The following is a 144179-nucleotide window of genomic DNA, read 5'->3' as shown; positions in this document are numbered from 1 at the left end:
TAAGGAACCTAGTTGAATTTTTGGAGGAGGTCACTAACGTGGTGGACAAAGAACTGTCTGTGGCTGTTACTGAATGCCCCTGGAAGCTCATATAAACAAGGTTCCACATAAGAGACTATTGGGATAAATGGAAGCACATGTAATTGGACTTCAGCCTATTGGCTTGGGATGGGAATTGGTTAGGAGGTAGGAGATAGTCGGGAATGGCTTGGATGAAGGAATAGAGAGAGCCGTCTATCCAAGTTTGCTGATGACACCAAGTTTAGGAGGCACAGTAATTTGTGCAGGTGGGAGCAGAAAGTTGGAAAGGGATCTTTGTAGATTTTGTCTAAATTGAGTTGATGGGCCTGGAGTTTAGATGATCGCAATGTGGGGGGGGGGGGGGGGGGGGGGGGGGCTGCTAAGGTTTTTATTTCCCTTGGCTGGAGAGTCTAGAACCAGGGGTCACAGTCTCAGGATAAAGGGTCGGCCATTTAGGACTGAAATGAGGAGGAATTTTTTGACTCCGAAGGTGGTGAATGTTTGGAATTCTCCACCTGAAAAGGCTGTGGATGCTGAGTCGTTGAGTATATTCAAGGCTGAGATAGATATATTGGACTCGCGGGGGATCGGGCGGGAAAGTGGAGTTGAGGTCGAAGATCAGCCGTGATCTCATTGAATGGCGGAGCAGGCTCGAGGGGCTGTAAGGCCTACTCCTCCTAATTCTGATCTTGAGTGGTCAAAACTGTGGCAGATGGAGTTCAGTGTGAGGTCATCCACTTGGCACCTTTTAAATACATTTTTTAAAAAACCCAACCCAGAGTATTTTCTAAATGGTGAGCACCTCAGGCTGGATATATTGGACGGGGGGGTGGGGTGCAGTGCAAATTCACCCTGATGAGACCGGGACTAAAAGGGGGTTAATTACAAGGATAGATTGCACAGAGGAGTTGTGTATTTCCTCGAATATAGAAGATCAAAGGGTGATCTAAGCAGTAGGCCATTTAATAGTGTAGATGAACAAAGGGACCCTGGAGTGCTTTTCCACAGATCCCTGAAAGTAGCAGGCCAGGTGGATAAGGTGGTTAAGAAGGCATACGGAATGCTTGCCTTTATTGGCCGAGGCATAGAATATAAGAGCAGGGAGGTTATGCTCAAATTGTATAATACTTTGGTTAGGCCACAGCTGGAGTACTGCGTGCAGTTCTGGTCGCCATATTATAGGAAGGACGTGATTGCACTAGAGAGGGTGCAGAGGAGATTTACTAGGATGCTGCCTGGAATGGAGAATTTTAGTTATGAGGACAGATTGGATAGGCTGGGTTTGATCTCATTGGAACAGAGGAGGTTGAGAGGAGACCTCATCGAGGTGTACAAAATATTGAGGGGCCTGGACATAGTGGATAGTAAGGGTCTATTTCCATTGGTGGAGGGAGCTATTATGAGGAAGCATAGTTTTAAGATGGTTGGTGGAAGGTTTAGAGGGGATTTGAGGAGGGGCCTCTTTACGCAGAGGGTTGTGGGGATCTGGAACTTGCTGCCTGGAAGAGTGGTGGATGCAGAAACCCTCACCACTTTTAAGAGATGGTTGGATGGGCACTTAAAGTGTAGTAACCTGCAGGGTTACGGACCTAGAGCTGGTAATTGGGATTAGACTGGATGACCTTTTGTTGGACGGTGCAGATATAATGGTAAGTACTGCAGAGAATAGAATATGGCCAGGGTGATCGCCTGGATGGGTCGGAGAGGAATTTTCCCAGATTTTTTTTTCTCCCTAAATTGGCCTGGGTTTTTATTTGGTTTCTGCCTCTCCCAGGAGATCACATGGCTCCGGTTGGGATGTTTTTAGTATAAGGAGTGTTGCAGTGGTGTGTGGCGGACTGGTTGGGCTGGGTGCTTTTTGCCTTTCCGTCATTGTTCATGGGGCTACTGACCGAGGGCCGTACGGCTCTTTGTCGGCCGGCGTGGACACGATGGGCCGAAATGGCCTCCTTCTGCGCTGTAAATTTCTATGTTCTAATCAAAGTGTCTAAGATGATTAAAGTAGTTGATTGGGTGTCTGGGGGTGGGGGGGGGGTGGGGTTCAGGACCTGGGGGTGTTACTTTAAATTTAGATCAGGCCGTTCAGGGTAATGTCAGGAAGCACTTCTTCACACACAGGGCAGTGGAATCTGGAACTCTCTTCTTCCCCCGCCCCCCCACCCACCAAAGAGCTGTTGAGGCTGGGGGTCAATTGGAAACTGAGGTTTTGGGCGGGCGGGCGGGGGGGTGGGGTGGGGGTGCTAGTGTTTTTGGGGCGCGGTAGAAGAGAGGATAGGGTTCCTACTTCTGATTTCTCTCTGTTCTAATCCGATGTACGTGCTCCCATACGAATCAATGAGCCTCACTTTGCTTAGCTTGCGATCGCTGCCTCCGATCACTTCAGCTGTGTATGGGGGGCGGGTGGAAGGGCGGCGGGCAGGGAAGCTGATATCTGTGACTCGACGATCTTTGGAGGAACATTCTAGAAGTCTGTTACAGCTCCTTTATTGCTGAATACCTAAAGTACATAAGTCTCCTTTTCTTTCCAATGCTTTGTGTGTGGTGTATTTGGACTTTCAAAAGGCTTTTGACAAGGTCTCACACAAGAGATTAGTGTGCAAAATTAAAGCGCGTGGTATTGGGGGTAATGTATTGACGTGGATAGAGAACTGGTTGGCAGACAGAAAGCAAAGAGTGGGAATAAACGGGTCCTTTACAGAATGGCAGGCAGTGACTAGTGGGGTGCCGCAGGGCTCAATGCTGGGAGCCCAGCTATTTACAATATACATCAATGATTTGGATGAAGGAATTGAGTGTAATATCTCCAAGTTTGCAGATGACCTATGCTGGGTGGCAGTATGAGCTGTGAGGAGGATGCTAAGAGGCTGCAGGGTGACTTGGACAGGTTAGCTGAATGGGCAAATTACATGGCAGATGCAGTATAAATGTGGATAAGTGTGAGGTTGTCCACTTTGGTGACAAAAACAGGAAGGCAGATTATTATCTGAATGGTGACAGATTAGTAAAAAGGGAGGTGCAACAAGATCTAGGTGTCTTGGTACATTGGTCATTGAAGGTTGACATGCAGGTACAGCAGTGGTGAAGAAAGCAAATGGCATGCTGGCCTTCATAGCGAGAGGATTTGAGTATAGGAGCAGGGGGGTCTTACTGCCGTTCTACAGGACCTTGATGAGACCACACCTTGAGTATTGTGTGCAGTTTTGCTCTCCTAATCTGAGGAAGGATATGCTTACTATTGAGGGAGTGCAGCGAAGGTTCACCAGACTGATTCCTGGGATGGCAGGACTGACCTATATGAAGAAAGACTGGATCGACTAGGCTTATATTCACTGGAATTTAGAAGAATGAGAGGGGATCTCATAGAAACATATAAAATTCTGACGGGACTGGACAGGTTAGATGCAGGAAGAATGTTGGGGAAGTCCAGAACCAGGGGTCAGTGTCTAAGGCTAAGGGGTAAGCCATATAGGACTGAGATGAGGAGAAACTTTTTCACCCAGAGAGTGGTGAACCTGTGGAATTCTCTACCACAAAGTTGTTGAGGCCAGTTCATTGGATATATTCAAGAGGGAGTTAGATGTGGCCCTTATGGCTAAAGGGATCAAGGGGTATGGAGAGAAGGCGGGAGTGGGGTACTGAAGTTGCATGATCAGCCATGATCATATTGAATGGCCCGCTCCTGCACCTATTTTCTATGCTTTGTGTTAAATGCACTGCCCAGGCAGCTCCGAGCAGTACTATCTTGCCTGGGTTAAGGAGAGGGGGAAAAGTTGGCCAGTTTTTCCTGCTCCACATTTCCAGTTGGGGAGAGGTTTCTGTCTGGGCACTGGCCACTGGTGCAGTGGGATGGGAGGCTGGGTTGCACTTTTGACAGCCGGGGGTACTTTACCACATTCCTCTGAGGAAATGTGACTCCTCTGGTACAGTACCACGCTAATGGCATACTGAATTACAGTATGCAGGCTAGTGCAAGTTGCATGTTGTGTGCTTTCATCTGTTATTGGAAAGCAAATCAAATGTCAATACCCAAGTCAGATATCCAGGCTAAAGCTTCTAATGTAATAGCGTGAAGAACAAGGAGGCCTCGGGAGCAGGTGTAATCGCCGCTGAATGGTGCAAATCTATGAACTCATTTCTCTTATTTGGAAGGAGGAGAGCATGCCAGAGGATCTTGGATGCTGTAATCGTAACCATTTTCAAGAAAGGTGACCAGTCTGATTGTGGTAATTACAGAGGTGTTTTCCTGCTGTCTGCCACAGGAAAAGTCATCAAGAATCCTCCTCAATCACTTCCTCCCAGAGTCGCAATGTGGATTCTGCCCACTAAGGGGCACAATGCACATGGTCTTCACCGCGCGTCAAATTCAATAAAATGCAGGGAGTAGCACCAGCCTCACAAAAGGCCTTTGGCACTCAACCGGGAGGAGTTATGGAGTGTCCTCCTCAAATTCGGCTGCCCTCAAACGTTTGTCACGATCCTCCACCTGCTCCACGATGGCATGCAAGCTGTGATCCTGACCAACGGATCCACCACAGACCCAATACATGTGTGGACCGGGTCGAGCAAGGCTGTGTCATTGCACCAATGCTCTTCTCTATCTTCCTCCATCTCGCTCTCAAATAAGCTCCCCACTGGAGTGGAGCGAATCTACAGAACAAACAGGAAACTGTTCAACCTCCGTCGCCTGCAGTCCAGATCCAAGGTCGTCCCGTCCTCGGTCACTGAATTACAGTATGCAGGCAACACTTGCATTTGTGCACACTGAGATCGAACTCCAAACCATCAACACCTTCACCGAGGCATACGAGAGTATGGGCCTTACACTAAACATCCATAAGACAAAGGTTCTACTAACCTGCCCTCGCCACACAGTACTGCCCCCCCCCCCCCCCCCCCCCCCGATTATCAAGATCCATGACGAGGCCTTGGACAAGGTGGACCATTTTCCATACCTCGGGAGCCTACTATCAGCAAGGGCAGATACCAACATCGCCTTCAGTGTACCAGTGCAGCCTTCAGTCGCCTGGAGAAAAGGGTGTTTGAAGACACCCTCAAAGCCTCCTTGGAAAAAGTGCAAAATCCCCACCGACACCTGGGAATCCCTGGCTCAAGACCGCTCGAAGTGGAGGAGGAGCATCCGGGAAGGTGCCGAACACCTGGAGTCTCTCCGCCGGGAGCACGTGGAAGCCAAGCTGCAGGAGTGGACAGCAACCCAAGCCGCCACCCACCCGTCTGTCCAACTACCGTCTCTCCCACCTGTGACATTAGACCCATCAGTCACTTGAGAACTCGTATTGGTTGAAAGCAAGTCATCCTCAACTCCGAGGGACTGCCTACTGCCTAAGAGGAGATCAGCATGGATATCTTGTAGGCTGGCTGTAAATTCCCTCTTAGGGCAGTACTCCAGGGTCTGATTAGGAGCTCCACAGTCACATGATGGGGATGCTTTAAACTTCCACCGATGGAGAAGGTGGCAGCATCGACGATGACCAGTTCTGAGGCAGTTTGTGAGGAAGGTTTGATCCTTCAAGTTGTACTGTGGGGTCCTCTATGGAATCCATTCCGAATGTCACAATTCTTCCAAGTATTTTGCCATCGGTCATCGAGGCTGAGGGGAGATTGCTGAAGGGCTTCGGCGACGATCCAAAATGGCCGCCTAGATTTGAGCCGGGCTGGTGATGGGTTGTTCAAGTCGGCCTGGATCGGCATTTCTTGGCTGGTGTAGCGGTTGTATTCTCCGGAGACTGCATATTCGCACCGTAGGTGTAGTGGTGCGATGTTTGCAAGCATGGGCAGCCAAGGTGTTCGTGTTGATTTAAAGCGTACCGGTGATAATTCTCATAGAACTCAGCTGGACATCAACAGATTTGACCTGCGGACTGGATAGCCATGCCGGAGAGCAGTACTCCGCTGTAGAATACACCAGGGCGAGTGCTGTCGTACGGAGGGTTTGAGCGTCTGCTCCCCATGTGGATCCGGCCAGTTTCTGGATCAAGTTGACCATACTCTTCTTGGTTCCTTCCCAAGGTTCTGGAGATGTTGTCTATATGACTGGGTGCGATCGAGCATGACTCCTAAACGGGGATTTTTGGCATGGTTTACCTCTGCCGCAAAAGGAGACTTTCAAAGCTTGGTTTGCTTGATGGGCATCGAGGTGACGGTCTTTTGTGGCTTTGGCCGGAGTCGGCATCGGCGGAAGTAGGCCTCTGTCCTCTGTAAATCACTGGTCAGGGTCTCTGTTCTGAATGCCAGTGAGGGCGATGGTGGCTCTGGAGTTCAACCAGAGCCAAATCCATGGCACCATAGGTGGCTCAGCTGCACAGCGGGAGAGGAAGAAGAATGGAAGAGCTATAGTGGTAGGGGATTGAATAGTCCGAGGAGCAGTCAGGCGTTTCTGTGGCCACAGACGTGACTCCAGGATGGTATGTTGCCAGAGTCAAGGATGCCACTGAGTGGCTGCAGGGCATTCTGGGGGAGAGGGTGAACAGCCAGAGGTCATGGTCCATATCGGGACCAATGACATCGGTGGAAAGAGGGCTGAGGTGCTATAGGCAGAGTTTAGGGAGCTAGGAGAGAGATTTTAAAAAGCGGGACCTCAAATGTAGTAATCTCCGGATTACTCCTGGTGCCATGAGCTAGTGAGTACAGAAATAGGAGGATAGAGCAGATGAATATGTGGCTGGAGATGGTGCAGGCGGGAGGGCTTTAGTTTCCTGAGGCATTGGGACCGCTTCTAGGGGAAATGGAACCTGTACAAGCCGAACGGGTTTCACCTCCACAGAGCCGGGACCAATATCCTTGCGTGTTTGCTAGTGCTGTTGGGGAGGGTTTAACCTAGCTTGCCAGGGGGATAGGAACCTGAAAATAGATTCCATAGGGAGGGGAGTAAAGCTGGAATTAGAAAGCAAAAATAGTGAATTTGAAGGAGAGGGGAAACGAGCAGGAAAAAAAGGGTTTTTAAAAAAACAAAAAAAAATTTAAAGGCACTTTGTCTAAATGCATGTAGCATTCATAACAAAATAGATGAGTTGATGGCACAAATAGATACAAATGGGTATGATCTGATTGACATCAGAGACGGTTGCAAGATGACCAGGACTGGAAATTAAATATTCAGGGGTATTTGACAATCTGACAGGATAGACAAAGGAAAAAGAGGTGGGGTAGCTCTATTGATAAAGGATGGAATCACTGAGATAGCGAGCAACTATATTGGCTCAAATGATCAGGATGTAACAGTTTGGTGGAGATAAGGAATAATAAGGAGAAATAGTCACTGGACGTAGTCTATAGGCTCCCAAATAGTAGCAACTCTGTTGGTCGGAGTATAAACCAGGAAATAGTGGGGGCTTGTAAAAAGGGAACAGCAATAATCATAGGTGATTTTAACCTCCATATTGATTGGACAAATCAAATTGGTCAGGGTAATCTTGAGGAGGAGTTCATAGAGTGCATAAGGGATGGGTTTGTTGAGCAGTATGTAACGGAACCAACCAGGGGGCAGGCTATCTTGGATCTGGTCCTGTGTAATGACAGGATTAATAAACAATCTCCTAGTAAAGGATCCCCTTGGAATGAGTGATCATAGCATGGTTGAATTTCAAATTCAGATGGAGATTGAGAAAGTTGGATCTCAAACCAGCATGCTAAGCTTAAATAAAGGAGACCGAGGGCAGAGTTGGCTTAAAGTGGACTGGGAAAATAGATTTAAAGTGTAGGACAGTTGATGAACAGTGGCGTACATTTAAGGAGATATTTCAACTCGAGAAAAATATATTGCAGTGAGGAGGAAAGGGCGTAAGATAGCCATCCGTGGCTAACTAAAGAAATAAAGGACAGTATCCAATTTAAAAACAAGGGCATACAATGTGGCCAAAACTAGTGGGTGGACAGAAGATTGGGAAACTTGTAAAAGCCAGCAAGGAATGACTTTTTAAAAAAAAAAATGATTGATAGGGAAGATAGACTATGATAGACAGTTGTCCCACCTGTGACAGGGACTGTGGCTCTCGTATTGGACTGCTCAGCCACCTAAGGACTCATTCTACGAGTGGAAGCAAGTCTTCCTCGATTCTGAGGGACTGCCGATGATGATTAGACTATGAAAGAAAACTAGCGCAAAATATAAAAACGGATAGCAAGAGTTTCTATAGATATATAAAAATGAAGTGGCTAATGTAAATGTTGGTCCCTCCGAGGATGAGAGCATGGAATTAGTAATGGGGAACATGGAGATGGCAGAAACTCTGAACAAATATTTTGTATCAGTCTTTACGCTAGAGGACACCGGCCATATCCCAAGGGGCTATGGGGGGGAGGAACTTAACATAGAAAATAGGTGCAGGAGTAGGCCATTCGACCCTTCGAGGCTGCACCACAATTCAATAAGACTATCGCTGATCACTTCAGTACCCCTTTCCTGCTTTCTCTCCATACCCCTTGATCCCTTTAGCCATCAGAGCCATATCTAACTCCCTCTTGAATATATCTAACAAACTGGCCTCAACAACTCTCTGCGGTAGAGAATTCCACAGGTTAACAACTCTGAGTGAAGAAGTTTCTCCTCATCTCTGTCCTAAATGGCTTACCCCTTATCCTTAGACTGTGTCCCCTGGTTCTGGACTTCCCCAACATTGGGAACATTCTTCCTGCATCTAACCTGTCCAGTCCCGTCAGAATTTTATATGTTTCTGAGATCCCCTCTCATCCTTCTAAACTCCAGTGAATACAGACCCAGTTGATCCAGTCTCTCCTCATATGTCAGTCCTGCCATCCCGGGAATCAGTCTGGTGAACCTTCGCTGCACTCTCTCAATAGCAAGAATGTCCTTCCTCAGATTAGGAGATCAAAACTGAACACAATATTCCAGATGAGGCCTCACCAAGGCCCTGTACAACTGCAGTAAGACCTTCCTGCTCCTATACTCAAATCCCCTAGCTATGAAGGCCAACATGCCATTTGCTGCCTTCACCGTCTGCTGTACCTGCATGCCAACCTTCAATGACTGATCTACCATGACACCCAGGTCTCGTTGCACCTCCCTTTTCCTAATCTGCCGTCATTCAGATAATCTGCCTTCGTGATTTTGCCACCAAAGTGGATAACCTCACATTTATCCACATTATACTGCATCTGCCATGCATTTGCCCACTCAACCTAACTTGTCCAAGTCACTCTGCAGCCTCTTAGCATCCTCCTCACAGCTCACACTGCCACCCAGCTTAGTGTAATCTGCAAACTTGGAGATATTACACTTAATTCCTTCATCTAAATCATTGATGTATATTGTAAATAGCTGGGGTCCCAGCACTGAGCCCTGCGGCACCCCACTAGTCACTGCTTGCCATTCTGAAAAGGACATGTTTATCCCGACTCTCTGCTTCCTGTCTGCCAAGCAGTTCTCTATACACATCAATACATTACCCCCCAATACCACGTGCTTTATTTTTGCGCACAATCTCTTGTGTTGGAACCTTGTCAGAAGCCTTTTGAAAGTCCAAATACACCACATCCACTGGTTCTTCCCTGTCCACTCTATTAGTTACATCCTCTCAAAATTCTAGAAGATTTGTCAAGCATGATTTCCCTTTCATAAATCCATGCTGACTTGGACCGATCCTGTCACTGCTTTCCAAATGCGTTGCTATTTCATCTTTAATAATTGATTCCAACATTTTCCCCACTACTGATATCAGGCTAACTGGTCTATAATTACCCGCTTTCTCTCTCCCTCCCTTTTTTTAAAAAGTGATGTTACATTAGCTATCCTCCAGTCCATAGGAACTTATCCAGAGTCGAAAGACTGTTGGAAAATGATCACCATTGCATCCACTATTTCTAGGGCCACTTCCTTAAGTACTCTGGGATGCAGACTATCAGGCCCCGGGGATTTATCGGCCTTCAATCCCATCAATTTTTCTAACACAATTTTCCACCTAATAAGGATATCCTTCAGTTCCTCCTTCTCACTAGACCCTCTGTCCCCTAGTATTTCTGGAAGGTTATTTGTGTCTTCCTTTGTGAAGACAGAACCAAAGTATATGTTCAATTGGTCTGCCATTTCTTTGTTCCCCATTATAAATTCACCTGAATCTGACTGCAAGGGACCGACCTTTGTCTTCACCGATCTTTTTGTCTTCACATATCTTTAGAAGCTTTTGCAGTCAGTGTTTATGTTCCCTGCAAGCTTACACTCATGCTCTATTTTCCCCCTCCTAATTAAACTTTGTCCTCCTCTGCTGAATTCCAAATTTCTCCCAGTCCCCAGGTTTGTTGCTTTTTCTGGCCAATTTATATGCCTCATCCTTGGATTTAACACTATCCCTAATTTCCCTTGTTAGCCACGGTTGAGCCACCTTCCCTGTTTTATTTTTCCTCCAGACAGGGATGTACAATTGTTGAAGTTCATCCATGTATCTTTAAATGTTTGCCATTACCTATCCACCGTCAACCCTTTAAGTATCATTCGCCAGTATATTCTAGCCAATTCACATCTCATACCATTGAAGTTACCTTTCCCTAAGTTCAGGACCCTTGTCACACTCCATCTTAATAAAGAATTCTACCATATTATGGTCACTCTTCCCAAGGGGCCTCGCACAACAAAATTGCTAATTAATACTTTCTCATTACCGATCACCCAGTCTAGGATGGCCAGCCCTCTCGTTGGTTCCTTGACATATTGGTCTAGAAAACCATCTCTAATACACTCCAGGAAATCCTTCTCCACTGTGGGCCAACCAAATTGGTTGCAATAATCAACATTTAGATTAAAGTCGCCCATGATAACTGCTGTACCCTTATTGCATGCATCCCTAATTTCTTGTTTGATGCTGTCCCCAACCTCACTACTACTGTTTGGTCTGTACACAACTCCCACCAGCGTTTTCTGCATTTAGGGTTCGGGTTAGTATTCTGCAGCTCCGCACATACCGATTTCACATCATCCAAGCTAATGTCCTTTCTTACTCTTGCATTAATTCTCCTCGTTAACCAGCAATGCTACCCCACCTCCTTTTCCTTTCTGTCTATCCTTCCTGAATGTTGAATACCCCTGAATGTTGAATTCCTAGCCTTGGTCACCCTGGAGCCATGTCTCCGTAATGCCAATTATATCATTCGTTAATAGCTGCCTGTGCAGTTAATTCGTCCACCTTATTCTGAATACTCCTCACATTGAGGCACAGAGCCTTCAGGCTTGTCTTTTTAACATACTTTGCCCCTTTAGAATTTTGCTGTAATGTGGTCCTTTTTGATTTTTGCTTTGGGTTTCTCTGCCCTCCACTTTTACTTGCTTTCTTTTGCTTCTGTCCCCATCCTTGCATAGGTTCCCATCCCCCTGCTGTATTAGTTTAACCCCTCCCCAACAGCAGTAGTAAACACTTCCCCTTGGAGATTCACAATCACTAAGGAGATGGTACTCAGTAAGATAATGGGACTAAAGGTGCATAAGTCCCCTAGACATGATGGCTTGCATCCTAGGGTCTTAAGAGAAGTAGTGGCAGGGATAGTGGATGCATTGGTTGTAATTTACCAAAATTCTCTGGATTCTGGGGAGGTCCCAGCATATTGGAAAACTGCAAATGTAATGCCCCTTTTTAAAAAAAGGAGGTAGACAAAAAGCAGGAAACTATAGGCCAGTTAGCCTAACATCTGTGGTTGGGAAAATGTTGGAGTCCATCATTATTAAAGAAGCAGTAGCAGGACATTTGAAAAAGCATAATTCGGTCAGGCAGATTCTGAGAGGATGTAACGAACAAGGTGGATAAAGGGGAACCAGTAGATGTGGTGTATTTGGACTTCCAGAAGGCATTTGACAAGGTGCCACGTAAAAGGTTACTACACAAGATAAAAGATCATGGAGTTGAGGGTAATATATTAGCATGGATAGAGGATTGTTTTCTGTTTGTTAGCCAGAATTTGGATAAATGGTTCATTCTCGGGTTGGCAAATAGTAACTAGTGGGGTGCCGCAGGGTTCAGTGCTGGGACCCCAGCTATTTGCAATCTATATTAACAACTTGGAAGAAGGGACCGAGTGTAATGTAGCCATGTTTGCTGATGATACAAAGATGGGAGGAAAAGCAATGTGTGAGGAGGACACACAAAATCTGCAAAAGGACATAGACAGGCTAAGTGAGTGGGCAAAAATTTAGCAGATGGAGTATAATGTTGGAAAGTATGAGGTCATGTACTTTGGCAGAAAAAAAATCAAAGAGCAAGTTATTATTTAAATGGAGTAAGATTGCAAAGTGCTGCAGTACAGTGGGACCTGGGGGTACTTGTGCATAAAACACACAAGGTTAGTATGCAGGTACAGCAAGTGATCAGGAAGGCAAATGGTATCTTGGCCTTTATTGCAAAGGGGATGGAGTATAAAAGCAGGGAAGTCTTGCTACAGTTATACAGGGTATTGGTGAGGCCATACCTGGAATACTGCGTGCTCTTTTGGTTTCTCTATATTTACGAAAGGATATACTTGCTTTTGGAGGTAGTTCAGAAAAGGTTCACTAGGTTGATTCTGGAGATGGGGGGGAAATGTTGAGGAGGTTGGGCCTCTACTCATTGGAATTCAGAAGAATGAGAGGTGATCTTATTGAAACGTGTAAGATTGAGGGGGCTTGACAAGGTGATGGGGGAGACTAGAACTAGGGGACATAATCTTAGAATAAGGGGCTGCCCATTTAAAATTGATGAGGAGAAATTTCTTCTGAGGGTTGTGAATCTGTGGAATTCACTGCCTCAGAGAGCTGTGGAAGCTGGGACATTGAATAAATTTAAGACAGAGATAGACAGCTTCTTAACTGTTAAGGGGTTATGGGGTGCGGGCAGGGAAGTGGACCCGAGTCCATTATCGGATCAGCCATGATCGTATTAAATGACGAGAGCAGGCTCAAGGGACTGTATGGCCTACTCTTCTCTTTATCTTGTGACCCTTGGTGATGGACAGATTCGTGTTGTGGATGTCAGTGTACACACTGAAGCGTGGATTGCTAAGCATAGAGTTGAGACGGTGGATCGTTGTTTGCAGGGTAAAATGGTGGAGAGCTTGAAAAGCATTCTCTGCTTCCATACTGTGTCACACGCCACTGACTGTCCATGAGTGCTGCGGCGGACTTGAGCTGGCGCTGGAAGCCTGCTTCGATGTGCGTTGTTACAGCTACCACTTGGTCGTAGCAGTTACAGCCGCTCGGGAAGCCCGCTTGCTCCTTAGGGAGGGTTGGACCGATGATGATGATGATGGGGTGGGGGGGCTAGTCTGAGGAGTAGCAGCCTCTCCAGCACTTTCTAACCAGTGCAAGGTAAGGATCGGCTGGTAGCTGGAGGCCTCATTAATCTTGTCTGTCTTCTCTCAGTCCTACTTATAGCGGAGGGCATAACAAGCACCAAGGCAACGCTGTTCATGGACCAGATATTCAAAAATGTTTCGCACTTGGTCAATAATGGAACCTGAAGCTCACTGAGGGCGGATCCCATTTGGATAGCGAGCCTGTTGCTGTTGCTGGATCGCTGTTGCTTCAAGGAGACTGAAGACACTGCTTTATATCTCCCACCAGCTTGCCTGCTGCAATGACACACTATTGTACTATTGATGCCTTTTGTGATGAAATTAAAACCGTGATTATCTGCACCAACATGTTGTCTCATTGTGCGCTGTGGCCCCGCCCCCTTCACATTCGCTCCTGTCGCGCATGCGTGGTACGATTTACGCGGAAGCCGGATGTGCGGCACATGGAGCTAGAGCTGCTCCCAGGGGACTTTGGGTTCCCGCCAGAACTTGTGCCCACAGAATGGCTGAGATTATCTACACACACATTTCACCCACCTTCTGCCAGAGGGGACATTGGAGGGAGGGGAGATTTGGGGGGGGGGGGGGGGTAGATTTGGGGGGGGGGAGAAAGGAAAGAAGGGTGCGGAGGGGGAGAGAACAGAATATAAGAAGCAAGAGAAGGCATTTGGCCCCTTGAGCCTACCCTGCCATTCAACAAAATCGTGGCTGGTGATCTTGGCCCCCACTCCACTTCTCTGCCCGATAAGGGGTTATAGGGAGCAGGCAGGGAAATGGACCTGAGCCCATGATATGATCGTATTAAATGGAGGAGCAGGCTTGAGGGGCCGTATGGCCTACACCTGCTCCTAATTATGTTCTTGTGCCTGCTCCCCATAACCCTCGACTCCCTTATTCAATGATCTCTATCTCCACCATAAATATATTCATCATCCAGCCACCAGAGCTCACGGGTAGAGAATTCCAAAGATTCATGACCCTCTGAGAAAAAATTCATCTGTTTTAAATGGGCGACCCCTTATTCTGAAACAATGCCCTCTAGTTCTAGATTCCCCCACGAGGGGAAACATCCTCTCTGCATCTACCCTATCCAGCCCCCTCAGAATCTTATTGAAACGTATAAGATCACCCCTCACTTCTAAACTCCAATGAATATAGGCCCATCCTGCTTAACCTTCATAAGATAACCCCTTCACCTCAGGAATCAACCTCGTGAACCTTCTCTGAACTGCCTCCAATGCATGTATATCCCTCCCAAAACTGTATGCAGTACTCCAGGTGTGGTCTCGCCTGTACAGTTGTAGCAAGACTTCCCTGCTTTTATACTCCATCCCCTTGCAATAAAGGTCAACATTCCATTTTGCCTTCCTGATTACTTGCTGTACCTGCAAGCTAACTTTGTGTGTTTCATGCACAAGGATCCCCAGGTCCATCTGCACTGCAGCACTTTGGCAGGAAAACTCAAAAAAAAAGAGCAAATTATTTAAATGGAGAGATTGCAAAGTGGATAACCTTACACTTGCCTGCATTATACTCCATTTGCCAAATTTTTGCCCACTCACTTAGCCTCTCTTATATCTCTTTGCAGATTCTTTGTGTCCTTCTCACAATTTGCTTTCCCACCCATTTTTGTATCATCAGCAAACTTGGCTACATTACACTTGGTCCCTTCATCCAAGTCATTAATATAGATTGTAAATAGTTGAGGCCCCAGCACCGATCCCAGTGGTATCCCAATAGTTACTGTTTGTCAACTGGAAAATGATCCATTTATCCCGACTCTCTTTTCTGTTGGTATGGATAGAGAATTGGCTAACTAATATATTACTCCCAACCCTGTGAGCTCTTGTGCAATAACCTTTTATATAGCAGCTAATTGAATGCCTTCTGTAAATCCAAATACACCACATCCACTGGTTTGCCCCTGATCCACCCTGCTTGTTACGTCCTCAAAGAACTTAAGCAAATTTGTCTCACATGATTTCCCTTTCATAAAACCATGCTGACTCAACTTGACTATTTTGCTTTTCCAAATGTCCTGATACTGCTTCCTTAATAATGGACTCCAGCATTTTCCCAACGACTGATGTTGGGCTAACTGGTCTATAGTTTCCTGTTTTCTGTCTCCTTTTTTAAATAGGGGCATTATATTTGCGGTTTTCCAATCCGCTGGGACCTCCAGAATCCAGGGAATTTTGGTAGATTACAACCAATGCATCCACCATCTCTGCAGCCACCTAGGATGCAGGCAATCGGGTCAGGGGACTTGTCTACCTTTAGTCCCATTACTTTTACCGAGAACTTTTTCTTTAGTGATGGTGATTGTTTTAAGTGCCACTCACCTCTCCTCTCCCCCCCCCCCCCCCCCCCCTCATATGATTATCTATTATTGGGATGTTTTTAGTGTTGTTGGGGTAAAAAGACTTTTCTTCATGGGGGATTTCCTGAAATAAGGAATTGACACCAGCCTTTATAACGACCACGGAATCAATCAGACGAAACCTTGGATTCACTTTACGATCTTTATTAAGCATATGCAGGGGAAGCATCACAGTCTTAGCCACCTAAGACAGGACCTTCCCCGAGTGATGGTTTCACACACAGTTATACAGTTTCCGAGGGGCGATGTCCTCGTGTACAATCATCTACGACCACCGGTTGGCCTACAACTAAGCAGTGGAGCTACATTGATTTGTTAACCCTGATCAGACTGGCTGCTGAGTGGTTTTGCAGCATCTCCCCATAGCATGTGGAGCCGACCTCAGTCTATTGGAATGTGTTGTTCTACAATTTTAACCTTGCTTTGGCTTTTCCAGCTTGGTCTGCAGTTTTAGAGATAAGCACACAAGCATGAGCTGAGCCCTTTAACCTGATTTAATACCATACCCTTATTTTGGTCTTAAGTATACTTTTTACTCCGTTACAGTGACTTCTACCATGAAGACTGATACAAAATATTTGTTCAAAGTCTCTGCCAATTCCCTGTTATTAATTCCCCAGTCTCATCCTCTAAGGGACCAATGTTTACTTTAGTTACTCTTCCTTTTTATATACCTGTAGAAGCTCTTACTATATTTTTCTTTTTCTTGCTAGTTTACTCTCATAATACATCTTCTCTGTCTTTATTATTGTTATAATTTGCTGGTTTAAAAAAAAATTCCCAATCCTCTGGCCTCCCTAATCTTGGCAATATTGTATGCCATTATTTTCCATTTGATACCATCCGTTACTTCCTCAGCCATGTCTGGTTCTCCCTTCTCTTAAAGTTTTCCTTCTCAGTGGAATATATTTTTGTTGATAGTTATGAAATATCTCCTTTAATGTCTGCCACTGCTTATCAACTGTCTTAACCTATTCTCCCAGTCCACTTTAGCCAACTCTGCCTTCATACATTTTGTAATCGCCTTTATTTAAGGTCAGGACACTGGTTTGAGACCCAAGTTCCTCAACCCTCCAACTGAATTTGAAATTCAACCATGCTATGATCACTCTTTCCTAGAGAATCCTTTACATACGGGATACTTTCCTTCATTAGCAGAGGCATAAAATGTAAGAGCAGGGAGGTTATGCTTGAAGTGTACAAAACACTAGTTAAGCCACAGCTAGAGTAATACGTACAATTCTGGTCACCACATTTACAGGAACAATGCAATTGCACTGGAGAGGGTAGAGGAGATTTAGCAGGATGTTGCCCGGACTGGAGAATTTTAGCTATGAGGAAAGATTGGATAGGCTGGGATTGTTTTCTTTGGAACAGAGGAGGCTGAGAGGAGACCTTATTGAGGTGTATAAAATTATGAGGGGCCTAGATAGAGTGGATAGGAAGGACCTATTTCCCTTGGCAAAGGGGTCAACAACCAGGGCACGGATTTAAAGTAATTGGGGGGAGGGGGGGGGGAGGTTTAGAGGGGATTTGAGGGGAAATTTCTTCACCCAGAGGGTGGTGGGGGTCTGGAACTCACTGCCTGAAAGGGTGGTAGAGGCAGAAACCCTCACCACATTAAAAAAAATATTTGGGTATACACTTGGAAGTGCCGTAACCTGCAGGGCTATGGAGCAAGAGCTGGAAAGTGGGATTAGGCCGGATAGCAGCTTGAATGAGTCGAGTGGCATCCAAAAAAAAATTACAGGGAACATTGAGAGTAGGAGTAGGCCACACGGCCTTCTAGCTGGGGGTAGAGGTCGCGGGTTTGGGAGGTGCTGCCGAAGAAGCCTTGGTGAGTTGCTGCAGTGCCTCTTGTAGATGGTACACACTGCAGCCAGGGGGCGCTGGTGGTGGAGGGATTGAGTGTTGAAAATGATGGATGGGGTGCCAATCAAACCGTCTGCTTTGTCCTGGATGTTGGTGGTGCTGCATTTATCCAGGCAAGTGGAGAGTGTACCCTGGACCTGACAGCTTGCATCCTAGGGTCAAAAGAAGTAGTGGCAGGGATAGTGGATGCATTGGTTGTAATTTACCAAAATTCCCTGGATTCTGTGAGATGCCAGTAGATTGGAAAACTACAAATGTAACGCCCCTATTTAAAAAAGGAGGCAGACAAAAAGTAGGAAACTATAGCCCAGTTAGCCCAACATCTGTGGATGGGAAAATGTTGGAGTCCATTATTAAAGAAGTAGTAGCAGGACATTTGGAAAAACATAATTCAGTCAGGCAGAGTCAGCAGGGATTTGTGAAAGGGAAGTCATGTTTGACAAATTTGCTGGAAGTCTTTGAGGATGTTAACGAACAAGGTGGATAAAGGGGAACCAGTGGATGTGGTGTATTTCGACTTCCAGAATGCATTTAACAAGGTGCCACATAAAAGGTTATTGCACAAGATAAAAGTTCACGGGGTTGGGGGTAATATATTAGCATGGATAGAGGATTGGCTAACTAACGAGAACAGAGAGTCGGGATAAATAGTTCATTCTCGGGTTGGCAACCAGTAACAAGTGGGGTGCCGCAGGGATCAGTGCTGGGACCCCAACTATTTACAATCTGTATTAACGACTTGGAAGAAGGGACTGAGTGTAACGTAGCCAAGTTTGCTGTCGATACAAAGATGGGAGGAAAAGCAATGTGTGAGGAGGACACAAAAAATCTGCAAAAGGACATAGACAGGTTAAATGAGTGGGCAAAAATTTGGCAGATGGAGTATAATGTTGGAAAGTGTGAGGTTATACGCTTTGGCAGAAAAAATCCAAGAGCAAGTTATTATTTAAATGGAGGAAGATTGCAAAGTGCTACAGTACAGCGGGATCTGGGGGTACTTGTGCATGAAACACAACAGGTTAGTATGCAGGTACAGCAAGTGATCAGGAAGGCCAATGAAATCTTGGCCTTTATTGCAAATGGGATGGCGTATAAAAGCAGGGAAGTCTGGCTACAGTTGTACAGGGTATTGGTGAGGCCACACCTGGAATACTGCATGCAGTTTTGGTTTCCGTATTTATGAAAATAATGTACTTGCTTTGGAGGCAGTTCAGAGAAGGTTCACAAGATTGATTCCGGAGATGAGGAATGAGGAAAGGTTGGAGTTCAGAAGAATGAGAGGTGATCTTATCGAAAGGTATTAGATTATGATGGGGCTTGACAAGATGAATGCAGAGAGGATGGGGAGACTAGAACTAGAGGGCATGATCTTAGAATAAGGGGCCACCCATTTAAAACTGAGATGAGGAGGAATTTCTTCTGAGGGTTGTAAATCTGTGGAATTCGCTGCCTCAGAGAGCTGTGGAAGCTGGGACATTGAATAAATTTAAGACAGAGAAAGACAGTTTCTTAACCAATAAGGGAATAAGGGGTTAAGGGGAACAGGCAGGAAAGTGGACCGGAGTCCATGATCGGATCAGCCAAGATCGTATTAAATGGCGGAAAAGGCTTGCGGAGCCGTATGGTCTGCTCATGCTCCTATTTTTTATGAACGTATGACACTCCTGATTTGTGCCTTGAAGATGGTGGAAAGGCTTTGGGGAGTCAGGAGGTGAGACACTCGTTGCAGAATACCAAGCCTCTGACCTGCTCTTGTTGCCACGGTATTTATGTGGCTGAGTCCAGTTAAGTCTCTGGTCAATGGTGACCCCCACCAGGCTGTTGATGGTGGGGGATTCGGTGATGGTAATGTTGTTGAATATCAAGGGAAGGTGGTTAGACTGTCACTTGTTGGAGATGATCATTGTCTGGCACTTATGTGGTGCAAATGTTACTTGCCACTTATCAGCCCAAGCCTGGATGTCATCCAGGTCTTGCTGCTTGTTGCATCCCTCCTAACTCATTTGGAAGAGTCAACTCGCTGATTGTGGAACTACTAGGCTCAGATAAAGAAAGGTAGACTTGTAATGCAAACAATATCAGTAAAAGTCATTTGTCTAGTGTTTAATGGAAAGGTTTTATTTCTTTGAAATTATATTTGAAGTTAAAGATTCCTTAAAAAGTACACGGGGTGAAAACATGAAATTATCCACAAAGTATTTTGTACCCTATACATTGTAAAGTTATTGATGTGATTCAGCAAGGACTATATGTTAGACAGGAGGTACAGCAACAACGTTACTACACCATACACCTCGAAGACCTCTACTGCCGGCAGAAATCAGTAGAAAAAACCATTACACACGCTTTATGTTTTGTTCAATTGCTCTCCTCTCCCTCGGCACCACCTTCCCTCCAGTACCTTACTCAAGTGGAGTGTAGGCAGACTATTTGACCTGGAGGGCATCACCCAACATCCAAGGTCCTGCACATTCTACCAGGTCACTGGATGGCGAGCAGTGGTGGGAACCTCGGCTGATTTCCGTCTTCTCAAATCAAATGGCAGGCCAGTCCTTCCCCAGAGACCAGCAGAGGCCCTCGTGTCTCTGGCCTGTGCAATGGGTACTACGCAGGCAGGGCTAATAAGACGAACAATGTAAGTCGCAATGTTTTGCAAAAATGAATTTAGTCGAGTGCAGATAAACCCACCACTGATGCAACAACCCAAAGTGATCCACAATGTTTCACACGGAGATCGTACAATGGGAGGAACTGCATCCTCAGCAGCCACTCTGCCCAACTGTACCGCGCCAGCACTTGGGCTGCCTGGTCATTGATGCAAAGCTGAGCCGACTCCTGCTTGCCAGTGTACAATGTTGTAAAATTCAGAAATAACGTTGGGCTGAGTGATTACACTGCACTGCAGAGACATGTGAAATGGAATTTGTTGGCAAAAGCTAGCAACACAGACTGGTCTTCAAAACCCAGTGCAGTGTGCAGCAGCCTGGACTTGAGTTACCAATATGCAACTGAGAGAACGCTCAAACTTTTTAAAAAAAGATGCATATTCAAAAATCAATCCTTGGTTGGTGAGTTAGGAATCATGTGTATTTCAGAGATTGAATATGCAGCATCATCGGCCTCTTCCATCTACATACACACAGGCAGACAGACACGCACACACACACATAGGCAGACAGAGAGAGAGAGAGAGAGAGACACACACAGGCAGAGAGAGAGAGAGAGACACACACGCACAGGCAGAGGAAGAGGGAGAGACACACACACACACACACAGGCAGAAGAAGAGACACACACACACGCACAGGCAGAGGGAGAGACACACACACACGCACAGGCAGAGGGAGAGACACACACAGGCAGAGAAATACACACATACACAGGCAGAGACACACGGGCAGAGAGACAGACACGGGCAGAGAGAGAGACGGGCAGAGAGAGACACACAGGTAGAGAGAGAGAGACACACACCTCTTGATCTGCGGGCAGAATAAAATGAAAAAAACTGTCCAAGAGAACAGACAGTACACCTTAAACCAATGCTATTCACAAACAGTAGATAATGACATGTGCTAACAGCCAATACCCTGGCAATATACCAAAGACTGAGTCAAGAGTTCACATTCTTTAGGGAGGAAGGGACACATTCACCACTACTGGCATAGTCTACAATTCCAACCCGATTAAAAAAAAATATATATATATTTTTTAAAATATGAGGTTGGCGTTCAGGAGATGCCAGCACAGAACTTTACAGCATGAGGTGTCCATTCTGTCTGGCCAAAAAAGAGCCACCCAGCCTAATCCCACTTTCCAGCTCTCGGTCCGTAGCCCTGCAGGTTACGGCACTTCAGGTGCACATCCAAATACTTTTTAAATGTGGTGAGGGTTTCTGCCTCTACCACCCTTTCAGGCCGTGAGTTCCAGACCCCCACCACCCTCTGGGTGAAAACATTTCCCTTCAAATCCCCTCTAAACCTTCTACTTATTGACCTCTCTGCCAAGTGAACGAGGTCCTTTCTATCTACTCTATCCAGGCCACTCCATATTATATACGTCAATCAGGTCTCCCCTCAGCCTTCTCTGTTCTAAAGAAAATACCCCAGCCTATCCAATCTTTCCTTAGAGCTAAAATTCCCCAGTCCCGGCAACATCCTCGTAAATCTCTTGCGTACCCTCTCTAGTGCAATCACATCTTTCCTGTAATGTGGTGACCAGAACTGCACACGGTATTCGATCTATGGCCTAACTAGTGTTTTATACATTTCAAGCATAATCTCCCTGCTCTTATATTCCATGCCACGGCTAATAAAGGCAAGTATCCAGTGTGCCTTCTTAACCACCTGATCCACCTGTCCTGCTACTTTTAAGGATCTGTGGACCTGCACTCCAAGGTCCCTCTGTTCATCTACACCTCTCAGCATCCTACCATTTATTCTGTATTCCCTTGCCTTGTTAGCCGTACCCAAATGCATTACCTCACAAAACACAAAAGCAAAATACTGCGGAAGCTGGAATCTGGAATCTGAAATACAAACAGGAAATGCTGGAAAGCTCAGCGGGCCAGGCAGCAACTGTGGAGAGAGAAAGAAGAGTTAACGTTTCAGGTTGATGGCCGTTCATCGCGTCTTCGGATTGACTTCCATTCGCCACTTTTCTGCCCACCTGACCAGTCCGTTTATATATTCCTGTAGTCTAAAAATTTCTTCCTCACGATCAACCCAGCAATGCCAACCTTTACTGTATAGGAACGCGAGGCCATTCAGCCCTTCGAGCTGGTTCCGCCATTCAGTTAGGTCGTGACAGATCTGTACCTCAACTCTATTTACCTGCCTTTGCTCCACAACCCTTGATATCCTAACCACCAAAAATATATTGACCTGTGATCGTGGAGCTCTAATTGCATCTAGTCTTTTGGAGAAGAGTGTTCCAGATTTCTGCTACCTGTTGTGTAAGAATCGTATCCTGATTTCACCCTGAACAGCCCGACTCTAATTTTAAGGTTATGACTCCTTGTTCTGGACTCCTCGACTACTGAAAATAATTTCTCTGTATCTACCCCATTGAATCCTTTTTTAAAAAATAATTTTCTCTTCTCTCACCTCCGACCATGCTTGTGCCCGTGCCCAACCACAGACAGGTGTCGAACATGGTCCCAAGCTCCCACATCAAGCAAAATCCAGCTAACGTTTCCTACAATACAAGTGACGACACTCCAAAAATACTTAATTGGCTGCAAAGTGCTTGGATACGTCCGGTGGTTGTGAAAGGCACTATATAAATGCAAGTCTTTCTTTTCTTTCTATCATTTGCCAGGGGCATAAAAACATAGAAAATAGGTGCAGGAGTAGGCCATTCGGCCCTTCGAGCCTGCACCACCATTCAATATGATCATGGCTGATCATGCAACTTCAGTACCCCATTCCTGCTTTCTCACCATACCTCTTGATCCCTTTAGCCGCAAGGGCCACATCTAACTCCGTCTTGAATATATCTAACGAACTGGCCTCAACAACTTTCTGTGGTAGAGAATTCCACAGGTTCACAATTCTGAGTGAATAAGTTTCTCATCTCGGTGCTAAATGGCTTACCCCTTATCCTTAGACTGTTCTAAGCTTCCCAAACATCAGGAACATTCTTCCTGCATCTAACCTGTCGAATCCCATCAGAATTTTATATGTTTCTATGAGATCCCCTCTCATTCTTCTAAATTACAGTGAATATAAGCCCAGTCGATCCAGTCTTTCTTCATAGGTCAGTCCTGCCATCCTGGGAATCAGTCTGGTGAACCTTCGCTGCACTTCAATAGCAAGAATGTCCTTCCTCAGATTAGGAGACCAAAACTGAACACAATATTCCAGGTGTGGCCTCACCAAGGCCCTGTACAACTGCAGTAAGACCTCCCTGCTCCTATACTCAAATCCCCTCGCTATGAAGACCAACATGCCATTTGCCTTCTTCACCGCCTGCTGTACCTGCATGCCAACTTTCAATGACTGATGAACCATGACACCCAGGTCTCGTTGCACCTCCCCTTTTCCTAATCTGTCACCATTCAGATAATATGCTGCCTTCCTGCTTTTGCCACCAAAGTGGATAACCTCGCATTTATCCACATTATACTGCATCTGCCATGCATTTGCCCACTCACCTAACCTATCCAAGTCACCCTGCAGCCTCTTAGCATCCTCCTCACAGCTCACACTGCCACCCAGCTTAGTGTCATCTGTAAACTTGGCAGCATGCCAGCGAATGTAGTGACAAACTGCAACAACCTTTACTCATGGAGTAGCAAGGAAGCAAGCTGTAGTACTGGTAACTGTCCGGAACAGAGGCCTTGATCACAGCTGAAGGCTGATGATGGCACTTTCTATTTAGAACATTCAAAGCACGTTTTTAAGTTTTATTTGAATAGCATGGCTTTGAGAACATAATTGTGAGGCTTCTATTCCCACAGGTATTTCCCGAGTGGTGTATTTATCCAATAGAAAGAATGGCTTTCCATTCATACCAACACTTGCTAAATCTCATTTTCCAATTAGTTCCCCTTCTTGGCCTCCTCATCAAGAGATCACTGCTGGGGAAGTGCCCAGTCAACACTTGGGACAGGTGACCACATTAAAGGCGCTATACAAATGCAAGTTGTTTGTTGTAGTTACGCTGCACAAGGCTTGATGCAGCAGCTTGTCGATCCCTGCCCCTTCGTTTCGCCTTTTCCTATTTCCTTAGGCTAGAGGTTGTATTCTGCAGGGGCAGGTGCAGTGAAAGCGCTCAGGTCACAACAGTACAGGCATTTTTCAAGAACTCAGACAGGAACGAGCATGTTTGTCAGCTATTTAGCTACATACCAAGTCTAAACAGCAAAGAACATTCTAGATGTTAAAAAAAAAAATCAACCTTTCGATTATTTGTTAATTCTACTGTACCCAGGTGGCAGCAAGTGGAGGGGGGAGGGGGGGGGGGGAAAAGGAAGAGGAATTATTGAGTGGGAGCCAATAGGCACCTGCTTAACATGCAAATCCAGGGAGTTCGTACCAAGCTCGGTTATGGTAACCTGTCAAAAAATGGCAAGCCCTCAACATTCAGTCCAAATTCTCGGGTTTCAAATGCCGGTTACAATGGCTTCCAGCTCCTGCCGTACCCTCCGACTCTGGAACCAACTCCACCCTTCGACCTTGGAACCAACTCGAGATACCCTCCGACTCCAGAATCAACTCCCGATACCCTCCGACTCTGGAACCAACTCCCGCTACCCTCCGACACTGGAACCAACTCCCACGACACCCTCCGATCTGGAACCAGCTCCCGAGATATCCATCAACACTGGAACCAAGTCCCGATACCTTCTGACACTGGAAATCGGGTCTCCGCACCCTTACAGCCGTTTTACCAGCTTCTCGCATTTTTCTGGTCATTTTATGTTTGTACTTTTCTCACCCACTGTATTTGTCCCGAGACACTGCCTTCCATTCTCCTGGGAACACTGCCTGCATCTCGGTCACAGCCAGCAGCCCCACAGCGCAGGAGATACACTCCGATAGGGCGTGAGAACTCGATCCACACCCCCACCCAGCCTAGCAACAGAGGCACGTAATTTCCCAATCCCAATCGTTTCTCTTTCCCAGATATGTTGGTGCTTGCTTTGTAATGAAGACCACATCCATTGAATTGGAGTCAAATTTATACCGTTCCCAAGGTGCAAAGTTTGCAAGTGTAAGGAGTTCCACAAGAGGTTTTACACAGATTGCTACAGCCAATCCCTCGCTTCAGTTCTGCTTTTGACTGGTGAGGAATCAATATAGAGCTAACACCACAGATCTGAAACAGATTCCATTGTACATCATGACATCAAGACATTAGATTTTAAGGTTCAATTAATTTGAAAAGCAATGATTATCAGACGTGAAACCTGATCCAATTACCTATCCCACCTGATCCTGCCTCATGAAGAGTTTGGTATTTGGCAAAAGAATGTACAGTAATTTAATACATCAAGTGTTAAGCCAATGCAAATGAAGACCGGGGGGGTTGGGGGGGGGGGGGCAGAGGAGAGAACACAGCCCATACCGTGCACCACTATTTTAGCATTGTCTCCTAATTGCCTCCAACTCTGCACAATTTCAGAAAATGTCAGGTTTGCACAATGGAGACCTCATCGCAAATACACAGAACGTGGGCCTGGGTGTGTAAATGTTCAATGGGAGGACCTGGGTGTGTAAATGGCCAATGGGCAGGCACGGTACAAATCTCGTAGTGGATCTGAGAGCTGCAATGACAAGACAGGCTTGGTGACATCACACATTCACCCCTCCGCCACGACCCAACACAAAAAAAAAAATCAAGCGAATGCCCCGGGAAACATTACTGGGGTCAACAGCACAGCCCCTCCCGAGGACCGGTCCCGGGAATAATCACGACTGGAGCAAAGTGCGGCCAATCACTGAAGATGCTTCTGCACATATATTGCTTGTGTGAGGCACTTGCTCCCCAGGATGAAAGAGCAGCAAGAAGCAGTGTGGGGTGCAGTGCTCCTCATTTCTGGGCAGCCATTGTTAGAGGCCGAGCTAAATAAACCAGAAAATTGCAAATTCCAAACATCCAGGATTGCACCATTTGTGGTTTTCTGACTCTGGTACCCCCCCCACTCACCCCAGCATGATCACAATTTATTACCAACTGCCTGTTCAGTTAATGGCATGATTGTAGAAAGAACATTTTGTGAGCATGCTTACAAAAAAAATGTACTAACAAAAAAGAGAAGTGTGAACTATACAAAGATATTGGTGGGTACAATCTTACGCCAGGCCAGGGTGGCTCAGAGATCTTGCAAGTACCAGGAGGATACAACCTGCCTCTGGGCACAGAGGTAGAGAGAGCAGCTCACCTCTAGGGAATGGTAGCAGGGGAACAGGACAACCCGGAACTCTACCAGTGCAGGAAACAGCAAGGGCTCCTGTCGAATTCACGCACTTCCCACAGAACTCGGGAGAGAAATGCTGGTATTTAACAAGATAGCCACTGCACTGTCGTAGTGCTCTCCTCTCCCTGCCTGTCGAACGTCCATGTTACCGACAGCGGAGAACATTAGCGATCGGTCGGCACTGCACTACATGCCAATGTAATGTTACCAACCCAGCCCGGGTGTTGCATGATCAAAACCAGTAACTGGTGCTCACGAACCTCCAGCAGAACCTCCCCTGTTCGGCACCAAAAATATATGTATTTTTTTTTTTAAAATGAGCCCGAAACAAATCCTAAATAAAGCCCTGGTTGAGCTTGAGTCAGACATTAATGATTGTAGTTTTACAGAAATAAGATCAGTATAAAGCCCAAGGTTCCTGGTTACACATTGAAAACATTCCCAGGATAGAGACGAGATTCAGACCCAGGTCCTGTGGTGGTTGAAGTGTCACTTTGGTCCTCCTTCTTGAGGCCTGGTACCTCCTCCCCCTCAACGTGGGCACCACTGTGACCGTCCTCACTGGATTCCGACGAGTCTTGCCCGCCGTGCTGCGCGAGGGAATCAGCCATAGAGCCGAACGAGTGAGGGGCAGTAGACGAGGACGCTCGAAGAAGTGGTGTGCGCTCAGAGTGCCGATCATCATCCTCTGGGTGATTTTCCGTATCAGACTCGGACTCGGAGTCACTGGCCGAACGCAAAGCTCGCTGCTTGCAGACCGGGCAGGTTTTTTTGGTCTGTGTCAGCCAAGTGTCCACGCAATTACAGTGGTATGCTACGTTGGGGGAAAAGAGGAGGGGAAAACACAGTTCGTTAAAAAGGCACGGCTAACAGTTAAATCCCAAATCTAAAGAGCTTGCACTTATATAATGCTTTATCAGGACACCCCAAAGTATTTGTCTTTTGTAGTGCAGTCATAAGAACATAAGAATTAGGAGCAGGAGGAGGTTATACGGCCCTGTGAGCCTGTTCCGTCATTCAATAAGATCAGGGCTGATCTTTGACCCCAACTCCACTTTCCCGCCCGAACCCCATTGATTCCCCGAGAGTCCAAAAATCTATCGATCTCAGCCTTGAATATACTCAACGACTGAGCCTCCACAGCCCTCTGGGGCAGAGAATTCCAAAGATTCACCACCCTCCGAGTGAAGAAATTTCTCAGCTTCTCAGTCTTAAATGGCCGACCCCTTATCCTGAGACTGTGTTCAGAAGAATGAGAGATGCTGTTCTTGAAATCTAAGATTCTGAGGGATTTTGGCAGGGTCGATGCAGGGAGGATGTTTCCCCTCGTGGGGGGAGTATAGAACTAGGGGGCATCGTTTCAGAATAAAGGGGTGGCTCATTGAAGACAGAAATGGAGGAGGAATTTCTTCTCTGAGGGTCGTGAATCTTTGGAATTCTCTACCCTTGGGAGCTGTAGTGGCTGGGTCATTGAATATATTTAAGGTGGAGAGAGACGGTTTTTTGAAAGATAAGGAAGTCCAGGGTTATGGGGAGCGGGCAGGGAAGTGGAGTTGAGGCCAAGATCAGATCAGCCATAATCTTATTGAATGGCGGAGCAGGCTCGAGGGATCAAATGGTCGACTCCTGCTCCTATTTCTTATGTTCTTATGAAGGCCAACATGGCCTAGTTGCTTGCTCTACCTGCATGCTAATTGTGTTTCCTGTATGAGGACACATAAATCCAGCAACTACAGGTCAGTCAGTTTAACCTCGGTAGTGGGGAAGCTTTTAGAAACGATAACCTGGGACAAAATTAACAGTCAGTCCGGGGAGCAGCAGTGTCGAGTCGGGAGGCGGAGCGGGAGATCGCTGAGGCCAACAAAAGGCCCGTCAGTCCGGGGAGCAGCAGTGTCGAGTCGGGAGGCGGAGCGGGAGATCGCTGAGGCCTACAAAAGGCCCGTCAGTCCGGGGAGCAGCAGTGTCGAGTCGGGAGGCGGAGCGGGAGATCGCTGAGGCCAACAAAAGGCCCGTCAGTCCGGGGAGCAGCAGTGTCGAGTCGGGAGGCGGAGCAGGAGATCGCTGAGGCCAACTGGTGCAGCTGCAGCAGGGAGAGAAGGCAAAAAAGTAGAAAGAAATCGAAAGGTGACATCTCAGCCAAGGGGGTAAGTGATTGGTGTATAATTTTATTTTTCTTTTCTTTATTAGTAAGTAATCTTTTAGCATTGTTGTTGCCAAATTAAGTTAATATAGGGGTTAAGTCATGGCAGGAGAGCTCGGACACGTGTTATGCTCCTCCTGTAATATGTGGGAAGTCAGGGACGCTTCCAGTGTCCCTGACGACTACATGTGCAGAAAGTGCATCTGCCTGCAGCTCCTGACAGACCGCACTGCGGCACTGGAGCTGCGGGTGGATTTACTCTGGAGCATCCACGATGCTGAGAATGATGTGAATAGCACGTCTGGTGAGTTGGTCTTACCGCAGGTAAAGGGTACACAACCAGATAGGGAATGGGTGACCAACAGGAAGAGTAGTGCAAGGAAGGTAGTGCAGGGATCCCCTGCGGTCATCCCCCTGCAAAACAGATACACCGCTTTGGGTACTGTTGAGGGGGATGACTCATCAGGGGAGAGCAGCAGCAGCCAAGTTCATGGCACCATGGGTGGCTCTGCTGCACAGCAGGGCAGGGAAAAGAGTGGGAGAGCTATAGTGGTAGGGGATTCAATTGTAAGGGGAATAGATAGATGTTTCTGCAGCCACAACAGAGACTCCAGGATGGTACGTTGCCTCCCTGGTGCAAGGGTCAAGGATGTCTCGGAGCTGGTGCAGGACATTCTGAAAAGGGAGGGTGAACAGCCAGTTGTCATGGTGCATATAGGTAAAAAAATGGGATGAGGTCCTACGAGACGAATTTAGGGAGCTAGGAGCTAAATTAAAAAGTAGGACCTCAAAAGTAGTAATCTCAGGATTGTTAGCAGTGCCACATGCTAGTCAGAGTAGGAATCGCAGGGTAGCTCAGATGAATACGTAGCTTGAGGAGTGGTGCAGAAGGGAGGGATTCAAATTCCTGGGACATTGGAACCGGTTCTGGGGGAGGTGGGACCAGTACAAACTGGATGGTCTGCACCTGGGCAGGACCAGAACCAATGTCCTTGGGGGAGTGTTTGCTAGTGCTGTTGGGGAGGAGTTAAACTAATATGGCAGGGGGATGGGAATCTATACAGGGAGATAGAGGGAAGTAGAATGGGGGAAGAAGCAAAAGATAGAAAGAAGTAAATTAAAAGTGAAGGGCAGAGAAACCTGAGGCAAAAAGCAAAAAGGGCCACATTACAGCAAAATTCTGAAGGGGCAAAGTGTGTTAGAAAAACAAGCCTGAAGGCTCTGTGCCTCAACGCGAGGAGTATTCGGAATAAGGTGGACGAATTAATTGCGCAGATAGCAGTTAACGGTTATGATGTAATTGGCATCAGGGAGACCTTTGCTCCAGGGTGACCAAAGCTGGGAACTCAACATCCAGGGATATTAAACATTTAGGAAGGATAGACAGAAAGGAAAAGGAGGCGGGGTGGCATTGCTGGTTAAAGAGGAAATTAATGCAATAGTAAGGAAGGACATTAGCTTGGATGATGTGGAATCGGTATGGGTGGAGCTACGGAATACCAAAGGGCAGAAAACGCTGGTGGGAGGTGTGTACAGACCACCAAACAGTAGTAGTGAGGTTGGGACAGCATCAAACAAGAAATAAGTGTGCGTGCAATAAAGGTACAGCAGTTATCATGGGTGACTTTAATCTACATATTGATTGGGCTAACCAAGCTGGTAGCAATGCGGTGGAGGAGGATTTCCTGGAGTGTATTAGGGATGGTTTTCTATACCAATATGTCGAGGAACCAACTAGAAAGCTGGCCATCCTAGACTGGGTGATGTGTAATGAGAAAGGGCTAATTAGTAATTAGTTATGCGAGGCCCCTTGGGAAAGAGTGACCATAATATAGTAGAATTCTTTATTAAGATGGAGTGACACAGTTAATTCAGAAACTAGGGTCCTGAACTTAAGGAAAGGTAACTTCGATGGTATGAGATGTGAATTGGCCAGAATTGACTGGCAAATGATACTTAAAGGGTTGACAGTGGATAGGCAATGGCAAACATTTAAAGATCACATGGATGAACTTCAACAATTGTACATCCCTGTCGGGTGTCAAAATAAAACGGGGAAGGTGGCTCAACCGTGGCTAACAAGGGAAATTAAGGATAGTGTTAAATCCAAGGAAGAGGCATATAAATTGGCCAAAAAAAGCAGCAAACCTGAGGACTGGGAGAAATTTAGAATTCAGCAGAGGAGGACAAAGGGTTTAATTAAGAGGGGGAAAATAGAGTATGAGAGGAAGCTTACCGGGAACATAAAAACTGACTGCAAAAGCTTTTATAGATATGTGAAGAGAAAAAGATTAGTGAAGACAAATGTAGGTCCCTTGCAGTCGGATTCAGGTAAATTTATAATGGGGAACAAAGAAATGGCAGACCAATTGAACAAATACTTTGGAAGACACAAATAACCTTCTGGAAGTACTAGGGGACCGAGGATCTAGTGAGAAGGAGGAACTGAAGGATATCCTTATTAGGCGGGAAATTGATGGGATTGAAGGCCGATAAATCCCCAGGGCCTGATCGTCTGCATCCCAGAGTACTTAAGGAAGTGGCCCTAGAAATAGTGGATGCATTGGTGATCATTTTCCAACAGTCTATCAACTCAGGATCAGTTTCTATGGACTGGAGGGTAGCTAATGTAACACCACTTTTTAAAAAAGGGAGGGAAAGAGAAAACGGGTAATTATAGACCGGTTAGCCTGACATCAGTAGTGGGGAAAATGTTGGAATCAATTATTAAGGATGAAATAGCAGCGCATCTGGAAAGCAGTGACAGGATCGGTCCAAGTCAGCATGGATTTATGAAAGGGAAATTTTTCTTGACAAATCTTCTGGAATTTTTTGAGGATGTAACTAGTAGAGTGGACAAGGGAGAACCAGTGGATGTGGTGTATTTGGACTTTCAAAAGACTTTTGACAAGGTCCCACACAAGAGATTGGTGTGCAAAATCAAAGCGCATGGTATTGGGGGTAATCTACTGACGTGGATAGAGAACTGATTGGCAGACAGGAAGCAGAGATTCGGGATAAACGGGTCCTTTTCAGAATGGCAGACAGTGACTAGTGGGGTGCCGCAGGGCTCAGTGCTGGGACCCCAGCTATTTACAATATACATCAATGATTTAGATGAAGGAATTGAGTGTAATATCTCCAAGTTTGCAGATGAACTAAACTGGGTGACGATGTGAACTGTGAGGAGGATGCCAAGAGGCTACAAGGTGACTTGGACAGGTTAGGTGAGTGGGCAAATGCGTGGCAGATGCAGTATAATGTGGATAAATGTGAAGTTATCCACTTTGGGGGCAAAAACACGAAGGCAGATTATTATCTGAATGGCGGCAGATTAGGAAAAGGGGAGGTGCAACGAGACCTGGGTGTCATGATTCATCAGTCATTGAAAGTTGGCATGTAGGTACAGCAGGCAGTAAAGGCGGCAAATGGTATGTTGGCCTTCATAGCTAGGGGATTTGAGTATAGGAGCAGGGAGGTCTTACTGCAGTTGTACAGGGCCTCAGTGAGGCCTCACCTGGAATATTGTGTTCAGTTTTGGTCTCCTAATCTGAGGAAGGATGTTCTTGCTATTGAGGGAGTGCAGCAAAGGTTCACCAGACTGATTCCCGGGATGGCTGGACTGACATATGAGGAGAGACTGGATCGACTGGGCTTTTATACACTGGAGTTTAGAAGGTTGAGAGGGAATCTCATAGAAACATAAGATTCTAACAGGACTGGACAAGTTAGATGCGGGAAGAATGTTCCCAATGTTGGGGAAGTCCAGAACCAGGGGACACAGTCTTAGGATAAGGGGTAGGCCATTTAGGACTGAGATGAGGAGAAACTTCACTCAGAGTTGTTAACCTGTGGAATTCTCTACCGCAGAGAGTTGTTGATGCCAGTTCATTGGATATATTCAAGAGAGGGAGTTAGATATGGCCCTCACAGCTAGGGGGACCAAGGGGTATGGAGAGAAAGCAGGAATGGGGTACTCAAGTTGCATGATCAGCCATGATCTTATTGACTGGTAGTGCAGGGCCGAATGGCCAACTCCTGCTCCTATTTTCTATGTTTCTATGTGACTTGGAGAAGTATGGATTAAATAAGGAAAGCCAGCAGAGATTTTTTTTCTAAAAAGGCAAATCATGTTTCACTAACTTGATTGGGCTTTTTAATTAGGTAACAGAGGGCTGATGAGGGCAATGCGGTTGATGTGGTGTACATGGACTTCCAAAAGACATGTGATAAAATGCCACATAATAGGCTTGCCAGCAAAGTTGAAACCCATGGTATAAAAGGGACGGTGGCAGCTTGGATACAAAATTGGCTAAGGGACAGGAAACAGTAGTGGTGAACGGTCGTTTTTCGAACTGGAAGGTATACAGTGGTCCTTTACTATAGGATTACTAATTAACCCTGTTTCATTACACAATGCAAGATCTAAAATAGCCTGTTCCCTGGTTGGTTCCATTTTATATAGGTACTACAGGTATTATATAAGCAAACGTCGGCCAATTTACACACAGCAGGGTCCCAGAAACAAAGGAATAAATGAACCCCTGGATATTCTCTATTTTTGTGTTGGCCAAGTAAGGAATAGTGAGCAGAATATCAGGAGAACGCCCCGACAGTGCCACGAAATGTTTTATGCCCACTTGGGGAGGCAGAGTTAATGTCTCATCTGAAAGAGGCACTGCAAGGTCCTCGACCCGAAATGTTAACTCCGTTTCTCTCTCCACAAATGCTGCCTGACCCACCAAGTGTTTCCAGCATTTGAGCCTTTGAATGCCGTGCTCCATCTGTACTGCCCTGGAGAGTCAGCCTGGATGGTGTGCTCAAATCTGCAGCCGGGTCTGGAACCACACCCACCCTGACTGGGAGGCAAACTTGCTGAACTGAACAACTGTCCAGAGAGAATGCAGCAACCAAACCCAACCTGTGAAGGGCTTGTTCAGCACCTCTCTGTTTCCTTACAAACCATTTCTCACGCCTTTAAACTAGGAAGGAAAGGGACAAGAAAAACAAAAGCAGCCAGAAAGAGCAAGCACGGAAGGAAGGATTGAAGGAGGTAAATATATAAATAAATATAAACCAACGCAGAAGAAATACATAGAAGTTACAACACAGAACTGGTACTTCAGCCCAAAGTGTGTGGGGCAGGATTTACCTGCCCCACAAACAGCCCCAATCACATGGAACCGCCCTACTCCCAGATCCAATCTCATCTTCAATGTTGACTGAGTTTTTGCTTCAGCCGCTAATCCTGGAATGAATCCCACAGCCTCACAGCTCTCTGCGTGAAGACATTTCTCCTGCCCCCTGCTCTAAAGCAGGATCGGTCCAAGTTAGCATGGATTTATGAAAGGGAAAGCTTGCTTGACAAATCTTCTAGAATTTTTTTGAGGATGTAACTGGTAGAGTGGACAAGGGAGAACCAGTGGATGTGGTGTATTTGGACTTTCAAAAGGCTTTTGACAAGGTCCCACACAAGAGATTAGTGTGCAAAATTAAAACATGGTATTGGGGGTAATGTACGGGCGTGGATAGAGAACTGGTTGGCAGACAGAAAGCAGAGAGTCGGGATAAAAGAGTCCTTTTCAGAATGGCGGGCATTGACTAATGGGGTGCCGCAGGGCTCAGTGCTGGGATCCCAGCTATTTACAATATACATTAATGATTTGGATGAAGGAATTGAGTGTAATATTTCCAAGTTTGCAGATGACACTAAGCTGGGTGACGGTGTGAGCTGTGAGGAGGATGCTAAGAGGCTGCAGGGTGACTTGGACAGGTTAGGTGAATGGGCAAACGCATGGCAAATGCAGTATAAGGTGGATAAATGTGAGGTTATCCACTTTGGTGGCAAAAACACAAAGGCAGAATATTATCTGAATGGCGGCAGATTAGGAAAAGGGGAGGTGCAACGAGACCTGGGTGTCATGGTTCATCAGTCATTGAAAGTTGGCATATAGGTACAGCAGGCGGTGAAGGCAGAAAATGGTATGTTGGCCTTCATAGCTAGGGGATTTGAGTATAGGAGCAGGAAGGTCTTACTGCAGTTGTACAGGGCCTTGGTGAGACCTCACCTGGAATATTATGTTCAGTCTTGGTCTCCTAACCTGAGGAAGGACGTTCTTGCTATTGAGGGAGTACAGCAAAGGTTCACCAGACTCATTCCCGGGATGGCAGGATTGACAAATGAGGAGAGACTGGATTGACTGGGCCTGTATTCACTGGAGTTTAGAAGGATGAGGGGGGATCTCATAGAAACATAAAATTCTGACGGGATTGGACAGGTTAGATGCAGGAAGAATGTTCCCGATGTTGGGGAAGTCCAGAACCAGGGGTCACAGTCTAAGGACAAGGGGTAAGCCATTTAGGACTGAGATGAGGAGAAACTTCTTCACCCAGAGAGTGGTGAACCTGTGGAATTCTCTACCGCAGAGTTGTTGATGCCCGTTCATTGGATATATTCAAAAGGGAGTTAGATATGGCCCTTATGGCTAAAGGGATCAAGGGGTATGGAGGGAAAGCAGAAAAGAGGTACTGAGGTGAATGATCAGCCATGATCTTATTGAATGGTGGTGCAGGCTCGAAGGGCCGAATGGCCTACTCCTGCATCTATTTTCGTGTGCTAATCTTGCATCTGTGGCTCTTTGTTGTTGACCCCTCTGAACTGGAAGCAGTCTGCCTCCAGCAACTAACAACTTGTATTTATAAGGACATAACAGGAGCAGGAGTAGGCCATATGTCCCCTCGAGCCTGCTCCGCCTTAAGACGATCATGGCTGATCCGATCATTACTCAGCTCCACTTCCCCGCCCACTCCCCATAACCCCTTATCGTTTAAGAAACTGTCTATTTCTGTCTTAAATTTATTCAATGTCCCCAGCCTCCACAGCTCTGAGGCAGCGAATTCCACAAATTTACAAGCCTCAGAGAAGCAATTTCTCCTCATCTGTTTTAAATGGGCGGCCCCTTATTCTAAGACCACGCGCTCTCGTTCTAGTCTCCCCCATCAGTGGAAACATCCTCTCTGCATCCACCTTGTTATAGTGCCTTTAACGTAATGAAACGTCCCAATGCACTTCACAGGGAGTATTGTAAGACCCCAAAAAATTGACACTGAGCCACATAGGGAGAAATTAGGGCAGGTGACCAAAAGCTTGGTCAAAGAGGTAGGTTTTAAGAAGCGTCAAAGGAGGAAAGAGGGGTAGAGAGGGAAGGGGATTAGGGAAGAAATTCGAGAGCTTAGGGCCTAGGCCACAGAAGGAAACCTTGTCCCACCCTTTCATAATTTTAAACACTTTTTAGTTTGTGTGTGCATAAATCGTTGAGGATTGCAGGGAAGGTTGAGAAAGCAGTTAAAAAAGGTTAACGGGATCCTGGGCTTCATAAATAGAGGTACAAGAGTCTGGATATTATGAAGAACCTGCATACAACACTGGTTCAGCCCCAACTGGAGTATTGTGCAAGCACTTTAAGGATGTGAAGGCCTTGGAGAGGGTGCAGAGGAGATTTACGAGAATGGCTCCAGGGATAAGGGACTTCAGTTACGGGGATAGACTGGAGAAGCTGGGGTTGTTCTCCTTGGAGCAGAGAAGGTTGAGAGGAGATTTGATCGAGGTGTTCAGGAGTCTGGACAGAGTAGACCGAGAGAGACTGTTCCCATTGGTGGAAGGGTCGGGAACCAGAGGACACAGATTTAAGGCGATTGGCAGAGGAACCAAAGGCGACACGAGGATAAACTTTTTTAGGCAGCGAGTGGTTAGGATCTGGAATGCGCTGCCCGAGAGGGCGGTGGAGGCAGACTCAATCGCGGCTTTCAAAAGGGAGTTGGGATAAGTATTTAAAGGAAAAAACATTGCAGGGCTACGGGGAAAGGGCGGGGGGGGAGTGGGACTAGCTGGGAGTCGTCACGGGCTCGACGGGCCGAATGGCCGCCTTCTGTGCTGTAACCATTCTGCGATTCACTCCACAATCTGCATGGTTCGAACACGGAGCCATTTTTAAGCTTTGCTTCACGTTTATATTTTGTTACAGCAGGAAGTAGCCTGGAGAATCTGAGTTACACCCTCTCTAAAGCCGCAGTATCCTTTCTAGCCCAATCAAAAATTGTCATCTAAAAAGGGAAGGAGCCAAGATTGAAGTCTTGAATGAAAGGTGAGTTTAAACAAACACACTCAAATCATGGGTCATTGGGAAAAGCAGAAGAATCAGAATGACACATCACCCAATCAGTTCCTTCACTCAGTATCCAACCCTACTCTCACTTTTGCTGATATCTATAGTCTACATTCACCAACTTCCTTTGGCTCTCACTCACATCCTCAGTCTCACCCAGTATAACGCCAGAATCATCTTTTCTGGGTATCCAGTATTCCCTTTCATCATCATCATAGGCAGTCCCTCGGAATCAAGGAAGACTGGCTTCCACTCCTGAAGTGAGTTCTTTTGGTGGCTGAACAGTCCAATACGAGAGCCACAGACTCTGTTGGGACAGATAGTCGGTGAGGGAAGGGGTGGGTGGGACTGATTTGACGCACACTCTTTCCGCTGCCTGCGCTTGATTTCTGCATGCTCTCGGTGTTGAGACTCGAGGTGCTCAGCGCCCTCCTGGATGCATTTCCTCCGCTTAGGGCGGTCTTGGGCCAGGTGTCGGTGGGGATGTTGCACTTTATCAGGGAGGCTTTGAGGGTGGGTAGCGTTTCCGCTGCCCACCTTCGGCTCGTTTGCCGTGAAGGAGCTCAGAGTAGAGCACTTGCTTTGGGAGTCTCGTGTCTGGCATGCGGACTATGTGGCCTGCCCAGCGGAGCTGGTCGATTGTGATCGGTGCTTCGATGCTGGGGCTGTTAGCCTGAATGAGGACGCTGATATTGGTGCATCTGTCCTCTCAGGGGATTTGTAGGATCTTGCGGAGACATCGTTGGTGATATTTCTCCAGCAACTTGAGGCGTCTACTGTACATGGTCCATGTCTCAGCCATACAGGAGGGCGGGTATTATTACAGCCCTGTAGACCATGAGCTTGGTGGCAGATTTGAGGGGCTGGTCTTCAAACACTCTTTCCCTTTAATGAGGCAATTAATATTTTTTCTTTAGTTAAGAGTACAAAAGCAAGGAAATTATGCTAAGCCTTTAAAAAAGACTGCTTAGGCCTCAGTTGGAGTATTGTGACCAATTCTGGACGCTACTCTTTAGGAAGAATGACAGGTCTTGGAGAGGGTGTAGAAAACTTTTTTTTTTTAAACTAGAATGGTACTAGGGATGAAATACTTCAGTTAAGTGTAGAGACTGGGGTTGTTCTCCTTGGAGCAGAGAAGGTCATGTGGAGATTTAAGACAGGTGCTCAAAATCATGAGGGGTTTTGATAGAGTAAATAAGGAGACTGTTTCCAGTGGCAGGAGGCTCAGTAACCAGAGGGTCATGGATTTAAGGTGATCTGCAGAACATAAGCACATAATAGGAGCAGGAGCAGGAGCAGGCCATACGGCCCCTCGAGCCTGCTCCGCCATTTAATACGATAATGGCTGATCTGATCATGGACTCAGCTCCACTTCCCCGCCCGCTCTCCATAACCCCTTATTGTTCAAGAAACTGTCAATTTCTGTTTTAAATTTATTCAATGCCCCAGCTTCCACAGCTCTCTGAGGCAGCGAATTCAACAGATCCACAACCCTCAGAAGAAATTTCTCCTCATCTCAGTTTTAAATGGGCGGCCCCTTATTCTAAGATTATGCCCCCTAGTTCTAGTCTCCCCCATCAGCGGAAACATCCTCTCTGCATCCACCTCATCACGCCCCCTCATAATCTTGTACGTTTCGATAAGATCACCTCTCATTCTTCTGAATTCCAATGAGTAGAGGCCCAACCTCCTCAACCTTTCCTCATAAGTCAACCCCCTCATCTCTGGAATCAACCTTCTCTGAACTGCCTCCAAAGCAAGTATATCCTTTTGTAAATATGGAAACCAAAACTGTACACAGTATTCCAGGTGTGGCCTCACCAATACCCTGTATAACTGTAGCAAGACTTCCCTGCTTTTATACTCCATCCCCTTTGCAATATTCCATTGGCCTTCCTGATCACTTGCTGTACCTGCATACTATCCTTTTGTGTTTCATGCACAAGTACCCCCAGGTCCCGCTGTACTCCGGCACTTTGCAATCTTTCTCCATTTAAATAACTTGCTCTTTGATTTTTTTTTCTGCCAAAGTGCATGACCTCACACTTTCCAACCTTATACTCCATCTGACAAATTTTTGCCCACTCACTTAGCCTGTCTATGTCCTTTTGCAGATTTTGTGTGAGGAAAAACCAGAGGTGACATGAGGAAACATTTTTTTTTTAAACTGAGTTGCGATGATCTAGAACGCGCTGCCTGAATTGCAGTGGAAGCAGATTCAATAGCAACTTTCAAAAAGGAATTGGATAACTACGTGAAGGGGGAAAATTTGCAGGGTTATGGGGAAAAGAGCAGGGGGGTGGGGGGAGTGGCACTGATTGAACAAGCGATCAAAAGAGCTGGCACAGGCTCGATGGGCCGAATGGCCTCCTCCTCGGCTGTGTCAGTCTGCAAAGACATTTCTCAAGTCCACCAACAACTCCCAGATCTTAATTCCATCCTCAGTCCTGATCACATACAGAACCTCTACAACACCCCCAAGAAGCCGAGTCTTTCTGTGCAAAGGGTTTGCCTTTAAAAACTTGTTAACTCTCTCTAAAGCCCAAGTCTGGGCAAGACTTGAATTCTGCTCTCAAATTTGGGGAGTCTTCTTCCAATTCCTTTCACACACTTAGACAAGATACAATAGAGGGGAAGCTGGTCAACAAAGCAACTTTTCCTTTCTCCCTCCATTTTAAATCCGTACCAATAAACAATTCCTGCTCAGGGTTTTCCTCAAGTCCCAATACTCACCCTGCACACACTCCTCCGTCACTGTGCCCAAGTCAAGGCTCATTACACCGTTTCCCACAGCCCAACTCATTTGTTCCCAGCTGCTCTCAAGTACTAAACTTCTTGTCTCCTTCAGTATACTGGCTTTTAAATTCCAAAATTGATATCACCCAACCACTGCGCCTCCAGATACTTTGTCTTCTCTCCTACACTTTTAAACTTTGGTGGTGTCTGCGCTATTGAATTTCGTAATTAAAAATGAAGTTCAACCAGAGTACATGAAAGATTCAAGTATGGAAGCATAGAACAGGAGAAAGACTGCCCCAATTCCTCAGGACCAGGGTCACCAGTACATCTTTCCTTCCAAATTATAATTTGCATATAGATCACCAGGAGTGCCAGGAATGCCTCTCAACTTATTCCAGCAAGATCAGCAAATGCCTCAGCCTGCAGATTAACACCAAGCCCACTTCTGCCCTGCTCTACTGGATTTTGCTGCGGTCTCACTAAATGGACTCAATGCGGTGAACGACTGCATGCAGAAGATAATCAATATCGGAACGTGCAATTCAGAGGTCTGATGGAGGAAGCCTTTTCTTTAGTATGTTTGCTGGAACCAGGGACAACGACCAGGCAGATGGCTGCTAGATTCAGAAACTTGGACATGAGCAGAGAATCGTAGAAATTTACGGCACGGAAGGAGGCCATTCGACCTATTGTGTATGTTACGGCCTAATCTTGGTCCGTTTGCAGGTTTCGGCAATTCAAGTGCACATCCAAGTACTTTTTAAATGCGATTAGGGTTTCTGCCTCTACTGCCCTTTCAGGCAGTGAGTTCCAGACCCCCACCACCCTCTGGGTGAAAAAGGTCTAAACTCCCCTCTAATCCTTCTTCCAATGACTTTAAGTCTATGCCCCCTGATTATTGACCTCTCTGCTAGGGGAAATAGGGCCTTCCTATCGACTCTATCTAGGCTCCTTATAATTTTATAAATTTCAATTAAGTCTCCCCTCAGCCTCCTCTGTTCCAAAGAAAACAATCCCAGCCTATCCAATCTTTCTTCATAGTTAGTCTCTTCCAGTCCTAGAAACATCCTCAGAAATCTCCTCTGTACCCACTCTAGTGAAATCACATATTTCCTGCAATGTAGTGACCAGAACTGCACGCAGTACTCCAGCTGCGGCCTAGTGTTTTATACAGTTCAAGTATACAGTGAAGAGGGACGTGATCATGGTCCAGGTCAGTGATTGGAGCGTGGGCAGATACAACAGGAGCGGTGAGATCGGGGCGAAGGAGCGGCGAGAGATTGTAGAGGGACGTGATCGGGGCCCAGGAGAGGCGCGAGTTCGGGGCCAGAAGAGGGGAGGGCCCAGGGGCAGCACGGGTCCAGCCCACACTGCCATATGTGCGCGCACTAGGTCCGTGCAGAAGAGCTGGTCTCCAGTCGTCTTGGTTAACCCTTGCCACTGGACCAAGACCTCGCTCTGTCAAGCCCGTGTGGTGGCTGGTGTGCAACGGCCACCCCACGTTAAAAAAATCCACGCAGACACCTTCCACCCTTCAGGATGTAGTTCAGGACCTGGAATATTAGGTCCATTGAAACACTTCTGAACGCATTCTTTTGTGGTGCAGAAGCAAGTCATCCTCATTTCGAGGAACTGCCTATGACATGACATGACATATGCAGTTCAAGCATAACCTCCCTGCTCTTGTATTCTATGCCTCGACTAATAAGGGAAAGTATCACGTGTGCCTTCTTAACCACCTTATCGACCTGGCCTGCTACCTTCAGGGATCTGTGGACATGCACTCCAAGGTCCCTGTGTTCCTCTACACTTTAGCTTTCTTCCTCACTGTCAACCACACGGCCAATTTTTGTGTCAGCTGCAAACTTCTTCATTATGCCCCCTAATATTGAAGTCCAAATCATTCATGTATAGCAAGGGACCAAGTACTGAGCCCTGCGGAACCCCACTGGAAACAGCCTTCCAATCACAAAAACCATCAGTCGACCATTACGCTTTGCTTCCGGTCACTGATCCAATTTGCCACTTTCCCTTGGATCCCATGGGCTTTTACTTGTCTGACCAATATTGCCATATGGGACCTTATCAAAAGCCTTGCTAAAATCCATATACACGACATCAAACGCATTAGCCTCATGAACCCTCCTGGTTACCTCTTCAAATCAAGTTGGTCAGATCCATGCTGACGGTCCTTGATTAATCCATGTCTTTCTAAAACAGCAATTAAACCTGACCCTCAGAACTTTTTCCAACAATTTGCCCACCACCGAGGTTAGGCTGACTGGCCTGTAATTACTCGGCCTATCCCGTTCTCCCTTTTTAAAACAACGGTACAAGGTTCGCAGCCCTCCAGCGCCACACCTGTAACCAGAGAGGAGTGAAAAATGATGGCAAGGGCCTACACAATGTCCTCCCTTTCTTTCGCTTAACAGCCTGGGATACATTTCATGCGGGCCTGGCGATTTATCCACTTTCAAAGATGCTAAACGTTTTCATACTTCATTTCTCACTGTGTTTCTCTCATTTAATAGTGTGCACTCCTCCTTAAATACAATGTCTGCATCTTCCCTCTCTTTTGTGAAAACAGACGCAAGTATTCATTAACCACGTCTTCCGCCTCCACACACAAGCTTTCTTTATGGTCACTAATAGGCCCTACTCTTTAGTTATCTTCTTGCTCTTTACGTATTTAAAAACATCTTTGGGTTTTCCTTCATTTTACTTGCCAATACTTTTTCATGCCCTCTCTTTGCGTTCCTAATTTCCTTTTTAATTATCACCCCTGCACTTTCTATACCCCTCTAGGCTTTCTGTAGTATCGAGCGCTCAGTATCGGACACAAACTTCCCTTTTTTGCTTTATCCTACCCTGTATGCCCCTTGACAGCTAGGGGGCTCTAGATTTGGGAGTCCCACCCTTTGTCTTTGTGGGAACAGATTTGCTCTGAACCCTCACTATCTTCTCCTTGAATGCCTCCCTCTGCTCTGACACTGATTTACCATCAAGTAGCTGTTTCCAGTCCACTTTTGCTAAATCACATCTCCGCTTAGTAAAACTGAACTTTCCCCAATGGAGAACTTTTACTCCTGATCTATCTTTGTCCTTTTCCATACCTACGCTACATCTAACTGAATTATGATCACTAGCACTGATGCACCTTCCATCTGCTGAGCTTCATTCCCAAGTCCAGTGCCGTCCCCTCTCTTGTTGGGCTTATGACATACTGGCTAAAAAAAAATTTCCTGAATACATTAAGAATTCTGTGCCTTCGAGATCTTATGCTGATTCTGTCCCAGTTAGTTAGGGTAGTTGAAATCCCCCACTATTACTGCCCTATTGTTTTTCAGAAATGTACCTACATGAGAAATTCTTGGTCAGTAAAATTAAGGAAAACCCTAAATATATTAAGAGGCTAACTAACGAAAGGGTAGGGCCTATTAGAGACCATGAGGGTAATCTTTGTGTGGAGGCGGAAGATGTTGGGAGGGTTCTTAACGAATACTTTGCATCTGTTTCCACAAAGGAAAGGGGCAATGCAGATACTGCTATCGAGGAGGAGCGAGATATTCTGGGTGAAATAAATATAGAGAGAGAGGAAGTATTAAGGGGTTTAGCAGCTTTGAAAGTAAAGTCCCCAGGCCCGGATAAAATGCATCCCAGGCTGTTGAGTGAAGTGAGAGAGGAAATAGCTGAGGCCTTGACCATCATTTTCCAGTCCTCTTTGGATCTGGGCATGGTGCCGGAGGATTGGAGGACTGCTAATGTAGTGCCCTCGTTTAAGAAGGGAAAAAGGGATATGCCGAGTAATTATAGGCCTGTCAGCTTAACCTCCGTGATGGGAAAATTATTGGAAAAAGTCCTGAAAGACAGGATAAAATCTGCATTTGGAAAGGCAAGGATTAATTAGAGACAGTCAGTTCGGATTTGTTAAGGGAAGATCATGTCTGACTAACTTGATTGAAATTTTTGAGGAAATAACCAAGAGGGTCGATGAGGGTAGTGCGTACGATGTAGTATATATGAACTTTAGCAAAGCTTTTGATAAGGTCCCACATGGTAGACTGGTCATGAAGGTTAAAGCCCATGGGATCCAGGGCAAAGTGTCAAGTTGGATCCAAAATTGATTTGGAGGGAAGAAGCAAAGGGTAATGATTGATGGATGTTTTTGTAACTGGAAGGATGTTTCCAGTGGGGTTCCACAGGGCTCAGTACTGGGACCCTTGCTTTTTGTGGTATATATCAACGATTTAGATTTGAATATAGGGAGTTTGATTAAGAAGTTTGCAGGTGACATTAAAATTGGCTGTGTGGTTGATTACGAAGAGGAAAGTCATGGGCTGCAGGAGGGTATCAATCTACTGGTCAGGTGGGCAGAGCAGTGGCAAATGGAATTTAATTCAAAAAGTGTGAGGTGATGCACTTTTGGAGGGCTAATAAGGAAAGGGTATACACATTAAGCGGTAGGCCACTTAATAGTGTAGATGAACAAAGGGACCTTGGAGTGCTTGTCCACAGATCCCTGAAGTAGCAGGCCAGGTGGATAAGGTGGTTAAGAGGGCACACGGAATGCTTGCCTTTATTGGCCGAGGCATAGAATATAAGAGCAGGGAGGTTATGCTTAAATTGTATAATACTTTGGTTAGGCCACAGCTGGAGTATTGCGTGCAGTTCTGGTCGTCATATTATAGGAAGGACTTGATTGCACTAGAGGTGATGCAGAGGAGATTTACTAGGATGCTGCCTGGAATGGAGAATTTTAGCTATGAGGATAGATTGGATAAGCTGAGTTTGTTCTCATTGGAACAGAGGAGACTGAGAGGTGACCTCATTGAAGTGTACAAAATATCGAGGGGCCTGGACATAGTGCATAGTAAGGGTCTATTTCCATTGGTGGAGGGGTCTATTACGAGGGGGCATAGTTTTAAGGTGGTTGGTGGAAGGTTTAGAGGGGATTTGAGAGGGGCTTCTTTACGCAGAGGGTTGTGGGGATCTGGAACTCGCTGCCTGGAAGAATGGTGGATGCAGAAACCCTCACCACTTTTAAGAGATGGTTGGATGGGCACTTAAAGTGCAGTAACCTGCAGGGTTACGGACCGAGAGCTGGTAATTGGGATTAGACTGGATGACCTTTTGTTGGACAGAGCAGATATAATGGTAAGTGTACTGCAGGAAATAGAATACGGCCAGGGTGATCTCCTGGACTAGTTTCGATCGCCTGAATGGGTCGGAGAGGAATTTTCCCAGATTTTCTCTCCCTAAATTGGCCTGGGTTTTTAAATCTGGTTTTTGCCTCTCCCAGGAGATCACATGGCTCCGGTTGGGGTGGAGTGTAGAATGTTGCAGTTGTGAGAGTCGGGCTGGGTGCTCTTTGCCTTTCTGTCATTGTTCATAGGTTTAGGGCTGACCAACCAAGGGCCGTGCTCTTTGTCGGCCGGTGCGGACACGATGGGCCGAAATGGCCTCCTTCTGCGCTGTAAATGTCTACGTTTCTATATTTGCTCTACTATCTCCCTCTCACTGTTTGGGGATCTATAGCATGTTCCCAGCAGTGTGATTGCTCCTTTTTTGTTCTTCTCTATCTCGTCTGAAAATCCTGTAACAGGAATGTTGAGCTGCCATTCCTGACCTTCTGTCAGCCATGTTTCAGTAATAGTTATGATGTCATACTTCCACATCTATCTGTGCCCTCAGCTTGTCTACCTTATTCACTAGACTCCTTGTATTGAAGGATACACAATGCCCTTTGCTGTCTATTTTCTAGCCTTTGTTTCCTCTGCCCTCCAAGCTCACTTGCTAATTTTCTGCCTTCTATTTCCCGCTTTGCTTCTCTCCTTTCTGAATCCATGTTCAGATTCTCATCCCCCTGCCAAGCTAGGTTTAAACCCTCCGCAACAGCACTAGCAAATCTCCTTGCAAGGATATTGGTCCCAGCCCTTTTGAGGTCCCACCTCCCCCAGAACCAGTCCCAATGCCTCAGGAATCTAAAGTCCTCCCCCCCCACCTCCTATGCTTTAGATTACTTTCCGTATCACATCACTCCCATGTCAATAAACCATGTTTCAGCCAACAACAAATTTGTTTCTGCTCCAGTCCACAAGCACAGTTCAAATCATTTGACAATAGCATTACTTTTTTTTTTTTTAAAATAGAAAATAGATTAAGTGGAGCAGGCAAGAGATTTAGAAGGCACTCAGGTGGGCTATGACTGAAGCCCAGACTAATGGAATTCTACACTTGGCCCATTAATGGATTTATTAGGGCAGTCTGCATACATTATAAATGGCAGCATCAGCTTCTTGTGTCATGTTGCTTCAACTTGGAAATGCACTGCCCAGAGTGGAGCCACGTCAGCAACCAAAGGACCTCATCCAGGGTGAAGTTAGAGTACTGCAAGTGTCTTTAATGTTGCATGTGTAAATGGGGGTAGTGGTGGTGGTAGCAGCGAGAAACACTGCCAATCTAGAGCAATGTAACACAGGAATCTGCACACCAGGTGCTGTGCTGAGGAAGGACATTCTTGCTATTGAGGGAGTGCAGCGAAGGTTCACCAGACTGATTCCCGGGATGGCAGGACTGACATATGAGGAAAGATTGGATCGACTGGGCTTATATTCACTGGAATTTAGATGAATGAGGGGGGATCTCATAGAAACATAAAATTCTGACGGGATTGGACTGGTTAGATGCAGGAAGAATGTTCCCGATGTTGGGGAAGTCCAGAACCAGGGGTCACAGTTTAAGGATAAGGGGTAAGTCATTTAGGACCGAGATGAGGAGAAACTTCTTCACTCAGAGAATTGTGAATCTGTGGAATTCTCTACCACAGAAAGTTGTTGAGGCCAGCTCGTTAGATATATTCAAAAGGGAGTTAGATGTGGCCCTTATGGCTAAAGGGGTCAAGGGGTATGTAGAGAAAGCAGGAATGGGGTAGTGAAGTTGCATGATCAGCCATGATCATAATGAACGGTGGTGCAGGATCAAAGGGCCGAATGGCCTACTCCTGCACCTATTTTCTATGTTTCAAGGGCCTCACGCTGATCCTCCCAAAGATGATACATGGATACAAAAGGCACAGGGAAAAATGGGTCTTCTGCCATCCACCGAAAAGAAACATTAAAGATTGGATTAAAGGTATTACATTGATGGAGCCTTTATCATCGGTTGATGTTTAAATATTTGTTCATTATATTAACAGGATAAAATAAAACGGGTTGGAGGAATTACTGGGGTAAACATCTTCAGGGAGTTTAGTATTCATGGATACAGTTACTAACCTCAAGAACAATCCACTAACCTTTCTTCACTGTTTTCCTCTCCTGAAGATGCTGACTTTTGCTAGCCTACGAGTTCCAAAGGCATGGTTAGCCCTGGTACCTCGCACAATGGGTGAGCCTAGATACGGGTGTTGGCAGCATAATTCAACCATGGAGCGTATCCAGCCAAGCTCAACACCATCCTCATCCAATGTCCACAAGAGGTCATGGGTCAGAAGCCTTTCCAGAAGAGGTCAAGGGTCAGAAGCCTTTCCAGAAGAGGTCACGGGTCAGAAGCAGGCACCCTGGCTGAATTCACCCCCCCCCGGAGCACTGATGTAAAATGTAGTGCTCTTGCCAACTCTAAGTCTGAGATCATGGAGTGAACTTTGCCGGTCTGCATGAATCCACTGTGGCTCAGTGGGCAACACTCTCACCCGAGTCAGAAGGTTGTGCGTTCAAGCCCTACTCTAGACTCGAGCACAAAATCTAAGCAAACGCCTCAGTGTAGCACTGACTGAATGCTGCACTGTCGAGTTGCTGTCTTTTGGAGGAGACGTTAAACCGAGGCCCAGCCTGCCATCTCGGGTGGATGTAAAAGGTCCCAGGGCACCATTCAAAGAGCAGGGGAGTTCCCCTTGTGTCCTGGGCCAGCATTTCACCCTCAAATCGCTAAAACAGATTATTTGGCCATTTATCTCATTGCCATTTCCTACATTACAAATAGTGACTGCACTTCAAAAAGTATTCCACTAGCTGCAAAGCTCTTCAGAATGTCCCGAGGCAAATGCCACTGTAGAAATAAGAGGTCCTTCTCTCTCTGCATGGCTCAGGTTCAGACTGAGGTGATGTGTACAATGTATGCTTAGGTGCTCTCAGTCAGTCAGGTTCTCGGATGTAGCTTAGGACATAAAGCGAGAGAAAAATGGAAATAGCCGGAGCTGGTTTAGAAGAGGAGCATCTGATGAGAGATACTGCTGCTCAGACAACTGGCGCTCATGTAACACAACGTATACGAAGGTGCGATAACATTAGTATAGCTTCCTTGCCAATAATGCCATAAACCTCCTGCACTCTGACTCCCAGCTCCCCACACAAAGCATCCCCGCCCCAAAGAGGCAGAACTCTGGTGCGATGCGGTTTGAAATCTGGCACCTTGCAAAGTGGCCAGTCTCTGTGAACCTAGCCAATAAGCACTAGTTGACTTTTTTTTTTAAAAACCAAAGCTGAACCCAATCCTCTCTTCAGCTCGCCTGTCCACCCATTCACTTTCCTGCTCGAGTTACTGGGTAGTGATCAGGAGCAGGAACCCCAGCACATTTTTTTTGCTACACTATCCAGAGGTGCCGAGGCCAACTTGAACAGTTACCCCAGTTTGGATTGGCTGACCGGAACGTTTCTGTTCCCCAGCTCAGTAACTACATTAAACAGTGCACATGCTCACAAAGCCTCCCTGCATTCCTGCTCCCCATTGGGGGAGGGGACACGGGGGATGGGGGCAATTTTCCAGGTAGGAGCCAGTCACATTTGGACAGAGGGGGCAGAAGACGACATGACTGTTGTACTCGCAATAGTCAGAGTCGGAAAATAACCACGTTGCAAGGAATTCTTCACGTTGGTGGTAGATTTTTGAACGATTGGTGTTGTGGGCCGGATGCCCATCAGACAAACTGCACCATTTCCATCTCCGGTTGGAATCGGATTGCACGCCGGACTGTTCTGATAATGGGCAGCCAATCCACAGTGTCAGTTTATCCACCCCCACGACATGGTTTCATGCCTTGCAAATGATCCCGTGTGCAGCTCCATACTGGCCGTTCCCCAGTAACTAGACATCTTCTGGCACCTGCCGTGCAAAAACTTACATAAATAACTGAACTGGCTTACCATGCGAGCAGGGCAATACTCGAAGCTTGTCACCCTCCTCGTACTCATCCAGGCAAATCGCACAGACATCATATCCATCCCCTGCATTTAGACAAAAGACGATTACATAAGTAACTGGACAATGAGTAATAGTATAGTATTTGGCAGTCCCCCGTATCAAGGCTTGCTTCCACACCAAAAAGAGATGAGTTCACAGGTGTTTCAATGAAGGACCTGACAATTTAGGTCCCGAACTACATATTGAAGGGTGGAAGATGTCTGTGCATGCATTCTTTTAACGTGGGGTGACCGTTGAACACCAGCCACCATACAGACTTGACAGAGCTAGGTCTTGATCCAGTGGCAAGGGTTAACCAAGATGACTGGAGACCAAACTCTGCTGCACGGACCTAGTGCGCACGCATGCTCCTACTATCCATAGAGCGCAATGTGGGCTGGCACGTGCTGCCACTGGGCCCTCCCCTCTCCCCTCTCCCCTCTCCCCTCTCCCCTCTCCCCTCTCCCCTCTCCCCTCTCCCCTCTCCCCTCTCCCCTCTCCCCTCTCCCCTCTCCCCTCTCCCCTCTCCTGGGCCCCGATCTCTCACCACTCCTCCGCCCCGATCAAAAATGGAGCAGTCAGAAACAGGACATCAATTAAGTCTCCTCTTATCTTGGAGACATCACATATCAACATACTGTTACTTGAAATGTCAAAATATTAACCCTTCCACCAGGCTGGAGTTGATCAGCAGAAACAAACACCAACTAACAGAATGAACAGGATTCAGTAGGATGTGAATAACAGCAGCGTCCAAACCCTGCAGTCACTTGTGAACTGGCTGGTGTCTCAGCAGGTTGGAAGAGTGAGTAAATCCCTTCCCACACTCAGAGCAGGTGAACGGCCTCTCCCAGTGTGGATTCGCTGGTGGTAATGCAATTATAGAAACAGAAAGGAATCACTGGGCTCAACATACCTCCTGCCCATCTCCCCGTATCTCTCAATCCTTTCTTTCTAAAGATAGTGCTTTTTTTAAACTGGTAACTTATTCCACAACTCTATTCCCTTTTTGAACAATAAAGATTTGCATTTCGATACCGCCTTTCACAGCCTCAGGATGTTTCAAAGTGCTTTTCAGCCATTAAAGTACTTCTAAAGTGTAGTTACTGTTGTAATGTAGGGAGAGTTTTCTACTCGACTTCCCTTCGTCTTAAATTTCTAATTCTTAAACTTGTCTTCTGCGATATTTCAGCTCTTTGCTACAGTGGATTTATTCTTTATTAATGTTGTAAATTCCAGTCACAACATTGAAAACGTGAATGTGGGCACCTCAAAGTCATTTTTTTTCTCAAACAAAATAAGTCCAACTTTAACCTAGCCTCGATAATGGATACTCCATCTTTGTTCCCTTGTCTTGGGAGCAAGCCTGCTCAGAGATACTTGCCCTCCCAGGGCACCTTCGCACTGGGCGCTTCCCACTGCTGGGATTGTGCTCATTGTAACATGTCCCCTTTTTCACACCTTTCCTTAATAAAGGCTTGTACTGGGTTAAGGGTTCCAGAAGCTTGCTGTACTAAACCTGCAAGGTGGGTAAGGCAGCCTACATCCTCGACATCCTGTTCTCAGTAAAAGCCGTCAGAAAGGGGACCAAATGGTTTGTGGGAACCTTTGGCAGGGACTATTCAGACGGTGAGTTAGCTTATGACTGGCCTTTCATGTTCTCCTGGTGCCTTGCATGGTGCTAGAAATCGGGGAGCAGCTCGATTAACCTTTGTGGGTGGGAGAAGACTACTTAAAGCCATTTCAAAAATGCGTCGATTTTTTTCTGTGTCTTTTTGTTGTATGAGCAGCGAGCGGCTCATTAGAGGAAGTGGTTTCAGAGTTTCCTCACACTGACAGGAAGTGGATTTAATTTCAGCAGAGCTGGTTAGCAACCCACAGGTGATTGAGCCACTTTTTAATTTAAAAAAATGTTAATTCAACTCTCCCTCACATACCCAGGCTGAGCAACTCCTGCTAGCCGATTCTCTGGCCGAGATTCAAAGCACTCACTGTTTAAATACACGTTCAAAACGGAAAGCAGCACAGGGTGGAAATAATTGATCTGGGCCTTGGAGGGCGGGTCAGAGTGAAACTGCAGGTCCATGTACGAGAATCATCAATTCAAAGGGCACAGGAGGCCATTCGGGCCGTCACACAGCTCTTCAGCCAAGGGATCCAATCAGTCCCACTCCCCCTGCTCTTTCCCCACAGCCCTGTAAATTTTTCTCCAAGTATTTATCCAATTCCCGGTTTGAAAGTTACTACTGAATCTGCTTCCACCGCCCTTTCAGGCAGCGCGTTTCTTATCACAACGCCCTGCATAAAAAAACGTTTCCTCATTTCGTCTTTGGTTCTTTTACCTATCACCTTAAATCTGTGAACTCTAGTCACCGACCCTCCTGTAATGGGAGCAATCTCTCCTTATTTACTCTATCAAAGTCGTTCATGATTTGAAACACCTCTATTAAATCTCCCCTTAACCTTCTCTGCTCCAAGGAGAACCACCCCAGCTTCTCCACATCACTGAAGTCCCGCATCCCTGGCCCCATTCTAGCAAATCTCCTCTGCACCCTCTCCGGGGCCGTGACATCCTTCCTAATTTTCTGCAGATTTGCTCCTCTACCTCTTTCCCACCATTTGGTGGTCAATAGAATACACCCAGCAGTGCAACAGCTCCTCTCCTGGCGGTGTTGGACCTCGTCAATGTCTGCCCTCGCTGATAGTAGGCTCCCGAGGTATGGAAAATGGCCCACATTATCCAAGGATGTCTCTGAGCGGGTGCAGGGCATTCTAAAAAAGGAGCGAGAACAGCCAGTTGTCGTGGTGCACATTGGTACCAACGACATAAGTAAAAAAAGGGATGAGGTCCTACGAAACGAATTTAAGGAGCTAGCAGCTAAATTAAAAAGTAGGACCTCAAAAGTAGTAATCTCGGGATTGCTACCAGTGCCACGTGCTAGTCAGAGTAGGAATCGCAGGATAGCGCAGATGAATACATGGCTTGAGCAGTGGTGCAGCAGGGAGGGATTCAAATTCCTGGGACATTGGAACCGGTACAAACCGGACAGTCTGCACCTGGGCAGGACCAGAACCAATGTCCTAGGGGGAGTGTTTGCTAGTGCTGTTGGGGAGGAGTTAAACTAATATGGCAGGGGAATGGGAATCAATGCAGGGAGACAGAGGGAAACAAAAAGGAGACAAAAGCAAAAGACAGAAAGGAGATGAGGAAAAGTGGAGTGCAGAGAAACCCAAGGCAAAGAACAAAAAGGACCACTGTACAGCAAAATTCTAAAAGGAAAAAGGGTGTTAAAAAAACAAGCCTGAAGGCTTTGTGTCTTAATGCAAGGAATATCCGTAATAAGGTGGATGAATTAACTGTGCAAATAGATGTTAACAAATATAATGTGATTGGGATTACGGAGACGTGGCTCCAGGATGATCAGGGCTGGGAACTCAACATCCAGTGGTATTCAACATTCAGGAAGGATAGAATAAAAGGAAAAGGAGGTGGGGTAGCATTGCTGGTTAAAGAAGAGATTAATGCAATAGTTAGAATGGACATTAGCTTGGATGATGTGGAATCTATATGAGCAGAACTACAGAACACCAAAGGGCAAAAAACATTAGTGGGAGTTGTGTACAGACCTCCAAACAGTAGTAGTAATGTTGGGGAGGGCATTAAACAGGAAATTAGGGGTGCATGCAATAAGGGTGCAGCAGTTATAATGGGTGACTTTAATATGCACATAGATTGGGCTAACCAAACTGGAAGCAATACAGTGGAGGAGGATTTCCTGGAGTGCATAAGGGATGGTTTTCTAGACCAATATGTTGAGGAACCAACTAGGGGGGAGGCCATCTTAGACTGGGTGTTGTGTAATGAGAGGGGATTAATTAGCAATACCGTTGTGCGAGGCCCCTTGGGGAAGAGTGACCATAATATGGTGGAATTCTGCATTAGGATGGAGAATGAAAAAGTTAATTCAGAGACCATGGTCCAGAACTTAAAGAAGGCTAACTTTGAAGGTATGAGGCGTGAATTAGCTAGGATTGATTGGCGAATGATACTTAAGGGGTTGACTGTGGATGGGCAATGGCAGACATTTAGAGACCGCATGGATGAATTACAACAATTGTACATTCCTGTCTGTCGTAAAAATAAAAAAGGGAAGGTGGATCAACCGTGGCTATCAAGGGAAATCAGGGATAGTATTAAAGCCAAGGAAGTGGCATACAAATTGGCCAGAAATAGCAGTGAACCTGGAGACTGGGAGAAATTTAGAATTCAGCAGAGGAGGACAAAGGGTTTGATTAGGGCAGAGAAAATGGAGTACGAGAAGAAGCTTGCAGGAACGGATTGCAAAAGTTTCTATAGATATGTAAAGAGAAAAAGGTTAGTAAAGACAAACGTAGGTCCCCTGCAGTCAGAATCAGGGGAAGTCATAACGGGGAACAAAGAAATGGCGTACCAATTGAACAAGTACTTTGGTTCGGTATTCACTAAGGAGGACACTAACAACCTTCCGGATATGAGGGGTCAGAGGGTCTAGTAAGGAGGAGGAACTGAGGGAAATCCTCATTAATCGGGAAATTGTGTTGGGGAAATTAATGGGATTGAAGGCCGATAAATCCCCAGGGCCTGATGGACTGCATCCCAGAGTACTTAAGGAGGTGGCCTTGGAAATAGCGGATGCATTGACAGTCATTTTCCAACATTCCATTGACTCTGGATCAGTTCCTATCGAGTGGAGGGTAGCCAATGTAACCCCACTTTTTAAAAAAGGAGGGAGAGAGAAAACAGGGAATTATAGACCGGTAAGCCTGACATCAGTAGTGGGTAAGATGATGGAATCAATTATTAAGGATGTCATAGCAGCACATTTAGAAAGAGGTGACATGATAGGTCCAAGTCAACATGGATTTGTGAAAGGGAAATCATGCTTGACAAATCTTCTAGAATTTTTTGAGGATGTTTCCAGTAGAGTGGACAAGGGAGAACCAGTTGATGTGGTATATTTGGACTTTCAGAAGGCTTTCGACAAGGTCCCACACAAGAGATTAATGTGCAAAGTTAAAGCACATGGGATTGGGGGTAGTGTGCTGACGTGGATTGAGAACTGGATGTCAGACAGGAAGCAAAGAGTAGGAGTAAATGGGTACTTTTCAGAATGGCAGGCGGTGACTAGTGGGGTACCGCAAGGTTCTGTGCTGGGGCCCCAGCTGTTTACACTGTACATTAATGATTTACACGAGGGGATTAAATGTAGTATCTCCAAATTTGCAGATGACACTAAGTTAGGTGGTAGTGTGAGCTGCGAGGAGGATGCTATGAGGCTGCAGAGTGACTTGGATAGGTTAGGTGAGTGGGCAAATGCATGGCAGATGAAGTATAATGTGGATAAATGTGAGGTTATCCACTTTGGTGGTAAAAACAGAGAGACAGACTATTATCTGAAGGGTGACAGATTAGGAAAAGGGGAGGTGCAACGAGACCTGGGTGTCATGGTACATCAGTCATTGAAGGTTGGCATGCAGGTACAGCAGGCGGTTAAGAAAGCAAATGGCATGTTGGCCTTCATAGCAAGGGGATTTGAGTACAGGGGCAGGGAGTTGTTGCTACAGTTGTACAGGGCATTGGTGAGGCCACACCTGGAGTATTGTGTACAGTTTTGGTCTCCTAACCTGAGGAAGGACATTCTTACTATTGAGGGAGTGCAGCGAAGGTTCACCAGACTGATTCCCGGGATGGCGGGACTGACCCATCAAGAAAGACTGGATCAACTGGGCTTGTATTCACTGGAGTTCAGAAGAATGAGAGGGGACCTCATAGAAACGTTTAAAATTCTGATGGGTTTAGACAGGTTAGATGCAGGAAGAATGTTCCCAATGTTGGGGAAGTCCAGAACCAGGGGTCACAGTCTAAGGATAAGGGGTAAGCCATTTAGGACCGAGATGAGGAGAAACTTCTTCACCCAGAGAGTGGTGAACCTGTGGAATTCTCTACCACAGAAAGTTGTTGAGGCCAATTCACTAAATATATTCAAAAAAGAGTTAGATGTCGTCCTTACTACTAGGGGGATCAAGGGGTATGGCGAGAAAGCAAGAATAGGGTACTGAAGTTGCATGTTCAGCCATGAACTCATTGAATGGCGATGCAGGCTAGAAGGGCCGAATGGCCTACTCCTGCACCTATTTTCTATGTTTCTAAGGCCATGCCGTGGATTTTGATGACGGGGGGGGGGGCAATGCTGTGTGGCGGTGGCAGGGAATCCCTGGCCTAAGACCAGTCCGCCCAAAAGTGGAGGAAGTGCATCCTGGGAGGGCGCTGAGCACCTCGAGTCTTGTCGCCGAGAGCGTGCAGAAATCAAGCGCAGGCAGCGGAAGGAGTGTGCGGCAAACCAGACTCCCCACCCACCTTTTCCTTCAACCACTGTCTGTCCCACCTGTGACAGACTGTAATTCCTGTATTGGACTGTTCAGTCACCTGAGAACTCACTTTTAGAGTGGAAGCAATTCTTCCTCGATTTCAAGGGACTGCCTATGATGAGTTCCTCTATGGTTCCTTGACGGAAGCTTTAATTTGCCAGTTTTAATCATTCCTGTCTTGAGGGAGTGATTGCTGTGCATTGCAATTGAAACCTGACAACATTAGAAATGATCGCGGCAGAGATCATTCATCATCATAGGCGGTCCCTCAAAGCGAGGATTACTTGCTTCCATGCCAAAATGAGATGAGTTCACAGGTGTTTCAATGAAGGACCTAATATTCCAGGTCCTGAACTACATCCTGAAGGGTGGAAAATGCCTTTGTGTGTATTTTAAAAAAAAAAACGTGGGGTGGCCGTTGCACACCAGCCACCACACGGGTTTGACAGAGCAAGGTCTTGGTCCAGTGGCAAGGGTTAACCAGGACGACTGGAGACCAGCTCTGCTGCACGGGCCTAGTGCGCGCACATATCGCAGTGTGGGCTGGGCCCGTGCTGCCCTCGCCTCTTCTGGACCCTGAACACGCGCCTCTCCTGGGCCCCGATCACTTCCCTCTAAAGTGTCTCGCCGCTCCTTCGCCCCGACCTCGCCGCTCCTGCTGTACCTGCCCACGCTCCAATCACCGACCTGGATCGTGGTGACTCTTGGTCACTCTTCACTGCCATTGCTCTCCTGCTCCAGCACATGCTGCTTCCTGGAGCGGTACAGCGCCACGCTGCTCCTTCCGCTCCCCGGCCTGCTCCGATGGTGCTCGCAGGCCCGGGGCCACTCAGACTGGAAAGAGCAGCGTGGCAACCTAGCCCAGCAGTGTGAGCGGCCCCCCCCCCCCCCCGGCCTGCGAGCACCATCGGAGCAGGCCAGGGAGCGGAAGGAGCAGTGTGGCAACCTAGCCCAGCAGTCTGAAGCCGTTTACCTTTACCGGCACAGATCACTGGGCATCAGGCACCCTCTGGCCCTCACCCAAGTGCCTTTCCTGGTTGTGCGATCCAGGACAGTGAATGCGGTGGTGGGTGTCTATCACAGCTTTCCCAATCCGGCCCTTGCCCGACACACTCACGTGTGCACTTTCCAGCTCAGGACACTGGACATTGGTCAACAGTGCAGACCGTAGTGCTGTAATTCAAGTGCACAGAGGGTAAAGGGGTACGGGCTACCTCGGCAGTTAGGGGATTGCGCCAGAGATCTTCAGGGCTCTGCACAGATCTCTGTGCTACACCAGGCTGTGCAGGATTTCATCCACTGCTGAGCAAAAGCTGCCAGCACTTCCCCTTCAAATGCTAGATAAGCAACTAGTTTGGTTTTGATGCTGACTGTGATTGTACTCACACAAACCTATTAAACTAGATTTTCACAAGTTATTGCACATTTACATCATGAAATATACCAGTTAAGTTTCAACTGGGTTATTTCAAAGGCCCTTTTAATCTAGATTGCAAACAGGAATCTACTCCGATCCCACAATCTCGTAACAAAAAGCAGCTCAGCTCAGCTTCCTGTACACAGCATTAAAATTAACTGCACAGGGAGCGGTTACGAGCTGTATGAAACCAGATAATGGTTGCATGCACCGGCAGTCAGTCAGTTGGCAGTGACGAAGAACGGTTCTGTGACATGAATGAAGTGCAGCAAACACCAAGGGATTGCCCCCCGAGGTTATCCCATCAGCAAGCTATCTGAATGTGGTGGGTATCACAGCTCTGCCCAATTCTGCCCTTTGGCAGATACCCACTCTTGCACATCATGCTCCAAGTCTAAAGTTCCAGCCAGGACGCCCGTTATTAGCCACACTCGCAACAAGGACATTGCAAACTCAGCCTGATTGCAGCTTCATTGAATGTTGCTAAAAGTGTAATCTCGGTAGTGTACGTGTAATGAATCAGTTCCTAATGACACTCACAACCAAGGATATACTGCGTGCAGTTAAGTTGCTTAAACAGAATTTCCACTGCCTCGGAGGTTATGCTCCATGTATGAGGTCACAAGCTGAGTTGGGTATTACCATCGCCAAATCCCCCACCATCAACACCCAGGGGGTCACCATTGACCAGAAACTTCACTGGACCAGCCACATAAATACTGTGGCTACAAGAGTGGGTCAGAGGCTGGGTATTCTGCAGCAAGTGTCTCACCTCCTGACTCCCCAAAGCCTTTCCATCATCTACAAGGCACAAGTCAGGAGTGTGATGGAATACTCTCCACTTGCCTGGATGAGTGCAGCTCCAACAACACTCGAGAAGCTTGACACCATCCAGGACAAAGCAGCACGCTACCCACCACCTTCAACATTCACTCCCTCCACCACCGTGGCTGCAGTGTGTACCGTCGACAAGAAGCACTGCAGCAACCTCCCAAACCCGCAAGCTCTACCCCCTAGGAGGGCAAGGGCAGCGGGCGCATGGGAACGCCACTACCTCCACATTCCCCTCCGAGTCACACACCATCCTGACTTGGAAATATATCGGCTGTTCCTTCATCGTCGCTGGGTCAAAATCCTGGAACTCCCTCCTGAACAGCACTGTGGGAGCACCTTCACCACACGGACTGCAGCGGTTCAAAAAGGCGGCTCACCACCACCTTCTCAAGGGGCGATTAGGGATGGGCAATAAATGCCGGCCTTGCCAGCGATTAAAAAAACGGTAACAGAATATAGGTTGTCCAGGTCGCGGAGTTAGCAGCCACTGCCTAGTGCGATATGGAGCTAAAAGACCCACAAAGGCCTCATGTTTATCAGAGTTAACCAGTCACAGCCTGGGCACCACTCGAGATGCTACAGGGGCTTAATATTCCCGGGCTAGGAAAGAGGAAGAATTGATTGCAATCCAGTGACTCCTGCTGAAGAGACTGTGGAACTTCCGACACTCACTATCCAAGCTCACATGGAAAGCGGTCACTGAGACGAGGTACTGGAGGGCGGCTGATGACCAAGGGATCCCCAACAGCCATTGCCCTTCAGGAGCGGAGGGGAGACCCAAAAACACAACTGCTTTTCATGTTTCATAGCATGCTTGCGAGAGAGGCGAAGTAGTGTGTATCAGTAATTCCAGTACAAGGGTACTGGAATAATCGGGAGGACTGTGAGCCCGTGCGGAGCAGTGAAAGAGAGAAAGGTTGCTTATTTTAGTACGTAGGCCCTACCTTCAGACAGTACTGACCACAAGAACATAAGAATTAGGAGCAGGAGTAGGCAATTTCCCCCTCGAGCCTGCTCCGCCATTCAATAAGATCATGGCCGAACTGGTCTTGGCCTCAACTCCACTTCCCTGCCCGCTCCCCATAACCCTGGACTCCCTTATCATTCAAAAATCTGACTTAGAAACATAGAAAGTAGGTGCAAGAGTAGGCCATTCGGCCCTTCGAGCCTGCGCTACCATTCAATATCATGACTGATCATGCAACTTCAGTACTCCATTCCTGTCTTCTCTCCATACCCCTTGATTCCTTTAGCCGTAAGGGCCTCATCTAACTCCCTTTTTAGTCAATCTCCACTTTAAATGTATTGAATGACCCAGCTATTTATACAGACAACGTGCGAGGCAACCAGCAGTGTATTAGATCGTGTTTAAAACCAGTATGTTAATTGGAGAAATATATTCTGTAGATCTGATCTCTACAACTGCTCTCTGTTGACCTAAAAAGGAGTTTTTTTTGTTTAAAAAAAACCCAGCTTCTCGGAGCCACATAGGAAATGGAACAAGAACCAAGAATTCACAGAGACAGTGCAAACTCAACGTGTCATATCCTGTGAAGCTTGCTGAAACTATTCATACCTTCCAGGGGTTGGGCAGTGACAAAAATCTTAAAACATGCCAAAAAATGTGAAAACAACAAAAAGACAGCTCTCAACACATCCCGGCTCACAAATAGTCTGTCATCCCCCACCCCAGGTGTGTGTGAGGAGTGTCAAATGTTTCCTCCTTTCCTGTTGGGGGCAATATATTAGCATGGATAGAGGATTGGCTAACTAACACAAAACAGAGAGTCGGGATAAATGGGTCATTTTCCGGTTGGCAAACCAAGAGATCGGTGCTAAGGCCTCAACTATTTACAATCTGTATTAATGACTTGGATGAAGGGACAGAGTGTAATAGAAACATAGAAAATAGGTGCAGGAATAGGCCATTCGAGCCTGAACCACCATTCAATATGATCATGCCTGATCATGCAACTTCAGTATCCCACTCCTGCTTTCTCTCCATACCCCTTGATCCCTTTAGCCGTAAGGGCCACATCTAACTCCCTTTTGAATATATCTAACGAACTGGCCTCAACAACTTTCTGTGGTAGAGAATTCCACAGGTTCACAATTCTCTGAGTGAAGAGGTTTCTCCTCATCTCAGTCCTAAATGGCTTACCCCTTATCCTTAGACTGTGACCCCTGGTTCTGGATTTCCCCAACATCGGGAACATTCTTCCTGCATCTAACCTGTCCAATCCCGTCAGTATTTTATATGCTTCTATGAGATCCCCTCATTCTTCTAAATTCCAGTGCATATAAGCCTAGTCGATCCAGTCATTCTTCATGTGTCAGTCCTGCCATCCCGGGAATCAATCTGGTGAACCTTCGCTGCACTCCCTCAATAGCAAGAATGTCCTTCCTCAGATTAGGAGACCAAAACTGTACACAATACTCAAGGTGTGGTCTCACCAAGGCCCTGTACAACTGCAGCAAGACTTCCCTGCTCCTATACTCAAATCCTCTCACTATGAAGGCCAACATGCCATTTGCTTTCATAACTGCCTGCTGTACCTGCATGCCTACTTTCAATGACTGATGTACCATGACACCCAGGTCTCGTTGCACCTCCCCATTTACTAACCTGTCACCAGATAATAATCTGCCTTCCTGTTTTTGCCATCAAAGTGGATAACCTCACATTTATCCACATTATACTGCATCTGCTATACATTTGCCCACTCACCTAACCTGTCCAAGTCACCCTGCAGCCTCTTAGCATCCTCCTCACAGCTCACACTGCCACCCAGCTTAGTGTCATCTGCAAACTTGCAGCCAAATTTGCTGATGATACAAAGATAGGTGGGAAAGCAAGTTGTGAAGAGGACACAAAGAATCTGCAAAGGGATAAAGGCTAAGTGAGTGGACAACAATTTGGCAGATGGAGTATAATGCGGGAAAATGTGAGGTTATCCACTTTGGTAGGAAGAATAAAAAATCAAATTATTTAAATGGAGAGACTACAAAATGCTGCGGTATAGAAGGATCTGGGGGTATTTGTAATTGAAACAAAAAGTTAGCATGCAGGTACAGCAAGTAATTAGGAAGGCAAATGGAATGTTGGCCTTTATTGCAAGGGGGAGAGAGTATAAAAGTAGGGAAGTCTTGCTACAACTGTACAGTTTTGATCTCATTTAAGGAGGGATACACTTGCATTGGAGGCAGTTCAAAGAAGGTTCATTAGATTGATGCCTGGGATGAAGGCATTGTCTTATGAGGAAAGGTTGAGCAAGATGGGCCTGTACTCATTGGAGTTTAGATGAATGAGAGGTGATCTTATTGAAACATAAGATTCTGAGGGGGCTGGACTGGGTAGATGCAGGGAGGGTGTTTCCCCTCGTGGGGGAATCCAGAACTAGGGAGCATATTTCAGAATAAGGGGTCGCCAATTTAAAATGGAGATGGAGGAATTTCCTCTCGGGAGGTTCGTGAATCTATGGAATTCTCTACCCCAGAGGACTGTGGAGGCTGGGTCATTGAATATATTTAAGGTGGAGATACAGATTTTTGAACTATCGGAGTCAGCCATGATCTTATTAAATAGTGGAGCAGGCTCGAGGGGCCGAATGGCCGACTCCTGCTCCTATTTCTTATGTTCTTATACTGGATCCGTCCTGGCCTGAAATCCACACACATGCAACAGTGATCACACAATCCCAGACTGGAAACTTAGCCTGACAATTTGGGAATAGGGGCGGCCCTGACTGCTCGACCATCTACATTTAGCTCCTGCCCCACCCTTGACAAACGGTTTTTCAGTACAAAGCAAACAAAACAACTCACTGTATCCAAAGTCAACAGAGACATTTTGATTGCTGTAGTTATAAGCAGGACAAGTGCCACACCATATAGCAAGGCCACGTTGTTGCTTTGCTAACACCAATCTATGCTAACGCCGTTCCCGTTCTCCTCAGTTGCTTACCAACCTTTGGCACTCACTTCCTCAGTACAGCGGGTCCTGGGGGTACTTGTGCACGAAACACAAAAAGGATACTATGCAGGTACGGCAAGTGATCAGGAAGGCCAATAAAATATTGGCCTTTATTGCAAAGGGGATGGAGTATAAAAGCAGGGAAATCTTGTTACAGCTGTACAGGGTATTGGTGAGGCCATATCTGGAATACTGCGTGCAGTTTTGGTTTGCATATTTACGAAAGGATATTCTTGCTATGGAGGCAGTTCAGAGAAAGTTCACTTGGTTGATCCCAGGGATGAGGGGGTTGACTTATGAGGAAAGGTTGAGGAGGTTGGGCCTCTACACATTGGAATTCAGAAGAATATGGGGTGATCTTATCGAGACGTATAAGATTATGAGGGGGCTTGACAAGGTGGATGCAGAGAGGATGTTTCCACTGGTGGGGGAGACTAGAACTAGAGGGCACGATCTTAGAATAAGGGGCCGACCATTTAGAAGAGAGATGAGGAGAAATTTCTTCAGAGGGATGTAAATCTGTGGAATTCGCTGCCTCAGAGAGCTGTGACACTGAATAAATTTAAGACAGAAATAGAGTTTTTCTTAAGCGATAAGGGGTTAAGGGGAGCGGGCAGGGAAGTGGAGCTGAGTCCATGATCAGATCAGCCATGATCTTATTGAATGGCAGAGCAGGCTCGAGGGTCCTTATGGCCTACTCCTATTTCTTATGTTCTTAATGTCCTCACGCATCCAATTTCAATCCTATCACCACGATGGCTAATGACAAGCCACCCCGTTTATATACAAGAGTGTGGGAGGGGAAAATCCAGTCAAATAGTGTGCGAAAAAGAACAGCAGGACATATGGGCAGGGTGGGGACAGTTAAGAGAGATCTGTACACAAATGCACAAATTCAGAAAAGGGCAAGGTGCAAACTTCCAAGGGATGAGAAATAAATTGATCCCTGGAGTGAACTGGCGAGAACTGTTTATGGGTACTCCGACATACAGTGAGAAGTATTGGGTATGATATTCAACTAGTGCATCCACACACTGCCCCAGGCAATCCCAACTCAAGTATCACACACCACATTCTTAAGCCACTTATTTAGGGTGGAGTAGCCAATGTTGAACAAGGGTGTGAGGATAAACCCAGCAACTACAAGCCAGTCAATTTAACCTCAGTGGTGGGACAATATTATCATTTGGACAAGTCCGGATTAATTAAGGAAAGCCAGCAGAGATTTGTTAAAGGCAAATCATGTTTAGCTAACGATTGAGTTTTTTGATGAGGTAACAGAGAAGGTTGACGAGGGCAATGCAGTGTGGTGTACATGATAAAATGCCACGTAATAGGTTTGCCAGCAAAGTTGAAGCCCATGGAATAAAAGGGACAGGGGCAGCATGGATACAAAATTGGCTCAGTGACAGGAAACAGTAGTGGTGAATGGTTCTTTTTCAGACTGAAGGAAGGTATACAGTGGTGTACCCCAGGGGTCAGTACTAGGATCACTGCTTTTCTTGATGTATATTAATGACTTGGACTTGGGTGTACAGGACACAAAGTAGAGTGAGCAGTGATAGACTTCAAGAGGACATAGACAGTTCGGTGGAATAAGCGGACACGTGGCTGATGAAATTTAACGCAGAAAAGTGTGAAGTGATACATTTTGGTAAGAAGAACGAGGAGAGGCAACATAAACTAAAGGGTACAATTCTAAAGGGGGTGCATGAACAGAGAGACCTGGGGGGTATATGTGCGCAAATCGTTGTAGGTGGAAGGCCAGATTGAGAAAGGGGTTAAAAAAGCTTACAGGATCCTGGGCTTCATAAATAGAGGCACAGAGTACAAATGCAAGGAAGTTATGATGAACCTTTACAAAACACTGGAGCTCAACTGGAGTATTGTGTCCAATTCTAGGCAGCGCACTTTAGGAAGGATGTAAAGGCCTCAGAGAGAGTGCGGAAAGGATTTACAAGAATGGTTCCAGGGATGAGGGACTTCAGTTACGTGGATAAACTGGAGAAACATAGAAACATAGAAAATAGGTGCAGGAGTAGGCCATTCAGCCCTTCGAATCTGCATCATCCAATATGATCATGGTTGATCATGCAACCTCACTACCCCATTCCTGCTTTCTCTCCATACCCCCTGATCCCTTTAGCCGTAAGGGCCACATCGAACTCCCTTTTGAATATATCTAACAAACTGGCCTCAACAACTCTCTGCGGTAGAGAATTCCACATGCCCACAATTCTCTGAGGGAAGAAGTTTCTCCTCATCTCGGTCCTAAATGGCTTACCCCTTATCCTTAGACTGTGACCCCTGGTTCTGGACTTCCCCAACATCGGGAACATTCTTCCTGCATCTAACCTGTCCAATCCCGTCAGGATTGTTTATGTTTCTATGGGTTGTTCTCCTTAGAGTAGAGAAGCTTGAGAGGAGATTTGATCGAGGTGTTCAAAATCATGAGGGGCCTAGACAGAAAAAAAAAAAGAGAGAAACTGTTCCCATTGGCAGAAGGGTCGGGAACCAGAGGATGCACATTTAAAGCAATTGGAAGAACCAAAGACGACATGAGGACAAACGTTTTTACGCGGTGAGTGGTTAGGATCTGGAATGCACTGTCTGAGGGGATGGTGGAGGCAGATTCGACCGTGGCTTTCAAAAGGGATTTGGATAAGTACCTGAAGGGAAAAAGTTTACAGGGCTACGGGGAAAAGGCGGAGGAGTAGGACTGGCTGAAGTGCTCTTGCAGACAGCCGGCACGGGCTCGAGGGGCCGAATGGCCGCCTTCTGTTCCTATTTCTTACGTTGTGTTCACAGTACATACCCCCAACAGGTAGAAGCTTCACATGCCCGTTAAGCAACTATGGTCAACAAGCGAGGTTGAGAGACAGCTCGTGTCCAGCACAGAAACAGGCCATTCGGCCCAACTGGTTTGTGACGCCGTTTGTGTTTCAGGAGGCTTTTCTCATCCAACCTTTATCCCACACCATCAACATATACTTCTATTCCTTCTCCCATGTACTTGTTCAGCTTCCCTTTAAATACATCTACGTTAGTCTTCTCAACCACTCCCTGTGGTAGCAAGTTCCACATTCTCACACTCTCTGGGTAAAGAAGTTTCTCCTGAATTCCCCAGTGATAGCCCGGCCCCCCCGGCTCTGGTCTCCCCCACAAGTGGAAACATCTTCTCTGCATCTACCCTATCAAATAATTTCATTATCTTAAAAACCTCTTAGGTCACCCCTCAGCCTTCTCGCCTGGAGTAAAAAGAGAGCCAAGCCTGGTCAATCTTTCCTGATAAGTATATCCTTTGAGTTCTGGTATCATTCCTGTGAATGTTTTTCGTAGCTTGTCTAATACCGCTATATCCTTTTTATATCAATTAGTCTCCTCTTATCTTGAGACATCAAATATCGACACGGTTATTTGAAATATCAAAATATTAAACTCCAGCCAGGTTGAAGGATTATCAGCAGAAACAAACGGCAACTAACAGAATGAACACGATTCACTAGGATGTGAATAACAGCATCAATAATAGCAGAATCCAAACCCTGCAGTCACTTGTGAACTCGCTTGTGCCTTCGCAGGTCGGATGACCGAGTGAATCCCTTCCCACACTCCGAGCAGGTGAACGGCCTCTCCCCAGAATGAACTCGCTGGTGAGTCAGTAGGTTTGGATGATTGTGAATCCCTTCCCACACTCTCAGCTCCATTTTTGATCGGAGTGGTGAGATCGGGGCCCAGGAGAGGCGAAGGTTTGGGGGGGGGGGGCAGCGATCTATGGATAGTAGGAGCACGTGTGCGCACTAGGTCCGTGCAGCAGAGCAGGTCTCCAGTCGTCTTGGTTAACCCTAGCCACTGGACCAAGACCTCACTCTGTCAAGCCCGTGTGGTGGCTGGTGTGCAACGGCCACCCCACGTTAAAAAAATCCACCCACAGGCATCTTCCACCCTTCAGGATGTAGTTCGGGAACTAGAATGTCAGGTCCCTCGTTGAAACACCCGTGAACTCATCCTTTTTGGTGTGGAAGTGGGTCATCCTCGATATGAGGGACTGCCTAATACTACTATCCTTTTTATAACATGGGGACCAGAACTGTGCACAGTACTCAAAGTGTGGCCTAACCAAGGTTTGATACAAATTTAACATAACTTTTCTGCTTTTCAGTCCTATCCCTCTAGAAATGAACAGATGCTTTGTTTGCACTTTTATGGCCTTGTTAACCTGTTTGTTCCTTTACCCCATTCCGAGTGTATTAAACTAAAAAGAAAAGGCTTATATACAAATGCAAGGAAAGCTGGAAATCCAGCACACTCGGAGCTATAAAGATCAACGGGTGCAAAGAGGTGCAAAAATGGAATATGACAAAAAGGTTATCATAAATATATTAAAGGAAAGTGTTAAAAGGCTATGTGGGCCCATTAAAGACAAGCACAGACATACCTATAATGAATAATAAGGAAATGGCAGACTTGTTAAATAAAGACTGTTTTCAAAGTGGAAGAAGGGGATGAAATACCAGTGGTACAAGGGAACATAAAATAAATCAATGAGAGACTTAACAGATTTAATACAAGAAAAAAAATGGTAATGGAAAAAATTATGGGATTTAAGACAGACAAATCGCTAGGTCCAGACATTGGGCCCAATTTTGCCCAACCCCTTTTTTCGGCGCGCTTACCTTAAGTGCGCCAACTTTGCGCGCTAGAAAGGGCGACGTAAAAAAAAAAAAAAAGAGGCCCCAACCTGGCAGCTCTTCAGAGTTCCCGACATGACGCGCATTCTGAAGTGGGGAGGCAGAGCAATAGGCCAGCGCTGGAAACAGTGCCGGCACCTGTGCGCATGCGCAGTGAAGTCTGCGCGCATGCTCCTGCCCTCCCAGCATGTCCTGCGGGCTGTGAGTAGGATACGATGCTCGCAGCCCCTATCCACGGCCAAAGGGGCGCCCCGATCTCGCCGCACCCTATCCCCGGCCAAGTGGCCTCCCGCACCAGCCGGCCGGCTGAGTTCCCGGGCGAGATAGGACTTTCGGTTTTATTTTTTATTTATTGGTTGTGCTCGAGAGTTTTGATGGGGGGGGGGGGCGCAGAGAAAGAGAGCGAGAAAGAGTGTTTTGTATACCAGCATATATATCTCTCTCTCTTCCAGATCGCCTGGATGGGTCGGAGAGGAATTTGCAAATGTTACTCCATTATTTGAGGGAGGGACCACTGCCTCAGTAATTGCCAACCCATAACATAGGCTGTGGGGAAATAACTGGAATTGAGCAGTTACCGCTGAGCGCCTGAACAAACAACAGAAATTTACAGCGCAGCAGGAGGCCATTTCGGCCCATCGTGTCCGCACCGGCCGCCAAAGAGCCGCACGGCCCTCGGTCAGCAGCCCTAAAGGTTACATATAAACCTATGAGCAATAGCGGAAAGGCAAAGAGCACCCAGCCCCAACCAGTCCACCTCACACAACTGCGACACCCCGTACACTGAAACATTCTTCACTCCACTCCACCCCAACCGGAGTCATGTGATCTCCTGGGAGGCGCAAAAACCAGATTAAAAACCCAGGCCAGTTTAGGGAGAAAGAAATCTGGGAAAATTCCTCTCCGACCCATCCAGGCGATCGAAACTAGTCCAGGAGATCACCCTGGCCGTATTCGATTCCCTGCAGTACTTACCATTATAACTGCTCCGTCCAACAAAAGGTCGTCCAGTCTAATCCCAATTACCAGCTCTCGGTCCGTAACCCTGCAGATTACTGCACTTTAAGTGTCCATCCAACCATCTCTTAAAAGCGGTGAGGGTTTCTGCATCCACCACTCTTCCAGGCAGCGAGTTCCAGATCCCCAACAAGTGTCAGATGATCAGAGAGTCAGCAGGAATTGGTAACGGGTTGGTCATGTCTGACTACTTGAATTTTTTGGAGGAGGTCATCAACATGGTGGATAGGGAAGCGTCTATATGGACTTGGAAAGACATTCAATAACCTTCCGCACAAGAGATCATCAAAACTGAAGGCACACTGAATTGGAAACATCATTGTGACTTGGGTCAGTAATTGGTTGACAGACAGTAGGGATAAAGGGTTCTCTGATCACTGGGATAACAGGGATCTGCACTGGAGCCTCAGCTTTTTAACCACACAAATGACTTCGATGGGAAAAAGTTGTATATTCAAATTTGTAGAAAAAGTTAGGAGGCAAATTTCAGTGCTTGGGCAACAAGTGAAATGAATGAAATGTAGGCTGGCAGTGTATGGAGTGTGACTGGGCAGCGACACCTCCAACCCCATGCACCTCAAAACAGCAGCAGGCAGCTCTCGAGAGCATTTCATGATCTCGAAGTTTAGGTGAAAAGGGCAGATTGGAGCGATGACCAACTCAGTTCTGTAATCTCATTCTACCTACCCTCAGGGCAATGAGAACGTGGCTGCTTGCAGTATGATTTAGCAAGGCATAAAGAGGAAGTTACATCAGCCCAACAGCTCAGCTAATGGCTGAGTGCTGCAACTAGACATCAATCGTTCAGTAGAGCACTAGCAATTCAAACTGCTACGTGAATTTGACTACTTGACGGCTTCGGTTACAATGGCGATTACTCTGAAGGACATGGGAGTGTTTAAGCTGGCCATTTCACAAAATCTAATGGTCACTTGCTAACTAACAAGAGGCCGAAAGGTTAAAGTCAGAGGAATCCCAAGTGTCTGAGTACTGCAGTAACCTCAGAACAAGCTGTTGCTGTGTGAGCCCAGAGTCAGCAGAGTATAGTACTGAACCATGAATGGTCTTTAGATCAAACTGGAGTGTCTCTATTGCCATGCAGCACATCACCCAATGTAACACCTGGCGTTACATTGAACTCAACTACTTTCTCCAAGAGTGAAAATCACCCGCTTTAATGCAACAGAGAAAAGATTTAGAATGAAAATAATTCAATTGCAGAATGACGGAAATCCTAAAGACAGGTCATTGGCCACAAAGCCATTTTGTGTAAAGCTACAAGAGAAGGCCAAGATGGCACATTTAGGAATCGGATCGTATAAATGGTCCACGGCCATTAATCACCTGTGAAACAGGAATGTGGGGAGCCTTGCAAAACACTTTGCGGCATTTGCGAGCTGATGGCCCGGTACACAGAATCACCAGAGGGTGTAATGCAGTGTCACACAGAGCAGGAAGAGCCCAGTGTGTACAGGGTTAGGTATACACACGCACACACAGCAGGAAGGGCCCAGTGTGTACAGGGTTAGGTATACACACGCACACACAGCAGGAAGGGCCCAGTGTGTGCAGGGTTAGGTATACATACGCACACACAGCAGGAAGGGCCCAGTGTGTACAGGGTTAGGTATACACACGCACACACAGCAGGAAGGGCCCAGTGTGTGCAGGGTTAGGTATACATACGCACACACAGCAGGAAGGGCCCAGTGTGTACAGGGTTAGGTATACACATGCACACACAGCAGGAATAGCCCAGTGTGTACAGGGTTAGGTATACACACACACACACACACACAGCAGGAAGGGCCCAGTGTGTACAGGGTTAGGTATACATACACACAGCAGGAAGGGCCCAGTGTGTACAGGGTTAGGTATACACACGCACACACAGCAGGAAGGGCCCAGTGTGTGCAGGGTTAGGTATACATATGCACACACAGCAGGAAGGGCCCAGTGTGTACAGGGTTAGGTATACACATGCACACACAGCAGGAATAGCCCAGTGTGTACAGGGTTAGGTATACACACACACACAGCAGGAAGGGCCCAGTGTGTACAGGGTTAGGTATATATACACACAGCAGGAAGGGCCCAGTGTGTGCAGGGTTAGGTATACACACACACAGCAGGAAAGGCCCAGTGTGTACAGGGTTAGGTATACACACGCACACACAGCAGGAAGGGCCCAGTGTGTACAGGGTTAGGTATACACACGCGCACACAGCAGGAAGAGCCCAGTGTGTACAGGGTTAGGTATACACACGCACACACAGCAGGAAGGGCCGAACACGAACGCACACATGCAGCCCAGTGTGTACAGGGTTAGGTATACACACACACATCAGGAAGGGCTCAGTGTAGATGGAGTTAGGTGCTGACACACAGTGGTACAATGAGCCTACTGCTATTGGGGACAGGGTGGAGCGGGGGGGGGGGGGATTTCCTGTCTAGTCATAGCCATTTTACAGTGCTCTTGTGGCCACTGGCCAAGGACAGGGTCAGGATTGTCCGTCATGGTCAGGTTTCCCAGAGACTCATTGCCTCGGTTGATGCAGGTGGTGGTGGGGGCGAATGCAACCGTTCCCCTGCAAGCAGAGGGAGAAGGGGAGAAGTTTGGAAGGAGGTGGGGGTGGGGGGGGGGGGGGGGGGGGGGCGGTTGAAAGCTCCATCTAATTCTGCACTGCAGCTAGTAACAGCACCCATTTCAGAGTGGCAGGGCAGCACTGCGATTTTACCGACACCAGCACAATAAAATCAAATGAGCACTTTTGTCGGCATTCTACTCTAGCCATTAGTCACCCTTGTCGGTGAGGAACTAAAATCTCCTACAGTTGCAGAGTTCTGCTGCTCTGCAAATGCAAAGTGAGAGACAAGAACTCCACCACTTCCTTTCCACTAGTGGCTGCAACACAGGAAGGAGAAGTAAACACTTCCTGTTTTTCAAAAGTCAAGGGGAAGCTGATTTAAAAAAGGAGTGAATCTACTGAAATGCCATGCTGTTGGCAATTGGGAAGAAACTGATAAATAAGCTGAGTTTTTCAATATTCTGTAAATTCAGGATGTTTTTGGAGTGAGCCAAGGCCCTTTACATGACACACAAGCTGAACTGCACGCACGGTCCCACACAGGCTTCTTACTGAAACACAGGCTACAGAGGAAGAAAGTGACCATTGCGATCACGGCCTTGCTTATTCCTCACATAATGCTGTGTCAGAGAAACACACAAAGCACCTGCTGAGGAGACAAACTCCTGAAAACAGTCAAATAATAGACAAATCAGCCATCGTCATATTCAAAAACTGCCCAACGTGTTTTCGGTCTCCACCATCTCTTGCTGGCAGCAGTGTCCTTCAATCACGCAGCACTGTTTAACCCAACATGTACTCAGACACACCCATCAGCACGGGACACCCAGATTAACACACAAACAGAATTTGAATTAGTGCAGAGGTGAGGATACGCCAAGTAGCGATGGGGTGCTTTGTAGGAGCTATACTGTCACACCGACCGAGAGGGAAGGAGGGAGGGAACGACACACCGACTGAGGGAGGAGAGAGAGAGCGAGTTGCTCCAAGTGTGTGATGATTTTGAGATGGTCGACGTCATCAAAGCCCTGGTTGCCGCTTTGGAGCGTGGGCAGGAACATCGGCAGGGCCCAGGTACAGAGGACTGGGAAGGTCGGGGCGGATGAGCGGTGAGTGCTTGTGGCGAGGTGCGGTGAATGTTTGTGGCAGAGGAGTGGCGAGAGATCGTGGCGGAGGTGCGACAGATGAGGGTACGGGGCCCAGGAGAGGCGAGGGCCCAGGGGCAGCACGGGCCCAGCCCGCACTGTGCAATATGTGCGCGCACTAGGTCCGTGCAGCAGAGCAGGTCTCCAGTCGTCTTGGGTAACCCTTGCCACTGGACCAAGACCTCGCTCTGTCAAGCCCGTGTGGTGGCTGGTGTGCAACGGCCACCCCACGTTAAAAAAAAAATCCACGCACAGGCATCTTCCACCCTTCAATTGGAGTTGAACATCAGGTCCTTCATTGAAACACCTGTGAACTCTTGCGGAAGTCATCCTCGTTCGAGGGCCTGCCTATGATGATGATACTGTCAAATGGGACAGGCCAGCAACACAGGCAGAGATTTTCCCTCATGGGGCAGTCATTCACCCTGCTTCACCACGTCATAAAGTCCAACTAATCCCAGTCTGGCCTGTGTCCCCCTCACGTACTCCCATTACCCCCCTCATTTAGCAAGCTTCACAACACATGCCATCACACACCCTGCGCCTTATCCGTTCAACCTTGTGCCCGAATCCCACCCAGCAGTGGTCAAGCTTCCAATCACCACACCCCTGCCCACAGAACTCTCACTGTGCCTCTTTGCTCACTTCTCTCAGGAACCTCGGAGAAACCGAGCTTTCCGACAGGACTTTGTGTTTCCTTCCCTGTCCCCATTCCTCACTCACCGTGGTGTTCCTTTTTTCCTCTATTTGTAAGTACTCCCGTCATTTTTCAAAACGGTGTAAAAAATAAATAAATAACGTGGAAAGCTTTGGAACCTAACGGGGGGGAGCCGAGCTGAACGAACAACATTATCAGCCCGAGATTGCAGCAAGATTCGCAGGGTGAAGCAATCACTTGTGCAATGCAGTCACCCTGATGGAGGAGCTGTTAAATGATTAGAGTTTGCAGTAAACCTTGATGGGAATTGCAAGCCTAAAGGATAAGCATCAAAGCGCTACACTGAATTATTCATGCTGGATAATTGTATCGCCTGATCCCAAACACTGAAGATGCACGACATTGAGACACAAGAACTGGAATCACATCGCCCTTGCACCACAATGGAATATGGTCACAGCAAGCAGCCCCATCTTGTTTCATGTTGCAACATGGCAACCTCAAACAGATTAAGGCTCCAGGCTGCTCCTCATTTCTGTTGAGAAGTGGATTAGAAAGATAACAACATTGCTCGATTTACAGGGGAAAGGGCGGGGGAGTGGGACTAGCTGAGGCGCTCGTGCAGAGAGCCGGCACGGGCTCGACGGGCCGAATGGCCGCCTCCTGTGCTGTAACCATTCTACAATTTTGTTCTGTTCAGAGTTACATAGAAAATTGGTGCAGGAGTAGGCCATTCGGCCCTTCGAGCCTGCACCACCATTCAATAAGATCATGGCTGATCATTCACCTCAGTACCCCATTCCTGCTTTCTCTCCATACCCCTTGATCCCTTTAGCCGTAAGGGCCATATCTAACTCCCTTTTGAATATATCAACAAAACTCTGCGGTAGAGAATTCCACAGGTTAATAACAGAGTGAAGAAGTTTCTCCTTATCTCGGTCCTAATTGGCTTACCCCTTATCCTGAAGACTATGACCTCTGGGAACATTCTTCCTGCATCTAACCTGTCCAGTCCCATCAGAACTTTATATGTTTCTATGAGATCCCCTCGCATCCTTCCAAACTCCACAGTGAATAGCAAGGGGATTTGAGTATAGGAGCAGGGAGGTCTTACTGCAGTTGTACAGGGCCTCGGTGAGGCCTTACCTGGAATATTGTGTTCAGTTTTGGTCTCCTAGTCTTGCTATTGAGGGAGTGCAGCGAAGGTTCACCAAACTGATTCCCGGGATGGCAGGACTGACATGAGGAGACTGGATCGACTGGGCCTGTACATACCATTTGCCTTCTTCACCGCCTGCTGTACCTGCATGCCAACTTTCAATGACTGATGTACCATGACACCCAGGTCTCGTTGCACCTCCCCTTTTCCTAATCTGCCGCCATTCAGATAATATTCTGCCTTCGTGTTTTTGCCACCAAAGTGGATAACCTCACATTTATCCACATTATACTGCATCTGCCATGCATTTGCCCACTCACCTAACCTGTCCAAGTCACCCTGCAGCCTCTTAGCGTTCTCCTCACAGCTCACACCCCACCCAGCTTAGTGTTATCTGCAAACTTGGAGATATTACACTCAATTCCTTCATCTAAATCATTGATGTATATTGTAAATAGCTGGGGTCCCAGCACTGACCCCTGCGGCACCCCACTAGTCACTGCCTGCCATTCTGAAAAGGACCCGTTAATCCTGACACTCTGCTTCCTGTCTGCCAACCAATTCTCTATCCACGTCAGTACATTACCCCCAATACCATGTGCTTTAATTTTGCACATCAATCTCTTGTGTGGGATCTTGTCAAAAGCCTTTTGAAAGTCCAAACACATCACATCCACTGGTTCTCCCTTGTCCACTTTACCAGTTACATCCTCAAAAAATTCTAGAAGAATTTCCCTTTCATAAATCCATACTGGCTTGGACTGATGCACTGCTTTCCAAATGCGCTGCTATTTCATCTTTAATAATTGATTCTAACATTTTCCCCACTACTGATGTCAGGCTAACCGGTCTATAATTACCCGTTTTCTCTCCCTCCTTTTTTTTTAAAAAGTGGTGTTACATTAGCTACCCTCCAGTCCATAGGAACTGAACCAGAGTCAATAGACTGTTGGAAAATGATCACCAATGCATCCACTATTTCTAGGGCCACTTCCTTAAGTAGTCTGGGATGCAGATTATCAGGCCCTGGGGAATTATCGGCCTTCAATCCCATCAAGTTCCCTAACACAATTTCCCACCTAATAAGGATTTCCTTCAGTTCCTCCTTCTCACTAGATCCTCGGTCCCCTAATATTTCCAGAAGGTTATTTGTGTCTTCCTTCGTGAAGACAGAACCAAAGTATTTGTTCAACTGGTCTGCCATTTCTTTGTTCCCCATTATAAATTCACCTGATTCTGACTGCAAGGGATCTACGTTTGTCTTCACTAATCTTTTTCTCTTCACCTATCTATAGAAACTTTTGCAGTCAGTTTTTATGTTCCCAGCAAGCTTTCTCTCATACTCTATTTTCCCCCTCCTAATTAAACCCTTTGTCCTCCTCTGCTGAATTCTAAATTTCTCCCCAGTCCTCAGGTTTGCTACTTTTTCTGACCAATTTATATGCCTCTTCCTTGGATTGAACACTATCCTTAATTTCCCTCGTTAGCCACGGTTGAGCCACCTTCCCCGTTTTATTTTTACTCCAGACAGGAATGTACAATTGTTGAAGTTCATCCATGTGATCTTTAAATGTTTGCCATTGCTTATCCACCGTCAACCCTTTAAGTATCATTCGGCAGTCTATTTTAGCCAATTCACGTCTCATACCATCGAAGTTATCTTTCCTCAAGTTCAGGACCCTAATCTCTGAATTCGGGGACAATACTTTGCTGTTCTAGGCGGATAGAGAAGTAGAGTGAGGCAGACAGGCTGACGAACCCACTCTAGCCCTGGAGTTGGTTCTTATACAGATCAGCCATGATCTAACTGAATGGCAGAACAGACTCAAGTTACCATGGTGCCTTTCTGACTAGAAACCTGCCCAACGTTCTTGTAGAGTCAGCACAGAAAGAAACCAGGAAAAACTCAAAATTCTTAAATCAATGGAACAAAGATATTTGCCTAAAATAAGTGTTGAAATGGTACCCTTTAACCTGCCTGAAGGACACAGCCTAATGGAGTGTCCTTTACAAGAGACGGAGAAGCATTAAACCAGCTGCACTTTCATTTTGACTTTCCCCAACAGCACAACACACAGTGTGGTGCTAAACTATACTGAGCAGCAAGGTCACAGATTGGGCCCCTGATGTGTGTGTGTGGCGCGTTAGACCTGCCCGTTTAATCTGGGCAGGCCGTAGAAAGTGACGGGGAGAGATCATCTTACACCACAAAACAAAATCTTACCACACTTGTTGAAAGGACTGTGCTACGTCCCGTTATTAGTTATGCAATGTACAACAGCCTCTTGCTTCTGCAAGTGGCCTCCACATATACCCACACAGCAGTGAAGTCAAAGTAAGGTCTGGATTGGCAGATAGTCTGTAATCTCGCAAGGGAACGGTAGTGTAGTGGTCATGCTACTGGTCTGGTAATCCAGAGGCCTGGAGTTCAAATCGCAGCTGAGGAATTTAAATTCAATTAAATTAACCATGGAATTTTTTTTTTTAAGTTGGCATCAGTGATGGCGACCATGAAACTACCGGATTGTCGTAAAAACCTATTTGGTTCACTCATGTCCTTTAGGGAAGGAAATCTTCCACCCTTACCCGGTCTGGCCTACATGTGACTCCAGACCCACAGCAACGTGATTGACTCTTAACTGCCCTCTGAAATGGCCCAGCGAGCCAGTTGTTCAAGGGCAATTAGGGATGGGCAATAAATGCCGGCTTTGCCAGCGACGCCCACATCCTGTGAACAAAAAAAATATACAGTACGCTTTTAAACGGCCTTGAAATTATTTTGTGGTTTCATTGTTTCGCATTTCATAGAGCATCGACTAGTTTATCAATACGGCAAGTGAGAAACTTCAGTTGAATGCATTAAGCTTTAATATGAAACGCTGAACAAACTCAGAGAGCAACCTGGATTAGAGTGTACCTAACTACTGGCTGTGATAGAAACATAGAAAATAGGTGCAGGAGTAGGCCATTCGGCCCTTCGAGCCTGCACCACCGTTTAATATGATCATGGCTGATCATGCAACTTCAGGACCCCATTCCTGCTTTCTCTCCATACCCCTTGACCCCTTTAGCCCTCAGGGCCACATCTAACTCCCTTTTGAATCTATCTAACGAACTGGCCTCAACAACTTTCTGTGGTAGAGAATTTGTCAAGCATGATTTTCCTTTCATAAATCCATGCTGACTTGGACCGATCCTGTCACTGCTTTCCAAATGCGCTGCTATTACATCTTTAATAATTGATTCCAACATTTTCCCCACTACTGATGTCAGTGTTGGCCTAGTCTACTCAATCTCTTCTCATAGGACAATCCCCCCATCCCAGGAATCCATCTGGTGAACTTTTGTTGCACTCCCTCTATGGCAAGTATATCCTTCCTTCGGTAAGGAGACCCAAACTGTGCACAATACTCCAGGTGTGGTCTCACCAGGGCCCTGAATAACTGCATTTGTACATCTGGGGACTGGTTCACTGTGGAGATGGGGCTTCGAGCTAATTAACCTCTCCAGCTCTCACTCTGTGCTCTAGTGGAGCTCCATTTCGCGCCATACCCCAATAAGATGGACTGCACGAAGCCATTAACCTCACACTGCACAATGTGAACTCTGGGAAACGTGGTGCTGACGCAAACAGGAAGCGCCTGAACTGATAACTAGCTTCACCACAACCACTCGCCCGACATACTGATACTCGGCTTCCGAAATTAAACTTTACACATCAGTAACCAAGTCTTACTAGTGAGTCAAATATCTACCAACAAAGTTTCCATGTTAAAAAAAAGTTTCCACTCAGTACCAATTCAGCACATTTTCATTTCATTTTAAATAATGCTAGTCTAGAGATACTTTCACCGCACTGAACAGTTCTTCGGCGCGACATCTTAAACTTTATTCATTTATAGTCTAACCAAAGCTTCCGGTTATTTTCATTCTCGTTTTCACCCTGCCTTGCGTGAAGGCTCTGGGATACTGCTTCTGTTCACAGTGCTGCTCCTTGATACTTCACTGCATTTGTCAGGCTGCTTGTGTAATAAGCACAGGCAGCGAGTGTTGGTAGGCTGAGCCCAATCCTAGCACCATTCAATGTCCAGAAGGATAGGACTGGGATCTTTGGCTGATCCTTCCTCCCTAGCCCAGATCATAGAGGCCGATGTTAGTGCACAAACCACTACTTTAGCCAAGCTCAGCTAACTCAGAACAGGCCAGGCATGAACCGGGGACCTGAAGAATGCACTATTTGCCAGCTTTGCATATGGATTGAAGCCTCACAGGTCAGGTGCCGCACCGAACAGGTGCTTGTACACAGGTACAAAAAGTAACCACGATTTAGACAAAGGAATTGAGTGTAATATCTCCAAGTTTGCAGATGACACTAAGCTGGGTGGCAGTGTGAGCAAGATGCTAAGAGGCTGCAGGGTGACTTGGACAGGTTAGGTGAGTGGGCAAATGCATGGCAGATGCAGTATAATGTGGATAAGTGTGAGGTTATCCATTTTGGTGGCAAAAACAGGAAGGCAGATTATCTGAATGGTGACAGATTAGTAAAAGGGGAGGTGCAACGAGACCTGGGTGTCATGGTACATCAGTCATTGAAGGTAGGCATGCAGGTGCAGCAGGCAGTAAAGAAAGCAAATGGTATGTTGGACTTCCGAGCGAGAGGATTTGAGTATAGGAGCAGGGAGGTCTTGCTGAAATTGTACAGGGCCTTGGTGAGGCCACACCTTGAGTAGTGTGTGCAGTTTTGGTCTCCTAATCTGAGGAAGGACATTCTTGCTATTGAAGGTTCACCAGACTGATTCCCAAGATGGCAGGACTGACATAGCAAGACTGGATCAACTAGGCTTATATTCACTGGAATTTATAAGAATGAGGGGATCTCACAGAAACATAAAATTCTGACAGGACTGGACAGGTTAGATGCAGGAAGAATGTTCCCGATGTCAGGGAAGTCCAGAACCAGGGGTCAGTCTAAGGGGTAAGCCATTTAGGACCGAGATGAGAAACTTTTTCACCCAGAGAATTGCAAACCTGTAGAATTCTCTACCGCAGAAAGTGGTTGAGTCCAGGTCGTTGGATATATTCAAAAGGGAGTTAGATGTGGACCTTACAGCTAAAGGGATCAGGGGTATGGAGAGAAAGCAGGAGTGGGGTACTGAAGTTGCATGATTATATTGAATGGTGGTGCAGGCTCGAAGCGCCAAATGGCCTACTCCTGCATCTATTTTTTGTGTTTCTATAAAGGCGATTGCAATGTTGGCCTTTATCTCAAGGGTGCTGGAATACAAAGGGGAGGAGGTGATGCTTCAATTGTACTGTTCAGACCCAATCTGGAGTAACGGCATTCAGTTCTGGGCACTGCATCTCAGGAAGGACATAATGACCTTGGAGAGGATGCAGCACAGAGTGTGTTAAATTAGGACAGTTGCATAGTCTAGGCTCGACTTCCCTTGAGTTGAGAAGACTGAGGAGCGATCTAAATCGAGGAATTTAAAATGTTAAATGGGATTCAATAGGGTAAATAAAGAGAAAATCTGGTGGGGGAAATCCAGAAGGAGGTATCAAAGTTGGAAACAGTCCATTCAGGGGTGATGTCAGGAACTTTCTCCCTCAAAAGGCTCTGGGTGCTGGAGGTCAACTGGAGCTTTCAAGACTGAGATCAATCGATTTTTGTTGGGTCAGGAGCGAAGGCGGGTAAATGGAATTGAGGTGCAGAACAGCCAGTTCCTATGCGCTGCTGATCTCCCCCAGCCAGCGGCAGTTGGTGAGAGGGGAGCGGCCTATCAAAAGCCCAGCGGGAGATCGAGAGCCAGCGGCAGTTGGTGAGAGGGGAGCGGCCTGTCAAAAGCCCAGCGGGAGATCGAGAGCCAGCGGCAATTGGTGAGAGGGGAGCGGCCTATCAAAAGCCCAGCGGGAGATCGAGAGCCAGCGGCAATTGGTGAGAGGGGAGCGGCCTGTCAAAAGCCCAGCGGGAGAGAAAGGAAAATAGAAGTAGAAAGTAATCAAAAAGTGACGTCACAGCCAATGGGGTAAGTGATTGGCTGGTGATTGGTGAGTAGCTTTTCTTTTCTTTTTTATATCAGTAAGTGAACTTTAGCATTGTTACTACCAATTTAAGTGTATCTAAGGTTAAGACATGGCAGGAGAGCTCGGTCACGTGATATGCTCCTCCTGTACCATGTGGGAACTCGGGGACACTTCCGGTGTCCCTGGGCGCTAAGTGTGTGGGAAGTGTATCCGCCTCGAGCTCTTGACGGTCCGCGTTGCGGAATTGGAGCTGAGGGTGGATTCACTCTGGAGCATCCATGATGCTGAGAATGACGTGAGTATCACGTGTAGTGAGTTGGTCTTACCGCAGGAGAAGGGTCCACAGCCAGATAGGGAATGGAAGACCAGCAGGAAGAGCAGTGCAAGAAAGATAGTGCAGGGGTCCCCTGTGGTCATCCCCCTGCAAAACAGATACACTGCTTTGAGTACTGTTGGGGAGGATGACTCATCAGGGGAGGGCAGCAGCAGCCAAGTTCATGGCACCGTAGGTGGCTCTGCTGCAAAGGAGGGCAGGAAAAAGAGTGGGAGCGTGATAGTAATAGGGGATTCGATGGTGAGGGGAATAGATAGGCGTTTCTGCGGACGCAACCGAGACTCCAGGATGGTATGTTGCCTCCCTGGTGCAAGGGTCAAGGATGTCTCGGAGCGGGTGCAGGACATTCTGAAATGGGAGGGAGAACAGCCAGTTGTCGTGGTGCACATTGGTACCAACGACATAGGTAAAAAAAGGGATGAGGTCCTACGAAAAGAATTTAAGGAGCTAGGAGCTAAATTAAAAAGTAGGACCTCAAAAGTAGTAATCTCGGGATTGCTACCAGTGCCACGTGCTAGTCAGAGTAGGAATCGCAGGATAGCGCAGATGAATACATGGCTTGAGCAGTGGTGCAGCAGGGAGGGATTCAAATTCTTGGGGCATTGGAACCGGTTCTGGGGGAGGTGGGACCAGTACAAACCGGACGGTCTGCACCTGGGCAGGACCGGAACCAATGTCCTAGGGGGAGTGTTTGCTAGTGCTGTTGGGGAGGAGTTAAACTAATATTGCAGGGGGATGGGAACCTATGCAGGGAGACAGAGGGAGACAAAAATGAGGCAAAAGCAAAAGACAGAAAAGAGATGAGGAAAAGTGGAGGGCAGAGAAACCCAAGGCAAAGAACAAAAAGGGCCACTGTACAGCAAAATTCTAGAAGGACAAAGGGTGTTAAAAAAACAAGCCTGAAGGCTTTGTGTCTTAATGCAAGGAGTATCCGCAATAAGGTGGATGAATTAACTGTGCAAATAGATGTTAACAAATATGATGTGATTGGGATTACAGAGACGTGGCTCCAGGATGATCAGGGCTGGGAACTCAACATCCAGGGGTATTCAACATTCAGGAAGGATAGAATAAAAAGGAAAAGGAGGTGGGGTAGCATTGCTGGTTAAAGAGGAGATTAATGCAATAGTTAGGAAAGACATTAGCTTGGATGATGTGGAATCTATATGGGTAGAGCTGCAGAACACTAAAGGGCAAAAATCGTTAGTGGGAGTTGTGTACAGACCTCCAAACAGTAGTAGTGATGTTGGGGAGGGCATCAAACAGGAAATTAGGAGTGCATGCAATAAAGGTGCAGCAGTTATAATGGGTGACTTTAATATGCACATAGATTGGGCTAGCCAAACTGGAAGCAATACGGTGGAGGAGGATTTCCTGGAGTGCATAAGGGATGGTTTTCTAGACCAATATGTCGAGGAACCAACGAGGGGGGAGGCCATCTTAGACTGGGTGTTGTGTAATGAGAGGGGATTAATTAGCAATCTCATTGTACCTTGGGGAAGAGTGACCATAATATGGTGGAATTCTGCATTAGGATGGAGAATGAAACAGTTAATTCAGAGACCATGGTCCAGAACTTAAAGAAGGGTAACTTTGAAGGTATGAGGAATGAATTGGCCAAGATAGATTGGCTAATGATACTTAAGGGGTTGACTGTGGATGGGCAATGGCAGACATTTAGAGACCGCATGGATGAATTACAACAATTGTACATTCCTGTCTGGCGTAAAAATAAAAAAGGGAAGGTGGCTCAACCGTGGCTATCTAGGGAAATCAGGGATAGTATTAAAGCCAAGGAAATGGCATACACATTGGCCAGAAATAGCAGCGAACCTGGGGACTGGGAGAAATTTAGAACTCAGCAGAGAAGGACAAAGGGTTTGATTAGGGCAGAGAAAATGGAGTACGAGAAGAAGCTTGCAGGGAACATTAAGGCGGATTGCAAAAGTTTCTATAGGTATGTAAAGAGAAAAAGGTTAGTAAAGACAAACGTAGGTCCCCTGCAGTCAGAATCAGGGGAAGTCATAACGGGGAACAAAGAAATGGCAGACCAATTGAACAAGTACTTTGGTTCAGTATTCACTAAGGAGGACACAAACAACCTTCCGGATATAAAAGTGGTCAAAGGGTCTAGTAAGGAGGAGGAACTGAGGGAAATCTTTATTAGTCGGGAAATTGTGTTGGGGAAATTGATGGGATTGAAGGCCGATAAATCCCCAGGGCCTGATGGACTGCATCCCAGAGTACTTAAGGAGGTGGCCTTGGAAATAGCAGATGCATTGACAGTCATTTTCCAACATTCCATTGACTCTGGATCAGTTCCTATCGAGTGGAGGGTAGCCAATGTAACCCCACTTTTTAAAAAAGGAGGGAGAGAGAAAGCAGGTAATTATAGACCGGTAAGCCTGACCTCAGTAGTAGGTAAAATGATGGAATCAATTATTAAGGATGTCATAGCAGCGCATTTGGAAAATGGTGACATGATAGGTCCAAGTCAGCATGGATTTGTGAAAGGGAGATCATGCTGGACAAATCTTCTGGAATTTTTTGAGGATGTTTCCAATAAAGTGGACAAAGGAGTACCAGTTGATGTGGTATATTTGGACTTTCAGAAAGCTTTCGACAAGGTCCCACACAGGAGATTAATGTGCAAAGTTAAAGCACATGGGATTGGGGGTAGTGTGCTGACGTGGATTGAGAACTGGTTGTCAGACAGGAAGCAAAGAGTAGGAGTAAATGGGTACTTTTCGGAATGGCAGGCAGTGACTAGTGGGGTACCGCAGGGTTCTGTGCTGGGGCCCCAGCTGTTTACATTGTACATTAATGATTTAGACGAGGGGATTAAATGTAGTATCTCTAAATTTGCGGATGACACTAAGTTGGGTGGCAGTGTGAGCTGCGAGGAGGATGCTATGAGGCTACAGAGTGACTTGGATAGGTTAGGTGAGTGGGCAAATGCGTGGCAGATGAAGTATAATGTGGATAAATGTGAGGTTATCCACTTTGGTGGTAAAAACAGAGAGACAGACTATTATCTGAATGGTGACAGATTAGGAAAAGGGAAGGTGCAACGAGACCTGGGTGTCATGGTACATCAGTCATTGAAGGTTGGCATGCAGGTACAGCAGGCGGTTAAGAAAGCAAATGGCATGTTGGCCTTCATAGCGAGGGGATTTGAGTACAGGGGCAGGGAGGTGTTGCTACAGTTGTACAGGGCCTTGGTGAGGCCACACCTGGAGTATTGTGTACAGTTTTGGTCTCCTAACTTGAGGAAGGATATTCTTGCTATTGAGGGAGTGCAGCGAAGATTCACCAGACTGATTCCCGGGATGGTGGGACTGACCTATCAAGAAAGACTGGATCAACTGGGCTTGTATTCACTGGAGTTCAGAAGAGTGAGAGGGGACCTCATAGAAACGTTTAAAATTCTGACGGGTTTGGACAGGTTGGATGCAGGAAGAATGTTCCCAATGTTGGGGAAGTCCAGAACCAGGGGTCACAGTCTAAGGATAAGGGGTAAGCCATTTAGGACCGAGATAAGGAGAAACTTCTTCACCCAGAGAGTGGTGAACCTGTGGAATTCTCTACCACAGGAAGTAATTGAGGCCAATTCACTAAATATATTCAAAAGGGAGTTAGATGAAGTCCTTACTACTCGGGGGATCAAGGGGTATGGCGTGAAAGCAGGAAGGGGGTACTGAAGTTTCATGTTCAGCTATGAACTCATTGAATGGCGGTGCAGGCTAGAAGGGCTGAATGGCCTGCTCCTGCACCTATTTTCTATGTTTCTATAAGAGCATAAGAAATAGGAGTCGGCGGCCATTTGGCCCCTCGAGAGCCTGCTCCGCCATTCAATAAGATCATGGCTGATCTGATCCTGGCTTCAACTCCACTTCCCTGCCCGCTCCCCATGACCCTTATCTTTCAAAAATCTGTCCATCTCCACCTTAAATACATTCAATGACCCAGTCTCCAGAGCTCTCTTAGGGAAGAGAATTCCAAAGATCTTGCGTCTAAGCCCCATCCCTCAACTTCCCAACTCCATTGAAGAACGTGACCTGGGATTTAAATTAACAGCAAGCCAGGAGGCCATTTTAAAATGCTGGAGTTGGCACTCCCTCCCTTCAGGTATGGGCACCCCAGGCCACACAGAGTGCTCATCAAGCTTTTACAATGTCTTCCATCCTGCAACTCTGTCCCCAGACCTTACAGCTTTTTTCTCTGCCCTGCTATAATTCGTCGTCATCATCATAGGCTGATCCTCGAAGCGAGGATGACCTGCTTCTACGCCAAAAAGGGACGAGTTCACAGGTATTTCATAGAACCTAATATTCCGGATCCCAAACCACATCCTGAAGGGTGGAAGATGCCTGTGCGTGGATTTTTTTTTTAAAACATGGGGTGGCCGTTGCACACCAGCCACCACACGGGCTTGACAGAGCTAGGGTCTTGGTCCAGTGGCAAGGATTAACCAGGACGACTGGAGACCAGCTCTGCTGCACGGACCTAGTGCGCTCACACATATCGCACAGTGTGGGCTGGGCCCCGTGCTGCCCCTGAGCCCTCGCCTCTTCTGGGCCCCAGATTCACACCTCTCCTGGGCCCTGGTCACTTCCCTGTACCCTCTTGCCACTCCTGCTGTGCCTGCCCGCACTGCAATCAGTGACCGGGCTTCGTAGCCATCGCCTTCCTGCAGCAGCACGCGCTGCTCCCTGTCGTGGCATGCCACTGCACACTGCTCCCTCCGATGGGCCATAATTACAGTCTGTCCCTCTCCTTAGCTAGCATCTGTAACAGGGTGTGTGACCATTGGTTGAGGCTGGAATTCCAACTTGAGGCCGCTGTGGGAGCAGAGTCGCATAACTGGAGCTAAAGATTTGCGCACAGCAAGCTCCCACAGACAGCAATGTGATAATGACCAAATAATCTGGGGTTTTTTGAGATGTTGATTGAGGGATAAATATTGGCCCCAGGACACCGGGGAGAACTCCCTTGCTCTTCTTCGAAATAGTGCCGTGGGATCTTTTACGTCCACCCGAGAGGGTTGAACGTCTCATCCGAAAGACGGCACCTCAGTGCAGCGCTCTGTCAGCACTGCATGGAGATGTTGGCCTAGATTTTGTGCTCAATTCTCTGAAGTGGGGGGCTTGTGCCCACAACCTTCTGTCTCAGAGGCGAGATTGCTGCCCACTGAGCCACGGCTGACACCCAACGTGCACGAGTGGCTTTCAGAAGCTTTCTGGTTTGGAAAAGAATGGTGAATACGTCTACGGGGTTTGAACAATCCTTAAAACCGTCACATTCTGCACGCAATTTCTACAGCTGTGAAAATGGAAGGTTTAGCAATTAGAGTGCTTCTTCGCCAATTGCTCAATGTGTTTACCGAGTGAGTGCTGAACCACAGAGGTTCTAACCCTGCTCTATGCAGAGTTAGCAGATTTTAGCTACGGAGGGGAAATCACCCAAGGGCTTGGGTTCAGCTGTGATGCCCCGTAGCTGAACAGCACACTGACTGACAGTCACCTGGCCAGTCTCATATGAATAAAAGCCAACGGGGGTAAAAAAAAAACCTTCAAACCGCTGGTGAGAGCAGCAGAGACAGCATCGTGGCATGAAGGCAGTTTTGGGAGGTGGAACTTTTCATTGCTAGTACTGTACGAACTGTTATAGCTCAAGGGCTCCACCTGCAGGCAGCTTTCGACAATGCTCTACCCACACTGGAAGTTTTGGATGAACAATTGGGCCAATTTACACCCTCTCCATCTTAACACAAGTTTGAACAAAATGGTGGCATGATGCATGGATCCTTTTTACTAAACATCCCCACCCCACACAAAAAAAAGTCAGACCTAAATCTCAGGTGCTTAGTAAGCGTGCAGCTCTGGTGATGCAGGCTCGAAGGGCCGAATGGCCTACTCCTGCACCTATTTTCTGTGTTTCACATCACTCCAAATTACGTGCAAAATGTTTGAATAGTCAGAGGCTATATTTATTAAGGCATAAAGCTGTTAACAGTCATGATTTCACTTTAGGAAACACTAAACGGCTCCCCTGATGGCACAGTGAGTAAACGCAGAACTCAGCGTGGCACGGAGTCACATCGGAGGTCCCATCACCAGTCTGGGCCGAGTTCACCGTTCTCAGGTGGGGCATCAGTGGGGATCGAAAACTGGTCTGCACACTTCTAGAGTGGGAGGGACCAAGGATACCATTGCTGAATGGTGCTCAGTGGTCCCTGCTGGGATGGCAGATAGCTGTGGACTTCGGCCTCCATCGCATCGCCTGCGATGACGTCACTACAGCTGAACAGGAAGAATGGCCACTTGGGGGGGGGGGGGGCACAATCGGTGGAATCGCACCCCGCCACAACCAAGTGCGATTGATCATGGGGTGATGAATTTGTTCTCCACTTTGCACTGGTTGTCAGGTAAACGGATTTCCCACCACACCTACAACTGCATAAACATCAAGAGGAAAATCTCAAGTCACCAAGCCACGTCCAGCACTCTAACTGCACGGGCTAAGGCAGCAACCCCCATGCAATGTCCTGGTCCAGAAAAGTCCGGATTACACTAGGCAGTTTATTTGTATCATAAACTGGGAGAACCAGTGGATGTGGTGTATTTGGACTTTCAAAAGGCTTTTGACAAAGTCCCACACAAGAGATTAGTGTGCAAAATTAAAGCACATGGTATTGGGGGTAATGTATTGACGTGGATAGAGAACTGGTTGGCAGACAGGAAGCAAAGCGTAGGAATAAACAGGTCCTTTTCACAATGGCAGGCAGTGACTAGTGGGGTACCACAAGGTTCAATGCTGGGACCTCAGCTATTTACAATATACATCAATGATTCCCGCAGTGACAGGACTGACATATCAAGAAAGACAGGATTGACTGGAATTTAGAAGAATGAGGGGGGATCTCAGAAATATATAAAATTCTGACGGGATTGGACAGGTTCGATGCAGGAAGAATGTTCCCGATGTTGGGGAAGTCCAGAACCAGGGGTCACAGTCTAAGGGTGAGGGGTAAGCCATTTAGGACCGAGATGAGGAGAAACTTCTTCACTCAGAATTGTGAGCATGTGGAATTCTCTACCACAGAAAGTTGTTGAGGCCAGTTCGTTGGAGATATTCAAAAGGGAGTTAGATGTGGCCCTTACAGCTAAAGGGATCAAGGGGTATGGAGAGAAAGCAGGAATGGGGTACTGAAGTTGCATGATGAGTCATGATCATATTGAATGGTGGTGCAGGATTGAAGGGCCAAATGGCTTACTCCTGCACCTATTTTCTATGTTTCTATAGGAAAGGTGGGGTAAATTGGTGGGGGCGGGGGGAAAAACTGGGTTAAAACAGGTCAGGGGTATGGGACAGCATATGTTGGTGATACATTACAGCACCACAGTGGCACTTGGGGCTATTGCTCACTAATGCACAAGCATGGGTAGTGTCGAGGCACCCCCTGGTGGACACACAGTCACACAGCAATAGACATTCATTCTGCACCGACTGTCACGAAAGGCTTCTCACTCAGGAAGCTGCAAACAATTCTCTGCTTTGCCCAATCTTAAAAAATGCCGTCTACGGCACCAGTGCGAATCATGTGCTGCCATTTGCGTCAGGTGGCAATTCTCCCCGTGTCCCTACCTTTGTTGAATTTATGAACTGGGATTTTCTGGAGTTGGTCCTTTGACAAGCGGTTCCTCCGGATTCGGCGCCGATACTGCACACATCTCACTATCTGCAACACACAAAATAAAGAGGGGTCTCAGGCCATAGGAGAGAGACAATAACCTCGTGCTATAGGTGGCACAAAATCACTCAAAAGTCCCGTCAGTTTGAGACACTGCAAGCCCTTCAAGCTTGTGCGGCTCCGCACACAAGCAACATTTGTCTCTTGGAACAAGCATGTGACACAGCAGCACAGCTGGGAACTTGCTGGTCAACCCAGTTACTATGTATTAAAACAAAACATTTCTCTATCCACTTTACAATAAACACCAACAAATATATTTCCACTGCCCAAGATGGCGAGGCAGAGTTGAAACAGACAACTAGGCTCTGGTTGGTCTGTCTGAATAATGTCAGTTAAACACCCGTGCTTTCTCAACTTGCGACTTTGTGTGCATCACTGTTCCGCACTGTTAGAACCCCTTCCTATTTGAGAGAGGGGGTCACTGCTCACTATATTATATTGTGAGCCACCCCGACCCGTGAGAGAACACCGCAGGTCGGGGCTATAAATAGAGCTGGAGCACCAGGCCCTGGCACAGCATTGGCAAAGGTGCGGCGAGGGATCGTGACGAAGGTGCGGCGAATGAGGGTACGGGGCCCAGAAGAGCCGAGGGCCCAGGGGCAGCACGGGCCCAGCCCACACTGTGCGATACATGTACGCGCACTAGGTCCGTGCAGCAGAGCAGGTCTCCAGTCGTCCTGGTTAACCCTTGCCACTGGACCAAGACCGAGCTCGGTCAAGCCCCGTGTGGTGGCTGTTGTGCAACGGCCACCCCACGTTAAAAAAATCCACCCACAGGCATCTCCCACCCCCTTCAATTGGAGTTCAGGACTGGAACATCGGGTCCTTCATTGAAACATCTGCGAACTTTTGTGGAAGCAAGTCATCCTCGTTCGAGGGACCGCCTGTGATGGTCTGCCTGCGCAGAGGTTTAGTCATTCACTGAGTTCTATAGGGGTGTTACAAGCACCCTCAGTAACCCGAGGTGGGGGAAAAGATCAGCCAGAATGCCTGGTGCTAATCCTGATCCAGTGACTCTTGCTGGAAAATCTGGGTGTGGATCAGGGCAGAGCTATGGCTCCACCTTATACTGCCCACAACCTCATGTCCAAACGCGCACATGAAACGGCCGAGATACCAGAGGGGTTGGCACCTCTGGAACTGTACCACAATCAGAGCAGGGGAGAAAAATCACCAGAAATCCTCACAAGAGGAGCATTTTCAGGCAGCAGCATCTCTTGGGATTACATCGGGGACATCAAAAGGACCGCCCCGGGCTAATGTGGCCACGGAGAGGGGGGTATCAGCCTCTGCGGGCCGAGGCCAGGGAGGGGGGGGGGGAAAAGAGATCAGCTCCCCGGTCCCATAAAAGGAGTGAGTGAAACCTGGGTACTTCACCGTGGGCAAAGTGAAAGATTATTTCCACTGGTGTATGAATGGGGAACACGGAGACAGAGCCCGAAGATTCTCACCGCACCACTTGATCTTAAATCAAATGCTGCAACCGCCAGCCTCACACTGGACAGGGAGAGGAGGGAGCAGGGTGTGGTGTGGCCCCATCCCCCAGCCCCGCTCTCAGGGCACCGAACCCCATGCACACCCCGAGGCCTCAGGCCCGATCCCGGGATCTCTCAGAGTTTGCAGCCAGAGTCCAAGCTTCAAATATCAGGGAGGGGAACAGACCAACAGGATCGCAGGGCAGGATTGGCTGCTCTGATGGCAGGGATTCGTTTTGAGTAACATTCTAATTGACTTTTGAAAAGTATCTCACTCCATCTATTCTTTTTAAATGTTTAGAATGATAGCGAGATGGATTGAATACCTTTTACAGAAAAGTATTGTGGGGAACGGACCTGGTTATTATCTCGTGTGAAGATCAATCCCACACAGTCTGCTTAGAAAGTCAAATTAGTTCTGAGTGATTCCCTCCCAGGGCAGGTACAGGACAGGGTTAGATACAGAGTAAAGCTCCCTCTACACTGTCCCATCAAACACTTCCAGGGCAGGTACAGCACAGGGTTAGATACAGAGTAAAGCTCCCTCTACACTGTCCCATCAAACACTCCCAGGGCAGGTACAGGACAGGGTTAGATACAGAGTAAAGCTCCCTCTACACTGTCCCATCAAACACTCCCAGGGCAGGTACAGCACAGGGTTAGATACAGAGTAAAGCTCCCTCTGCACTGTCCCATCACACACTCCCAGGGCAGTTACAGCACAGGGTTAGATACAGAGTAAAGCTCCCTCTACACTGTCCCATCAAACACTCCCAGGGCAGGTACAGGGGGTTAGATACAGAGTAAAGCTCCCTCTACACTGTCCCATCAAACACTCCCAGGGCAGGTACAGCACAGGGTTAGATACAGAGTAAAGCTCCCTCTACACTGTCCCATCACACACTCCCAGGGCAGGTACAACACAGGGTTAAATGGCAAGTAAAGCTCCCTCTCTGCAATTCCCATGGTAAAACACCTCCCACTGTAGTCCACGTCTCACATTCGTCTTTCAGTGCCTATCAGATTCCCAATTAGTGGCAAAATAGATGCAGTTCGGTGTCCTCTATTAATTCTACTTTTAAAAAGGAACACAACCCCACAGCTTCTTGATTAAATCCAACATCCTCTTGCCTTTTTGCTGATTGTGGTCACTGTGTTTGTAAATGGTTAACTTGTGGGGACTGATGGCACAAGCTTGGTTTCCTTCGAGTTTGGACGGTTGAGAGGCGATCTAATCGAGTGCTTAAAATTGTAAAGGGATTCAATTGGGTAAATATAGAGAATCTATTTCCTCTGGTGGGGAAGTCCCAAACAAGGGGGCATCACTTTAAAAATTAGAGCTAGGCTGCTTGTGTCAGGAAACACTTCACACAAAGTAGTGGAAATTTCCCCTAAAAGGCTGCGAATGCTGGGGGTCAACGAATCTTGAAGACTAAGATCGATGAATTTCTGTTGGGCAAGGATATTGTGGGTTGTGGTGCAAAGGCAGGTAAAATGGAGTGGAGGTGCAGATCAGCCATGATCTAATTAAATGGCGGAACAGGCCGAGTGTCCTGATCCTACCTATGATTACTGAAATTAGTGGGAAACTGACTGAGACGCAATGAGCTGTGCGCCCATCAATCTCAACCAGATCCAATTCAAAGGTGATTTCAATCCTAAGCCATTTGCTGAATTAGTGGGAGAAGAGAGTTGGGAATGATTGTCAGGTAATAACAAGTTTCTTAAACGATAAGGGAATCAACATCAACATCATCATCATCATCATTATCATCATAGGCAGTCCCTCAGAATCGAGGAAGACTTGCTTCCACTCCCAAAGTGAGTTCTCTGATGGCTGAACAGTCCGATACGAGAGCCACAGATCCTGTTAGTGGGACAGACATTCGTCGGGGGAAGGGGTGGGTGGGGCTGGTTTGCCGCGCGCTCCTTCCGCTGCCTGCGCTTGGCCTCTTCACGCTCTTTGCGCTGAGACTCGAAGAGCTCAGCGCCTCCCGGATGCACTTTCTCCACCTCGGGCGGTCTTCGGGCCAGGGTCTCCCAGGTGTCGGTGCTGATGTCGCACTTTACCAGGGAGGCTTTGAGGGTGGTCCTTGTAACGCTTCCGCTGCCCACCTTTGGCTCGTTTACCATGAAGGAGCTCCGCATAAAGCATTTGCTTAGGGAGTCTCGTATCTGGCACGCGAACTATATGGCCTGTCCAGCGAAGCTGATCGAGTGTGGTCAGTGCTTCAATACTGGGGATGTTAGCCTGGTCGAGGACGCTAATGTTGGTGCGCCTGTCCTCCCAGGGGATTTGCAGGATCTTGGAGTTATGGGGAGCAGGCAGTGAAGAGGAGCGGAGTCCATGATCGGATCAGCTATGATTGTATTAAATGGCGGAGCAGGCTTGAGGGGCCGTATGGCCTTCTCCTGTTCCTATTTATGTTCTTATAAGTGAGGAGGGTTTCGGATAGTCACTGCGGTAGCGATATTTAATTGTGGTCTGAGGTACTCGTTCCAGGGTTCTCAACCACTCTCCTTTCACCAACATATGTTGGGTTTGCGGTTACTCTTACCTTTCTTAGTTACTCTCTTTCTTTTTATGTCTCGTTAACATCTTCATTTGTAACCACCACCCCCCCCCTCCATTACTCTCACCCCGTTAGTCAAGCAAGATTGAAGTACTGGCTCTATTGCCAAACTCTCTCTGCTTTTCTGAATACCCCTTATTGCGCACTAGGTCCGTGCAGCAGAGCTAGTCTCCAGCTGCCTCAAGTAACCCTTGCCACTGGACCAAGACCTAGCTCTGTCAAGCCCCGTGTGGTGGCTGGTGTGCAACGGCCACCACACGGTAAAAAAATCCACGCACAGGCATCTTCCACCCTTCAGGATGTAGTTCGGGTCCTTCGAAACACTTGTGAACGCGTCCTTTTTTGGCGTGGAAGCAAGTCATCCTCGTTTCGAGCGACGCCTATGATGTTATTGAGCGGTTTCAAAGTTCCCAATTTAGAGAGAAATCAACACTAGGGAAATGCTGATAAAATGAGTCTTTGGGGCAGTAACCTGGGTTTATAACGGCCAGAATTTCTGATGAGATGCCTGGATTTGGGGCAGCTACAGGAGAACAACTGACAGAACTGTGCACTCACAACTGACAGAACTGTGCACTCAACATTGCTCAACTCAGCTGCAAGCGACCTTCACAAGCGTTCACAACTTGCACAGCATCACCACAGCCTGATTCAGTGCTCACAACACAGTTATTGGGCCAACAATTCCAGCCTCCCCGTGTCCGTGCGGAGTTCCTACGGACCCAGAAAGGCATCGGTAATGCTGGTTTTCGGCACACAATGCGCATGCGCATGAAACCAGCATTTCTGATCTGTCAAGTTTCTGGCTTGACAGATCATAGCCAGATCGGGAGCGAGGACATTTGTAAGTGGAAATTTTCAATATTTACTCTTACAAATGTCCTCAAAAATCTTGCGCCTGAAAAAGCAGGCACGTAGCCAACTTTTACAGGCGCAAGTGTTTTTTTAAAAAAAGTTATTAAAACATATTTTATCATTAAAAACCCTCCCTACAACGGTAAGTTTATTTTTTTTTTTTAAATGAATTTAATTTAACTTTGGAGATACTGCATTTAATCCCCTCGTCTAAATCATTAATGTACAATGTAAACAGCTGGGGCCCCAGCACAGAACCTTGCGGCACTCCACTAGTCACTGCCTGCCATTCTGAAAAGTACCCGTTTACTCCTACTCTTTGCTTCCTGTCTGACAACCAGTTCTCAATCCACGTCAGCACATGGGATTGGGGGTAGTGTGCTGACGTGGATTGAGAACTGGTTGTCAGACAGGAAGCAAAGAGTAGGAGTAAACGGGTACTTTTCAGAATGGCAGGCAGTGACTAGTGGAGTGCCGCAAGGTTCTGTGCTGGGGCCCCAGCTGTTTACATTGTACATTAATGATTTAGACGAGGGGATTAAATGCAGTATCTCCAAATTTGCGGATGATACTAAGTTGGGTGGCAGTGTGAGCTGCGAGGAGGATGCTATTAGGCTGCAGAGTGACTTGGATAGGTTAGGTGAGTGGGCAAATGCATGGCAGATGAAGTATAATGTGGATAAATGTGAGGTTATCCACTTTGGTGGTAAAAACAGAGAGACAGACTATTATCTGAATGGTGACAGATTAGGAAAAGGGAAGGTGCAACGAGACCTGGGTGTCATGGTACATCAGTCATTGAAGGTTGGCATGCAGGTACAGCAGGCGGTTAAGAAAGCAAATGGCATGTTGGCCTTCATAGCGAGGGGATTTGAATACAGGGGCAGGGAGGTGTTGCTACAGTTGTACAGGGCCTTGGTGAGGCCACACCTGGAGTATTGTGTACAGTTTTGGTCTCCTAACTTGAGGAAGGACATTCTTGCTATTGAGGGAGTGCAGCGAAGGTTCACCAGACTGATTCCCGGGATGGCGGGACTGACCTATCAAGAAAGATTGGATCAATTGGGCTTGTATTCACTGGAGTTCAGAAGAATGAGAGGGGACCTCATAGAAACGTTTAAAATTCTGACGGGTTTAGACAGGTTAGATGCAGAAAGAATGTTCCCAATGTTGGGGAAGTCCATAACCAGGGGTCACAGTCTGAGGATAAGGGGTAAGCCATTTAGGACCGAGATGAGGAGAAACTTCTTCACCCAGAGAGTGGTGAACCTGTGGAATTCTCTACCACAGAAAGTAGTTGAGGCCAATTCACTAAATATATTCAAAAGGGAGTTAGATGAAGTCCTTACTACTCGGGGGATCAAGGGTTATGGCGAGAAAGCAGGAAGGGGGTACTGAAGTTTCATGTTCAGCCATGAACTCATTGAATGGCGGTGCAGGCTAGAAGGGCTGAATGGCCTGCTCCTGCACCTATTTTCTATGTTTCTATGTTTCTATGTTTCTATGTTTAGTGTAATTATTTTCTATTTTTGGGAGTTTGGGTCTGTGTTTTGGTTGTTTGGGGCTCTATCACAGTCGTAGTAATAGGTGTTTAGGACCCTGCGGAACTCTTATTACGATGATGCTTTACCTGATTGGCTGCCCAGAGCCATGTGACTCCAACTGTAGGCCTACGCACGCGTCAACGTGCATGCGCTGCGATTGGCAGTCAGGAGGCCTCAGCATCGGAAAGTCGAACGTGGGCAGCAGCTTAAGGTAGATGCGTTTTTTTTTCTCTAAAATGCCCACAGGAAGGCCAAACCGGAATTTCAGGGAACGTATTCGATACAAGAGAACGACTCGTCTGCCACTCGTGCAACCTGTGATCACAACCAAAGCTCGAAGCCTGTGGCAGGTTTATCGTCAAGTGTATAGGATATTTTTTTAAACCTGCTCCCACTGTCTGCACCCATCTGTGTCACCAGGCACAGACCCCACCGTTCAAGGGGCATGTACAACCCTAACATTCATCCACCTGGCTCACATCCTGTACAGTCCAGTTAAAAAGGTCTGGAATCAGTCCGCAGTCTAATATTTGGGAACCTGCGCGCCAGAGAGATGCTGCTTAATAACATTCTGACTGAGGCAGTAACTGGGAAGTAACTGCAAGCTTAGAGCATTTCCGACGAGCAGAACCATGCACTTACCATGACAGTGATCATGACAACAATCACAATTCCAACAACGCCAGTGAACGGAATGAGGTAATATCCCAGCGGGAAGTTGAGGTCCGGCATTAATACAACGTATGCACTGTGAATCGACAGAACAAGGAGGAATGTTTGGAGCGGAGACGGTTATAGGCAGCTGTGACATTGTGGGAAACACACTTCTACCATGATAGAAACAAACAGAACGCACGCGCAAACGAACATCACAGTATAGCAAGAGCATTTTCGAACGGGAATGGCCTCTCCAGCACAATTAGGCCCGTTGCAGCAGGCAGCAAACGGAGGGAGAGGCCCGCCAGACTGCCTCACAATGTCAGGAGGAGCTACAGGCGATTTGTGCTGTCATCCGCTTTAAGCTCAACACTGAAAACATTGAACCTGCTCCCTTACAGGCAGGGCGTTCCAGACCACAAGAGACATCTGGGAGCAGACCCACAGGTGGCTGGTAACCTCAAGGGCTGCCTTTACGCCGACCTCGTCCATCGGCAAGTGGCCGACGGAAGCCAGTCCCATTTGGCAGGTATTTCTTTTGCCGAGGGCAAGATTTCAGACCATCCCCTTCACCAGTTGGCGTTCCTGAGTCACAGGTGATCCGGGCCCCAAGTGAGCCACTCCCACACCTCTCCCCCACCCCCCCTCAGCAACATTGCTGCTCTGAAACTAGCTGCCTGGGGTTGGGAGGACAACTATGGCCAAGAGGAGGCCCTGTGAAAGAGCTCTCCAATTAGTCCCACTCCCCCCAGCTCTGTACCCACAGCCCTACAAAGGTTTCCCCTTCAAGTATTTATCTGGTTTTTGCCTCTCCCAGGCTCTGGTTGGGGTGGAGTGTAGAAGGTTTCAGTATAAGGGGTGTCGCAGTTGTGGGAGGCGGACTGGTTGGGCCGGGTGCTCTTTTCCTTTCCGTCATTGTTCATGGGTTTACATGTAACCTTCAGGGCTGCTGACCGGGCTCTTTGTCGGCCGGCGCGGACACAATGGACAGAAATGGCCTCCTTCTGCGCTGTAAGTTAATCCAATTGCCTTTTGAAAGTTACTATTGAATCTGCTCCCACTGCCCTTTCAGGCAGCACGTTTCAGATCACAACTCGCTGCGTAAAAAAAACCTCTCCTCTTCAAAATACCCCCACCACAGATTAATGAGTAAATAACATGGGACTCCGATTAAGCAGCTGAACACAGACCTGGGGTCAAAGCTGTGCCCTTCTGGAACAGTACCAATTCGCACCCACGGAGCCATCGGAGGGGCGATAATAGCAGTATGTGGACCTCCTCACAGCAGAAATCACTTACAGGTCTTAAAATAGTACACTCATCTTTGGGGGGGGGGGGCGGGGGGGGAATGTTACTCGGGAGAAATCAGAATTCTCCACAAGAGTCACAGATGGGTGCTTCCAAGCTTATGAGAAACAGGAGCACTGACTCAAGAGTTTGAGGCTCAGAAGGATAATATCCATGCTCCTATAATAGGACATTGACACCATATTTCTAGATATTTACAATGACGACGGTTATAATCCAATCACCACCTACCCTTTGTCGTAAGTGAAGAGAGACTTCAGGAACTGGGAGGCATGGATCCCGATGAACACAGACGGGATTGTGATCTGATGTTTGATTTTCTCTGCAGAATTCAAAGAAATGCCAGTCAAAAAAAACCAATTTTGAAATAGTTTCCTCCCTTAAACCCACCCCAAGGTTTCTACAGGGTGCTTAGGTGGCCTCTGCTAATACCACTCCAACCAGTTTCTTGGAGTTCAAGTTCCACGTGCAAACTGGCCATGTGTTCCTGGCAAGGAGCCATCTCATCGCCATTAAATACCTCCCGCCAAAGGCAAAGTTCAGATGGGAATCTTGCCAGTGGCCAAATTGACGACATACAAAAATAAGTTTAAATGTTTATATAAAAGTTTGGAAAGCAGACAGTCTCACTCTCCAAGGGGGTACAGAACAAAGCTGACAAGGTGGCAGCACTCAGCACCACAGAGTCAGGCTTTGGTGAGGCCTCACCTGGAGTATTGTGTACAGTTTTGGTCTCCTAATCTGAGGAAGGACATTCTTGCTATTGAGGGAGTGCAGCGAAGGTTCACCAGACTGATTCCGGGGATGGCAGGACTGACAGAAAGACTGGATCGACTAGGCTTATATTCACTGGAATTTAGAAGAATGAGAGGGGATCTCATAGAAAAATAAAATTCTGACGGAATTGGACAGGTTAGATGCAGGAAGAATGTTCCCGATGTTGGGGGAAGTCCAGAACCAGGGGTCACAGTTTAAGGATAAGGGGTAAGCCATTTAGGACCGAGATGAGGAGAAACATCTTCAGAGTTGTGAACCTGTGGAATTCTCTACCACAAAGTTGTTGGGGCCAGTTCGTTAGATATATTCAAAAGGGAGTTAGATGTGGCCCTTACGGCTAAAGGGATCAAGGGGTATGGAGAGAAAGCAGGAATGGGGTACTGAAGTTGCATGATCAGCCATGATCATATTGAACAGTGGTGCAGGCTCGAAGGGTCGAATGGCCAACTCCTGCACCTATTTTCTATTCCAGAGACCAGAGTACATAATCTAGGCTGACACTCCGAGTGCAGTACTGAGGGAGTGCTGCACTGTCAGAGGAGTCAGCCTTCCCGCGAGATGTTAAACCGAGGCGCCAGCTCCTGTTCAGGTCGATGCAAAAGATCCCACGGCCAACAGCTATCCCTCAACCAACACCACCAACATTGATTAATCAGTCAGTTTTCACATTGATCAACATAACAAAAACAGATTCTCTGGATCATTATGGCATTGCTGTTTGTGGGAGCTTGCTGTGCGCAAATTAGTTGCCACGTTTCCCACATTACAACAGTGACTACATTCCAAAAGTACTTCATTGGTTGTGAAGCACTTTGAGATGCTCAGTGGTCGTGAAAGGCGCTGTAGAAATCCAATTCGTTCTCTCTTTGATCTTGCTGAGTTCAAGTTGTGCACAAATCAGCAGTTATATTGCCGATATTACGTATGCCTGACACGAGACTCCCAAAGCAAGCGCTCTACTCGGAACTCCTTCACGGCAAGCGAGCCCCAGGTGGGCAGAGGAAACGTTACAAGGACACCCTCAAAGCCTCCCTGATAAAATGCAACATCCCCACCGACACCTGGGAGTCCCTGGCTAAAGACCAGTTCGCCCCAAGTGGAGGAAGAGCATCCGGGAGGGCACTGAGCACCTCGAGTCTCGTCGCCGAGAGCATGCAGAAATCAAGCGCAGGCAGCGGAAGGAGCGTGCAGCAAACCAGTCCCACCCATCCTTTCCTTCAACCACTGTCTGTCCCACCTGTAACAGGGACTGTGGTTCTTGCACTGGACTGTTCGGTCACCTAAAAACTCATGTTTAGAGTGGAAGCAAGTCTTCCTCTATTCCGAGGGACTGCCTATGATTAGCAGTGAGGGTGCGGGGCCCAAGGGCAGCACGGGACAGCCCACACTGCGATATGTGTGCACTCTAGGTCCATGCAGCAGAGCAGGTCTCCAGTCGTCCTGGTTTACCCTTGCCACTGGATAAAGGCCTAGCTCAGTAAAGCCTGTGCGGTGGCTGGTGTGCAACAGTCACCACACGTTAAAAAAAATCCACGCACAGACATCGTCCACCCTTGGAGTTTAGGACTGAAATATTGGGTTCTTCATTGAAACAACTATGAACTCATCCCTTTTGGTGTGGAAGCAAGTCATCCTCGTTTGAGGGACCGCCTATTATGATGATTACCACAGTGACTACACTTCGAAGGTACTTGGCTGAGGCGCTTTGGGACATCCGGATGATGTGAAAGGCAATGTTTAAATGCAAGTTCTTTTTGCCCAGTTGGCACGAAGATGGCAATCTTAGAGAGGACACAAGATGGCTGACGTGGGAAATGGAAAAATGGCACATGGCCAATAGAGGGCACTCTTGAGGTAAGCAGTCATTGTTGGAGCAGTGTAGAGGGAGCTTTACTCTGTATCTAACTCCGTGCTGTACCTGCCCTGGGAGTGTGTGATGGGACAGTGTAGAGGGAGCTTTATTTTGTATCTAACCCCGTGCTGTACCTGCTCTGGGAGCGATTGACGCAGAGGACAGGCGTCCAAGATGAAAGCTATTCTAATCCCTTATTGGCATTCTATTACTAGAAAGAGAGTCAGCTACCCATAGGATCAGAATAACTGAGCTATTGATTTCCAGAAAAAAAACATTTACTCTGTCATCTTTAAACGAGGAGGATTTGATCACGCTTGACTTCTCTGTACTTTAGACACAGCAGTGTTGGTTTAATGTCATTGTTAACCAGGCTGCGATCAACTAACAGCACAGGCCAGAAATTGAACTGGTAACGGGTTTTATGTTATTGTACTAAGCTCTCTATCTTACATGAAGACGAGCGAACATTTCTTTGAAGAGCTGAAACCTACCACTGCTCCAGCGCATGCTGAGGAGTTGGTCCGAGTCGACATTGTGCACGATCGCAGCCTTGTAACCAGCCAGCTGTGCCTGCAGCACCTACAACACAAACACACGCTGCATTTCTCATGCCTGCCGCTGCTCAAGTGATCGTTTAAAATCTCTATGTAAATAATTGTTTGGCTCCTTTGACTGTAAATCAGCAGCACGACATGGAGCTCTCCCCACATCTCTGCTTCCTGCATCATCCGGTATGGTACAAAGTGCTGGGGAGAGAGCACGGCATGGCGGGGTAGGGGGGGGGGCGGGGGGGGGCTGAGGAATGAGCGGCACGTGGGCAGGGGAGGGAAGTGAGCGCGGGGGGGGGGGGGGGGGGAAAAGAGTGAGTGAGCGGCGCTGGGGAAGTGAGGGGGGGGGGGGGGCTTTTTAACCAACGAGCAGTTAGGATTTGGAATGCACTATGGTGGAAACAGATTCAGTTGCAGCCTTCTAAAGGGGAACTGGCTAAATAATTGAAGTAGAAAAAGTTGCAGGGACACGGGGGGGGGGGGGGGGAAACGGGGGAGTGGGACCAACTGGATTGCTCTGCGAAGGAGCTGGCGCAGACTCAATGGGCTGACTGACCTCAACAACAACATCCAAGGTACTTCACAGTGAGCAGTGCAAGACTATTGTGTGATTGTGGTGGGTGTGGTGTCCACAGCACGAATCTGCCCTAACCTGGCAACAGACGGCTGCTGCAGGAATTCATTCCCAGCTTCAACAACCTTCATGTGGAGCACAGAATTCACAAACCACAGAAAACAAGACGACTGGCGGTGGAGGGTTGAAAATTGACGGTCTTGTCTCAGTGATGTGTAAACAGGCACGTGAAATTTCCCGGGTACGTCCTCGGCCCAACATCATGCCCCCCCCGAACAGCTCCCTCCCACGTAATGGTGACACACGGGTGTAGTATAAGCAGACATTTAGCTGCTCAAATGAGGAATATTGCCCCAGTAGTGGGGTCACTCAAGCTCCGTGCACTACATACCTTGACATCAAAATTACATCCGTATCGGCGAATCACAACGATGAAGTTCAGGATGGTGGTGTTGGAGGGAGGTGGTGCAATGGGCTCACAGGCATTTTCAGGCTTTGCAAACACCAGGTAACCCTGCAAGGATCGAAAGAAAGATAGATCATGACTTTGTTGGAAATGCATTTATTTCCTAATCTAAAAGCCATTCTTGAAACCTGCCTGCAGTTACAATGGAGGTTTAAGTACATAACATAAGAAATCGGAGCAGGGGTCGGCCATTTGGCCCCTCAATCCTGCTCCGCCATTCAATAAGATCATGGCTGATCTAATCATGGACACAGGTCCACTTCTCTGCCCTCTTCCCATAACTCTTTATCGCTCAAAAATCTGTCTATCTCCACCTTAAATATATTCAATGACCCAGCTTCCACAGCTCTCTGGGGCAGAGAATTCCACAGATTTACAACCCTCAGAGAAGAAATTCCTCCTCATCTCAGTTTTAAATGGGCAGCCCCTTCTTCTGAGACTAAGCCTCCGAGTTTTAGTTTCCCCTACAAGTGGAAATATCCTCTCTGCATCCACCTTGTCAAGCCCCCTCATTATCTTATACGTTTCGATAAGATCACCTCATTCTTCTGAACTCCAATGTGCATAGGCCCAACCTACTCAACCCATCTTCATAAGTCAACCCCCTCATCTCCAGAATCAACCTAGTGAACCTTCTCTGAACAGCCTCCAATGCAAGTATATATTTCCTTAAATACAGAGAGCAAAACTGCACGCAGTACTCCAGGTGTGGCCTCAGCAATACCCTGTACAGTTGTAACAAGACTTCCCTGCTTTTATACTCTAGCCCCCTTTGCAATAAAGGCCAACATTCCATTTGCCTTCCTGATCACTTGCTGTACCTGCATACTAACTTTTTGTGTTTCATGTACAAGTACCCCCAGGTCCCTCTGTACTGCAGCACTTTGCAATTTTTCTCCAATTAAATTATAATTTTATTTTCTATTTTTTCTACCAAAGTGGATAACCTCACATTTTCCCACATTATACTCCATCTGCCAAATTTTTGCCCACTCACTGGGCCCAATTTTGGCCATGACTTGCATCAAATTTTTTTTTTTTTTTTTTGGAGTAAGTTGTTTTTTCTGGCGTAAATTAAAAAATGCCATTTTCCCCCCAAAAGTTTGCTCCAGAGTAAGTCAGTTAGGTACGATGTTTTTTAGTTCAGTTTTTCCCCCCCCCCCCAAAAGGGGGTGCTCCCAGACTCTTATGCCAGTTTTGGCCATTTATGCCACTTTGGCCAGCTAAAACTTACTCCAAATCGACTTAGATCAGCGTATGTGGCCAGCTCTGAAAAACCTTGTGGGCAAGTTAAGAAATCAGCACAGATTCGTACATTTAAAGCACCAAGACTTACAAAGCACAAAAAGTAATAAGCAATCAATCAATAACAAGTAAAAAATAGAAGTCCTACCTTTATGCTAGAATCAGGTTGTTTTTTTTTTTAAGTTCCCCCGCCCCCCCCCCCCCCCAAAACTCTTCACCTCACCCCACCCCCCAATCAAAACTCTCAAGCCCAACCAATGAATAAAAAATAAAACCGAAGTCCTACCTCGCCCAGGAACTCAGCGGGGCCGGCCGGTGCGGGATAGGGTGCGGGAAGATCGGGGCGTCCCTTCGACCGGGGATAGGGGCTGCGAGCATCGTGTCCTGCTCACAGCCCGCAGGGAGGGCAGGAGCATGCGCGCAGACTTCACTGCGCATGCGTGCAGGCGCCGGCACTGTTTTCTGCACTGGCCTGTTGCTCCAACCCCCCCCCCCACTTCACAATGCACGCCACGCTGGGACCCGGGAACTTGGGAGAGAGGCCAGGATGGGGCGACCTTTTTTCCGGCCCCGTTTCCAACGCGCAAAGTTGGCGCACTTAAGGTAACTGTGCCGAAAAAAAAGGGGTTTGGGCAAAATTGAGGCCACTTAGTCTGTCTATATCCCTTTGCAGATTTTGTGTGTCCTCCTCACAATTTTCTTTCCCACCCATCTTTGTATCAGCAAACTTGGCTACATTACAGTCGGTCCCTTCATCAAAGTCATTGATATAGATTGTAAATAGTTGAGGCCCCAGCATTGATCCCTGTGGCACCCCACGAGTCACCGTTTGCCAACCGGAAAATGACCCATTTATCCTGACTCTCTGTTTTCTGTTAGTTAGCCAATCCGCTATCCACGCTAATATATCACCCCCAACCCCATGAACTTTTATCTTGTGCAGTAAACTTTTGTGGACCACCACATCCGCTGGTTCCCCCTTATCCACCCTGCTCGTTGCATCCTCAAGGAATTCCAGCAAATTTGTCAAACATGATTTCCATTTCATAAAACCATGCTGACTCTGCTTGATTGAATTATGCTTTTCCAAATGTCCTGCTACAGCTTCCTTAATAATGAACTCTAGCATTTACCCAACGACAGATGTTAGGCTAACTGGTCTATAGTTTCCTGCTATTTGTCTGCCTCCTTTTTTTTTGTTAAATAGGGGCGTTACATTTGCGGTTTTCCAATCCTTCCTCACAACACCCCCCACACCAACTGCGCTCTGCGCCCCTGCCCCCCACCCCCCCCCTTGCACGCTCTCTGCCTCCTCTCCCTCCCCCCCCCCCCCACCGCTCGCTCTCTGCCTCCTCTCCCTCCCCCCCCCCACCGCTCGCTCTCTGCCCCCCCCCACCTTGTGCTTGCTCGCTCTCTGGCCCCCCCACCCCCACGCTCTCTTCTACTTCCGCCCCCCCCACCCCGCTCGCTCTGAGCCCCCACACGTTCACTTCTACTTCTGCCCTCCCCGCCCTCTTCTACTTCCGCCCCCCCACCCCACCTGCTCTCTCTGCCCCCCCCCCCCCACCCCACCCCACGCTCTCTTCTACTTCTACCGCCCCCTTCCCTGCGCTTGCTCCCTCCCCCTTACCTCCGCCGCCTCTCTCTCTCTCTCTCGGTCCCCTCTCTATCTCCTCAGCTCAGCTCTTGTTCTAACCTGGTCCCATTTCCAGTTTATTCAGTTCAAGTTTCTTAGGAACAGGAGGTGGCCATTCTGCCCCTCAAACCGTTCTGCCATTCAATGAGATCATGACTGCTCTGCGACCTAACTTGATATACCCTCCTTTGCCCCATATTCCTTAATACAGAAAGGCAGTTCCAAACTTCGACCATTTGTGTGTCGTCCTAATTTCACTCCTGGCTCTATATTTTTTTTAAACTATGCCCCCAGTCCTAGAATCTCCAACCAGTAAAAATAGTTTCTCTCTCTCTTGCTACCCTATCTGTTCTCCTTAATATCTTTAACTATTCGATCAGGTCACCCCTTAACCTTCTAAATTCTAGGGAATACAACCCTAATTTGGGTCATTTCTCCTCGCAACATAACCCTTTGAAGTCCGAGTATCATTCTGGTAAACCTACGCTGCACTCTCTTCAAGGTCAATATATCACTTTCCTACAGTGACAATAAACTTCAAAAGTACTTAATTGGCCGTAAAGCACTTTGTGACGTCCCGAAAGGTGCCATAGAAATGCAAGTTCTTTCTTTAGTGACAGCAACAAACCTACCTGCAGCCCGTCCTTTAGCAGCTGGTAGCCAAACATTGATGGCAGGTCGTCAAAGAACATGGTAGTGTTGGGGGTGCTGTTTGTGTACTGTGGAAGGAAATAGATCCATTACTCCTGATCTGTAATATTTTGCTATCTTTTTCTTCTGTTAGTGCGCTCCATTGCCCAGCACTGATGCAGTGTCAGCATCAAGCACCTGTCAGAAGCAGAGGGAACCTCTTCCTAATGTGTCAACCCCACTTCAGAAAAAAAGGGTACGTGACAAATTGACCATGGTTGAAGAATACCGACACGCTTTGGACTGGAAGGGATTTTACATGGAAACACGAGGCAGAAGGATACAGATGGGCATAGAGTGGGCTAATATGCACTACAATGCAGTGAAATGTGAACTACTACAATTTGAAAAAAGAATAGTACAAAAATAGTAAGAGAATATTAAGTACAGGCAACTCTGGATTATCCGGGTCCCTTGGGGATTGGGCTATTCCGGGTAAACGATTTTTCCGTTAGGGTGAGTCTACATTTTAAAGTTAAAACTTTAATGAATCAATACAATCAGCTACAAACAGTAACAAAAGATGGACATTACATGCATGTACAGGTTCTGTGCCTGGAGCCCAGTGCCGGCTCTGCCCCTGTTCCCGTCAGCCACAAGAGACAGCGGCTGCAACAGCGCGCGCGCGCACACACACACAACAAGCAAAGCAAGGGCAGTGGAGGGGGATTTTTACAGTGTGCGAGAGTGTGCGAGAGTGTGCGAGAGTGTGCGAGAGTGTGCGAGAGTGTGCGAGAGTGTGCGAGAGTGTGCGAGAGTGTGCGAGAGTGTGCGAGAGTGTGCGAGAGTGTGCGAGAGTGTGCGAGAGTGTGCGAGAACAAATGAGCACAGTGTTTGGAAGATGATTTTTCCAAATTATTTGGAGCTGTCTTTTCACTTGTTTGCAACAGAATTTTAAATCCCGTTACAACGGTCCCCCGTTGGATCCGTGTACGTGTAATCGAGAGTTGTCTGTATACCCTAAATGGTACGACCTTCAGCAGAGTGGAAGAGCAGAGGTCTAGGGGTGCAGAAATAGAGATCTTTAAAAACGTAGAGCAGTGAAAGCCATTGGTATTTCAAGTTATATATGGAGACATAGAATACAAAAGTAAGGCAGGGACGTTGAATTTGTACATGACATTGGTTAGACCACATAGGATATAGGAACAGGACGAGGCCATTCAGCCCTTCAAGCTTTACCTGCCATTCAATAAGATCATGACTGATCTGTATCCCAACTTCATCTAACCACCTTGGCTCCATAGCTCTTAAACTACCTGGCTAGCAAAAGAATATCGATCTCATATTGAAAATTATTGATTGATCTGGCATCTACTGCTTTTGGAGAGTGTTTTCCACATTTCTACCACCCATTGCGTTAAGTGTTTCCCAACTTCTCTCCTGAATGGCCTGGCTCTGATTTTAAGGTCATGTCCTCTTGTCCGAGACTTCATCAGCAGAAAAAGTTTCTATCCATCATCAATTGCTCTCAAAATCCTAAAAAACTCAAATCACCCCTTAACCTTCTATATTCCAGGGAATACAAGCCTAGTTTATGCAATCTCTCATCATAATTCTCTACCACAGAGAGTTGTTGCGGCCAGTTCATTGGATATATTCAAAAGGGAGTTAGATGTGGTCCTTACGGCTAAAGGGATCAAGGGGTATGGAGAGAAAACAGGAATGGGGTACTGAGGGAATGATCAGCCATGGTCACATTGAACGGCAGGTCAAGCTTGAAGGGCTGAGTGGCCTCGTCTGTCCCTATATCCTATGTGGTCTAACCAAAGGGCCAAATGGCCTACTCCTGCACCTATTTTCTATAACCTAACCCTTGGAGCCCTTGCAACATTCTGGCGGAGTATTGTATGTAATTCCAGGCACCCACCTCGGAATAATAGACCCATGGAAAGGGACAGAAAAGATTCACTAGAATGATACCAAGAATATGAGGTTACAGTTGTGAAGAAATGCTGGGAGAGAAAAAGGAGAGAATGTTAAGGTTTATCTAATTAGAGGCTTTCAAAATAATGAAAGCTTTTGAAAGGTTTAATCATCATCATTATCATAGGCAGTCCCTCAGAATCGAGGAAGACTTGCTTCCACTCTTAGCACGAGTTCTTAAGTGGTTACACAGTCCAATTCAAGAACCAGTCCCTGTCACAGCTGGGACAGACAGTGGTTGAGGGGACGGGTGGGTGGGGAGTCTGGTTTGCCGCACGCTCCTTCCGCTGCCTGCACTCGATTTCTGCATGCTCTCGGCGATGAGATTCGAGGTGCTCAGCGCCCTCCCGGATGCACTTCCTCCACTTAGGGCAGTCTTTGGCCAGGGACTCCCAGGTGTCAGTGGGGATGTTGCACTTTATCAGGGAGGCTTTGAGGGTGTCCTTGTAACGTTTCCGCTGCCCACCTTTGGCTCGCTTGCCGTGGACGAGTTCCGAGTAGAGCACTTGCTTTGGGAGTCTCGTGTCTGGCATGCGAACTATGTGGCCTGCCCAACGCTTCGATGCTGGGGTTGTTGGCCTGGTCGAGGACGCTAATGTTGGTGCGTCTGTCTTCCCAGGGGATTTGCAGGATCTTGCGGAGACATCGCTGGTGGTATTTCTCCAGTGACTTGAGGTGTCTACTGTACATGGTCCATGTCTCAGCCATACAGGAGGGCAGGTATTACTACAGCCCTGTAGACCATGAGCTTGGTGACGGTTTTGAGGGCCTGGTCTTCAAACACTCTTTTCCTCAGGCGGCCGAAGGCTGCACTGGAGGCGGTGTTGGATCTCGTTGTCGATGCCTGCTCTTGTTGATAGGAGGCTCCTGAGATAAGGGAAGCGGTCCACGTTTAATAGTTTAAAAGTTTAATAGTGAAAGATTGTTTCCACTGGTAACAAGGGGGCATAAACTCAGACTGCCACAAGAACAAAGGCAGAAGTTAAAAGGATCTTTTACATACAGAGCATTGCAAGAATATGGATTGTTTTACTACATATAGCTATTGAGGCGGAGACTAATATTATTCAGTAAGTATTTGAAAATAAATATTTTAAAAATCAGGGACTAGGGGATTGGAATCAGCAGCTTCCATTGAAGAGTTCAATTGTAATAGGCCACTGGGAGCTTGTGTGCTTATTTTTAAATTCATACTCAGGATGTAGGCTCCGCTGGCAAGGCCAGCATTTATTACCCATCCCCAATTGCCCTCGAGAAGGTAGCGGAGAGTCACCTTCTTGAATAGGACTGAGTGGCTCGCTAGGCCTTTTCGGAGGGCAGTTGAGAGTTGACCACATTGCTGTGGGTCTGGAATCGCACACAGGCCAGACCGGGTAGGGACGGCAGATTTCCTTCCCTGAAGGAAATCAGTGAACCAGAGGGTTTTTTTTTTCCAACAATCGATTAGTTTCAGAGTCACTATTACTGATACAAGGAGTGCTGTAATTATGATTTGAAGCATCCCTGTGGTATTCATGTGTTCAGTTTTGGTCTCCTAATCTGAGGAAGGACATTCTTGCTATTGAGGGAGTGCAGCGAAGGTGCATCAGACTGATTCCCGGGATGACAGGACTGACATATGAAGAAAGACTGGATCGACTCGGCTTGTATTCACTGGAGTTTAGAAGAATGAGAGGGGATCTCAGAGAAACATAAAATTCTGACGGGATTGGACAGGTTAGATGCAGGAAGAATGTTCCCAATTTTGGGGAAGTCCAGAACCAGGGGTCACAGTCTAAGGATAAGGGGTAAGCCATTTAGGACCGAGATGAGGAGAAACTTCTTCATTCAGAGTTGTGGAATTCTCTACCAGAGAAAGTTGTTGGGCCAGTTGGTTAGATATATTCAAAAGGGAATTAGATGTGGCCCTTCCGGTAAAGGGATCAGCGGGTATGGAGAGAAAGCAGGAATGGGTACTAAAGTTGCATGATCAGCCATGATCATACTGAATGGTGGTGCAGGCTCGAAGGGCCGAATGGCCTACTCCTGCACCTATTTTCTATGTTTCCCCAATCACTCTTGCAGGTGGGGACTGACAACACAGCACCAATCCGAGCCTTTCTGTGCGATGACTGGGAAATTGCTGCGCTTCCCCGCAAACCCTTCATTCTGGACTCTTGTACTGGCAAGAACTGCTTTCAAACCAATTAAGTTGTAACCGGCAGGAACTGCTTTCAAACCAGTAAGTTTATTCGAATTCCAATTTGTTACAGTCTTCCTCCGCTGCTTTGCCCCAACTCTGGAAATGGGGGCTGCACAGAATTATAGCACAGAAACAGGCCTTTCAGCCCAACCTGTGTGTGCTGTTTATCCTTCATGAGCAGGCCCCTAATCCCATGTGGCCGCCTTGTCCTCAGATCCCTTTTCCATCAGCTACCGATCGAACCTGCTCTGAAATAGTGACAAGCTCTCTTCAATCATGAACTTTGGTACAGGGTTGTGAGACTCTAAAAGGCACTGTGTACAAAGCCATTCTCCTGTTTTCTGATCTAATCTGTTGCATTTAAATCATGCATCAATGTCCCCTCGTTCTAGACCCTTCAACCACTGGAAACAGTCTATCTATCTACACTGTCCATCCATAAATCATTTAAACACTTGTATCAAATTACCTGATAATCTCAGGAAAACAGCCCCCCATTTGTCAAGTATTTCTTTGTACTCTCACACCAAGCAACATCCCAGTAAACCTGCACTGTACGGGTAGCCCAATGGTCCGGGTACTGAACGAACAACGCAGAGGTTGAGTCAAATCCCACCATGGCAAGTTGTTAAACTAGGTTCCGTTAGTCTGATAATTAATGGGCACCAGCAAAGAAAAATGACCATGAAAGCAGCCAGACTGTTGTAAAAACCCAGCAGATTGACTAATGTCCTCCAGGGAAGGGGGTCTCTTTCCACACCAACCCAGTCCGGCCTATGCGCCACACCAGTCCCACACTACGTGACCAACTCTTAACACTCTCAGGGCAGCTCTGAATGGACAATAGCTACTGCCTCATCCTTGCTGCCCACAGCCCAATGACAAAACAAAAACCCCCTCTATTGCCTCCACATATCACCATCATCATAAGTGGTCCCTCGAAATGAGGATGACTTGCTTCCACGCCAAAAAAAGGACGCGTTCACAGTTGTTTCAATGAAGGACCCGAACTACATCCTGAAGGGTGGAAGATGCCTGTGGGTGGATTTTTTTAACGTGGGGTGACCGTTGCACACCAGCCACCACACGGGGCTTGACAGAGCTAGGTCTTTGTCCAGTGGGAAGGGTTAACCAGGACGACTGGAGACCAGCTGTGCTGCACGGACCTAGTGCGCGCACATATCGCAGTGTGTGGGCTTCACAGTCTGCACACAATCTCCAGCTGTAGCCTTGCTAGGGTCTTATAGATTTGCCATTACATCCCGACTATTATTTTTGCACTAAAAAACTCAGTATCCATTTTATAATGACCATCCCCATTTGAGGAATGGCTTTTAATGCCTTCTGAACCTTCAAATTTTCTGCTCCTCCAGCTCACCCAGCCTTCCCCAAATTTAAATTCATTATCTTTTTTTTGTTATAAACAAAAATTTACCACCGCACACATTGAATTCCATCTCCCATTCTATCATCTTATCAATATCTTCCTTCGGCTCTCCCAGCTACTTATAATGCCTCACATTTTAGTATCTGACCACGGATATCATGGTTGATTATGCGGCCCAGATCACCTGGCTTGGTACAGGCCAGGGATTGAAGGTGGTTGGGGCCTTGGTATACTGTATGGCTCGGTACTACATCAAGCAGTGCATTCACACACTGAGCTGGAGGCCAGCAGACCAGCAAATGTAGCTCCACTCTTACTCAGTGAGGGAGAGGGGGTAAAAACCAATTCAACTACAAGACGTTCACATGAAGCTAGACTTACTGCACACACGTATCCCTCCACAGCTGGCACATCCATTAGCAGGATTGGCAAAACAAAGATGGCACAATACGGTACTGAATAGTACACACCCGCAGGCATCTTGAGTTGGAGAATCTTGTCCTAGAAAGCAACGAATACAGGTCAGTGATCAACAGGGTGGGTACTACAGGCTCGCTCTGCTGATCTAAACAGTGGCCGCAGTAGTTGAGGTGGATAGTTTCTATTGGCACAGACAGCTGCTGTCACATCAACAGCAGTACAACAAGTCTACGCTTGAATCATCATCATAGGCAGTCCCTCGAAACGAGGATGACTTGCTTCCACGCCAAAAAAAAAGGATGAGTTCACAGGTGTTTCGAATGAAGAACCCGAAATACATCAAGGGTGGAAGATGCCTGGGCGTGGATTTTTTCAACGTGTGGTGGCTGTTGCACACCAGCCACCACACGGGCTTGACAGAGCTAGGTCTTGGTCCAGTGGCAAGGATTACCCAAGACTGGAGACCAGCTCTGCTGCACGGACCTAGTGCGCGTACATATCGCTGTGTGGGCTGGCCCGTGCTGCCCCTGAACTCACGCCTCACCTGGGCCATGATCACATCCCTCCACAATCTACACATTCAGTCTACGCTTGAATGGCACGATTCAGCACATTCCTTTCTCGTGTGACTAAACAATGACAGGAACCTTGCAGAAATAAGGAGGACTCGTGCTCGGTCAGCATCTAGGAGATAAAACTGCAGTGTGAACCCCCTTCCATAGAGTCCCCGGGTTTGTCTGGTCCATGACGCGACAGAGCTCCTTAATACGGCAGTTATTACTGATCAGTCATTATACTGAAGTATAATGTGGATAAATGTGAGGTTATCCACTTTGGTGGTAAAAACAGAGAGACAGACTATTATCTGAATGGTGACAGATTAGGAAAAGGGGAGGTGCAACGAGACCTGGGTGTCATGGTACATCAGTCATTGAAGGTTGGCATACAGGTACAGCAGGCGGTTAAGAAAGCAAATGGCATGTTGGCCTTCATAGCGAGGGGATTTGAGTACAGGGGCAGGGAGGTGTTGCTACAGTTGTACAGGGCCTTGGTGAGGCCACACCTGGAGTATTGTGTACAGTTTTGGTCTCCTAACCTGAGGAAGGACATTCTTGCTATTGAGGGAGTGCAGCGAAGATTCACCAGACTGATTCCCGGGATGGCGGGACTGACCCATCAAGAAAGACTGGATCAACTGGACTTGTATTCACTGGAGTTCAGAAGAATGAGAGGGGACCTCATAGAAACATTTAAAATTCTGATGGGTTTAGACAGGTTAGATGCAGGAAGAATGTTCCCAATGTTGGGGAAGTCCAGAACCAGGGGTCACAGTCTAAGGATAAAGGGTAAGCCGTTTAGGACAGAGATGAGGAGAAACTTCTTCACCCAGAGAGTGGTGAACCTGTGGAATTCTCTACCACAGAAAGTTGTTGAGGCCAATTCACTAAATATATTCAAAAAGGAGTTAGATGTAGTCCTTACTACTAGGGGGATCAAGGGGTATGGTGAGAAAGCAGGAATGGGGTACTGAAGTTGCATGTTCAGCCATGAACTCATTGAATGGCGGTGCAGGCTAGAAGGGCCGAATGGCCTACTCCTGCACCTATTTTCTATGTTTCTATCTAACTCACTGATACTTCAAAAGCATTGCAGCTCACAGGTACACCTCCGCACCTCGCAGGGCACCTCCGCATCCCGCGGGGCACCTCCGCACCCCGCCACGACTTATGCACAATGTTAATAGGGTGACCTCCTGGACTAGTTTCGATCGCCTGGATGGGTCGGAGAGGAATTTTCCCAGATTTTTTCCTCCCTAAATTGGCTTGGGTTTTTAAATCTGGTTTGTGCCTCTCCCAGGAGATCACATTGGGGTGGATTGCAGAATGTTTCAGTATAAGGGGAGTCGCAGTTGTGCAAGGCGGACTGGTTGGGCTGGGTGCTCTTTGCCTTTCCGTCATTGTTCATAGGTTTATATGTAACCTTTAGGGCCGCTAACCAAGGGCCGTGCGGCTCTTTGCCGGCCGGCACGGACACGATGGGCCGAAATGGCCTCCTTCTGCGCTGTAAATTTCTATGTTTCTTAAGACATGGGGTCACATCTGTGACATTTTTGACAGAGCAGAGTGCTGGACACTAAAGGTTAAAAAAAAAAGAGGGAAGATGAGTAGGTTATGTGATGCCAAGCTCCCCTACAAAGTGTGAACGCAGCCCGCAGCTGTGGGAGAACACAAGCCAAGAGGGAATCCTGTTCTGGCCTGCTCCCTGTGGCAGCACCACAGGATTGAAGAGCCTTTCATGTTATAGGCCAGGGCTCAGGAGAGCGATCCAAGAATTTACTTTTAATTTGTCACAAGCCTCAATGATGGTTGGTGGCAAAGGGAAAGTGCTTGCACATAAATGGCCATGACACACTGGCCCTGTACAAGCACAGCATTATATCACGAGGTCATCAACGATCAATGTCACATCATGCAAAAAAACAGGTCTGGGGCATTTATGTGATAACTTCAACATAGAGGAGGTCGAGCCTAGATCGAGCTGCTGACACTGGAGCACTGTTACTAGTCTCAGCTAGGCTGGAAGCAGGCAGCAAGACCCAGAGGGGAAAAAATGCGTCTTTACGGCTAATGCTCATCGGGCCAGCAGCTGAATTTGATGGAGCCCCAAGTAACTCACGGACATTCTCAGAAGAGCTGGTACGTGGAGAGCAAAGACAAGAGAATATCAGTCTCTTTAAAATTATTACGTAAATAACAAATTTACCAATAGACAGAGAAACACAGACACTGGTGGACATCACACACCCTTTACTAACACTGAAGTAACGCTGTGGCAGAGAATCAGTGATTCACAGAGAGGGGGTAACAGCTGTGGTAAGAAACACAGAAATTTACATCGCAGAAGGAGGCCATTCCAGCCCATCGTGTCCACGCCGGCCGACATAGAGCCACACGGCCCTTGGTCAGCAGTCCTAAAGGTTACATATAAACTTAACAGGAAGGAGTTTATATCTACAATGAGCACTGATGCTGGAGTGTACAGGGCTCGAGTCGCACTGCACCTGGAGTGTACAGGGCTCGAGTCAGACTGCACCTGGAGTGTACAGGGCTCGAGTCAGACTGCACCTGGAGTGTACAGGGCTCGAGTCAGACTGCACCTGGAGTGTACAGGGCTCGAGTCAGACTGCACCTGGAGTGTACAGGGCTCGAGTCAGACTGCACCTGGAGTGTACAGGGCTCGAGTCAGACTGCACCTGGAGTGTACAGGGCTCGAGTCAGACTGCACCTGGAGTGTACAGGGCTCGAGTCAGACTGCACCTGGAGTGTTTAATTCTGGTTGCCAAGAAATAAGAGGGTCACTCGAGCAGTGTGGTGTGATCACCAGGGTCAGGGTCCGAGGTACAAGGAAAAGCTGGAGAGATTTGGACTTTTCTGTCTAGAACGGACACACCCAAGGGGTGATCTCAGAGGGTTAGCAGACAGTGAATGGTGTGGAAAAGGTTCATCTGGAATTCTATTTCAAATTAAACTCTGAGCTAGACAAGGGATCACATGATCAATAATCAAATGGCAACAAGCTCCTTTCATACGGAATAATCAATGCTTGGAACGGATCGCAGACCCTGAAATCAGTTAATTAGATTCAGCAATCTGGGGACTGTATACGGATGAATGAAGAGGATCGGAGTGGGCTGCCTCATCATTAAATATGCTGTGATCCTGTGTGAATACAGGAATTGTTCTCCATGGAATTGTAGAATTACACCAATCCTTTTATAAACCATTTATAAACGCTGCTACTTACTGGGGTCATTTGTCCTCATCTTAATGCTGCAAAATGAAACACTTTCCCTTGAAGCACTCGCTCAGCGTTAGTATTAGAACACTCGTAGGTCAGATACAGCTCGGGAAACTGCAGATTAACGATCCCTTGACAGTGCGTCCAAACTCCGGTACCAGTGCCACATTTCGACATGTCTCCCACTGGCCATCCGGTGACCTCCCCTCCCCGCCAGCCCTCATTCCCGGAGCCTCAGTGTCGACCCACCACACTGTTTCGCAGCACAACCACTTACCTTGCGCTGTTGTGATGTGGCAGCGAATAGAACCTCAAAATCACTCGTCCTTCACGCCGGAGATCAGACACATGACCAAGCACTGATGGAGAAAACAGTGACGAGGTTAGTGACCTTCATTTCAAAAAAATTGTAAACAAACTGGATGCATGAAATTAAGAGAGAGGAGAAAGGCTGTCTGGAGCTCTGGGTCTGACCTCAGAATGATTACTGGAGAATTCACTACTATACCATTGCTCAAAGATAAGAACGCAAGACATAGGAGCAGGAGTTGGCCGTACGGTCCCTCGAGCCTGCTCCGCCATTCAATACGACTCCATCTGAACTTCTATTTCACTCCACTTTCCCACCTTATCTCCATATCTCTCGATTGCCGTATCGTCCAAAAATCTAACTTTTTTTTAGGGCTAATTTTCTCCTCCTCGTCTCCTGCTGCGCAGACACAATCCCAGGAATTCTTGCAATCCTTCTATTCCTCAGGGCTATTGTCCTTCAAATCGAATGATACAGCACAGGAGGCGCCCATTCAGCCCATTGTGCCTGTGCCGGCTTTGAAAAATGTCCTACTCCCCCCTGCTCTTTCCCCCTTCAAGTATTTATCTAATTCCCATCTATGAAGTGTTCTGTGTCAGTGTGTACATGGAATCTATATTCAGTGGCTGCGTAAGATCCACACTTACATGTACCTCAGTCGTCTTACTGGTTGGTCTGGCTGGTGCCAGGAGGACCAGCATTGGTGCATAGATGTCAACTTAACAAAAAAAAAATCACTTCATTCAAAAATATCCAGATCCCAGCACTGGTCACATCCTACAACATGTCCAGCTGTTAGCCAGTCCCTCAACATGCTTACCCAATGAGGTGCTTTATGCTTTCATAATTAGTAGTCTGACAGGCAGTGGGGAGGCTTTCCTCAGCAGGAAAGCAAGTACAAGCTGATATCAGGATTAACACAAAAAGGTTTTTACAATTACATTAGAAGAAACGGGGTAGCCGAGGGTAATGTGGGTCCTTTTAAAACAGATGCGGGTAATATTGCAAATAAGGAAATGTTGAATTTCACAGTAGGAGGAGGAGGATAATATACCCCACATTCCAGTGGGAAACCAGTAACGATTCATGGACTGCAACTCACTAAAGTTAACAAAAAAAAAACGATTAGAAAAACCAACGGCACTAAAGACTGAAAAATCCTCAGAACTGATCCTTTAAAACCCTGGGGTGGAAACTAAGATGAGAAAATTATAGCTGCTTTAGCCAGAATCTTCAAAAGCTCTCTCGATTCCATAATTATCCCTTTGGATTAAAACATTTCAAAGGTAACTCCATTATTTGAGAGAGAAACCAGGAAATTATAGACCTGTTAGTCTAACATCTGTTGCAGGGAAGTTATTGAAATCTATAGTTAAGGACAGAGTGACTGAGCACTTAGAGAAATTGAACTGATTGGAGAGAACCAACATGGATTTGTAACGGGCAAGTCATGTCCAACGAAACTAAGACTTTTTTGAGCAAGTAATAGGGAAGAGAATGTCTATGTTTGTAGTTTACTTAGACTTCCAGAAGGTATTCAATAAGGCTCCACATAAAGAGAACAAATCTAAAATTCAAGTTCAGTCAATTGAAGGCAAATTATTGACCTGGTTGGGAGATTAGTTAGGCGGAAGTAGGGACAATGGGTATGTACTCGAATTAGAAGGAAGCGACTAGTGGTGCCCCACAAGAATCTGTTCTTAATAAATAGAGCGCCCCATATATCCAAGTTTTCTTAAGGGTGGTCTAAGTGTGTAACACTCTCCCACAAAAAGCAGCAGATGCTAGGGCCAATTAATAAGTTTAAATTGGAGACTGATAGAATTTTGCCAACCAAGAATGAGAATGTGTAAAGAAGGGTTGCGAATGTGGTAGATGGATAGAGAAGGTGGCAAAAGGATGGAGATAGGGAATCGTGGGAAAATAGCTAAAGCAATGTCAAGATGCAGACAACTGCAGAATCAACAGAGAAAAAAAAGGGGTTACCAAGAGTTGAAGTTGAGGTTAGACATGGGTCATGAGAAAGCCCAAGGCAGCACAAAGAAAGAAAGCAATCCTAGATAGCAAGGGAAAAGTAACAGCTTCTACTGATGAGGAAGGGAAACTAATTGGGTTCTTTACTGATAAGGGAAGACAGTGTAGCAAAGCTATAACTAACCTGACCTCAGCCCTAATTGGGAGACTTTCTTGCCTGCCATTGGACGTACTCGGGGGGGAGGCAGAAAGGGATTGGATAGACCAAGTGCTAATCAAATGTGTTCTGTTTTGAAAATGTCTATCTACTGTGCTTTTCGCGCTGAAAAGGGCTTGTCCAGGGGAAGGTAAACAGGCTCTGATTGAGAGTGTCCCTTTGTCTTGACAAGTCCCGGCTGGAGAATCTTCAATAAAGGTCTTTTACAGAAAAGGCAAAGAGGTGTTCGCGTCAGTGTATTCGCTGAAACAGATTGAGGGAAAAAGAATCCGTATTAACAAGGATAATTAAGGGATATGGAGCCAAGACGTGTGGATGGAGTGTGAATGCAGATCATCTGTGGTTGGTTTTATGAAAGGGAAATCATGTTTAACAAATTTAACAACTTTTTTTTGAGGATGTAACTGGCAGGGTAGATAAAGATGAACCAGTGGATTGTAGTATATTTGGATGATCAGCCATGATCTTATTGAATGGTGGGACAGGCTCTTTGGGCTGAATGTGCTTGGAGTGCAAAATGGTTGCAGGATAAGATGGAGTCAATCGATCAAAAGGAAAAAATCTTCGACTTGATGGTCTTGTTCAGAACATTCTTATGGTCTTGGGTCTGGATTTGGATCCGTACCACCATTCATGTGGCTTAAAACTAATGTATAATTTGTGGAGAGATTCTTGTTAATTGTTTTGCAGTGATTTAGATGCTTTGGACTGAACTGCTGCCTTCCCCTCCCAGCCTGGCAGAATCAACGGTAAACACACTACGTAATCTAGTGAGGTGCACAATCAAAACAGGTTTGTTGCACAAGCTTCCCTCCAGGCTTTCGGATACATCTGCGACTGCAGGTATAAGCAACACACTGTTCGAACACATGACATTTAACTTACAGCCTGCCTACAGTGTGGGTTCTCTCAAATCCTCCACTGTGTTTGTATTATCACTACGTCGACTGTGTCCTGGAGTGCAGCCTCTATGTGCGCAGACGCAGGCGTTGCCATCCTGTATGGCTCAGAGACATGGACCATGTACAGTAGACACCTCAAGTTGCTGGAGAAATATCACCAGCGATGTCTCCGCAAGATCCTACAAATCCCCTGGGAGGACCGGCGCACCAACATCAGCGTCCTCGTCCAGGCTAACATCCCCAGCATTGAAGCACTGACCACACTCGATCGGCTCCGCTGGGCAGGCCACATAGTCCGCATGCCAGACATGAGACTCCAAAAGCAAGTGCTCTACTCGGAGCTCCTTCACGGCAAACGAGCCAAAGGTGGGCAGCGGAAACGCTACAGGGACACCCTCAAAGCCTCCTTGATAAAATGCGACTTCCCCACCGACACATGGGAGTCCCTGGCCAAAGACCGCCCTAAGTGGAGAAAGTGCATCCGGGAGGGCGCTGAGCACCTAGAGTCTCAACGCCGAGAGCATGCAGAAACCAAGCACAGGCAGCGGAAGGAACGTGCGGCAAACCAGTCCCCCAGCCACCCTTTCCTTCAACGATTATCTGTGTCCCACCTGTGACAAGAGTGTGTGGCTCTCGTATTGGACTGTTCAGCCACCAAAGAACTCAGTTCAGGAGTGGAAGCAAGTCTCCCTCGATTCCGAGGGACTGCCTATGATGACGATCACTAGTGCCTGCAATCAAATGACAAAGCACTTTTAAACTAGCTGCTTTTCCACTTCTGAATCCTACCTCAATACCCTGTTGGCTTAATATTGCCACGTGTTTTTAAAAACACCAGTGCCAGATAATGCAGAAAGCAAACTCTCGGGACTGTAGGGTATTAACAAGCTGTTACTCACCCAAACACAGAGCTCTTCCATACTGAACTTCACTATACGTTTTATATTAATCTGCTGTTGAAAAAAAATCCCTGGTGATTTCCCAGTATAAGGCACATGATCTTTCAGATCACACACTTCCCCCATCGTGAATGTTTTTCTGGAGAAAACATTTTGTACAATGGTCAACAAGTTGAGGCTCTTGGTGACGGTGTGGTCTAACACCGCTCACTGTGGTCTAACACCGCTCACTGTGGTACTGAGTCATTCAGAGCAGCCTAGCCCCACGTTCACCATCATAGGCAGTCCCTCGGAATCGAGGGAAACTTGCTTCCACTCTTAGCATGAGTTCTTAGGTGACTGAACAGTCCAATACGAGAACCACAGTCTGTCACAGGTGGGACAGATAGTCGTTGAGGGAAAGGGTGGGTGGGACAGGTTTGCCGCACGCTCTTTCTGCTGCCTGCGCTTGTTTTCTGCATGCTCTCGACGACGAGACTCGAGGAGCTCAGCGCCCTCCCGGATGCACTTCCTCCACTTAGGGCGGTCTGTGGCCAAGGACTCCCAGGTGTCAGTGGGGATGTTGCACTCCATGTTCAATCCCTGTGCGAAATGGCCAGATCTCAGCCAGCACAGCCATTAGGGTGCCATCATTATCTCCAGTGCCCCTGGGCTAGAGGAGGAGGAAATCAGCCAGGGTTCCTGCCCCTGCCTCCCACCCAGTGAGCCCCACTGGAATGTGTGCACGAGTGGATCTCGGGGAGGGAGAGGATCAGCATCATCTGTTGACACTCACTCCCTGGGCTCACATATTACAAATGGCTGAAGTACTAGAGGGTGTCCAACAAGAGTCAATGCCTCCAGGAGTAACGGCACCATTTACAGAAAGTGTTAATTGGAGACAAATCTTTCCCTCATTCAGTTGAAAGATGCCAGTGCTGGGAAATTAAATCATTTCCATTTCAGGAGCCCAGCATCAAGATTAAGAGCTGCCAACTGACCGAGTTAGGGGACAGATGTAGAGTAAAGGTCTCCGAGAAGTGCTTGCCCATCCTCCCTCTTGGCTTATTTGGTTACGAGAGTAGGTAATTCATGTCCGTTGTGCCCCGTAGGGGACGAAATCCGCACTGTGACTCCAGGAGGAGCTCCTCGGCCACAGGGAGAAGACGGTCGAGGAGGACTTTAGCGACAACTTTCCCAGTGGCTGATAGCAGGGAGATTCCTCTGTAGTTGCTGCAGTCGGACTTGTCCCCTTTTTTAAAGATGATCACAATCACTGCATCTCTGAGATCACCCTGCATGCTCTCCTCCTCTTTGATCTACCACCAAACTCATGGTCTACAGGGCTGTAGTAATACCCTCCCTCCTGTATGGCTCCGAGACATGGACCATGTGCAGTAGAAACCTCATGTCGCTGGAGAAATACCACCAACGATGCCTCCAAAAGATCCTACAAATCCCCTGGGAGGACAGACGCACCAACGTTAGCGTCCTTGTCCAGGCCAACATCCCCAGCATTGAAGCACTGACCACACTTGATCAGCTCCGCTGGGCGGGCCACATTGTCCGCATGCCAGGCATGAGACTCCCAATGCAAGCGCTCGACTCGGAACTCCTTCATGGCAAACGAGCCAAAGGATGGACAGAGAAAACGTTACAAGGACACCCTCAAAGCCTCCCTGATAAAGTGCAACATCCCCACCGACACCTGGGAGTCCCTGGCCAAAGACCACCCCAAGTGGAGGAAGTGCATCCGGGAGGGCGCTGAGCACCTAGAGTCTCATCGCCGAGAGCATGCAGAAAACAAGCACAGGCAGCGAAGAACGTGCGGCAAACCAGTCCCACCCACCCTTTCCCTCAACAACTGTCTGTCCCACTTGTAGCAGGGACTGTGGCTCTCGTATTGGACTGTTGAGCCACCTAAGGACTCATTCTAAGAGTGGAAGCAAGCCTTCCTCGATTCCAAGGGACTGCCTATGATGATGATGATGATGATGATGATGATGATGGAGTAGGTAATTGACTCAAGACATTTCAATCCCGAGCGACAGTGCTACCTCTGGCTTCAGAGGTGAAAGAATAGTTACCGATGGGTATGCAGTAGATTCTGCTGGGAGCATTTGCACGGTAAAAAAAAGACTTGGATTTATAAGCGCCTTTCACGTCCACCGGACGTCTCAAAGCACTTTACAGCCAATTAAGTAATTTAGGAGTATAGACACTGTTGTAATGTAGAAAATGCCAACAACTGACATTTTAAACAGTAGTACTTCAGTAAATAAAAAATCTCAGTGCTTTAAAGAAAAAGATACACATGAATCAGGAGAGAAAGGGGAAACAGGATCTGGGGATGAACAAAAGCAGAGTTGGAGGAGTTTAAGAGGTTTTAGAAAGCAGGGAGTGAGGTGGAGAAGCAGTGGGATAGAGGAAGGAAGATGGCCGTGATGTCTGAAAGAACACCCACCAATGTTGCAGCAGGGAAAAGCAGTTATCTGCTGTCAGAGGAGTGGAGCGTGCATGCAGGGATCAAAGGCAGGGAGAGACTATGGAGGGATTTGTAACAGGAAGGGCCTAACAATTAATCTAATGGGGACTTTGGGTGAAGGAGGATCAGGAGTAGATAATACACCCTTCCTCCCATGGTCAAATAGACCACCAGCACTCACAAACAACCAATGGCCATTTGAACAAAGTATTGGAAATGCATATGGAAACACACTCCAGCAGATCAGTGCCTTCAAAAGGGTTAAAGTATTCTAGATACGAGGGAGATGAATATAACACTATTTCTAAACAAAATCATTTGGGGTTTGACATGTTACTGCCATAAATATTTAACATTCCCCTGATCCAGTGGGCAAGGCTGTCCTCAAACAAGGTGGTATTCTGGGTGAAGATTACTTCTTGGACGACTGAATCCAATTAATCCCGAGATCTCCGCAATTTCAGTCCCAGCTACCTGTGAGTTTGGAAGCCACGGGTCATCATCACAGTTACAGTTCTAAACTAATCAATGCCACTTAAAACATTTTATGTTCAGTAACTGCCAGTCAAAACACTTGGGACATGATCCCCAGTACATAATTGAAGTGCTTGTTTCTGCTTACTTACACAGTGCAGTCTTAACTCTGCAACGACTGGGGCGGTAGGAAAAATAATTATTTTTACATTTAGCACCGTATTTGAAATAGACTAGCAAATGACCTCTGCGTTTTTTTTTGGATTAAATACAGTAAGATATTCCATGACTGTTGTAACTAGAGTGCAAATACTTTGAGTTAACCCAGATTTTCCCCAAAAAACTTCTCAACATAAGAACATAAGAAATAGGAACAGGAGTAGGCCATACAGCCCCTCGAGCCTGCTCCGCCATTCAATAAGATCATGGCTGATCCAATCATGGACTCAGCTCCACTTCCCCGCCCGCTCCCCATAACCCCTTATCGTTTAAAAAAAACTGTCGATTTCGGTCTTAAATTTATTCCATGTCCCAGCTTCCACAGCTCTCCGAGGCAGCGAATTCCACAGATTTACAACCCTCAGAAGAAATTTCTCCTCATTTCTGTTTTAAATGGGCAACCCCTTATTCAAAGATCGTGCCCTCCAGTTCTCGTCTCCCCTATCAATGGAAACATCCTCTCTGCATCCACCTTGTCAAGCCCCCTCATAATCTTATATGTTTCGATAAGATCACCTCTCATTCTTCTGAATGCCAATGAGTAGAGAGGCCCAACCTACTCATTACAGTAAGGTATTCTATTATTCTTGTAACTAGAGTGCGTCAAATATTGAGTTAGCCCAGTGGGATTTCCCCCCAAAAAAACTTCTCAACACACCCTACTTCATCACATTGCAACAGTTTGCTTCTACCTTGTTCCATCCTTTTGTAATTTTATCCTTTAGTCTCCACAGTGTGCCTCATCTCCAATCCAAGATGCGTTCCCTTTACTACAGCAGTGCATCATTTCTCATTGCACTCATTCTATGGCCTCTACAAGCGAGTTTGCCAAGCGAGTTACAATTAGCGTCGGCTTTGTCCCGTCCCCATGTCAACTAAGAACGGAGTTCAGACTTCCAAATACATTTACAAAGGATTCTTACAATCGAGAGAGAGAGAGAGAGAATACCGTCACCCCATCACTTTGGGATTTGGATTCAAATTCAGATTTTGGAGCTGAATAGCCTGCGTACTAATCCAATTCTGCCAGACCGGAAATGAAGTTTCACAAGTCAAAGAGGCAACAAGAGGGAATCCACGGAATCACAGAATGTTATAACATAAAAACAAATCGCTGGTCATTGTCTGTGCAACCTAATTTAATCCCACCCTCCTGTTCATTTGCAGAGCTTTCAACATTACTCTTTTTCATGCACCATCTAATTCCCTTCCTTTTAAAAGTATAATATGTACAGTTTAATTCTACCATCTTGCATCCAGCAGGAAGGAAATCAATTAGGGGAGTAAGAAAGCTGCTCGACATCACTGTTGGAACAAACACAACACCAGAACCAGAAATCACCATTTGTGGGCACAACCCAGAGGTTAGACCCGAAAATGCTCCCATTCCCACGCCTCAAGTTACGTTCAAATTTCCTGTGAATCTTATTAGAACACACCCAAACGTAACTGCAGCGTAAACGATCGGGACTCGAGGAAGGTGACAAACTGGTACCATGAAAAGATATGAAAATTAAACTGTCATTCAACCATCATCTATGCACATTAGGCAGTTTCAGAACTTGCAATCGGGGAAGCAGTTCAATTTTTAGTGCGATTTATACTTGTGCATTAAAAATGCATGAAAAGAAAGATGAAGGAGACATGGGTCTATTCTGCTTCCACACGCTACTCCCTTTCACACAACATTCTGCGATCTTTCTGGCCACGTAATTGATTTGCGCCCCGGTTAAGTGTTTCGCTAGATATATTCAAAAGGGAGTTAGATGTGGCCCTTACGACTAAAGGGATCAAGGGGTATGGAGAGGAAGCAGGAATGGGCCATGATCATATTGAATGGTGGTGCAGGCTCGAAGGGCCGAATGGCCTACTCCTGCACCTATTTTCTATGTTTCTGTGTCTCTGGGCACAAATCTGAAGAAAATTCAAAGTCTGAAAACTGTTGCTGATCAAAAGTAACACTAACTTCCCCAATGTTGACAGCATGATTACAGCACAATGCATCATCAGCAAAACCACAAGCTGCTGTTCACTTTTAGCCAAGTATTGTTTGCTAATTTCTCCCATTAGCAGCCTAGAGGCGTAGCTAATCACAGTGCAATACCCCAACATTGTCCCGTCTCAGACCAGCTAACTCAGCACAAACTGGAAGACAATTTGCAAAAGTCAAACTGTGCTCGAATCAGATTCTACCACAGAAACAGAGACACACAAAAAGTGTTTATCCACTCCCACAATAACACAAGAATCTTTTTAAAGAAAAGGAATACGTGGGTGGCTGCAAACGACATCCCAAACAGTGAGCAAATAATTAGATAGGAGGGCAATTATTCGCTTGATTGGAATTGCTGCTAGAACGAGTGCGAGAGCAGAGAAAAATCAGAAATAAAATAGCGTATTGTTTTGTACAAGGGTAATGAGGGGAAACAACTCCAGGCCACATATCTCTCAGCCTCCTTGCATAATCCAGTTATACACAGCCTCATGGTATACATCAGCATTCTTTGAGCTTTCTGTCCTCATGGGACTGCTGGGTGCAAACTTGAGCCTTCTGGGTAAAATATATAAAGTTTAAAAAGTTTCCATTAATTTACATATACCTCAATCTGTGCTTGCAAATGGTATCGGATTATATCATGGAAACAAGCCATTTAAAGTTTGAGGGATCTAGAATGAGGGGACAAAGATTATATGCACAAGATATTCGATAGATCAGGAGAAACTTTTTTTTACACAGGTTATGAAAGCAGTGAAAAGCACAGTTAGTGATTGAAGTAGGGACCATGTTAATAAAGAGCAGGGAAGAGTGACATCACCAAGGTCCAGGTCGGTGATTGGAGCGTGGGCAGATACAACAGGAGGGGCGAGAGACTGTAGAGGGACGTGATCAGGACCCAGGAGAGGCGTGAGTTCAGGGCAAGGGGCAGCACGGGCCCAGCCCACACTGTGCGATATGTGCGCGCACTAGGTCCGTGCAGCAGAGCTGGTCTCCAGTCGTCCTGGGTAACCCTTGCCACTGGACCAAGACCTAGCTCTGTCAAGCCCGTGTGGTGGCTGGGGTGCAACGGCCACCCCACATTAAAAAAATCCACGCACAGGCATCTTCCACCCTTCAGGATGTAGTTCGGGACCTGGAATATTAGGTCCTTCATTGAAGCACCTGTGAACTCATCCTTTTTTGATGTGGAAGCAAGTTATCCTCGTTTCGAGGGACTGCCTATGATGATGTTAATAGGCTAGGTAGGTGGTATAAAGGTGAATGGGAACAGAGTAGGCATATAGGATTAGGACTACTGCTCAAATGGAGGACATACACCAATACAGACTGCTTGGATCAAACAGCCTGTTTTGCATGTTGTCATTGCTATGTAACTGGTTGTTTGGGCTTTAAGGGTCAAAATCACAAGTTGGACAGGTTTCCGGTTTTAAACTGTTCACAATAATTTCTGGAGGAGAATTTCCACAAAGTCAGATACTGTCCATCGCTTTTACACCAATGGAGAGAGTCGTACATATCCATTAGAGTAGTGATGGATATAGAACAAGTGTAATCTGCAGGGGTGCACTGAAATCAGAGTGCAGCCTTCAAAGGTCAGTTCTGCTTGAAGATTGCAGCAGCAGTCAGGGAAGCAGCAGGTGAAGAACAATGCTTGCATCACTCACTTGACTGACTGCATTCTCAAATACCTCTAGGTCACTTTATAAGAATGTCTAACACAGGGCATTTGGTACGCAGCCAAACACAGTAACAAGACTTGGCAGGCAGGCAGAGAAGATGCCACAATTTCTCCTCGATGAAACTGCACCCAGCTTACTAGGTGTCCATGGCAGGAAACCTGCCAAAAATAGCTAGCTGGCTAGAAAGCAGAAAGTAGGGGTAAAAGGTAGCTATTCACCAGACTCATTCCCGGGATGGCAGGATTGGCATATGAAGAAAGACTGGATCAACTAGGCTTATATTCACTGGAATTTAGATGAATGAGAGGGGATCTCATAGAAACATATAAAATTCTGACAGGATTGGACAAATTAGATGCATGAACAATGTTCCCGATGTTGGGGAAGTCCAGAACCAGGGGTCACAGTCTAAAGATAAAGGGTAAGCCATTTAGGACCGAGATGAGGAGAAACTTTTTCACCCAGAGAATTGTGAACCTGGGGAATTCTCTACCACAGAAAGTTGTTGAGGCCAGTTCGTTGGATATATTCAAAAGGGAGTTAGATGTGGCCCTTACAGCTAAAGGGATCAGGGGGTATGGAGAGAAAGCAGGAATGGGGTACTGAAGTTGCATGATCAGCCATGATCATATTGAATGGTGGTGTAGGCTTGAAGGACCAAATGCCTACTCCTGCATCTATTTTCTGTTTCTTCAGTGGCAGGTGGGTAGTGGTGTTCCACAAGGATCAGTGTTGGGACCAATGTTGTTCACAATTTATATTAATGATATTAATGAATCAAAAATACAATTTTTAAATTTGCCGAAGACACTAAATTGGGGGGGGTGGGGGAAGGAATAGTTAATACTGAAGAGGACTGCAACAAATTACAGGAGGACATGAATAAACTTGCAGAATGGGCATATAATTGGCAAATTAATATCAATAGATAAATGTGAGGTATTACATTTTGGGAGAAAAAAAAAAGAGGTCACTTATTGCTTGGAGAATGGGAGTCTGGGTGGTGTGGAGAAGCAGAGATCTCGGAGTACAAATACACAAGTCACTAAAAGTAGCGACACATTAGCATGGCCTTAAAAAAAAACAAGCATTGGCGTTTATTTCTAAAGGTATAGAATTGAAAAGTAGGGAAGTTATGCTAAACCTGTACCAAACCTTAGTTAGACTGCACTTGGAGTATTGCACACAGTTCTGGTCACCATATTATAAAGAGGATAGAGGAGCACTGGAGAGAGTGCAGAGAAGATTTACAAGGATGATACCAGAAATGCGAGGATATACCCATCAGAAAAGGATGAACAGGCGGAGTCTCTTTTCTCTTGAAAAGAGAAGGCCGACGGGAAAGGTTTTAATAGAGTAGATACAAAGAGAGTGTCTCCACTTGTGGGGAAGAGCATAACTTGAGGCCATCAATATAAGATAGCCACCAAAAAATTAAATAGGGAATTCAGAAGAAACTTCTTTACCCAGAGAGTGGTGAGAATGTGGAACTCGCTGCCACAGGGTGTGGTTGAGGCGAATAGTATCGATGCATTTAAGGGGAGGCTGGACAAGCATATGGGGAGAAAGGAATAAAGGGTTATGCTGATAGATTTAGATGAGGAAAATCGGGAGGAGGCTCGACTGGAGTATAAATGGCATGAACTGGTTGGGCCGAATAGAAACATAGAAAATAGGTGCAGGAGTAGGCCATTTGGTCCTTCAAGCCTACACCACCATCAATGAGTTCATGGCTGAACATGCAACTTCAGTACCCCATTCCTGCTTTCTCACCATAGCCCTTGATCCCCCTAGTAGTAAGGACTACATCTAACTCCTTTTTGAATATATTTATGGCCTGTTTCTGTGCCGTATATCCCATGTGAAAATACATTAATGATTTAGACGAAGGGATTAAATGTAGTATCTCCAAATTTGCGGATGACACTAAGTTGGGTGGCAGTGTGAGCTGCGAGGAGGATGCTATGAGGCTACAGAGTGACTTGGATAGGTTAGGTGAGTGGGCAAATGCGTGGCAGATGAAGTATAATGTGGATAAATGTGAGGTTATCCACTTTGGTGGTAAAAACAGAGAGACAGACTATTATCTGAATGGTGACAGATTAGGAAAAGGGAAGGTGCAACGAGACCTGGGTGTCATGGTACATCAGTCATTGAAGGTTGGCATGCAGGTACAGCAGGCGGTTAAGAAAGCAAATGGCATGTTGGCCTTCATAGCGAGGGGATTTGAGTACAGGGGCAGGGAGGTGTTGCTACAGTTGTACAGGGCCTTGGTGAGGCCACACCTGGAGTATTGTGTACAGTTTTGGTCTCCTAACTTGAGGAAGGACATACTTGCTGTTGAGGGAGTGCAGCGAAGATTCACCAGACTGATTCCCGGGATGGTGGGACTGACCTATCAAGAAAGACTGAATCAACTGGGCTTGTATTCACTGGAGTTCAGAAGAGTGAGAGGGGACCTCATAGAAACGTTTAAAATTCTGACGGGTTTGGACAGGTTGGATGCAGGAAGAATGTTCCCAATGTTGGGGAAGTCCAGAACCAGGGGTCACAGTCTAAGGATAAGGGGTAAGCCATTTAGGACCGAGATAAGGAGAAACTTCTTCACCCAGAGAGTGGTGAACCTGTGGAATTCTCTACCACAGGAAGTAGTTGAGGCCAATTCACTAAATATATTCAAAAGGGAGTTAGATGAAGTCCTTAGTACTCGGGGGATCAAGGGGTATGGCGTGAAAGCAGGAAGTGGGTACTGAAGTTTCATGTTCAGCCATGAACTCGTTGAATGGCGGTGCAGGCTAGAAGGGCTGAATGGCCTGCTCCTGCACCTATTTTCTATGTTTCTATGTTTCTATGTCTCGACGCAGTGCTGATTGGGCCACTATCCAATGGCTTAAATTATGGAGCTCCCTCGTGGCTACCTGAAATAAGTCAGTGCCATATAAGTTGAGCACCTCCACAGCCAGACAGAAAGGGAGAGTTCAGTACAGGGCAGGCTGATGACTGTTTGCAGGTCCTGATGCAGTGGGTGACAGAGCTCTCATTGCTTTTTTGATGATGCACACTCGCATACACATCTTCTCATTATGGCCCTCCTATGACCCAAGTAAGTGTCCTGAAATGCTACCTGACTCTCCTTTGTTCCATGCTCTGTTCCTCCTCCATATCCATAATAAAGGCATAAGGCTATGCCCTTTGACAATGCCATACCTGCTCCTGCAAAGGGTCTCACTGTGGGCAAGGATGGGATGGGGTGGGGTGGGGAATTTGCTAGTTGTCTCAGACTGCAAGAAGCAAGTGCAGGAAAGTGTGCACATAATGGGGAAAATAATGAAAAAGATTGCAAAAAAAGTGATACCCAGCTGTAGAAATCACATGAAACTCTTCAGACTTAAACTCATGTCTGCCTACCTCAGCTGTATCTTATACATCTGTCTAAATTATTTTGAATGCTTTGCAAGTGCAAAAGTAGGAGTTGCCGCACCACTGGCCCTTGTTTATTGACGAGGTCATTTGGGACTCAGCATGCAAATCACTGAAAAGACCAAAGATATAAGGGGCGACTTAATTTGGGGGCAGAAAAGCAGGTCAACTGCTTTTGCCCATTTTCCTGCCATAGTTACTTGCCCTGACTGTGCACTGAAATCCCCTCCCACAGTATAAATCTATTGCAGACTTACTGCATAGAAGTGTGACCATGCTGCTTTGCCCCTCCTCGCCCACCTTGTACTCTTCGTCACCATTTACAGATCCTTAAGAAATTCCAGAGGTAATGGAGTGGAAAGCAGAAAATAAAACTATTGCCACAGATTCTCTGGCTATGTTTGGACAGGTTAAGTGTGGAACCAAGCAAAGCAAAGATAACAGCGCTGGATGACAGAGAAGGCTGGTGTGATCCACCGTGCCAAAGACAACAGACAGACCAAGAAGAAAGAGGGATAATTTCTACAGTCACAGAGGATGTCTCTGTGACTTTGGTTCAGGCTGGTTCAGGCATATACATACTGTACACTCGCATTGTATACATCCTTTACACTCTATAAATATACACCCCTTACTGTCTATACCCTTTACATTCAGTTTATAAATATATACACATTCTTTACTCACTACAACATTTATATACAACTTTACTAATATATATATCCTTTACTGACTACATATGCCGTATTAACTCACATTTATATACACCCTTTTCTAATATATATCCTTTACTGGCTACATATAGCCTATACACTGTTTATAAATATATACACATCCTTCAATCACTACAAATATACTTCCACATTTTACACTCTGTACTCAGTTTATATATCCTTTACTCTATGTATGTATGTATATAAAACATTTACTCACTGTACCTTTACATTTTCAATGTATAAATCTGTATTTATGATCCCTATACTCTCACTGTGTACAAGCCCAGCCCCTCCCCTCTGTTCCCGAGCCCATTCCTCCTCTCTCCCCTCCCTGTCCCCGGGCCCAGTCTCCCCCCCCAACCAACCACACCCTGTCCCCTGTCTCCCCACCCCACACCCTGTCCCCGGGCCCAGTCTCCCCACCCCACACCCTGTCCCCGGGCCCAGTCTCCCCCCCCCCGACCCCACACCCTGTCCCCGGGCCCAGTCTTCCCCCCCCGACCCCACACCCTGTCCCACCCGCCCCAGGCCCAGTTCCAGTCCCCCACCCTGTCCCCGGGCCCAGTTCCAGTCTCCCATCTCCCACCCTGTCCCCGGGCCCAGTCTCTCCAGTCCCCGAGGAGTTGCAGCAAGTTACCTGGGCGGGCGGGCGGGCGGGCGGGCCAGCTCCGCGGGCAGGGTGTCGAGCCCAGGTCACTAATCGCTCATCTCCCGATGCCCCGCTCCTTCATCCCAGGCCCCGCATCAAAATGGCGGCGCAGCCTGCCCCCCCGTCCCGCGTCACCGGCGCTGACCCCGCCCCCGAACCTGACTCCGCCCCCTGCACGCGTCACCGGCCCTGACCCCCCCCCCACGCGCGCCCGTCTCAGCCGGCACGGACAGCCCCTGTCTCCATGGTAACAGGCTCCAGAGCCCCAATGGCCTCTTGTCTCCATGGTGACGGGCTCCAGGGCCCCAATGGCCCCCTGTGCCCATGGTGACGGGCTCCAGGGCCCCAATGGCCCCCTGTGCCCATGGTAACAGGCTCCAGGGGCCCAATGGCCTTCTGTCTCCATGGTAACGGGCTCCAGGGGAACCAATGATCCCCTGTTCCCATGGTAATAGGCTCCAGGGGCCCAATGGCCTCCTGATCCCATGGTGATGGGCTCCAGGGGACCAATGGCCCCCTGTTCCCATGGTAACAAGTTCCTGGGGCCCATTGGCCCCCTGTTCCCATGGAAATGGGCTCCTGGGGACCAATGGCCTCCTGTTCCCATGGTGACGGGCTCCAGGAGCCCAATGGCCTCCTGTTCCCAGGGTGACGGGCTCCAGGGGACCAATGACCCCCCCTGTCCCCATGGTAACAAGTTCCTGGGGACCAATGGCCTCCTGTTCTCATGGTGACGGGCTCCAGGGGACCAATGACCCCCTGTCCCCATGGTAACAAGTTCCAGGGGCTCAATGGCCTCTTGTCCCCGTGTTAGCTGATTGGAGCAGCAGGGGTGCGACGAACAGCCACAGTAATCCTGGGCTAACCAAGGGGACAAGGAGTCGGGTTGCTGCTCTGGATTGCTGCCCAATCATTCCTGCTACCGAACGTGGGCTTCGGGAGAGGGCCGGCGATGCCCCAGCGGTGATGCTCGTACAGTCGAATAGCTGCTCACTCAGTGTCTCGGCTCACACGTGAAGAATGGGGACATGGACAAGATGTCACAGGGCTTCTGTAGAACGTACCTCGGCAAGAATCCGTGCCTTTAGCAGAGGAGGAATGTTTTTAAAAACCTTTAAATTCTTTTAAGAGCATAGAAAATAGTAGCAAGAGTAGGCCATTTGGTCTTTGTGCCTGCTCCGCCATTTAATCAGATCTTTTACCTCAACTCCACCTTCCCACACTATCCCCATATCCCTCAATTCCCCAAAATCTATCAACGTCTTTCTTCAATATAGGCAACGACTGAGCGTCCACGGCTCTCTCGAGTAGAGAATTCCAAAGATTCACAGCCATTTGAGTGAAGAAATTTCTCCTCATCTCAGTCTTAAATGGCCGACCCCTTATCCTGAGACTGTGACCCCGTGTCCTGGACTCCCCAGCCTAAGGAAACATTTTCTCAGCATTAACTCTGTCAAGCCCCTTAAGAATGTTATATGTTTCAATTAGATCAACTCTCGTTCTTCTAAACTAGAAAATATAGGCCTAGTCTACTCAATCTCTCCTCATAGGGCAATCACCTTATCCCAGGAACCAGGCAAGTGAACCTTCGTTGCACTCCCTCTAAGGCAAGTATGTATTTTCTTAGCTAAGGAGACCAGAACTGTACACAGTACTCCAGGTGTGGCCTCATCAATGCCCTGTATAATTATAGTAAGACTTCTTTACTCTTATACGGAGCAGGCTCGAGGGCTCATACGGCCTACTCCTGCTCCTATTTCTTATACTCTAATCCCTTTGTGACAAAAGCTCACATACCATTTGCCTTCCTAATTGCTTGCTGTTCCTGCAACGACCTAATAGAGTGCTCTCTACGCGGGAGTCCTCCCTTTATCTATTGGGGACTTGGCCTGGAGGGTGTTGCACGGGTCAGTTCCGTGCAATCGGTTTTTAAGTCAGTTCATGGACTCCCAGGCAATTTCTGTGGTTTGGAAGAGTCCGTGTTCCACGGTTATGTAGAGTGTGTGAGGTTGCAGCCCCTCTTCTATTATCTGAAGGGGTTGTTCCTCAAATTCTGGTTAGACTTCAGTCCCATGCTCCTGATCTTTGGGCACCCTGTACGAAGGGGAGCGGGCAGGTCGGAATGCCTCCTCGTAGGACTGCTCCTGGGCACGGCCAAGGTGGCCATTAACCAGTCCAGGTAGCGAGCGGTCCAGGGGGTCATTCAGTCCCGACTGCCTGCCTCTCTTCCGCGCGTACATCCGAGCCAGGGTGTCCCTGGAGATGGAGCACGCGGTGTCCACCGGTACGCTCGCGGCCTTCCGCGAGAGGTGGGCGCCGGAGGGCCTGGAGTGCATCATCACCCCCGGCAACCAAATTTTAATTTGATTAAAGGTTTTCGTTACAGTTTTAAATAGTTAATTTGTGGGTTCTATTGCCAAAAGGGGGCACTTGTTGAAGTTTCTATTAAAATAGTTGTACCTGCCACAACAAGTTGTATTTATATATGCGCCTCTAACGTAGTAAGACAAAACATTTGACACAGAGCCACATAAAGAGAAATTAGGGCAGGTGACCAAAAGCTTGGTCAAAGAGCTAGGTTTCAAGGAGCGTTTTAAAACAGGAGATTGAGGCGGAGCGGTTTAGGCAGGGAGTTCCAGAGCTTGGGGCCTAGGCAACAGAAGGCACAGCCACCAGTGGTTGAGTGATTATAATCAGGGATGCCCGAGGGCAGAATTAGAGGAGCACATATATCTCTGGGACTGGTGGAAATTACAGAGCTAGGGAGGGGCGAGGGCCATGGAGGGATTTGTAAACAAGGATGAGAATTTTGACATCAAGGCGTTGCTTAACTGGAAGCCAATGTAGGTCGACGAGCACAGGGGGTGATGGGGTGAGCGGGACTTGGTGCGAGTTAGGACACAGGCACCGAGCACAGGGGGTGATGGGTGAGCGGGACTCGGTGCGAGTTAGGACACAGGCACCGAGCACAGGGGGTGATGGGTGAGCGGGACTCGGTGCGAGTTAGGACACGGGGCAGCGAGCACAGGGGGTGATGGGTGAGCGGGACTCGGTGCAGCGAGCACAGGGGGTGATGGGTGAGCGGGACTCGATGCGAGTTAGGACACGGGGCACCGAGCACAGGGGGTGATGGGTGAGCGGGACTTGGTGCGAGTTAGGACACAGGCAGCGAGCACAGGGGGTGATGGGTGAGCAGGACTTGGTGCGAGTTAGGACACGGGGCAAGTTTTAGATGACTTCAAACCTAGACAAGGTAAAATGTGGGAGGCCAGCCAGGAGTGCACTGGAATAGTCAAGTCTAGAGGTAACAAAGATAGTACAAGGACAATCGGTCTTCCACAAATATTCTGCTTTTTTGTTTTTCCTACTAAAGTGGATAACTTCACATTTGCCTATATTGTATTCCATTTGCCACGTTCTTGCGCACTCAGTCAACCTGTCTATGTCTCACTGCAGCCTCTTTGCGTCCTCCTCACAGCTTACTTTCCCACCTAACTTTTTATCATCAGCAAACTTGGATACGTTACCCTAAGTCAGATACTAAAACTGATCCAGGTGCTGTGATAGGCAAGACAACAGAAGGTTTTGCTGTGTTGGTCTCTTGTGTACATAGTAACCTATCCCAGACACATCATTTCTAATATGTGCATACTATACAGTAGAAATGCACACGAGGCCCATACTTGAGAAAAGATCACTCTGTGACCAGTTACCTTTATTACCAAGACCTCAAGAGGCAGACGGTGGGTGGAGCTTCCCCTTTTGTACAGGAAAGTCCGGGTTAGGAGAGTCTCCCACAAGTTCGCCCCCTGTGGTCAGTGTTCTCAAGGTATACAACTTAGGTCAGCTTATACATGGGTTACAGTGACAGTTGAATACATGACATCACCTCCTCCCCAAAGTCTTATTGAGATCACAGGTTAAGTCTCTCTGGTGGTTTACGCTCCCTTGTAGAGCGCCTGAGTTGGGGCTCCGGTTGTTGGGCGCTGGTCTGAGTGTCTGCTGTTTGTGGTGCCTCAGGCCTGTCTGGACTGCCCACAGTGACTGGGCTCTCCTCCACTTGGTTCAGGTGTTCGGTCACCTGTGGTGGAGTAAACTCTACGTCGTGTTCTTCCTCTGCTTCTTCTATGGGGTTGCTGAACCTCCTTTTAGTTTGATCCACGTGTTTGCAGCAGATTTGTCCATTGGTAAGTTTAACTACCAAAACCCTATTACCCTCTTTTGCAATCACAGTGTCTGCAAGCCATTTGGGCCCCGCAGCGTAATTAAGGACAAAAACAGGGTCATTGACATCAATACATCGCGCCCTCGCATTCCTGCCATGGTAGTTACATTGTGACTGACGACAGGTCTCAACAATTTCTTTCATAGTAGGGTGTATAAACGTTTTGAGCGACCTTTTCATTAGCAGCTCTGCGGGTGGAACCCCTGTGAGCGAGTGTGGTCGGGATCTGTAGACCAACAGGAGGCGTGATAAGCGGCTTTGTAGGGAACCCCCTTGGATTCTGAGCATCCCCTGTTTGATTATCTGCACTGCTTGTTCCGCCTGGCCGTTTGAGGCCGGCTTGAATGGTGCCGTTCTGACATGGTTGATTCCATTGCCTGCCATGAAGTCCTGGAATTCAGTGCTTGTGAAGCACGGGCCATTGTCGCTGACCAAGACATCCGGTAGACCATGGGCGGCGAACATTGCCCGTAGACTTTCTACCGTGGCAGAGGATGTGCTTGAATTTAAAATGGCACACTCAATCCATTTGGAGTAGGCGTCTACTACAACCAAAAAAATTTTTCCCATGAAAGGACCTGCGTAGTCCATGTGGATGCGTGACCATGGCTTGGCGGGCCAGGACCAGGGCTAAGGGGGGCTTCCCTGGGTGCGTTGCCCAGCTGAGCATACATGTTGCACCAGCGAACACAAAGTTCCAAGTCTACATCTATTCCTGGCCACCAAATGAGTGACCTGGCAATTGCCTTCATCATGACAATGCCTGGGTGCTCATTGTGAAGTTCTCTGATAAACACCTCTCTGCCCATCTGGGACATAACTACACGGTTTCCCCATAGTAGGCAATTGGCCTGAATCGAGAGTTCATCCCTGCACCTATGAAATGGTTTAAACTCCTCAGGGTATGCCCCGTACGTGGCTGCCCAGTCCCCATTCAGGACATATTTCTTAATTAAAGACAGTAGCGGGTCTTTATTTGTCCAGACTTTAATCTGACAGGCTGTCACAGGTGGGCCTTCGCTTTCGAAAGCTTCAACAGCCATGACCATCTCAGCATCATGCTCAGCTGCCCCCTCAGTGGTGACTAGTGGTAGCCTGCTGAGTGCATCGGCACAATTTTCAGTGCCCAGTCTATGCCGAATTGTGTAGTCATAGGCGGCTAACGTAAGTGCCCACCTCTGTATGCGGGCCGATGCATTCGCATTTATGGCCTTGTTGTCAGCCAAAAGGGATGTTAGGGGTTTGTGATCTGTCTCCAGCTCAAATTTCCTGCCAAACAGGTACTGGTGCATTTTTTTTACTGCATATACACATGCTAGTGCTTCCTTTTCTACCATCCCATAGCCCCTTTCTGCCCGGGACAGACTTCTGGAGGCATAAGCTACCGGCTGTAACTGACCATTGGCATTCACATGCTGCAACACACACCCGACTCCATAGTTTCTCACACGGGTCATATAACGTTAACAGTTTGTTGGAGCATAACAAATTGCGTGCTCTATCAAAAGCCATTTCCTGGCTGTCCCCCCAGACCCAATTGCAACCTTTGCGTAGGAGCACGTGTAGTGGCTCTAACAGCGTGTTCAATTTGGGAAGAAAGTTACCAAAATAGTTCAGGAGCCCCAGGAACGAACGCAGCTCCATCGTGTTACGGGGTCTGGGTGCTCTCTGGATCGCTTCCGTTTTGGACGCAGTAGGTCTAATCCCGTCTGCTGCTACCCTCCTCCCCAGGAATTCTACCTCTGGAGCTAAGAAGACGCACTTCATCTTTTTCAGTCGCAGCCCTATCCGGTCCAGTCTGCGTAGCACCTCCTCCAGGTTGTGGAGGTGTTCTTCAGTATTGTGACCCGTGATGAGGATGTTGTCTTGAAAAACCACCGTCCTTGGAATCGACTTGAGGAGGCTTTCCATATTTCGCTGAAAGATCGCGGCGGCCGAATGAATCCCAAAGGGCCATCTGTTATACTCAAACAACCCCTTGTGTGTCGTGATGGTGGTCAGCTTCTTCGACTCACTCGCCAGCTCCTGGGTCATGTAAGCTGAGGTCAGGTCCAATTTTGAAAAAAATTTGCCACCGGATAGCGTCGCAAAGAGGTCCTCCGCTCTCGGTAGTGGGTACTGGTCTTGGAGTGATACCCGATTGATGATGGCCTTGTAATCGCCACATATCCTGACCGACCCATCCGCCTTGAGCACCGGCACGATCGGGCTCGCCCAGTCACTGAATTCGACTGGCGAGATGATGCCTTCCCTCAGCAGGCGATCCAATTCGCATTCTATCTTTTCCCGCATCACGTACGGCACCGCTCTGGCCTTGTGGTGTACTGGCCTGGCGTCCGGGTTTATGTGAATCATTACCTTGGTCCCCATGAAAGTGCCGATGCCGCGTTGAAACAATGAGTCAAATTTGTCCAGGACCTGTGAGCATGATACTCGCTCCACAGAAGAAATTGCATTGACATCGCCCCATTTCCAGTTCATGACAGCAAGCCAACTCCTCCCAGTAGTGCGGGACCGTCCCCCGGGACAATCCAGAGTGGCAACCTGTTCTCCGAATCTTTGTGGGTCATGACTACCGTGGCGCTGCCTAGCACCGGAATGATCTGCTTTGTGTATGTCCGTAGCAGTGCATCAATCGGCAATAATTTTGGCCTCCTGGCCTTGGACACCCACAACCTTTCGAACTGTTTGATACCCATCAGGGACTGGCTGGCCCCCGTGTCTAACTCCATTAATACTGGGATGCCATTGAGGAGCACTTTCATCATTATCGGTGGCGTCCTGGTATATGAACTGTATATGTGCTCCATATTTTTTTTAAATTTCAAAATATACTTTATTCATAAAAAAAATCTGTACAGTACATTCAAAGGCATTTCAATACCTTTAGCTGCGGTCAGCAATCCCATACACTATTATTTGGGTGCTGACGGCAGTTCCGTTCGTTACATTTCCTTGTTTTCCAGTTCAAGTGCAATTCGGTCCAATATGGGATACCTTGTAGTACATTCAAACAAATGACATTACATGTGTCACTATACAGTATACGGAATGGGTGACGGTACATTAACATTTTTCTTTTCAACATGCATTTCGCAACACACCTGCATTGTACATGGCACTACATCGGTGTTTACAGATCATGGTGCTCCATGTACACAAAAGGTAAATTACAAGTACAGCCCGAGGGGGGTTTGTACTGATTCCTGCCCCCGGGTTTACCGTGACAGAAGGGCTTTAAACTGTGGCCCTTCCCCACCGTGCCTTTGCGGCGACTGCACCAATTTTAAGTGCGGCCCTCAGCACGTAATCCTGGATTTTGGATTGCGCCAGTCTGCAACACGCAGACGTGGTCATCTCCTTGCTCTGGAAGACCAGCAAGTTTCGGCAAGACCAAAGAGCGTCTTTGACCGAGTTGATGGCCCTCCAGCAGCAGGTGATGTCTGTCTCGGTGTTTGTCCCTGGGAACAGCCCGTAGAGCACAGAGTCCTGTGTTACAGAGCTGCTTGGGATGAACCTCGACAGCAACCACTGCATCTCTTTCCAAATCTGCCTTGCGAAGGCGCAATCCTGAAGGAGATGGGTGACAGTCTCGTCTGCCCCGCAGCCGACTCGGGGGCAGCGTGCCGTGTTGATGATATGTCGGCTGTGCATGAACGCTCTGACAGGTAAGGCCCTCCTCACCGCCAACCAAGCTATGTCTTGGTGCTTGTGTGAAAGCTCTGGCGATGAGACGTTCTGCCAAATAAGTTCGACAGTCCGCTCAGGGAACCACCCGACAGGGTCCACCCTCTCCTTCTTTCGTAGGGCGTCCAGGACCTTACATGCTGACCACTGTTTTATGGCCTTGTGGTCAAAGGGGTTTTTTGTGAGAAAATTTTCCACGAAGGACAGGTGGACAGGCATGGTGCAACTGGTGGGGGCGTTTCGCGGCAGCGTGGCCAGGCCCATCCTTCGCAACAATGGGGACAGGTAGAACCTCAGCACGTCGTGACACTTGGTGTTTGCGTACCGGGGGTCTGTGCACAGCTTGATGCAGCCGCACACAAAGGTGGCCATCAGGATGAGTGCCACGTTCGGAATGTCCTTTCCTCCACTGTCCAGAGATTTGTACATTGTGTCTCTGCGGACACGTTCCATTTTGGACCTCCAGACAAAGTGGAAGACGGCCCGGGTGACTGCCGCGGCACAGGAGCAGGGGATGGGCCAGACCTGTGCCACATGCAGCAACCCCGAGAGCACCTCACTCCTGATGACCAGGTTCTTTCCTGCCATGGAGAGGAAGCGCAGCTTCCACCATCCCAGTTTTTGTTTGACCTTGGCGATACGCTCGTCCTAGTTTTTGGCGCACGCCCCGTCCGCTCCGAACCATATTCCCAACACCTTCAGGAAATCTGGCTTGACGGTGAAGGGAATGGAGGCTCGATCGGTCCAGTTGCCAAAGAGCATGGCCTCGCTCTTGCTGCGATTGACCTTTGCTCCCGAGGCCAGCTCAAACTGGTCGCAGATTGTGAGCAATCTGCGGACTGACTGCGGATCCGAGCAAAAGACGGCGACGTCATCCATGTACAGGGAGGTCTTGACCTGAGTGCCTCCGCTGCCTGGGATTGTCACCCCTCTAATGCCCGCATCCTTCCTGATGGACTCGGCAAAGGGTTCGATACAACACACAAACAAGACAGAGGAGAGAGGACAGCCTTGCCTGACTCCAGATCTGATCGGAAAGCTTTGAGTTTCCCACCCGTTGATTAGGACTGCACTACTGATGTCCGTGTAGAGCAGTTGGACCCAATTGCGGATACCCTCCCCAAACCCCACTTTGGAGTGCTCGTCCATCAGGTACGTGTGCGATACCCTGTCAAAGGCTTTCTCCTGGTCTAAGCTGATTAAGCAGGTGTCCACCCTCCTGTCCCGCATGGAGGCGATCGTATCCCTGAGTAGCGCAAGGCTATCAGAGATCTTCCTGCCGGGGACAGCGCAGGTCTGGTCCGGGTGAATCACCAGCTCCACAGCAAACGTGACCCTGTTGGCAATGACCTTTGACAGATCTTGTAGTCCACATTGAGCAGCGAAATGGGCCGCCAGTTTTTGATTTCCTCCCTTTCCCCCTTCTGCTTGTAGATGAGGGTGATGATGCCGATCCTCATCGATTCTGACATGCTGCCGGCCAGAAGCATACCTCCGTACACTTCCAGCAGGTCTGGGCCTATCCAGTCCCACAGAGCCGAATACAACTTGACCGGGAGTTTTATTTGTCTCGAAGGACCGGACGGCCTTTGTCAGCTCGTCCAGAGTTAGCGGGTGGTCCAGACTCTCCCGCTTGCTGTCGTCTAAGACCTCCGAGATAGATGACAGGAAAGATGGGAGGCCACGCGGTCTGTGGGCTTGACGTCGTACAGCCTGGCATAGAAGGATTTGCTGATCCTCTGCATGTCAGGCTGCGAAGACGTCACAGAACCGTCTTCTTCCTTTAGGCTGGTGATCACAGAGCTCCCCCTGTGTACCTTTTGGAAGAAGAAACGCGAACACATCTCGTCCTGCTCGACGGAGCGGACTCTGGAGCGGAAGATGATCTTGGAGGACTCTGAGGCAAAGAGCGAGGCTTGCTGGCCCTTCACCTCTTCGAGTTCCTCCGCGACATCGACCCCCATCGACTGCAGCAGGAGCAGGTTTTGCATATTCGTCTGGAGTTGGGACAATTCCCTCTGTCTCCCTCGCACCTCCTGAACACTTTTGAGGATGAAGAACCTCTTGATGTTCGTCTTGATTGTTTCCCACCAGTGCATCGGGGAATCGCAGAGGGGCTTTACGGTTCTCCAACCTTTGTAATCCCTCTTTAGTTCCTCAACGTTTTCCGGAGTCAATGGTTTCACGTTCAGCTTCCATATCCCTCTGCCAACTTTCTGGTTTTCCTGTGGGCGACAGTCGGCCAGCAGGATGCAGTGGTCAGAGAAGAACACCGGCGTGACGTCGGTGGATCTGACCTTGAGCGTGTGGGACACAAACAGGAAGTCTATTCTGGAACGGGCGGACCCGTCTGGTCTCGACCAGGTGTAACTGCGCGGTGCTCCGTCTGCAGGGTTGCTGAAGACGTCGCACAGCTTGGCGTCTTTTACCGCGTCCATCAGGAGTCTGGACGTGGTGTCCAGCTTGCTGTCGGCTCTGCTGGATCGTCCAGTCGCATCGATGATGCAGTTGAAGTCACTGCCCAGAATGACCGGCCTGGACGTTGCCAGCAGCAGTGGGAACTGCTGGAAGAGTGCCAGCCGCTCTGATCTGAGAGGCGAGGCATACACGTTAATTAGCCTTGGAGGGGAATTTGTGTACATTACATCTGCTACGATGGGCGCTCACGTGTTTTTTTTTTTTTTTTGAAATTCGTAGCCAATCGTTCCAATTCTTTGTCAAATCACAAACGCCAGAGGTCACCTTGCACACGCCAAGGATCACTCTGCGCCAATGCTCTTAGCCAAAAGGCCTAGAGCCACTGCACCGTTCCTGGAAGTACTGCAATACCAGGTTCGTGCCATGGAGGTGGATGGGTCAGGTCCCCCACACACCTCCGTGGAGGTGGATGGGTCAGGTCCCCCACACACCTCCGTGGAGGTGGATGGGTCAAGCCACCCCACCCACCTCCTGTTTCCAAAAAAGCAAGCATATACCTTCCTGATCCAGGGAGAACCACCCGGAGGTCATGGTGGCTACTCCCCTGTCAGGTCAGTTACGCATGATCTTAGCCAAAAGGCGATGGGCGCTCACGTTGTCCGCATGCAACTACGCCATCCGCCACCGGCCAGGCACAGAAAACTGTGCTGATGCTCTCAGTAGGCTGCCATTGCCCACCGCCGGGGTGGAGATGGCACAGCCTGCAGATTTAATTATGGTAATGGAAGCATTCGAGAGTGAGCAATCACCTGTCACCGCCCAACAGATTAGAACCTGGACGAGCCAGGACCCCTTACTGTCCTTAGTAAAAAACCGTGTGCTCCACGGGAGTTGGTCTAGTGTCCCGTTAGAGATACAGGAAGAAATAAAGCCGTACCAGCGGCGCAAAGATGAAATGTCTATACAGGCAGACTGCCTCCTATGGGGTAATCGGGTAGTTGTGCCAAAAAAGGGCAGGGACACCTTCATTAGTGATCTCCACAGCACCCACCCAGGCATCGTAATGATGAAAGCGATAGCCAGATCCCACGTGTGATGGCCCGGTATCGATGCAGATTTAGAGTCCTGCATGCACAAATGTAATACATGCTCCCAGATCAGCAATGCACCCAGGGAGGCGCCACTAAGTTTATGGTCCTGGCCCTCCAAACTGTGATCTCGGGTCCATGTCGACTATGCAAGCCCATTCTTGGGAAAAATGTTTTTAGTGGTTGTAGATGCGTACTCCAAATGGATTGAATGTGTGATAATGTTGGCAAGCACATCCGCTGCCACCATTGAAAGCCTACGAGCCATGTTTGCCACGCACGGCCTGCCTGATGTCCTTAAGTGACAATGGGCCGTGCTTTACTCGTGCCGAATTCAAGGAGTTCATGACCCGCAATGGGATCAAACATGTCACGTCTGCCCTGTTTAAACCAGCGTCCAATAGTCAGGCAGAACGAGCAGTTCAAACAATCAAGCAGAGCTTGAAAAGGGTAACTGAAGGCTCACTGCAGACTCGCTCATCCCGAGTCCTGCTTAGTTACCGGACAAGACCCCACTCGCTCACTGGGGTTCCTCCCGCTGAACTGCTCATGAAAAGGGCACTTAAGACAAGGCTCTCGTTAGTCCACCCTGATCTACACGAACAGGTAGAGAGCAGGCGGCTTCAACAGAATACATATCATGATCGCGCACATGTGTCATGCGAAATTGAAATAAATGATCCTGTATTTCTGTTTGTGGGACTATGGACAAGGTCCCAAGTGGCTTGCTGGCACTGTTTTGGCCAAAGAGGGGAGTAGGATGTTTGTGGTCAAACTCGCAAATGGACTCACCTGCAGGAAACATTTGGACCAAACCAAACTCAGATTTACGGACTATCCAGAACAACCCACAATAGACTCTACCTTTTTCGACCCTCCAACACACACACAAGTGGCAATCAACCCAGCGGTTGACCACGAAGCAGAACCCATCACCCACAGCAGCCCAGCAAGACTCACCACCCCCAGCAAGGCCAGCTGCGCAGCAACCCAGCGAAGGCCCAACAAATAACTCACCAACACCATCATTTGCACCGAGACGATCAACCAGGGAAAGGAAGGCCCCAGATCGACTCCCATTGTAAATGTTACACTATTGACTTTGGGACAGGGGGGCGAGTTTTGTTATGTATGTAAACCTGTAAATACCATGTCTAACCACCAGAGGGCTCATCCGCTGGAGTCCCAAGGGATCCCACAATCCCTTGGGAGCACCTGTATATAAGGAGGCCTCACAGGCTGGAGAGGCACTCTGAGATCTGTAATAAAGAACTACGGTCACATCTTACTTTGAGCTTGCAGTATTTAGTCTGACTCTTTATTCAAGACTCCCCAGCCAGGGGGAAACTGCCTCTCACCATCTACCCTGTCATTTCCCCTCAGAATCTTGTATGTTTCATTGAGATCACCTCTCATTCTTCTAAATTCAAGGGCATGTAAGCCTAGCTTACTGAATCTTTCCTCATAGGACAATTTCCCCCACCCCTCACGTCCCAGAAATCAGTCTGGTGAACCATCGTTGCACTGCCACTTAGGCAAGTATATCCTGGAAACCAAAACTGTACACAGTACTTCAGGTGCGGTCTCACCAAGACCCTATATAATTGCAGTCGGACTTCTTTACTCTTGTATTCAAATCCCTTTGTCATAAAGGACAACATACCATTCACTTTCCAATTGGTTGCTGTACCTGCATGTTAGCTTTCAGTGATTTGTGTACACGGACACACCAGTCCCTCTGAATACCAAGATTTCCCAACATCTCGTCATTTAAAAATATTCTGCTTTTCTATTTTTTTTTTACGAAAAGTGAATAATTTTGTGTTTCTCCACTTCTCCTTATACTCAATCTGCCATGTTTTGCCCACTCACTTAACTCGTCTGGAATGTATTTGCTTCATGGGTTCTTTGCTTAAGAATTCATAGCAACACATTGCTATTAAGAACTAGTTGGTTTATTAGCAAAAGGTTTAACAATCACACTGCACATTACCAGTTCATCCACCAGACTCACAATCACCTGCCCCATCGTGGATCCCCTGAACCCAACTGGCCGGGGTTTTATTGAGTTTTACTATTTTACTGTTCTCATTGGTGGAAGGGTCAAGAACCAGAGGACACAGATTTAAGGTGATTGGCAGAAGAACCAAAGATGATGTAAGAAAAAACTTCTTTACGCAGCGAGTGGTTAGGATCTGGAATGCGCTGCCTGAGAGGGTGGTGGAGGCAGACTCAATCATGGCTTTCAAAAGGGAGTTGGATAAGTATCTGAAGGGGAAAGATTTGCAGGGCTACGGGGAAAGGGCGGGGGGGAGTGGGACTCACTGAAGTGCTCTTGCAGAGTTGGCACGGGCTCGACGGGCCGAATGGCCTCCTTCTGTGCTGTAACCGTTCTATGGTTCTATGAGTCTTGTGAACATCATGTGACTGACTAAGCCACTCCCAACTCAACAGCTCTACCAACCTGTGAGCATACTCACAGGTGAGTACATGACACTGTCTATATCTCTTTGAAGCCTCTTTGCATCCTCCTCACAGCTTACTTTCCCACCTAGCTTTGTTATCATCATCAAATTTGGTTACATTACACTCGGTCCCCTCATTAATGTAGATTGTGAATAGCTGAGGCCCAAACACTGATCCTTGCGGTACCCCGCGATCTATAGCCTTCCAACCGGAAAAAGTCCTGTTTATTCTTACGCTGTTTTCTATCCATTAACAATCCTCAGTCCATGTTAATATATTACCCCCAATCCCATGAGTCCTAATTTTGTGTAATAACCTCATCATCATCATCATAGGCAGTCCCTCGGAATCGAGGAAGACTTGCTGCCACTCTTAAAATGAGTCCTTAGCTGGCTGAACAGTGCAATACGAAAGCCACAGTCCTTGTCACAGGTGAGACAGATAGTCGTTGAAGGAAAGGGTGAGTGGGATTGGTTTGCCGCACGCTCTTTCCGCTGCCTGCGTTTGATTTCTGCATGCTCTCGACGATGAGACTCGAGGTGCTCAGCGCCCTCCCAGATGCACTTCCTCCACTTAGGGCGGTCTTTAGCCAGGGACTACCAGGTGTCGGTGGGGATGCTGCACTTTATCAGGGAGGCTTTGAGACTGATTCCCGGGATGGCTGGACTGACATATGAGGAGAGACTGGATCAACTGGGCCTTTATACATTGGAATTTAGAAGGATGAGAGGGGATCTCATAGAAACATGTAAGATTCTGACGGGTCGGGACAGGTTAGATGTGGGTAGAGTGTTCCTGATGTTGGGGAAGTCCAGAACCAGGGGACACAGTCTTAGGATAAGGGGTAGGCCATTTAGGACTGAGATGAGGAGAAACTTCTTCACTCAGAGAATTGTTAACCTGTGGAATTCCCTGCCGCAGAGAGTTGTTGATGCAAGTTCATTGGATATATTCAGGAGGGAGTTACATATGGCCCTTCCGGCTAAGGGGATCAAGGGGTATGGAGAGAAAGCAGGAAAGGGGTACTGAGGGAATGAACTGCCATGATCTTATTGAATGGTGGTGCAGGCTCGAAGGGCCGAATGGCCTACTCCTGCACCTATTTTCTATGTTTCTATGTGTCCCTGTAACGTTTCCTCATGTGCATCGAATGCTTTTTGAAAATCTAGATACACTACATCCACTGGTTCCCCCTTATCCATCCTACTAGTTATATCTTCAAAAAACTAACAGATTTGTCAAACACGATTTCCCTTTCATAAAACCATGTTGACTCTGCCTAATCATATTATAAGAACATAAGAAATAGGAGCAGGAGTAGGCCATACGACCCCTCGAGCCTGCTCCGCCATTTTATATGATCTTGGCTGATCCGATCATGGACTCAGGTCCACTTCCCTGCCCGCTCCCCATAACCCCTTATTCCCTTATCGGTTAAGAAACTATCTGTCTTAAATGTATTTAATGTCCCAGTTTCCACAGCTCTCTGAGGCAGTGAATTCCACAGATTTACAACCCTCAGAGAGAAGAAATTTCTCTTCGTCTCAGTTTTAAATGGGCGGCCCCTTATTCTAAGATCGTGCCCTCTAGTTCTAGTCTCCCCCGTCAGTGGAAACAGCCTCTCTGCATCCACCTTGTCAAGCCCCCTCATAATCTAATACGTTTCGATAAGATCGGCTCTCATTCTTCTGAATTCGAATGAGTAGAGGCCCAACCTACTCAACCTTTCCTCATAAGTCAACCCCCTCATCT

The 144179-nt window shown here is 47.4% G+C and overlaps 2 protein-coding genes across 2 annotated transcripts in view; one reads left to right on the top strand and one right to left on the bottom strand.

Moving 5' to 3' along the window:
• Positions 1 to 13650, top strand: part of LOC139233010 (profilin-1-like) — a 22203-nt gene extending 8553 nt beyond the window's left edge. Inside the window, exon 3 of the mRNA XM_070863517.1 lies at positions 13376 to 13650. Coding sequence (XP_070719618.1) covers positions 13376 to 13473 — 98 coding nt within the window. The 3' untranslated portion in view covers positions 13474 to 13650. The remainder of the gene's footprint in view (positions 1 to 13375) is intronic.
• Positions 13651 to 25223: 11573 nt separating this feature from the next.
• LOC139232679 (E3 ubiquitin-protein ligase RNF167-like) lies at positions 25224 to 128646 on the bottom strand. Its single transcript, XM_070863148.1, has 11 exons — positions 128532 to 128646; positions 112899 to 112980; positions 108785 to 108904; positions 102851 to 102937; positions 99263 to 99385; positions 98241 to 98328; positions 95349 to 95439; positions 93795 to 93900; positions 86597 to 86690; positions 48665 to 48745; positions 25224 to 27294 (listed from the first exon to the last, which is right to left on the bottom strand). Exons 3-11 carry the CDS (start codon positions 108881 to 108883, stop codon positions 26903 to 26905), a joined length of 1161 nt encoding a protein of 386 aa, XP_070719249.1. The 5' UTR covers positions 108884 to 108904; positions 112899 to 112980; positions 128532 to 128646; the 3' UTR covers positions 25224 to 26902.
• Between the last annotated feature and the right edge of the window lie 15533 nt (positions 128647 to 144179).

Source organism: Pristiophorus japonicus, chromosome 20 (assembly GCF_044704955.1).
Source record: "Pristiophorus japonicus isolate sPriJap1 chromosome 20, sPriJap1.hap1, whole genome shotgun sequence".
NCBI lineage: Eukaryota > Metazoa > Chordata > Chondrichthyes > Pristiophoridae > Pristiophorus > Pristiophorus japonicus.
This window is presented reverse-complemented; position numbering and strand designations above follow the sequence as displayed.

What these genes read in the sequence shown, in the direction of transcription:
- LOC139232679 (XM_070863148.1), bottom strand. Translation starts at nt 108,883, where the DNA reads ATGCCTGCGGGTGTGTACTATTCAGTACCGTATTGTGCCATCTTTGTT. An exon ending in GATGTAATTTTGATGTCAAG is followed by an intron (nt 98,329 to 99,262) that starts GTATGTAGTGCA and finishes TTTGTGTTGTAG; the next exon opens with GTGCTGCAGGCACAGCTGGC. An exon ending in CTCTTCACTTACGACAAAGG is followed by an intron (nt 93,901 to 95,348) that starts GTAGGTGGTGAT and finishes GTCGATTCACAG; the next exon opens with TGCATACGTTGTATTAATGC.